Source organism: Castanea sativa, chromosome 6, assembly GCF_040712315.1.
Source record: "Castanea sativa cultivar Marrone di Chiusa Pesio chromosome 6, ASM4071231v1".
Taxonomy (NCBI): Eukaryota; Viridiplantae; Streptophyta; class Magnoliopsida; order Fagales; family Fagaceae; genus Castanea; species Castanea sativa.
Window position 1 is genome coordinate 16,022,854 of NC_134018.1, and position 142,444 is coordinate 16,165,297.

Below are 142,444 nucleotides of genomic sequence, written 5' to 3' on the forward strand. Positions count from 1 at the left end.
TGAATTCATTATTTTTTTTATCGATTTTTTTTTTATTTTTTTTGTAAAAAGTCAGGTAGAAAAATGTATGGAATAAATGGTATTCCTAGAATTTTTGTTTTCCTAGTGTAGTAGTAATCCTAATGTTAAAGAAGAACCCGGTTTTAGGGAAAACAAAAAAATGAACACGGCACTGGAAGCAGAACCTCTTAGTCGGGTTGAATTGATACGCTGATGTACCAGTCAACCTCTAGATTCTAATGGGCTAAAGGCACGTGAGGCCGACACTTATTAGTCCAACATATTTGTTGTTTACGCTTCCAAACTATTTACCGTCTCAAAGCCTTTTTTTATTTTTTAAGAGAGAGATCTCAAGAATTTCTTGTCCGAATTAATAAACTAGTATGCCCTGCCATTTCAAGTTAGCCCATAGTTTTGGCGTGTTGCTACAAAATACAGGGGCCACTTTCCATAAACCACTAATTCAACTGCCTGTGGTTTTCTACTTTATTACTACTTCTACTTCCCCAGTATATAAGAAAGAACACCCTTCTATTCTGCCCCAACAATCAAAATCAAAACCAAAACCTCAATTTCTCATACATATATACGTCTCTTTTCACCACCAAATTCTTAAAGACTCGAAAATCAATATGAATTCAGCTTGCAAAGCTTGGATTGTGGCAACAAGTATAGCTGCCGTGGAGACCCTGAAAGACCAAGGGGTGTGCAGGTGGAATTTTGTTATAAGGTCAATGCAACAACATGCCAAGAACAATATCAGGTCCTATTATCAGGCCAAGAAACTCTCTGCTCAGTCTTCTTCTGCTATTTCTAATACCATAAAACGGTCCAAGGAGGATTCTATAAGAAAAGTCATGGACTTGAGCTGCTGGGGTCCCAATACTATTAGATTTTAGTACGTTAATTCAAGATATGTAATCCCAATTTTCCGTGAGATGTTTCCTACCTTTACTTGCCATTATTGTTTATCTTACTAAAGCAAATTAATGGTCAAATTTGTATTATATGAGCTATTGAGCTTACCTCTCCATCTTCGTTTTATGTAATTTTTACCTATTTTCTCTTATAATATCTTCCTATAAATTCTTTAAACTAATATTATTTTACGAATTTAATTAAGCTTAAACATATCTCGACATGTTTTGCTTTGGTTAATCAGCTGAGACACAATCATATAGGGGATATATTCCATCACTGAACACTGATCGAGGACAAAGACTATAAGAGGGAGTACTAGGAATTCAAGGATCATCCCACACCAAAATGCTATCCCCAATTCCTACCATTCTACTGGCCCCTTTTGCAAGCGATGACTTCACCCCTTCTAAGGCTTTCCAAGCCCATGATGAAGCCTTTACTGGCCTCGAATCTTCACATAGCCCCTTGGTATGTTTAAATTAGGGTGGACATATGGCCACTGATTTGATCAAATTTGCTCGATCTATCGAGGAAAAATTCTAGCATTTGCACTTGTTTTTGCTTCCAACTTCTTTCTAACGAATAATAATAAATAAAATAATCTTTTGATATATTGTTGGACAAAAAAAGAAGAAGAAGGCGTAAATGCATTTTTAGTTTCTATATTTTGACGTTTTTTTATTTTAGTCTTTACATTTTGATTTTATCATTTTTGGTCCCTAATTCAATTAACGTGTTTCATTTTAGTCATTTTCATCAGTTAACCAATGGAAATTGCTGAGGTGGCTGGTGGAAGAATTAAAATATTATAAAAAATGTCACATCACCATATAAATTAAAAAAATTAATTTATTAATTTTAACTAAATAATAAAAATAAAAATATAATTAAAAACTTAAATTCATATGAATTAAGATTGTTCTTCATTTTACAACTTGTTCTTTATATTCTTCCCAAATCAAAACCAGCAACCAAGAACTCAAACCCATCACAAGAATACACACCCAGCAACCCAAGAACTCAAACCCAGATCACTAGGACATAAATAAAAACAAGAAGAAAAAACCCAAATACAACACTTCAGAGATTATCAAACCCAGCACCATCAAATCTACCACAAATCATGATCATCGAATTCTTCATGTTCTTCCCTAAATTCTAACACAATCAACACCGAATTTTCAGCAAATCAAACCCATAAACCCAATTAACAAACCAACCCAAATCAAGAAACCAATCACAACAAATCTAGATCAACACAATCAAACCCAAACCAACATAATCAAACCCAGATCCCACCACCAATGACTAGCACAATCAACCCACCACCACCCCGCCGATCAAAAACATTTCTTCATAACATGAACTTCAGCTCAAAAACCCACAAAAATTCCAAAACTCACCACTGCCACCGAAAAGTCACCAAACCCACCAATCAGTTAAGAAACCCACGCCAGGACAGTGGCCGAGATTGGCGAACTCCATTGTGGCCAAGATAGGGATGAAGAATGAGACTGGCGAGCTCCATTGTGGCCGACACGGTGGCCGAGATGGAGGCCGAGATTGAGTTCCATTCTCTAGATCTGCTCCTACCGCCTGCCCCCTTCCTCTAGATCTGCTCCTACCACCTGCCCCCTTCCTCTAGATCTGCTCCAAACCGATCTACAAGGACCCAACCACGCTCAGCCCACGCACCCACTAGCACCCACCTTCACGGACCCACCACCATCCACCTCCATGGACCACCACAATGTTCAGCCATTGCCGATCTACACATACATGCATGCTTGCTCCCATTTTTGCTCACCTGCTCATTCTCTTCCTCTCTCTCTCTCTCTCTAAACTTTTTTTTTTTTGGTAGAGCTCTCTCTAAAATCAGATCATGATTTTAGAGAGAGCTCAGTTAAAGAAAACTAAATACACTTTTTTTGAAATTTTTTTTTTTTTTGGGTTGGTTGAGATGAGAGAATAGAGTTTGAGTTTGAGATGATTTTTTAAATTCTGTTTTAATTTTGTGAATTTTAGTTTTTAATTATGTTTTTATTTTTATTATTTAGTTAAAATTAATAAATTAATTTTTTAAATTTATATGCTGATGTGTCATGGTGATATGACATTTTTTATAATATTTTAATTCTTCTGGCAGCCACCTCAGCAATTTCCGTCAGTTGACTGACGGAAAGGAATAAAATGGAACGCGTCTAAAAGTGGTAAAATTAAAATGTAGAGACTAAAATGGAAAAACGCCAAAATATAGGGACTAAAAGTGCATTTACACAAAAAAAAAGAGGTACACCCAAATACTTGACAGAGGCAACTTCTTGATCCCCTTCTCATTCCTACATAACAATGTAGAATAGTATGAGAGTATAGTTCTTAGAGCACTCACATCGCTGGAGCTAAATAGCTATTTTAGCTCCACCAAAACACAAAAATTCACACTACAGCAGTGGTGCTAAAGCTAAAATTTTTTTAGCTTCTTGCTACAATAGCTGTGCTAGCTATTTTTTTTATTTTTTATTAAACTTCTTTCTCTGCTCTCATTAAAATAATATTTTCTCTTTTTCTCTCTCTGGCATCCCTCATCTCCTATCTGCTTCGCCAGCCAGCTCGTTGGCGGTGATGCTTATAAAATCCATATAAAACCCACCGAATCAGACACCCAACCACTAGAAAAACATCAGATTTGACCAACAGCAACGCCGATCTATCAAACCCACATCACAAAACACAAAACACAAACCCACAGAGATAGAGTAGAGAGAAAGATCAAAGCAACGTCGGTCCAAATTCCATACAACTACCACAAAACACAAACCCATGGCAGATCGGTTAGAGTAGAGAGAAAGATCACAAACCCGTGGCACAACCCACAAACCCACCTCCCGGTAACCTCCAAATCGTCAATCCCATCGTCTCCTCTGCCTCAACCGCAATCTCAGCCTTGCTCTTGTTTCGGCTTCGTTTTTGCTCGCTTGGTAAATCATGTCGGCAAACTGGGCAAGGCATTTCGCGAGCCTCGGATCCAAGTTGGAATTGTTCCTTGCAGACCGCGTAGTGCAACTCATCCAAGACGTGGGTCTTGATGATTTGGAGGTGGCTATGGCTGGGTTGTGATGTGGGGGTTTAGGTGGTAGTGGGTATGCTGAGTTGAGAAGAAAGAGTGGAAGTTTGATAATTTGTTGGTTCATCTTGGTTAAGAGAAAGAGAAAGTGATAGAGAGGAAGAGATAATGAAAAATAATAAAGAAAAAAAAATAAAGAAGGGATATTTAATTGAAGTGGTAAATTTTCTCAAAAAAAAAAAAAAAATTTTGAAGTGGTAAAAAAATATCATTGCAGTGGTGGGGGCGGTGGCGGTGGAAGAGTTGGTGGTGGCGGCGGAAGAGTTGGTGGTGGCGGCGGTAGCGGTTGCAGTGGTTGTGATTGTTGTTTATTGTAGTGGTTATATTATGTTATTGTAGTGGATATATTATTTTATTGTAGTAGATATATTATTTTATTTTGATATTTATATTATTTTATTGTGTTAAAAACTAAAATAGATTCACTACTGCAGCATGTAAGTAAGTAAAATAGATAAATTACTTTTTATGGTGCCAAATAGCTTAATTTTTAGTTCCACTGCTCTGAATGCTCTTACACTATCCTATCGCATAATAGTGAGTTTTAGTAATAAATTTATGATGTCCTATGCATAATAGTGAGCTTTAATAATAAATTTATTATTATTATGAAAAAGAAAAAAAGGATCTTATGGGACTCCCAACATGTTTGAGTTCTATAAATGTGTGTCTTATATATTGTGAGATAATGATTTCATGAGATACTATTCCGCTTAAATGGGATGAGATGTGACTAAATATTCACACTATAACTTTGTAATTTTTTCTAAGATATTGAGCTAGAAATGTAGAATGTTAGACAGGTTTAAGATTTTTCAAAACTGACCAACTTGGTTTCTCTTCCTCTAACCACTATGACAAAATGATATGACACCATGAGTAAGATGAAAAAAAATGAATCACAAGTTGAGTACTAAGTCGGCTATATAAAGGCCTCTTGCGTGTAAGTTGTATTTCACCCTCATAGTATTAAGGATTACACGGTTTTGAGGAAAACGACAAAAAAAAAGGGCGGAGGCAGCACTTTAGATGTACAGGTCATCTGGGCTTATACGCCCTCTCTTTCAGTGGATCACATATGAGAGAAAGAGAGAGAGGACATATAAAAAGCCTGGCCCATTAGAAAATTTAGCCAACACTGTACACTTACCAATGGCCAAAAAAATCTGTTAACGCGTCCAAGCAGTAACTATTCAGGACTTCGGCGTCCGAACCAATATCTGTGAGTTGCAAGTAAGTTGTAACCTGCCATTTCAAGCATTGCTAGCCCATGGTTTTGGCGTTTTGCTATCAAGAATACCAGGGCCTCTACTGCCAACCGCCTGTGGTTTTCTACTTTCCAGGTTACCCTTCTTAAAATATTGACCTCCCCACCTATATTAAGAAAATACCCCCTTGCTATTCTCCTCAACATCAAAATCAAAACCCTCAATTTCTCTCACACACAACCTTGAGTTGAATTCATTACCGGAAACCCAAATTCAAAAAAAGTTAAAACTTAACAAATATGAATTCAGCTTGCAAAGCTTGGATCGTGGCATCAAGCATAGCTGCAGTGGAGACCCTGAAAGACCAAGGGGTGTGCAGGTGGAATTTTGTTATAAGGTCAATGCATCAACATGCCAAGAACAATATCAGGTCTTATTATCAGGCCAAGAAGCTCTCAACTCAGTCTTCTTCTGCTATTTCTAATACCATTTTGCGGTCCAAGGAAGAGTCTATGAGAAAAGTCCTGGATTTGAGCTGCTGGGGTCCCAATACCATTAGATTTTAGTGTGTTGATTCAAGATATGTAATCCCATTTTTCCGTGAGATGATTCCTAGCTTCATTAGAGATTGTGGAAAATTCTTTACTTGCCATTATTGTTTATCTTATAATAGCAAATTAATGGTCAAATTTCTATTATATGAGCTTAATTACCCCCCCCCCCCCCCCCACATCTTTGTTTCATGTAATTTTTAGTTCTTATTTCTCTGATAAATTCCTCCTATAAATTCTTTATATATATTATTGACAGATTTTTGGCCATGTGATTGTGAATGCCATGATGGAGAAAATGGTTTTGTGTGAAGCACATCACAAGTAGCATTGTTCTTCAACTCTGTTGGATTGATCTAAAGATGTGCGGAAATTATGAATCATGAAACCATTTCCTGATCAATGTAATAAAATTTTCCAGAAAAATCCCTAGTGAGTAATGTCACGAATGGGCTATCAAGTTCAAGACCTGTCTTGTGAAGAGTTATGGAGCGGGTATCCGGTTCCGACTCTAAATTGCTTCAATTACAATGTCATTAAATACGACATCATTCCATTAAAAAATGAAAAAGAAAACGAGATCTTGATTTTCTAATTCATTGGGTAAAAAAGAAGAAGAAGACATTACTGATATTAATTTAAAAGAAAAAAAAAACCCCGAATTTCAAAACTTCGCAAAATTGGTTGGGGGTGGTATGGTATCCACCGAAAAGAGAAAATTGTTTGTGCTGGAGCCGACTAACGCATTGATTCTATGGGCCCAAAAGAAATATCTTTTTGGTTCCAAGTAAATCACCTAATTAAGAGTGTCCACGTGTCGGTTTGAGTTGGGTTTGTGCTTAACTCACAACCGACTCAGGTTGGGTTTGTGTTAACTCGTAACCAACTCGACCAAATCGGGTGAAAATTTTCTAAACTCGCTGCCAACTAGTGAAGTAATCGGTTTGGATTGGTTGGATACGCATCAGGTGAAGGTCGATCTCGGTCGGAGTCAAGGAGAAGGAGATTTGGTTGGTATTCCATCGGAAGTAGTTGAAATCAAGTCATATGTGGTTGAAATCAGGTCATATGTGGCTGAAATCCACTAGATTTGGAGAGATCTCCTTATTATCTAGCTGGATTTGGATAGATCTCGACAAGGTCTCACCGGATCTACACTAGATCTCGACGAATCTTCGCAAGATCTCGTTGGATCTCGACAATATCTTGCTGGATCTGTTGAGATCTAACCGAATATCTCTTCATATGGCGGAGAACTGAGACTATTGGTGGTGGATATCGGTTGGGTTGGTTGGGATTGGATTTTTAGTCCACAACCTGTCAACCAATCTACTGGAATTGGGTTCTGGATGTCAGAAACTATCACCAGTCATCATAACCCTTGGATTGGGAAGTTTCTGGGTTGGTCTAGTCGGCCTGGTTGGGTGGGTTGGTCTGGCGGATGGGTTGGATAGCCCTACACCTAATAAGGGATAAAAACGGATATGTGTTGGATCAGGTTGATATTCTTTTCTTCTTCGTCTAAGTTTGGTTTTTATCTTTTAAAAAGTTTTATACTTTCAAATCTACTTTTTCTATGATTTTTCACTTTCTCAATTTTTTTTCTCTTTACCCTTCTCAATTAATTTTCCCCTTTCAATATATATAAAGTTATAAACATCAAGTTTTCCATTATTGGGGAACCCTGATACAATTTTTATTTATTATTTTTTAAAATTTAAAATCATTTTAATGAATTTTTTTGAAATAATACTTACCGAAATACATGCTTCTTTTATATCTACCAAAAAAAAAAAAAAAACTCTAATTCCTTTCTTCACCATTGTGTGCCACTCTCTAAAATGGAGCTCAAAATCCAAATCAGTAAAAAAAAAAAAAAAAAAAAATCAGTGGTAGTTGAGTGTAATTTTACGGCATCTAACCTTTGTATTTGGTAATGTTGATGCCCATTTTTTGATCCGTACCCAAAAGCCCATATGGAGAAAAGCCCATATGAAGGAAAGCCCAATGAAAAGCAAGACCCACAAAGAAGATCAAAGAGCAAGAGAGGTCGAAAGAAAGAATGTAAGGGAAAACGATTTGCAGTAGGATACAAATCTGCAGTAGAATACAACTTTGCCGTAGAATACAGTTCTCTGGTAGAATGACTTTGACAGATAAAGACAAATTGGGCACAAGACTTTTTTGATCCAGTTAACATTATTTGGCCCACAAAGGCCCAAATCATTTTGTATAAAAAAAAAGGCGTGAAAACTAATATGAAGAAGCACGATGAAAAGAAACAAGGAACAACAAGAAGTGTCAGCATTAGGAATTGCGTGAAGGAAAGAAAAACCAAACCAAAGGAAATGACAAACACAGCAGGAAACACATGAAGGAATAAGACAAAAACACGCAGCAGAACGAAACAAAACTAATATGCTACAGCAGAAACAGCGTGGGAACTAAAGAAGACAAAAACAAAAGATAGCGGAGCAAGCATAGAAGGGCCGGAGTACCACCAACCTATACGCAACTAATACAAGGGAGGTAGGCCCATAATAAAGGGGATTCAGAGGGTGTGGTTTAGTGTTGGGGGGAAAAGGGGTTTATATTTGGTTTCTAGCCGTGACTTCTTTTGGGAATATACCTTATTGGGATGGTATCTTACCCAAAAGAAGTAATAGATGGTTGTGCCCATTTGATGCATGCTATAGAGTTAGGTAATGAGGTAGCCCAATCCTTATCCATTTGAACCTAGAGGTAGAGGTATACAATAAGAACAAACAAAAGTGAATTTTGTCGTGAAATGAGTACTGGTGTAGCAAACATGTACTGAGCAATGACAGTGGTTGGGGCAACCAATGGGTTGGTGGGTAGTCCTAAATGGATGCCCACAACAAACCAAAAACAGTTGGTAAAGCCATAGGGGTAAAAGGGAGAAATTTCGTTGAATTAGCTCACTATAAAAGGAGGAGGTAGCTATGGATGAAAGGGGAGAGACCCAAGGGGGAAGCACCTAAGGGGGAAACCCATGGTAAGAGAGTAGTAAACACCTAAATGAGGCACTTAGAGAGAGAGAGAGAGAGAGAGAGAGAGAGAGAGAGAGAGAGAGAGAGAGAGAGAGAGAGAGAGAGAGAGAGAGAGAGAGAGAGAGAGAGAGAGGCACCTAGAGAGAGGGACCAAAGAAAAGGAAAGACCAAAGGGGGAACAACCTATGACAAGAGAGTAGTAAGAAACTAAAAGTAAAAAGAACAGAGAGAAAGAAAAAAAGTGGTAAAAAGAAGAGAGAAAATACGACAGGAATAGGGGCATGCATCAATAGGCCATATTTTCTCTCCTTCTTAGCAAACCCACTCTTTGAAGTCTCTAAAAGTAATAACCAGTAGCCATTTAGGCCTATTCTCCAAAATGCATAACTTTGATGCCAGAAGCCTATGATAAGGTTTTTCAAGTTGGGGTTTGAGTTCCTTCTTCGTTTACTTATTCTATGGGAAGATTCAATACTTGATTTTGATTGCAAATTATATTTGATTTCACTCATTAGAACTTATATTTGCTGTATTTAGTTATTCTGCTATAGCACGTTTTTATCATAGTTGCTGCATCAGTTGTCCTGCTATGGTATCTTTATTTACTGTACTAGTTATTTTGCTATAGCACATTATTATTATATTTATTGTGTTAGCTATTATACTAACTAAACATTTTTTGCTGAAGCTTTCTTATTTCTTTGTTATTACGTGTTTTACTTTTGACACGAACTAATCATTATACTGCCATAAATATATATACATATACCTTGTATCTCATGTTCTGCAAAATATATTTTATATATATGTATATATGAATACGTATAAGTACATATACGCATATATGTATGTATATATTTGAGAATACACTAACCTATGTAAACTAACATTTGCTTGATTGATATTTTCTTTGGGTTTTAGATTTATTTGTGTGCCGGAAATAGAAAAGTATTTCTGCAATAAAAAATGAAGAGTAGTCATTTACGTTGCAGAAAACTGTAGAAAGCTTTATTGCACAACAGAGCAGAAGGTGTTACTGCACAGTAGAAAGCTTTATTGCGCAGTAGAAAGCTTTAATGCACGGTAGAAGGTTTTGCTGCACAGTAGAAAGTTTTGCTGCACAATAAAAAGTTTTACTGCACAACAGAAGGTTTCACTGCACAATAGAAAGTTTTATTGCACAGCAGAAAAGTCAGACCTATGGCAGAAATTGGAGAAAAGTTCCTTTTGCGGTAGAAACAGGGGATAAGCCTACTTTGTAGCGTCTTTTCTTGGACTTTGGACTCAATGTTTGCGCACAAACTGGTAGCGGCAAAATGGTACTTTGGAGCCTATTTCTCGAAGCGCTAGGCCCAACATCCTTCTTAAAAAATGCCTAAACTAAGTGTTGTCTAATAGCATCAAGACACATGTCTAAGGTACAAGAAACGTAAAAAGAACCATCGACAGTTACATTATACTATTATGAAATCCAACTCTAAATTTATTATTATTATTATTTTTTTTATCATTTTGAGATAGTTCTAGAGATTAGAGGTTATGCATAGTCAAAGGTCTTTCACCAAAAAGACAAGAGTTTTGTGTATTGGGAACAACTTTTCTAAATTTTATAATTTTATACCTAGCTATTCTTTTTTTTTTTTTTTTTATATTTATTTTTCAAAATATTGAACTTTTTTCTTTTTACTTGGGCTCAACAGTTTTCAATTACTCTAATCAAATAAAAATGTTTTTGAAAAGTATGCAGCTATAATTCTAATCCCCCGTACCTCCTTTTATTACTTGACAAAAGCAAAAGGCAAAACAAAGCAAGATGATGAGCCAAAAAAAAAGAAAAAAACTTCAGAATAAAGCAACGGACAACCCCACCAACCTTTTCTTTATTTATACACGTCTCTTTAATTGATTTCTTTATTAGTACTTCTGTCTCTCTCTAGTGTCCAAATTCGAAGGCACAGCCTATGAGCTAAGCAAATGGTTTTGGAGTCCAAATACCAGGGTTTTCTCCCAAACTGCTGGCAAAACTGCCTATAGTTTTGCTCCCAAAATCTTGTCACCTGCCACTATCTTCACACATTATATAAGATCCAGTTCCTTATATTGGGCAGCATCAAAATTCGAAACCAAAAATCTATTTTACATCCTCCAAACTTCCAAATTCCCATTTATTTCAGATCCAATTTAGAGCAAGAAAGCAGTATGAGTGCAACAAGTAAAGCTTCTTGGATGGTGGCAGCAAGTATTGGTGCAGTTGAGGCCTTGAAAGACCAAGGTGTTTGCAGATGGAACTATCCTCTAAGGTCACTTCACCAGCATGCGAAGAACAATATCAGATCATACTATCAAGCCAAGAAACTCTCAGCTCAGTCTTCCTCGGCTATATCTAGTAAAGTGAACAAAGAGAAGCTAAAGCAGAGTGAAGAGTCTCTGCGAAAAGTCATGTATTTGAGTTGTTGGGGTCCTAACTGATCCCCTACACTTCTTGTAAATATAAGGCCAAGTTTTGAATGAATATGAATTGTTTCATCCCAAATTTTTGTCAGTTATCCTTATCCCTACCAATTTCATTTTACTGATGGTCGATTTAGGACAGCAGTCGGAGCTTTTTAGTATTCAACTTTTATAGTTATTTTGGCCAAGAATTGCTAATATTTGTATAATTGTGACATATTCCTCTATGTTTTTTATCTTCGTTTTTTATGGGTATATTTGGGTTATAGAATGAATTGAATTTGGTCGGATTTGAACAGGATAAAGCTGAACTGAGAGAGAATCAAATGATTTTTATTTAGCCATTTTAAAGTATCTGTTTCGAGAAACGTGATTAAAATCTTTCTTTGATTTCTACCGGTGAAAATACATTGCAGTCGAAAAATGTAAAGGGGGGGCTTCTGTAGAGTTTTGGATGAGTTTTACAATAGCAAGAAGCAGATAATTATTTTATGAAAATAGCCACCTTGTCCGTCATCATTAAAGGTCAAGGCCAAGGGTATTGTTTAGCGAAAAAAAAAAGTAAGGTCAAGGGTAATGCATTTGCTTTCTTGAAGGTTAGCACCTATTGAATATTAGTAGACTACAGAAAATTCAACACATTTTCCGTTTTGAAAGAAAGGAGCTTATAAAATTTTGGCGCCAAAGGCGAGAATATAAAATTTTAATTTTAATTTTTATATTACTGAAGGAAAAAAATTACTAAAATTTTTTTTTTTGGAGGGCCATCCTATGGATGGAACCAGAATTGTGCCTTTGAAAAGGTCAAAACAAGAACAACAAATTTTGATAATTCAATTAAGAAATAATTAAGATTCAAAAACAAATTAATCTATGAAATATAAATTTAGTATCTATTTAGTATTCACAAAATAAAAACATGGATAATTGTTTCTTATTACATTTCAACTCAATCATTTCTAAATATAATAAATTGGAATTGTAAGTTCTTTTAAATTCTCAAAATCATATTTGATTAAGTTTGTATTAAAATTTCAACTTCTCTTAATCTCTTTTGATGTACAAAATCAACGAGTCGTTAAAATATTATTGAAAAAGTTAGTTTAAATGATATTTATGAGTGAAAATGTTCGTTCCATATTTGTAATAGAAATTGGAGGGATAAGTACTAATATAACCGCTTTGAAAATATATTAATAATTTATTGATGTTCGATTCCTGAGTAACCATTAGCATGATTTAAAAAGTATCTAACAATTTTTTTTGAAGTGCAAATGTCCAACTACATATGCTTATAATGGTGAAGTTTCATTTTCAACAATAGGTTTTTTTTCTTTCATAATTTGTGAATTCTTGCAAATAAAACTTATTAACCAGTAAATAAACATTATCAATTCTAATAAGATTCATGTACCTCTTGAGAATTCAAAGTTAAGAATAAGTCTATGTTTACTAAACTGAAGATTTAAATCTTGTAATTGAGAATTTAGTGCGGCATAAAAAAATTTAATAAATAATAATACACAATTATAAAGTCATTTTATTCATTGGAGAAAAATAAGTGCGAAACAATCCTTTGGGTGGAGTTAGATAGCGCATCAACACCCATATCTCTGTTAGGATTAGTGCCCTTAAATCCTATTGTATGATACTATGTATGATATTATGTATGACATTATGTATGACTTAATATTGTGATTAATAAAGTTGTTTTATTATTATTATTTAAAATAATGGTAACATGAATATTGAGAAATTATCATATAGTCCATGAGATGCATAGTATATGATTTATGTGATTTAATCACAGAAGATACAAGTCACAAGTTCTTTGTAAACTTAGAATTTATAGTTCGTAGTCGGTGATGAAATTAGGTATTTCATCTGCAAAGACTGTAACGTATCAACTAAGATAATTTGTCTTGATCATGGAAGTGGAGACTTCTAGTTGATATGTTGATATGTTTTAAGAATTAAGACATATTGAACTGGACCATTGTGAGATTTATTACTCTCCTAACGACTGTCAAATGAATAATAAATCTCACGACTTCTATTTGCACAAACTCTTAATCCTTAGAGAATAATGGACCTGATCATGAGGTGTAGGTTGCTTTGATATATTAGGAGTGAAATCTAAAGTAACGGTCAAAACCTCAATATGTTGGGCAGTCACATTTAGTGTTGATGGAACATATATTCTCAAGATGGAATTCATAATATCTTAATAGAGATATAAAATATTTCATTGAGATAAGTTTAATGAGTTTGGTTATTCCGAGTGTTAGACCTAACTACTTTAGTAAAGAGTTATTAAAGTATATATTTATGAAATTGGATTTCATAAATATATGATAAATAACTTAAAGGATTAAACTGGGTACTTAATGATAAGATGCAGTAATTTTCAAAGTGACAGTCTGTATTTATGACTTTGTATTACTACGAATATTTTATGAAGGGGTTGCATGTATAATAAAGTCTTGGGATATAATTTATTAATAAGGCCTAGAGTGCAATTATATTGATATAGTGGTATTAAATATAGTTAATGGTAACTTTAGACTTGTTAAAAGTTGACGGAAAAGCCCAAGGCCCATTGGAGCTAGTGTCTTATTGGTTCCTTTTGGTTCCACTCAAAGCCACACACTAAAACCTAATTGAAAATGCCCAATAAGCCAGCCCAATTAGATAATCAGTTAGATATAAAGGGAGAAACATACAAAATTTTTATCAGTGATATAAGAAATGGTGTGTATGTGAGAGTGAGACACACTTTCATTCTCCATTTGAAAACCGATTGAGAGACCACACATCTTGGATGTAAAGTGGAATTGGAGTGAAGATTAAAAATATTCTCAAGTACTTCAATCTTTGATTTTGAATTTCACCACACCAAGGTATACTATTTTGTTCTTAAATTCTGAAATTTACATAGTGCATGTTATCAATCATGAATGAAATAGATCCTTATTTGTTGCTTCCGCTATGTGTTTTGTATGAGATACAAAATCAGTTTTTTCCTTCAATCTCAAAATTCTTAACTTTTAATTTTTGATCCTAAATTAGTAAATAACCAAATATCATACGAAATCATAGTTTTGATGCATAAGTTATTCATTTTTCAAAGCAAAGTGTATATATATATATAAGCCAAAATGGGCAAATTCCCTTTGTGCGCAAAAAAAAAGCATTATGCCCCATTTCCCAAACTAATTAGGGAAATTCCACTCTTTTGAACTCAATTTTCTCAAAATCGAGTTAAGCCCTATAGCAACGTTTTAAGGAGTCTATAGCGGCGTTTTAGAACTCGAGCTTTATGAAATCGAGTTATAGGCAAAAAAAAGAAGAAAAGAAAACTTGTATGGAACTCAAGTTCATGGAGCTCGAGTTACAAAACACCGTTATAGGTTTTTAAAATGTCACTATAGACTCCTTAAAACGTCGCTATAGGGCTCTAGAAATTTTTTTTAAAACTAGATTTTGAGAAAATCGAGTTTCAAAAGAGGAACATTTTCCTAATTAGTTTTGGAAGGGGGCATTTGCCTTTTTTTTTTGGTGCGAAATGAGCATTTGCCCATTTTCGCCTATATATAAATATATAAACACACACGTACACACATATAGTTCTATTAGTTAAAATATATTTTTTTTCCTTTTTATTTTTTGGAAGAGAGCGATGGATCATATATATGGGTTAAGTGCACACTTCAATTTTTTTGGTTTTTGAGGGACTAATTTCCAATTCGGAGGGGGAAATTATGAATTTTCAACCCAAACTTCTATCACACTACATTGTTGTACCAGTATTGTTATTATACTATTATTAGGTTAACTTTTTTTTTTTGAGGAAAAATTATTGGGTTAGCTAGGTTCTATAAATGAGTCCCCTTTCCACAACATTATTCACTCTTTTAGCATTATATTAGGCCACATATTTTAGCTTCAACATTAAACTTTCATAAGGGCAGAGATAAAAGGATGTTATAAATTTATAATAGCTTAGAGATATAGGATCCGATCCATTTGGCTCTGCGTGATTTTTCAAAAGAAAATGCAGAAAGGCAATTATTTGATTCGCATGTTCTAAACTTTACAATTTCAAATGGCAGTAGCACCAACGGAGCTAAAACAGCAATTTTTTTACACAATTTAGATGTTTCTCATAAAACACTCTCACACACACATTGTTTTACTATTAGGATCCATTTGATTGGAGGGGTAGAAAAGTGGGTGGATAGAAATGGTGGGAGAATGGAAATGTGAGAGGATAGAAAACATTTTAATTTCCTTAATTTTTGTTTAGTTGGGAGTGAAAGGATAGAAAAAATGAGTTTGTAAAAGTTTACTCGTATATCTATGTTATAAAAAGATGGCCAATTAAAACAACAATGTGACAAAAAAGAATCACCAAAATTTTATTAAAAAATAAAAATCATGTCTAGAAAAAAAAAAGAAAGAAAAACAAAAACAAAGCTCTGTCATGCCAATGCCCCAGGAAATCAAAAGAAAAAAGGGGAAAAAAAAAGGAAGAGGCAACTTACTGGCAACGTCTAGGAAAGCAAAAGGAAAAAAAAAAAATGAGCACAAAAAAAAAACAAAACACTTTCTAGTCGGCCAGAGGAGAAAAAATCCAGGCTCCACCATTTCTTTTTCCTATCTCCCTCCTAAACAAACACCCTCCAAAAAGTTTTTCCTTGATGATGCCTAAGAAATCACCAGTAAGCTGCGAGTACTCCACCGATTGAAGCAACACCTGCGAAGAAAAAGTAGGTGATCGACAGAGAGCACCGGTGTGGTGCTGGCCAAAGACCCTCCGACGATCAAGTTAGAATCTTTAAACAACCCTAGAGTGCCAGAGTTGAGGTAATTGTGTGTACCTTTTGTCATGAGGGTTTCTGGGGTTTATATAGTGGAGTAGAGCCGAAATAAACGCCTTGGCGAGGAAGTACTTTCCTTTTAGAAGAGCAATTCACGGATCTTTGCATATCGTATGGAGCTCTTTTCCTTATAGGGATCCTTTTGACTAAGACCAAACGTGTAGCGAAAGAACTTTCCTTATATTCACGTATGCAGAAGTCAAGACAGATTAAGAATGGAGGTTGGATGACTCCTTCAGCCTTTTCCATAGAGGTCGTCAACCAATATGCACTTCATATACTGCCGTCAGCCTAGGTACGTCTCCAAAGATATCGTCAGCTAAGGACCTTCTCACCTTGGCTGTCAGTCTTGACTTCGCTATCTCGATTCCTTTAGCCTAACGTCGTCACGTAAGGGGTGTGGCCTTGAACGCCCAAAGAGGTGTCAATGACAATGGCTGACGGATAGGACATTTCTGTCAGCTTCTTAACGTGCAGTCAGTATGTAATGAGTACATTTCCGTCAGTCTCTTAATGTGCCGTCAGCATGTAATAACGTCACTATCATTCCTCATCATTTTTTTCCCATCCTCCCCAAAATCTACTCTACCAAGTACACCTTTAGTGTTCTTGTTGTACCTTTGCCTCTATTTCACCTCTACTTCTCCTTATGTTTATGTTATGTCATTGTCGTCATGCACTTGTTCTTTGATCTCTCTGTCTTACTCAACCAACAACCTGCTAATGCCTGAATGGGTCAAGCTCAGCTGCTAATTGATGCCTTTAACCACACCTTCTTCTTCTTCTTCATCTTTTATCTTTTCTCCAATCTCCACCATCCAACCAAGTAAAACACCGAATTTTCTTTCTTTTAGGCTGTGTTTGGTTCGAAAGAAAATATTTTTTGACTATAAAATAATTGTCAAATACTTACTTCACGAGGTGTGGTGTCTTCACTCTCCATGTGTAACCTATTCATTTAAAAAAAAAAAAAAAATTAGACACTTAGTCTTTAGATTGGTTATGACCAAATATTGGTGTTGTAGTTTAGTCCTTTTAAGTAATTTGCACCTGAAACAATAGTTTTAGACAAGCATTCTCCAAATACTCATTTGACAAAAATACCACCTTTTTCATGAGTTTGGACAAACACTTATATGTAATTTTAAAAATCACTTTTCCAAAATGCAAAATTTAATGTCGTGTTTTTTAAAAAAATATAAAAAAATGTTCTTCTACAAATAGTTAACACAAATAGACCCAAGGAATAGAGATGATTTGATACAACCTTTTACTATCACAAAATTAAAATTGACTTCTATACTTTATAGTTGATACTGGGTTATTCTTTTCACTCTTTTTTTTCTTAGTAAAAAGTTGAAAATTTATTTTAAGCAAGATCATAGATTTTCAATTATAGTGATGGAATCAATTTGTTTTGTTTTGTTTTGTTTTCTTTACAAGCAATGCATCTATACATTCCAAGACCTCCCTTTATTACTTAAAAAAAAAAAACAAAATATGGCCTTAATCAAAGGGTGGTCTCATAAGATATCCCCCTACATTATGGGTGTGCATTAATCAAACGGGGGATTGGGTTTAAGGTACTTTTCAACCTAATTTGAACTCTTTGAGTTTGTAAATCTCCAACCTTACATAATATGTAGGGGACGTTTGGTTCACCGTATGTTACATTACGCCGTACTATTACATTATTGTAATTTTACATTAATGTAATCTCAATATAAGAATGCATCATTACATTGTTTAAGAAGGTAATGAGATTAAGATGATGTGATATATTTTGTAATTTTAAATTATGATAATGTTAGAAAAAATAAAATAAACAAAAAATTTTTAATGTCATATAATCATAATGTACATCACATTAAAGGCACATCACAACAAATCAAATGCCCTTGTAGTGATTAGGTTAAGTTGCGTCATTTTTAGTTGTAACAATTTTCATATGCCTAGTAAAACAGAAGCGAATAAATTTAATGAACAAATTTAAAAAGCATATAATTTAATATTAATAGAATGGATTGGGTCCATTACTTGGGTTATAAATCTCGCCATCCTAAAATTGAGCTTCAAATGATTTAGGCTATAATGTAAAACTGACTCTCTAAGTTTTACCAAAATTCATTTCAGTCCTTTTACTTTACATTCGGTCAATTCAGTCCTATAAGTTTCAAATATGTTCAATTAAGTCATTTCGTTTGATTTCGTCAATTGCATTGTTAGTTTCATTTTAAAAAAATATGGTTAATTTCTCAATTTAAAAAAATCCATAAAAATTAAATTAGCATAAAAATTATATTTTGAAGAAACAAAAGTTTTAAAAATAGAACCTCAATCTCTCTCTCGGTTCTCTTTCTCCTCTCTCTTCTCTTTCTATAATTTGAATTTTGTGTGGGCCTTTTTTTGCAAATGTCGGGCTGGGCCGCCTGCTGCTACACTAGGCCCAAGGATTTCTAGATCAGGGAGTTGGGACCGATCCAAGAGCAACCCTCCTTGGTCCGGTTTGTGCACAAACAATGCCCCTGTTAATCAAGCTTTGATCACATGCCCATGGTAGGTAGAACTGTTACATTAACTATGACAGACAGATACAATAAAGACAATAATGAAAATTCCTTTACGATTTAGACAAAAGTGAATAATGGGCTTTGATAAGGAATGCCTGTTTTATGAAACAACAACAAAAGAGTAGGTATTGAATGAACAACAATAAGCTTATTAAAAGAAATAAATGTCAGTCTGCCGTATCAAGTTACGTTCCCAAGTCTAAGTCAAGAAGGGGAATCACCTCTTCAATGCGACTAATCTCTCTGAAGGAGAAATTAACTGCTTTGAAGGGGCGGGCCTGAATGACTTGTGTTTAGTGAGGTCTTTCTTTGTTACCAGAGAATATGGGACTGAGAGGGAGAGGGAGATCGACCTATTCGGTGCGTGCCTACCACTTTGTTCTCTTTGTTTTTCTTTTACTCTTCTCTCTATTCCTTAGTTCTTTCCTTTCTTCTCTTCGTTTTTACTCTTCGTTCTATTCTCTCTAATTCTTTCTCTCTTTTCCCTTGGTTTTTACTCTTACTATCTTTTTAATTCTAACGATTATCCTCCCAAAGGTTGCTTCTCCCCCGCCATACACAGCAAAGGCTCCTTATATAGTGCCAGCCGTGGTGGGCTTTTACCATTTTAGTCCTTAACTGTTTTTGTCTAGTGCGGGTGTCCTTGCCGACCATTACTGACTGGCCAGTCACCTAGTCAGCACCACTTATCTGCGCTAGCCGCGCCACTCCACCTCACCAGACAAGAAGACTTTTTTGTTTGTTTGCTTGCTTGCCGTGGCATTCCTACCTGCCACGGTGTAAGTACTCTCCTTCTCTCCCTCCCTTATGGCATGCACCTAGTGGTTCCAACTCAGTTTTGCCTCTTTTGGGTGGTATGTTATCCTAGCAGGACATTGCCTCCAAAAGAGCTTGAGCAGGAAACATAAAAATGAGTTTTTCCCCCTCTCTACCGCCAGACCATGCCCTCTTACCTCTGACCCATGACCCACCACTTCCTGTATTGGCTGGATACAAGCTGGTGGTGTTTGGGCCTTACGCGTGCCTTACTTCCATGCTCGTCCAAATTTTGCCCGCTGCACATGTGTTTGCAGTGGTCTAAAGGTCCCTTTGCCCATTCTGCCATTCGTCTTTGACTTCTTATGGCGTGGGCTGGTTTCCCTAACTTCTCATTTATAACCTACTTCTTTACGAGCTGGGTTTTGCCCGATCGTGGGCTTTTCGTGCTTTATTCTCAGCCTTGTTATTTGCTTCCTGCCATATCATTCTTTTATACCTGCTGTGAAGTTTGCTTGACCTAGGGCTATTGGGCCTCTTCGGCCTTTTTTGTTCATTCCTTCTCTGATGGCCCAATAAACTCATTGGGCCCTTTACTACTTGTGGGCTCCCTCGTCCCGCCTACTTTCCTTTGGGCATCCTTGACCCGTTTACTTTCTTGGAGCATCTTTGGCCCTTTCCAATTCTATGCTTCCCATGGGCTTTTACTAACTCCTTGGGCTTCCTTGACCCAAGTGCTTCATACTTCATCTTTGGGGCTCATGGATTCTCCATTGCCCCTTACTCTCTTTACGTACATTGCTTTGGGCTTGCTGTGACAGCTGTGGCCCATTCTCACTTTTCTACATCCATACTGCCCATGGGTTTGCTATTTCTTTCTTCTGGGCCTTCTTAGGCCCACTTACTTCTTTAGGGTCCATTTGTTTGCTTTATGGATCCATGATTTATTATTCCTGCCACTTGGGCTTAATGGTATTTCCATCCCACTCTCTTCTGCCCATGTCTTTGGGTTTTTCCTCCTGCTGGGTTTCTAAAAAATGAGCATCTACATTTAGCTCCCTGAGCATATGAAATACTCTTGCAGTTCATATGTGAATAAAGACTTTCCTATCCCTTCCGTTTTCTTCTTCTTCTTTTCCTTCGCGGGCTTTTTCAAAAAAAAAGTGAACCCAACTCATACACACTTTTTTTTTCTTTTCCTGCCGTGAACAGTGTTTTCTCTTTGAATTTCCTAGCTTAACTGTTATTTTGAAACACAACCTTCGCTTCATTAACTTCTTCCCTTGTCTACTAATTGACCCATCGCATCCCTTCATACCCTTCCCCATGGCACGGGTATTTAAGACCGAGTCCCTTCAGATTTCGGACACAAGCACCCTTTCTCTCCTCCTTTCTTCTCTGTGTCCTTCTTCCCAATCACCGCAAATCGTCCTCCCCTATCAACCGATACACCATGACACTGACGAAAGGTCAAACCTCTTCCTGCCGTAAGGGAAAGGAGGTTGTTGATGATCCTACTACATATGAGGCAGGTGAAAAGGTCGCCTATTCTGAGTTGGACCATTTCGATGAGGAAGTAGAACGACGCGACCCTAACAATGAGGGTGCCCCCCTCATAAATCCTTGGTATGATGTTCACGACCATTTTCCTAAAGTACTCGGTGATTATGTACCGCCGCCACCGGGCCGTGTATGGCTCGCCCTTTGCCGGCGTAACCCTGATGTTTCTTGGGCTCCATTGGCCTCTTTGATTTCCGATCTCTCTATCTGCCAAGGCATTTCACTCCCTGTACCCATCCATTTTGAATTTGGGTCCGGCGTTGCCTTGGGTTAGAAGGAGTGGGTAGACAGAAAGTTGTCTGATACGAGCTTCATGGGTTACTTCAGCGGGCTGGTGTATTGAAGGCCATCATTTTAGCCCGTTGTTTGGCCAATTTCGGGGACTTATTTAATCTTCACCATTTAGTCCACTGATGGTGCACCACCACCCACACCTTCTTTCTCTCTAGAGGTGAGATCATCGTAACCTTGGGATGTGGCGAATCAGTTGCTTCTGCCCATTCTTGGTGATGTCGATCTTGCCACTCTTGAGCTTACTCCGGAAGAAAAGGCCATAGACGCCGAGTTGAAGAAAAGGATGAGTGGTAACGCCAAGTTTTCGTTTTGGATTGGTTCTCCTTCAAAGCTTTTCGCCACTGCTAGCCGTGCTGCCTTTGTCACATTCTAGTTATGTAAGTTTGTTTTTGGTTCTCACCCCCACTATGCTGTGAAGCATCTGTACTTACGATTGGCCATTAAGATTTCTACTGAGGTGAGTCTGCCACTAGCACCCATGTTCCTGGGATATTTGTATGTCCAATTAGACATCCTGCGGAGCGACGAGAGTCAAGTAGGTTCTTGTCACTTGATCACCATTTCTGTTCACAGTACCATCTTGCAGCACGTGTTGTATGAACGTTGCACCGAGCATCTGACAAAGTGTAGGCCCGTTCGATTTGCCAAAGAGAAGTACAGTTCGTGTCCAAAGGTTATCATGGACTTTTGTGGCAGGTTTGATTCCGATTTTCCTTTGGCTTTTTGTTGGGTTGGTTTAAAATCGATTAAGCATCCTATTGTTGAATTCTTCAATAAAGGAGTTGGGTTTTCTTGGAGCGCGTATAGGAATTTAGGTACATGTTATACGTGTATGGATTCTATTATGGGTACATTTGTTGATGTTGCTGGCACTACCACCCCGCTGACTAGCTTTGAGGAGAGGGGTATAACATATTTGGCGGCCACCAACGTTGGTTGGTTGCCTTATTTGGCTGATGAAGGCGTCAGGTTTGTACATTATCCTGCTAATTGGGTGAAGAGGCAATTTGGACTGGATCAGGACATTCCTGATGACCTCTCTTTTCTTGCGGAGTCTCCCACTTCCATTCGACCTTTCCTGCAACATACTACTTTTGAGTTTTGGAGCCAGCACTTCACCGCAGTTACTATTCCAAGCTCTCAGAGGGAAGACATTTGCATTGCTAATATGCACAGGTACTGGCAGGTAGTGATGACTTCTTTTGAGAAGGAGTTATTAGGTAGTCGTGGATTTTCTCTCATCCCTCCTGATGGGCTTGGTGCGATTGTCTCTGCCAATCCAGGCTTGCTCTTACCTTCTGCATCTGTGCGGGCTTATGCTAGAAAACAAAGCCGTTCTGCCATATTCGAGTGGGTCAAGGAGGAGAAAGGGTGGTACTGGCACGCTGGCGATTACCCTACGGGCTGGGAGAAAAGAGTGAAAGTGACTAATGTCCTTGTGCCAATGAAGAAAAATTCTACCAAGTCCAAGCCTGCAAAGAAGTAGGCAGGTGATGACTCTTCTGAAACTTACTCAGATATAATTCCTTTTGAAAGTGATCTGCCTCTTATGAGCAACATCGTATTAGAGAGCACTACTCCTCTTTTCGTTCACACACGATCCAGTAAGCGTTCCGCAGCAGGCAAGACTAGGCCTAGCATTCCTCGGCCATCTACTGATGCTCCTCCCTCCAGCAGGACACTGGGTAGTAAAAGGAAAATTTCTCCTCCTAAAGCGCCCACCACTACTGAGCGGAGGGTATGTCATCTCTAACTTTCCCTTATTCTTTATCATTCTTGTTTAGGGTTCCTCTTGCGGCTAACCCCGTGCTCCTGCTTGCTTGTCCCCTTTTTCTCATTTTTCTCTTACAGTCGAAGTACAAGGAAGACTCGTCTGCTACCCATCCTATTCCGCTTGATGAGCCTGAGTTTGAAGTATGCCTTCTTCTTCCCTTTTATTTTTTTATTATTTTTAATTATTTTTAATTTTTTATATACTTTTTATATTCATGTTTCTAACCTTCATCTTTTGTTTTCTCAGGCCGATCTGAACCCATCTCTGTGTATCGTCCTACGGCTGAAGAGATTTTTGCCTTTAAGGGTACTCCTATGGAGGGTTTCTTTGATAGGGCAGATGTGGTGTTTCCTGCTGCGACCTCTGCTACTCCTGCTGCTCCACATGGAGGTTCTGTTGAAGGGGTCAGTGAGACCATTCCCATTCCTGCCTCAACACCCACTTCCTAGGAAAGGGCTATTCCTGCTGCTGCTGTTCAGGCGAGGCTGTTTCTCCGGTCGCGCCTCTTATTATCTCCACCAGTGATCCTTTCGCGTCTCTATCCCTGGTTGTGAAGGATGACTCCTCCTTAGTGATCACCCCTTCCTCCATTCCTATTTCTGCCACACACGGTCCTGTCGCAGACTTGTCCTCTGAAGAGTTTGAGGATGTTCTTAAGGACTCCGATGATGAACTTGCCAAGAAAAAGAGGGTTTCTGAATCTGAAGGAGAAGAAGAAAGTTATGGGCACGGAGTTGAATTCATGGGTACGTATCTCTATGTGTTGCCAAATTTCCTTTCCCCCCTCTTTTTTTTCATCTTTCCTTTATATATATATATATATATATATATAGTGACACTCTTCCTGCTGCCGTTTCCCGTTATTTTGCATGTCCATTCTTTCTTATTGCAGAGACCTCTGAAGAGCTAGAAGTTGCAGCAGACAAAGATATGGCTACACTTCCTCAGCTGCACCTGTAGCACTTGTTTCTGCCGTTCCTACAGTCCCCATTCTTGCAGGCCCTAGTGAGTTCCTCTTTTCCTCTTCTCCTCATCCCCTATTCGTTGTGCATTTCAATTTGCTTGCCTCGCGTATTCTTATTCCACTTCTTACACCTTCTGCCAGGTTCGCTTCCCACTGTTTCCTCTCAGTTTAAGGTGGGTAGCAGTTTTGCCGCAATGTCGGATCCAGCGAGTGAGGCTGCAGCCTTCTTCACCCACTTCGACCAACACGAGGTTAACAACCTTGATCCTACAGATTTCTGGGGTTCCGGTCCTCTCTATGTCGACTTCCATGGCATTAGGATACCTGAGGATTACGCTTCCCACCTCGTGGCGATTTATAGTAGCCGTGGTGACTTTATGCGAGAATTCCGGTACGGTCGTTCTACCAGGGAGCATTTTCTAAAGCTGCTAAGGAGTGTAATGAACGACATCGAGCATAACTTTGTTGACACGATTTCAACTGAGAGGATCCTGCAGTGGAGGGCAGAGATTCAGGAGCTTGTCAGTGTGGGGTTTGTTGTAGAGTTCATCTTGTACCATCTCCGTGAGATTGCTCGTGCCTTTTTTATGAGGAATTTTCAGCCTGCCATTGATGCCATTGACACACGCCTTGAGGTCCTGAAGAAGGAGGTGGCAAACTTAGAGGGTCGTCGTGAGCGCCTCGTTTCTAGCATTGGTGGTTCTAGCCGTTTTGGTGACCAGACTTTTATCTTTAGAATTCACTAATGTGATTCCTTTCCTTTTCTATTTCGTACCTCTTATGTTTCCCTTCTCTCTTTTTTTTAGCACTTATTTGGTGAGTTTGCCACAATTTGGGTTTTGTAACTATAAAATGCTACACTTGGTAACTGCTTTCTTTTCTTGCTACTATTATGACATGGGATGTTTTATAATGCTTCATAACTTTTCGTTGCATATTTCATGAAAGCATGTTACCATTCCTTATTTTCGCGACATAGTCACTTGAAAGATAAGAGAAAACAAGAGAAAACAAAAGGGAATCATAAGACTCTTCAAAAGGAAAAAAAAGGGTGATTTCGTGACCTCTCGTTCTTCTTCCTTCTATGCATAATAACATTTTAGCCACTTCCCATTGATTGGGTCCATCAAGTCCTTGCCATCCGTCTGGGTTAAGCAGTAATACCTAGTGGGATGCGCCTCCCTTATCACAAAGGGTCCTTCCCATTTTGGTGCAAACTTAGATGGTCCTGCCATGCCTCTCCCGACATAATCTGTCACCTTTAACACGATTTTCCCTTCTGCGAATACCCTTTCTTTAGTCATCCTGCCATAAGCTTCTATCATCCTTCGCCTATATCTGCGGTTGTGTTCCTGAGCTTCTTCTCTCTTCTCATCAAGCCCTTCTAATTCCTCATACTTTTCTACTACAAAGACCTTCTTCTCCTTTTCTTTTTCCTTCATTTGCATAACCTGTAGGTAAGGGGTCATTATTTCTGCTAGGCTTATCACTTCTGTTCCGTAGACCAAAGAGAAAGGTGAAAATCCTGTGGCTGACTTCGACGAGTTTATATAGGCCCAAAGGGCATCTGGCAGATGCATTGCCCATCCTCCTGTATACTCTTGACTTATTTTACTGATGATTTTTATGAGAATTTTGTTTGTCGCCTCTGCTTACCCATTTCCTTATGAATAGTAGGGTGATGATTGATGATGTTTGACTTGGTAGAATTCCAGCATCCTCCTCACGTCACTGTTGACAAACGGCGTGCCATTGTCGCTAATGATTCTATGGGGCACCCCGAACCTTACAATTATATTTTCCTTAATGAAGTTTGCCATTGCTTCTCCCATGGCTTTGCGAAGTGGTACTGCCTCTGCTTACTTGGTGAAGTATTTTGTAGCCACCAGGATCCATGTGTATCTATGTGATAGTGGGTTAACTGGCCCCACCAGATCAAGCCCCCAAGTATGGAATGGTCATAGGGTAGCCATACTGTGCAATTTCTGCGGGTGGGTGTGAATCAAGTTGGCCTGTACCTGACAACTGTGACATCTTTTTACAAATTCTGCCTTGTCCCTTTTCATGGTAGGCCAGTAGTATCCCATCTGTAGTTGACATCTGTATAACTTCTTCTTTTCTTGGTGCTCTCCACATTCTTCCCCGTGTACCTCCTTTATCATACTTTTTGCTTCCTCGGGGCCCAAACAGCGTAGTGGGTCTCCATCATACCCTTTTTTGAAGAGTACCCCGTTGTGTAGAAAGTAACGTGTTGCTAGCCTTTTAAGCTTGTATCGCTCACTATGTTTTTGTGGCAGAACACCTTCTGCTAAGTACTGGGTGAATGACTTTCTCCAATCTTCGTTGACGAACTCAGCGTAGCTTTCTTCTTTCTCAGCTGCAAGCTAGCAGGTCTCGCATTGGACTTGGACTTGGTCCGCGTCTTTCCCCATACTCGGCCAATAAAAGCCTGCCTTTTAGAGTTTGCGGTAAAGGCTGATCTCTCCATAGGTCTTGTCGTCTACCTCCTTCAACTTTCTTTGGGCCTTTTCTTGCCCCACACATCTAGATAGGACCCCTCCTGGCATCCTGCGGTATAGTTCTCCTCTTACCAGGGCATAATCTTTTAGTACCTTTAACTCCACAGGCTCACCTCCTTTCATCAAGACCTCCCTTATGAGATTTTGCCAATCCTCTTCACATTGTTCCTCCTAGAACTTTCCCTTTAATATTTCGATAATAGATTCTTTCCTCTTACTGACTTCTATCTTGGCGCTATCCCTTTCGAATACTATTTGTGAGCCTAACACGGCCATCGCATCTGCGAACCGTTTTTCGCTTCTCGGTGTGTGCTCTATTTCAAAGGTTGAAAACTTTTCCGCCATCTTCTGGGCGATTGCCCTGTAAGGGGCCAGACTAGGTTCCTTTAAAGAGAAACTTCTTCTGGTCTGGCAGACCACTAGGTTCGAGTCCTTTATCACTCTCAAGTGTTTGACCCCCATTTCAAGGGCCGTGGCTAACCTAGTTAGATAGGCTTCATATTTTGCCGTGTTATTTGGACAGGAGAATTCCAATTTGAATGATAGTGCTATAGCCTTGTTTTCTTCATGATACAGAACTACTCCCATTCCCCCTAATTAGGTAGTAGAAGACCTATCAAATTTTATCACCCACCATTCTCCGACTTCTTTTGCCGCAGCTACTTCTCCTGGGACTTCATCATCAAATGGGAATTCTTCTTCTCCTGGGAACTGTGCCAACAAATCCGCTATAGCCTGGCTTTTTACTACTTTGGGCGTTCCTGCCTTCAAGTCGTACTGTGACATTGTAGTAACCACTAGGATATTCTGCCGGAGAGAATTGGTTGTTGCAATAAGGCTTTGATGGCGTGAGACTTAGTCATCAGCCACACCTCATAGGCTAGGAAATAATGACGTAACCTCTGCGAGGCATACACTATAGCCAAACATGCCCTTTCTGCCCTTGGGTAGCGAGTTTTTGCGTCTTTTAGAGCTCAGCTGATATAATAAATTGGCTATTCCACACCATCTCCATCCTCCTAAGCGATCAGCGCGCCCACGGCGTATTGGTTGGTAGCTAAGTATAACAACAGTGGCTTCTTGTGGACTGGAGCTTGCACGGTAGGGAGATTTATCATAATTTGATGTAGCCTTTTAAAGGCTGCCTGCTGTACCTCTCCCTATTCAAAGTTTTGCCCATTTTTTAGCAATTTCCCAAAAGTAGAGGTGATGGATGCTAGTCCGGGGATGAATCTTCGGATATATAAGACCTTCCCCAAAAAACTTTTCAACTCCTTTATTGTGGCTGGAGGCTTTATAGTGGCTATGGCTATAGCCTTGGCTGGGTCTACGTCTATTCCTCTGCTGTGGACCAGAAAACCCAAGAATTTCCCTGAAGATACTCCGAATGCGCATTTGAGGGGGTTCATTCTAAGCTTGAAAGTTATGCACCTTTCGAATACCCTCCTTAACACTTGAATGTGTTCTTCCCGCTTCTTTGACTTCATCACTATGTCATCCTCATAGTCTTCTAATTCTCGATGCATCATGTCATGAAATATAGCCGTCATTGTCCTCTAATAAGTTGCACCTGCGTTCTTTAACCCAAATGGCATTACTGTATAGTAAAAGTTGCTAATAAGTGTTCTGAAAGCAGTTTTTCTGCATCCTTTGGTGCCATTCTGATATAATTGTATCCACTAAATCCGTCCATGAAGGAAAACATGGCGCTTCCCGCTGCAGAATCTATTAGTAAGTCCATGTTTGGCAGTGGGAATTCGTCTTTCGGGTAGACCCTGTTGAGATTTCTAAAATCTACGTAGCACCTTATCTGCCCGTTCTTCTTCTTCACTGGCACTATGTTGGATAACCAACGTGGATGTTGAATGGGTTTGATGAATCCTGCAACCAACAGCTTCTATACCTCCTTGACTATTTGTTCTTCTATTTTAGTGTGGAAAATTCTTGCAGGCTGGGCAATTAGCTTGGCCTCTGGGTCCACATTCAACGTATGCACTACTAGCCCAGGATCCAATCCTGGCATTGCATTATAATCCCACACAAAGACGTCTTTGTATTCCTTCAACAGTAGTATGAACTCTGATTTTTCCTTTTCTGACAACTTTGAACTGATTGAGATGGGCTTTGGTTCTTGTGATTGAGATGGGCCTTGGTTCCTGTGAGTCGGATCCCAAGTTGACTTCCTCCATCTTTTCCTCTATCATAACCTGTACATCCTTATCTGCCGTAACCTCCTCGTCTCTTTCTCCATGGTCTCCTTCTTCTGAGCCTTCTTGAACTATGCAACACACAAGGCTTTTGTGCTGCCATTCTTGTCTGGGGCCCGCTTGTGTTTCACTCATGGGCCCCATGTACCTTCATAGTTTATACACGATCCTGCCGTCGGGTCCTCGGACCTTGACGCATTGTGGCGTGTCGCCTAGTTCTGTAGCAAGTATTTCTTTTCTCTTCTTCTTCTGAGAGAGTAATTCTCTTAGATCAGGTTCTGGGTCACCTCGAAAGTCCTCCCACCTAAGGACAAAGATGCCCCTTGGTTTTGATACTGAGCTTTCCCCAGATGGTGCCCACTGGTCATAAAACATGGTTTTTACTAAATGAGCCTCTGCCTGCTCAAATGGTGATGGGTTTGCCGCTATGCGTATCATCCTGCCATTTAACCTCCCTTTCATGCACTGGTGGTAAGTAGATGGTACCAACCGGTGCTTGTGTAGCCATGGCCTCCCTAAGAGCACATGGTATGAAACCTCTATCTTTACCACATGGAACCGAGCTAAAGAGGCTATGGGGCTCACCTTTAACCATAGTTGAATGTGGCCGGCGGTACATTTACCGCTTCCTTCGAACCCAGTTACTTTCATTGGACACCCTTGGATTTTTCTTTGTGAGATTCTTGCCGCCTGCAGGGTGCTTAATGGTACGAAGTTTCCCGAGGCACTAGTATCCACCAAGGGTTTTTTGATGGGGATCTGATTTATAAACGCGGCTAACTAAAGGGGCCTCATGTGGTCAGGCTATCCCACTTCCATATCCTCATTACTGAAGGTGATTTTAGTTGATTCCTATAAGAGAGCTCTATCATCTACAACTTTTGCTGACAAGCATTCTACTCCTGCCCCGGAAGCAATGCTTACCAGGGCCTTTATAGCTGTCTTTTGCTCTTTCGCTGTAAGGCCTAGTTGGTCAAACATATTTTTGAACTTAGAGCTACTCTGTAAGGTGGTGATTGCCATGGCAGGCAGGGCTGGATTTTCCTCCTCGTCTTTCCCTAGGTTCCCATAGATTACCACTGCCGCCACACCTTTCCCTTTGTGGTTTGGGAGTGGGTTGCTCTGAACTTTTTGCTGTGACAGCTCCAAGGTCTCTTTTTTGATCCTGCGGTGCATCAGTCTGTGGAGCGCCCAACATTCTGCGGTAGGATGTTGCACATAATTGTGCAAGTGGCAGAAGCGTGGGTCCCTTCGCTCTTTTTCTGTGGGCCCTCTGGCAACTTGATTGGGCTTAAAAACTCCGTCTGCTATCCACCTGTCCAAGAGCACATCCAGCTCCTTTGGGGTGCATGGTATTGGTGGAGGGGTATCTTACTCCCTCCCATCTGTTTTTCTCTTCCTTTCGCTGGTGGATGCTGCCATGGCCTACGGGGTGTTCCTTTTATCAGAACTCGGCCCCACCGATTGAGTGGTCTTTCTGGCTTTCTGTAACAGTTGCGCAAACTGGGAGGTCTCCAAGTTCTCCAGAACAGCTCTATATTCTCTAATAATATTCATCATACACATCTCCACCAATGTCTGTTTTTCGCAATGGTCATAGCAATCAAGCGCTATGTCTCTGAATCTCTTGATATACTCCATTAAATCTTTTCTGTTTCTTTGCTTGGTAGCTTGCAAAGTAGCAAGCGTCACTGTTTCCTCTCCGTGGAAGTACTTAGTGCAAAATACATCCACCATGTCATCCCAGGTTGGGATTGATCCTGGTTTTAGGCCTATGTACCAAGTGTAGGCACGGTCGCATAGTGATTTGGAAAACTCCCGCAGACATAAGTCCTCGTCTGCCACATAAGAGCCAAGAGTATCGATGAATTTGCTCATGTGCTTGACAACACTACCCTTCCTGTCCTCATATTGCGCAAAAGCGCATGGTTCATACCTTTTAGGGTATGGCTTGCTAAGCACTCTTAAGGGATAAGGAGGTCTCCGTGCGTAGAATCTTTCCTTGGGTGCTCTGGCCATCTCCTGCTTTAAGAGAGTGGCCACCTCGGCCATGGTGATGTAGCGTTGTCCTTCATTCTGCGTGCCACCTCCGACTGGCGTCTCCTCTTTGTCAGCCGCATGCTCTGGGATGTGCTGGCTTTCTTTTTCCTTGGTCTGTCTTTAGCTAACGGATTTCCTCCATCATCTGCTGTTGTGAGTGCTATAGTGCTTGTAACACCTCAACAAAAGCATTGATACTGTCAGTGGGATTCCTTGCCTACGGTTGGGGTTCAGCCCCCAATTCGTTGATGTTTTCTGCCTGGTTGGGTTGATGGGGCGTTGTTGGCCTCGACTCAGCCTGCGAGGGGACAACACTCATGTTACACGTTGTCCTAGATTTTGGCGACATTTGTTTGCGAGGATTTCTGTCCCTGTCTGTTTCGCAACAACCCAGTGGAGTCATCAATTTAAATGTGTGGGCCTTTTTTGCAAATGTTGGGCTGGGCCGCCTGTTGCTACACTAGGCCCGAAGATTTCTGGATCAGGGAGTTGGGACCGGTCTAAGAGCAACCCTACTTGGTCCGGCTTGTGTACAAACGATGCCCTTATTAATCAGGCTTTAATCACATGCTCATGGTTGGCAGAACTGTTACATTAACTACAGTAGACAGATACAATAAAGACAATAATGGAAATTCCTTTACGATTTAAACAAAAGTGAATAATGGGCTTTGATAAGGAATGCCCGTTTTATGAAACAACAACAAAAGGGTAGGTATTGAATGAACAACAATAGCTTATTAAAAATAAATGACAGTCTGCCGTATCAAGTTACGTTGCCAAGTCTAAGTCAAAAAGGGGAATCACCTCTTCAATACTACTAATCTCTCTGATGGAGAAATTAACTGCTTTGAAGGGGCGAGCCTAAATGACTTGTGTTTAATGAGGTTCTTCTCCGTTACTAGAGAACATGAGTTGGAGAGGGAGATGGAGATCAACCCATTCAGTGCATGCATACCACTCTGTTCTCTCTGTTTTTCTTTTACTCTTCTTTTTATTCCTTAGTTCTTTACTTTCTTTCTCTTCGTTTTTACTCTTCTTTCTATTCTCTTTAATTCTTTCTCTCTTTTTCCATGGTTTTTACTCTTATTGTCTTTTTAATTCTAGCGATTATCCTCCCAGAGGTTGTTCTTCTCTCGTTGTGCACAACAAAGGCTCCTTATATAGTGCCAGCCGTGGCGGGCTTTTATCATTTTAGCCCTTAACCATTTTTGTCTAGTACGGGTGTCCTTGCCGACCATTACTGACTGACCAGTCACCCAGCTAACGCCACTAACCTGCGCTGGCCGCGCCACTCCACCTCACCAGATAAATAAGGCTCTTTTGTCTATTTGCTTGCTGTGGCATTCTTACTTGCCACGGTGAAGTATGAAGTACTTGGGCCAGGGAAGCCCAAGGAGTTTGTCAAAGCCCATGGGAAGCATAGAATTGGAAAGGGTCGAGGATGCCCCGAGAGAGTAAACGGGCCAAGGATGCCCAAAGGAAAGTAGGCAGGATAAGGGAGCCCGCAAGTAGTAAAGGGCCCAATGGGTTTATTGGGCCTTCAGAGAAGAAATGAATAGAAAAGCCTGAAGAGGCCCAGCAGCCCTGGGTCATGGGTCAAGCAAACTTCACGGTAGGCATAACAGAATGATGTGGCAGGAAGCAAATAACAAGACTGAGAATAAAGCATGAAAAGCCCACGATCGGGCAAGACCTAGCTCGTAAAGAAGCAGGTCATAAATGAGAAGTTAGGGAAAGCAGCCCATGCCATAAGAAGTCAAAGACAAATGGCAGAATTGGCAGAAGGACCATTAGACCGCGGCAAACACATGAGCAGCTAGCAGAATTTGGACGAGCATGGAGGTAAGGCACGTGGAAGGCCCAGACATCACCAGCCTGTACCCAGCCAATACAGGAAATGGTGGGTCATGGGTCAGAGGTAAGAGGGCATGGTCTGGAGGTGGGGAGGGGGAAAAGCCCATTTTCGTGTTTCCTGCTCAAGCTCTTTTGGAGGCAATGTCCTGCTGGGATGACATACCACCCAAAAGAGGCAAAGCTGAGTTGGAACCACTAGGTGCATGCCATGAGGGACAGAGAGATGGAGAATACTTACACCATGGCAGGTAGGAATTCCATGACAAGCAAACAAACAAAAGAGTCTTCTTTGTCTAGTGAGGTGGAATGGCACGGCCAGCGCAGGTAAGTGGCGCTGGCTACTGACTGGCCAGTCAGTAATAGTCGGTAAGGACACCTGCACTAGACAAAAAATGTTAAGGGCTAAAATGGTAAAAGCCCGCCACGGCTGACACTGTATATGGAGCCTTTGTTGTGCACGATAAGGGGGACGGCAACCTCTGGGGAGTATAATCGTTAGAATTAAAGAGGTAGTAAGAGTAAAAACCAAGGGAAAAGAGAGAAAGAATTAGAGAGAGTAGAAAGGAGAGTAAAAACGAAAAGAAAGGAAAGAAAGAACTAAGGAATAGAGAGAAGCATGAAGAAAACAGATAGAAATGAGTGATAGGCATGCACCGAATGGGTTGATCTCCCTTTCCCTCTCTAACCCATGTTCTCTGGTAACGGTGAAGGATCTCACTGAACACAAGTCATTCAGGCCCGCCCCTTCAAAGCAGTTAATTTCTCCTTTAGAAAGGTTAATCGCATTGAAGAGGTGATTCCCCTTCTTGACTTAGACTTGATAACGCAACTTGATGCGGCAGATTGAGATTTATTTCTTTTAATAAGCTTATTGTTGTTTATTCAATACCTACCCTCTTGTTGTTGTTTCATAAAACGGGCACTCCTTATCAAAGCCCATTATTCACTTTTGTTTGAATCGCAAAGGAATTTTCATTATTGTCTTTATTGTATCTGCTTGCCGTAGCTAATGTAACAGTACTGTCTGCCATGGGCATGTGATCAAAGCCTGATTAACAGGGGCATTGTTTGCGCACAAGCCGGACCAAGGAGAGTTGCTCTTGGACCGGTCCCAACTCCCTGATCTAGAAATCTTTGGGCCTAGTGTAGCAGCAGACGGCCCTGCCCAACAGTTGCAAAAAAGGCCCTTACAACTATCAATTCAACTTAACCCTTGAAAAATTAACCGGAGTGTCGGTTGGAATTGATTAGATCGAAATTTATGGAATCGGTGGGATAAAAGTTAAAACTTGAAAGCAGACCCCTTTAAGTCAGATTTGGTACCTCTATATTTCCCTTTGAAATGGAGAGTGTCCATTTCATGGCCAGGATTGATTTGAAATAAATGAAAGACTTGGATGTGCCACATCATTTAAAAAGATATTGACTAATGTTGGCCAAATCGGCCCAATACTATGATTTTTTAAAAAAGTTAGGCAAAAAACACTGTTTCGGAAGTAATTGGGGATATACCACTTTTTGGTGTACTCGAGTTTACCAAACTCGAGTACTGGATTTTACACTTCCACCGTGGCATGCCAGCATGGAATTTCTATTTTAAAAAATTCACCTAGTACTCGAGTATGTTGAACTCGAGTACTGTATGATCTGGTCCCCAAGTCCACTAAACTCGGGTACCAATCTGGATTGTCCGGCAGCTTGTGGTTGGATAATCCAGATTGATACTCGAGTAGATGAAACTCGAGTACCTTGAAAAGTACCCGAGTTCTTGAAACTCGAGTACTAATCTGGATTTGCCCAAATTTGTTGAGTCATGCCGATTAATACTCGAGTTTCACGGAACTGTCACCATCAACTTGATTTTTTACAGTATTCTCAGTAAGCTCCTGCTCCTTTATATTCTCATTATTTGCACCTGACATTTTCTGCTTTTGGCACCGGTGAGGAATGTAACTATGAACAACCGATTTGATATCTATCACAAATGAAAAAACTAGAATTTAAACTTCTCAACAAGTGCAGGCATTTGAATGCCATGTCCAAACAAAGGGGAGAAATTTCACGACAATTACATTACAAAAGGAATGAGCCCATTCAAACAATAACATAATTACACAACACTCAAAATAAGTAACCACTCTTACACAACATTCAAACAATTCTTTAAGATTGTAAGGTCCTGTGACATTGAGAGTTCCACTCCACATTTGCTCTGCGAATTGCTGGTAGGCCTTTTCGGAAATATGACCAGTGTCAAAGAACAAATATTCACTAGCGTTCTTACATAATTCATACTCTTTAACTGATCTCTTCCCTCCACAACTATTTATTCCTTTGTATGGACCAATTCCACAACATGCAATATTCCCTTCCTTGAAACCTTCACAACATGGTTATAATGCTATCAGTTAATGACATAATATAACTAAAACACAAACTTTAACAATATATAATTAAGTATTCTATACAATGAAAATGGTCATGACATACCATATTTCAAAGGGCTATTTATTCTTTCACTAAGAATAGTGTAGGTATCGGTTATTGAATATTTGAATCCATTGAGCTCATTCTCTAGCTTCTGGAGGACTTCAGAGAGTGCTTTATTGTGCAATATTGCTAGGGCTGTAAGTTCCTGCTTGCATGCACCTGTGTTTCCTGGAATTAGTGCTCTTGCTAATGGTAAACAACCCAATGGCGGCAAGTTTGGAAACCCAAATTTCCTTCCTCCTTTCTTATATATTTCCTAGCAAATCAATATGTAGCTATGAGTGTAAACAATCTATAAGGTAAAGGAGCACGATAAGTAAGATGAACTTGCTTCAATTATTAAATAAACTGTTAATTTTTCTTACTTCGATCACAAATGTTAAATTGATGATCACCATGTCTACGTATTCTTCTGGAGTGTAGGATTGAAAAATGCTAGAATTCCTAGTGAAAGGGACTGCATAATCATTACTCCCCATGTTAATGATGTATACAGCTTTGAACAATAATTTTTTTGCTTCTGCATCTCCGAGTTCTTTGCTCAACAGACTCTCCAAGTTCTTGAAATTATTCAGTTGAGATTTTAGATCTATCACCTGTTGATAAACAAAAAGATATCAAATTATTTCCTTCAAGAAAGCTTATGCCATAAAAACATGAGTAAAATTTAAGTACAATCATAAACACTAGGTTCCTTAATTAAATTCAAATACAAGGTTGTATTGACCAAAAAAGCACAAACAGTAATATATTCTCTAAGAAGAATTAAATTATATACAACTATGTGTATTGAATTTAATTGAAAAACTTAATATAATACTACATCTGCCTTTTACCCAAAACATAATACTCAAATTTTTTATTTTTATTTTTTTAGAAACACATAATTCTCTAGTTAAGAGAATATGATGGAACATATTAGGATTTAGGACTCACAATTGCCAATACCAATAGTATTTGGACAAAAAAGGATTTTTGCAACCATTAGTAGGATAGAGAGTAAAATCAAGATGTCAATCCTATTAATGTACTTATTTAAATTAAGACTCCTACTTAAAATTAAAGATCAAATACCATTTCTTGGTGAGTTTCAGCAAGAGCACCAGCTCCTGCAGATGCGAAGTTTGCCCCATCAGTATATCGATGATAACCAGGATGTAGATATGGTGTAATGAACAGCAAATTTGCAAACTCAGCTGAAATAAATCAAAAATTGTTAATATATATAGCAAAAATTCAGATTCTATAGTAAAGAAGACACACACATAGCAGCATTTTTTACCAATAAAATCTGGAATTATACGGCCATCTGAAAATCTCCCAGTAGAGTACTTGAAAAAGTTCTCCCCATATGGCTCATAATTTGCTTGGTAATCAGTAATGGTGTTGATATAATTATTATTTCTAGCATCAAATACTGAATCTCCAAAGATGAATAAGGCAACATGTTCTTCTGGCAGGCAAAGGTGACCAAGGCCGAGGGTTGAGATAAAAAAGGTTGAAAACAAAGCCAAGAAACACAAGTAGAACCTTAAGCCCATAAAAATTGTGATTTATAGTAAAAACAACACAAACCCAGAAAATATTTCGTGGGGAATTTTACATTGAAGAAAAGATGCATGTACACATCGAGTAGTTAAAAAATGTTTGTACTCTGCACGTTCAAGAATTAGAAGTATGCCACAGTTCAAACTTAGCGTACCTAGTCTGCAAGACCACCACTCGCCGAGGCCTTGTTCCGCTTAGGGCATGTTCTTCGGTTATGCCCCTCTTGGTCACACAACCCGCATTGCACCTTCCTCCCCCCCTCCTTCCATGGTGTGGTTCTAGGCCGTTTCCTGCCCTCGTCCATCTCATTCCTGATTCGTGTTGAGACAGGGCGACCTTTCTCTCGAATCAATTGGGGGTTAGGAAGGACCCTTCGAGTTTCTTTAGGATCTGGCCATGATAATCTATCTTTCAACACAGGGAAAACGGGAGCATAGCTCCGAAACAGTGCGTCCATGCTATAGCATTAGTCAATGTACTGCTCTGCATCATGTCGATACCTAATACAAACTGCAATGACATGTGAACATGGTATCTTATACAATTTCCATTTCTGACATGTGCAAGTTCTTTGCAACAAATTAACTCCATGTGTGTGATCCCCATGTCCAGCAATCCCTGGATTATGTGGCGTATCTACTTGATATGATTGTTGTTGCGCACTCAATCTCATCACCCTGTGATGCTCCGCCTGCTCCTTATTTCTCATGAAGCTATCAAAGGCATATTTACACCATTTTTTTCCTGAATTCAACTGCTCTATGCTCTTGTTGCGACGATCATCGAAATAAGCATTCAGTTTGAACCATGTGTATTTCACCATTGCTGTAATGGGCAGGCTACGAGCACCCTTTAGAACACCATTTAAGCACTCGGAGACGTTTGTAGTCATCGCCCCATAATGGTAACCCTCGTCAAAAGTTAGAGCCCATTTCTCTTTGGGCACATCCTTCAGATATTGGTGCGCATCTCGGTTCACATTCTCAATTAAATCGAAGGTGGCATTGAACTTTCGCTCCTGGGTTGCACTTGCTACCCTCCATACTAGATTCTTTAAAATTTCCTTGTTCCATCTAGTGTTGACGTTATTGCATAGATGACGAAGGTAGTAACGATGTTCTGTCATGAGAGGCTGCAAAAAGTCTCAATTAGTGTCTCTGAAGATAGCTTGTATCCCAGGGTGTCTGTCAGATATGACACACAAGTGTCTCCGGTCAGTAACATACCTTCATATACAAGCCAAGAACGAACCCCAAGTCTCTGTGCTCTCACTCTCGACAACGGCGAAAGCTAGTGGATAAATCTTATTATTAGCATCTGTCGCCATTGTAATCATCAATTTCCCTTTATATTTTCCATAGAGATGGGTTGCATCAATGCTAATCACAGGCCTACAGTTCTTGAACCCAATAATACATGGATGAAACGCCCAAAATACGGACTTGAATGTACAGGTTCCCGGTTCATAATTATCGTCCACGTTTAACTTATACTTTGTACCCGGACTTGCATCCTTAAGTCCTACCAAAAAACGCGGCAACTCTGCATAAGACTCCTTAAAATCCCCGTATATAGCTGCAACGGCCTTTTGTTTGGCATCCCAAACCTTGTATTTGAACCATAATGATTATGTTAGAAATGAATACAAGTCAAATAATTATAGTTGAAGAAAACAAATCAAGACTTGTAAGGCTATAAGATGAAGATAATATTTCTTTCTCTTTATTCCTTTTTTGTTTCAATTCAATTTCATTTTTCATAACATCAGGTATTCATGGGTTTTGGGAATTACAATCATGCTTATACTTCCATGTATTGAAAAAAGAATGCAAGTTAAAGAATACCTTGTAGTGAGATACTTCGTGTTTTAAGTCTGCCAAAGCAACGTGACGTAAGTTCTTTATCTTATACGCGGGGTCTTCTCGTATATAGCGCTCAAGTACGTATGCTAGGAACACCGAATCAATCATTCGTCCATCATGAGCATTCTGAATTTTGTCGCACGTGTGGGGGCCCTTGCATTTTGCGATCTTCCAAACATTGTCTCCCTTGCAACAGATCGCACGGACTGACCATGGACAGGAATCATCCTCACAACTCACCATAAGCCTCTCTGAGTCTGAATGCTCAGTTTTAAACCTAAAATTCTCTCGCAGTGCGTACCAAGTCAATGCATGTCGCACCGCGAATTTAGTCGCGAATACCATTCCTTTCATTGGCTGCTCCCCAGGCGTCCAACTTGATACTTCTGCTTGCATAACCGGTGATGGATCAAACATATTATCCCAAGTGTTTTTGGTGAACCATTCCGGCGTAGGATCGGGACCAGGGCATGTGTCTCTATTCTCTTCTACAACCACATCCTCGATATGATCAACATCATCATGTTCACCCATGGTTTCTAGAAGCTCCTCAAACTCATCCCTAGTAACATCAATATGGGTTGCATCGTCACCAAGTCCGTGATCATCTTCGGGTTCAGATGTGCCCCCATGCAACTCATCATGAGATAAATGCTCTTTTGCATGCACTTCCTGGGGCCCTTGCTCCTCCTCAATGTGTGAAGCATGGGGAAATGTTTGCCACGGTTCAGTACCATACTCATCTCTTGTGTTTTCTGCACACCCTTGATAAGATTGTAATGGTACTCGTCAAGCTACCCTTTCTCTGGATCCAAGTTTCCAACATCATTTCCCTGATCATCTTTTAGAACACAAACTACCTAAAACAGCTTAACAATTTATAAACTACACGATTTATTCAATCTAACCAGATTTTGTTGCCTAATGATTCCTCTCACTCTTACAAAGAGAGGTCCAAGGTTCAAATTGTCAAAGGGAAGGGTTTTCCAATGGCGAAAGGAAGCCTACCAGATGTGTTTATTTGGCTATTGTGTACATGTTGGGTGTAGTGTACTTATATATACACCTGGTGCAACTTTTGGTTAATATAACACCCCCAAAATCTTTTAATTGCCTAAATATTTTCTCAAACACAGAGTTGGATTATATGTATCGTACTCATCAAATATTACAATGATTGGAGATTAAAAGCCAACAATATTTCATTTCTTGTTAAACTTTCACAACAATTTTCATTGTTTCCTCTGCATTTTACACAACAATGAACAACATTTTAGATCCAACACAATTATAAAAAATAACACAATTAATAATCAAAATTACCACAATTACTTAAAAACTCATGGAAAGAACAAAAAAAATTACCAAAATTGCTAACCTTTGAGTGCGAAATCGCCGGCGATGGAATGGGTTAGGGGTTTGTACAGCGGCGCCGGCGATGAAACGGGTTTGGGAGTCTGAGGTTGCAGGCGATGAAAGGGGTTTGGGGTTTGTACGGCGGCGCCGGTGATGAAACGGGTTTGGGAGTCCGACTTTGCCGGCGATGAAATGGGTTTGGGGTTTGGAGAGTGAGAGTGTACAAGTGAGTGAGAAATGAGAGATGAGAGATTACCGGTTTTAGTGAGGAATACTCGAGTATCATATACTCGAGTACTTTGAACAATACCCGAGTACAATAAACTCGAGTACTAATCTGGATTCCCATCACGTGTTCCCGGACAATCCAGATTCGTACAAAATTGCAATCCAGATTAGTACTCGCGTTTCACATCCTCGAGTACTTTGAACAAAACCCGAGTTCTTGAAACTCGAGTACTAATCTGGATTCCCATCACGTGTGCCCGGACAATCCAGATTCGTACAAAATTGCAATCCAGATTAATACTCGAGCTTCAACTACTCGGGTATTATTCAAAGTACTCGAGTATATCAAACTTGAGTATTAATCTGGATTCCCATCACATGTTTCCAAACAATCCAGATTGGTACTCGAGTTTCTTGAACTCAAGTATCAATCTGGATTATCCAACCACAAGTTGCCGGACAATCCAGATTGGTACCCGAGTTTAGTGGACTCGGGGACCAGATCATACAGTACTTGAGTTCAACATACTCGAGTACTAGGTGAATTTTTTAAAATAGAAATTCCATGCTGGCATGCCACGGTGGAAGTGTAAAATCCAGTACTCGAATTTGGTAAACTCGAGTACACCAAAAAGTGGTATATCCCCAATTACTTCCGAAACAGTGTTTTTTGCCTAAATTTTTTTAAAAATGATGGTGTTGGGCCGATTTGGCCAACTAATGCTACTATGAAGTTAACAGAGGATTCTTTCTAAACTATGGTTAAGTTTACCAAAGAGTGTGTTAAACTTATCTTTAAAGCTTCGTGAATTGTGGTTTTATCACCAAGACATTTTAGGAAGAACAAATCTAGAAGTAACAAAACGGGAAGAGCAGAGTTTAAAAAAAGAAGACGAAGCAGCACAAGCGTTGACGTCGATGAAGAACAGGAAGAGGAAGACTAAAATACTTTTTTTTCCCCTCAATTTGGTTGTTCTGTTTGTAATGCATTGATTTTTTTAATTGACAATTGAGTCGGGTCATCTTTTCTATTGTCTTTTCTCTTTTTATGTGTTTTGTTCCTTTTTTTTTGTTTGGTTGCTGAAAATGAAGGAAAGTTTGTATCTTTGATCGGTTTGGATGCCACGAAAACTGATGCAAAAAGGGAAAAATGAAGGAGGTACCCAGTACCCACACATGCTGCTCCCTAAATCTTTTTGCAGGCATTCAAAGCAAATCCAGGCTCAGATTTGACTTTCCAACCTTTTACAGACAATCAAACCACAAACCCATACGATTTTGATTAATCCAAATAACTAAAGGCTATAAATTGCAAAGGCAAGCGATACTGATTTTCTCATATTATGTTTAACATTCACAAATTTCCCACAAATTTAAGTTGCATATAAAGGAAACATATCCACAGCTGGAAAATTAAAGACACTTGGTAAATTTATGTTTTCACAAGACACAATTTCCATAATCTTTTACACTTCAAAGCTTGACTTTTTAAATCAAATAGTTGTACCGCAAAAAAACAAAAGCATTCTCCTTCAGAGTTGTATGTATGTATGTATGTTAAAATAATTAGAAAAATAAAAAATTATAAGGAACGAGTAGTAATATTAAAAATTGTGAAGGACATGGATAGTCTTTATCCCCTCCACGGAGAGGAACACCACTGAATGTCTCCGTCGACTGCCCTAGAAGACTGATGAGGCATCCAGATCCTAGATTAAAAGAGACTCCCATTCTCTTTTTTGCTTTTTCCCTTTTTTTTTTTCTCCAACGTTAACGCTTACCTTAGCGAATGTTAAGGTTTGGTTTGTTTAACCAAAGTTAACTTTGCTACTAGAGTTAAGTTATTCATTTTTAATTGACGTGGCACATCTTAACTATTGATTTATTTTCAAAGTAATCTTAGCCACAAAATGGACCCTCTCCATTTCCGGATCCCTTTTAAGTCTGCTTCATAATAAAACGAATAATAGCAACCCACCTATCATTTCTTTATCCATTAGTCATACCCACTAGTGTCCAAATTGGCTCCATTATTATTTTGTCTCTTCTGAGGGACCGTATGAGCTATAAGCAAATGGTTTTGTAGGCCAAATACCAGTGTATTCTCCCAATCTGCTGGCAAAACTGCCTATAGTTTTGCACCCAATATCTTCTCACCTGTCACTATCTTCACACATTATATAAGATCCCTTTCCTTACATTGAGCACCATCAAAATTCAAAACCCAAAATCCATTTTTCATCTTCCGAACTTCCAAATTTCCATTTGTTTCAGTTCCAATTTAGAGCAAGAAAGAAGTATGAGTGCAACAAGTAAAGCTTCTTGGATGGTGGCAGCAAGTATTGGTGCAGTTGAGGCCTTGAAAGACCAAGGTGTTTGCAGATGGAACTATCCTCTAAGGTCACTTCACCAGCATGCGAAGAACAATATCAGATCATACTATCAAGCCAAGAAACTCTCAGCTCAGTCTTCCTCGGCTATATCTAGTAAAGTGAACAACGAGAAGCTAAAGCAGAGTGAAGAGTCTTTGAGAAAAGTCATGTATTTGAGTTGTTGGGGTCCTAACTGATCCCCCCTACACTTCTTGTAAATATGTGGCCAAGTTTTGAACGAATATAAATTGCTTCATCCCAAATTTTTGTCTGTAGTTATCCTTATCCCTACTAATTTCATTTTAGTAATGGTCAATTTTTTACACCAGTCGGAGCTTTTGTAGTATTCAACTTCTATAGTCATTTTTGCCAAGAATTGCTAATATTTGTATATCTGTGACATGTTCCTCTTTGTATTTTATCTTCGCTTTTATAAGTATGTTCGGGTTATAGAATGAATTGAATTTGGTCGAATTTGAACCGGATAATGCAGAACTGAGAAATATTCAAATGATTTTTATTTACCCATTTTATAGTATCTGTTTCAAGAAACGTAATTAAAATCTTTCTTTGAGGTGCAATTTCCCTTTCTACCGGAGAAAATAATTTGCAATTGTGTTTTTTTTTTTGTGTGTGGGGGGGGGGGGGATAGATTTTGGATGAGTTCTACAATGACAAGAAGTGGATAAGCATTTTTAAGAAAATTGCCACCTTGTCCGTCAACAGTAAGGATGGAGCATTTGTTGCTTGGGGAGCCCGGCGGGGAGGGGGGGGGGGGGGGTGGTTGGTTAGATATTAATACAAGGGTATTGCATTTGATTTCATATTAGTAGAATTTAGTAAATTCAACACATTTTCCGTTTTGAAAGAAAGGAGCTCATAAAATTTTGGGGCCAAAAGGCAAGAACATAAAATTTTAAATTTTTTCTACTTGAGGAAAAAAAATCATTTAAACAAAGTGGGGGGCCGTTTTAGGATGGAACCAGATATTTGTCTTTGAGAAAGTCAAAACAAGAACAAATTTTTATTTTGATCATTCAAGTACGAAATATATTAGAATTCAAAACTAAATTATCTATTTAGTATTAACAAAATATAATCAAAATAAAAACATGAAAAATTGTTTCTTAAGACATTTCTTCTTGATCATTTTTGATATATTAAAAGAAATTAATTTGTTTGGCAAAAATTAATTTTGCCAACTTATTTTACTATTCAATTCATTTTTACTATTATTCATGAGTCTCATTGCGTTTTTGGTACTATTAATGAGTCCTGCTGTATTATTTCAGCTAACTTTTATCTTTATCTCCAATATTTTCAGCTGGAAAATTTTCAGTTTCAGCAAAATAAGTGGATCTCAAACAGTCCTTAAATTGGAATTAGAAGTTCTTTTAAATTCCCAATATCATATATGATTAACTTTGTACTAAATTTTACAACAACTTCCCATTTGATGTAAAAATCAACCAGTTCTTGAAAATATCGTCTTCCATTTTATTGAAAAATTTAGTTTTGATAATATTCATTAGCGAAATGTTCGTTCCATATATATATATATATATAAAAGCGGAGATCTCATGTGAGAGTGCATGAGTTCTGTAGAGTCCTAATATTGCATTTAGCCTTTTTAATTTCTTATCATTAAGTTGTTTTTACTGTTACTCAAAAAATCATGTTAACTTCTTTTTACTATTATCTAAAAGATGTGCTGTTGTTGAAAATTAAACCAAACCTTATGTAAAGCCCAAACCCACTTATTTTCTTACATATTATGACGTAAGCATTATCCTTTCCCATGTGTAGATGAAAGCCTAAACCCTAACCCACTTACAAACTCTCTTTCTATTCCCCTATGCGTGGAAGCTCTCTTCCTCCATAAGAGCTTCGCTTCAAACTACGTACACTTTTCAACTTCATTACAAACAACGGTTTGTAGTTCATATCCACTGATCCTATCTAACCAAAACAATGTTCCTACTCATTTTTCAAGTCTTAATTCAGCCATTCTGTGTAAACAAATGGAAATGTATGGTCAGGGAAGATATACAATCACTCTAAAAAATAAAAATAAAAAGAAGTGTACAATCTAACATCAATCGTCCCACCACTCTATTTTCACTTCCTCTCTCTCTCTCTCATTTTGAGTGCTATATTAGGATTCCCCAAATTGAAGATAATATTCAATCTTACCAATGGGCTACACATTAGAAGGATTGACTACTAAGATAATGAGTGCTTCTCTTGCTGTGTTACGGATTTACAAGATTAATTCTTAGGTACTCTTGGAGCACGGTGAATAGTGCTCATTTCTTTTACATTTATGATATGGTCCACTGATTAAATTCATGATGGGGTCCATCATGAATGTGAGAGGAGTGGACACTGTTTTACTGTACTTTGAGAATACCTAAGAATTTTCCACATTAAAGAAAAAGTCAAATGCTCTGTGATATGGGATAGTCACCAATAGTCATATTTCATTCAACTATATTCATATTAAATTTTGAGTTGTCTTTGATTCTATAGTACTATGTATGAAAATCAATTTGTTAACGACTTTTGATAAGCTCCTACAACCGATTAAGAAATTCACAACAAGTTGGATCAAATTGTTTGTGTGCCTTCGAATTGCAGGTTTTTTTTTTCTTACACAAATGCATGAAAGTGGTAGCTCCATCATAAGCATAAAGATGATCATAAGTTCAGATATTGACAAACAATTGAGATACTACGGTAATTGATTTTAATAGCATTTTTCCTTTCTGAAAATCTAAAAAAATTATAGGATTCTAGCCACAAATATTTGGCATAAAATCTAAGACGCAAAAATATTTTTGGTATCCCACAATAGTAACTAGAGAGGACTATAGAAACTTTTAGTTAGATGCACACCAATTTTTTTTAAAGTCTTCCTATAGAATTTATTGTTTCAGTTTGAGACCAATATAATTTGATTATACTTTTTGTGGGGAGTAAAAAGACCTTGATAGGAATATGGGCCGTTGGGTCATGCTAAGGAAGGCCGACCTGCTCTTGGGTTTAGGACTTGTTAGTACTACGGGTCGGCCCATACGCCGAGGGTCCGAGGATCCAGCCGAGGATGATTTTTCTCTTCGGGCTGACACTGAAGAACCTGGAATTTCATGGTAAAAGTTAGGAAAGGACACGGACAGAACCAATGGTTAAAAGGGGTGAACCCTAGAATGCCCCAGAAGCACCGGTGTTGGAGAAATGTCAAAGATAAAGGCTTCTACCTCCACATTAAAGACCCTGCACCTACCACCCTGGCCGCATTAATGGGGAAGTGACACTTGAACAGTGGAAGGGAAACTTCTAGTTACTGTTCAAAGGCACTAAGAAAAGAAATATCTAGGCTAAGGGAGGAGTTGGGGCAACACGTGTACAAAGTATTAAAAAGAGGAGTATTTAAGGAGGAACCTGGAACAGAAACACGAACGGACTTTTTGTAACCTAAAAAGAAAAAAGACAAGGAGAAAGATATAATATAAGAACAGCCCTCGGCTTACATCCGAGGAGGACGATTTACAATATTCCTTGTTGTTTCCATGTACTTGCCATCTTTAGTTTGTCATTTAATCCCCACACACTTCTAACCTGGGTTTCAAGCCCACACTCTACAAATTCATATTGTTTAAGGCTCATTGGGCCTGGGCCCATAACTGTTCTTGGGGCCAGGTGCACTTGTGCACTTACAATTGGCGCCGTCTGTGGGAATTTAGTCTAGAAGAGGTAGGGATATTATGGCAGGCTTAGGCTCTCACCATGCAGAGTCACAAGGATCACAACCGGAAGATCATTTCGAACGTCTTGAACATCGTAGGGATCGTGAGGGAAGCGTCCATACAGAATACCCAGGGGCTAGCCATACTCATGGAGGGGGTAGCACTACCCACGATGAGGGTTCTAAATCCATGCAGAAGGAAATCAATCGTTTGAAGAGGAAGTTACGCCATGCTAAACGTAAGGTTTCCCCATCCTCGTCTAGTTCTTCCTCAGAGAAGGACAGGGGAGTTGGCTACAGTTCAAGGTCATGTTCCCCCACCAGCGCAACATCCTCCGGTGAGGAGGACGACCAGCCAACCCGTAGACGTAAGAAGCTTCGTTCTAGGGGCTTAGGCAACGATACCATGAGTAGGGCGTTGCACCAGCTCTCTAAATCTCCGTTTTCACGGAGGATTGAGAGAGGGAGGCTTCCCAGGAGGTTCACCCAGCCCACCTTTACCATCTATAATGGCCGGACTGATCCGGTGGAGCACGTGAGTCACTTCAACCAAAGGATGGCAGTGCACTCTCACAACGAGACTCTGATGTGTAAAGTCTTCCCCTCCAGCTTGGGACCCGTGGCTATGAGATGGTTTAACGGTCTCAAATCGGGATCTGTAGGCTCATTTGGCGAGCTAACTAGGGCATTTGCTTCGCGGTTCATTACGTGTAGCAGAGTCCCTCGGCCATTGGACTCTTTGCTATCCATGGCCATGAAGGAAGGGGAGACACTGAAAGCATACTCCGACCGATACTGGGAGATGTTTAATGAAATAGACGGCGACTTTGATGAGGTGGCGCTTAATACCTTTAAGGTGGGTCTCCCTACTGATCACGACCTAAGAAAGTCTTTGACGAAAAAGCCCGTACGTAGCGTACGCCGTCTTATGGATCGTATTGATGAATACAAAAGGGTAGAGGAAGACCAGCAGCAGGGGAAAGGGAAGGAGAAGGTTATCCCGCAGGAGAGAAGGGATTTCAGGTCGGACAGATATCACAACAACAAGCCGAGGAGGGATTACTTCGGACAATCCGGCTCGGCAGCACCTCAGGCTGTAAATACTGTGTTCCGAGAACCAGTACATCAGTTATTAGAAAAAGTTCGTAAAGAGCCCTTTTTCAGATGGCCCGGCAAGATGGCAGGGGACCCTGCGAGAAGAAATCAAAACCTTTTCTGTCAGTACCATCAGGATGTGGGCCACACTACCGAGAACTGCCGGACCCTGTGGAACCATCTAGAGCAGCTCGTCGGTGAAGGAAAGTTAAAGCAGCACTTGTGTCAGCCCACTGGGCAGGTCAGTCAAGTTGGTTCAAACAACCAGAGGAACAGTTCATCTCGGCCAGCATTGGGAACAATTAATGTTATCTTCGCTGCACTTGGCAGGACCGGCTCAGGTCCTACTAGGGTGATGGCGGTTTCCCATCCTCAGGCCGAGGATGTGGGTAGCAGGCCGAAGAGATTAAAGGGCACTTTACTCGTCTTGGGTTTCTCCGAGGAGGATAAAATAGGGACTATCCAACCCCATGACGATGCTCTTGTGGTTACCCTCAGGATAGGGAACTATGATGTGAGGAGGGTGATGATAGATCAGGGCAGTGGTGCAGATATCATGTACCCTGATCTATTTAAGGGGTTAAAGTTGGAGTTGGAAGATCTGACTCCTTACGACTCCCCACTTATAAGCTTCGAAGGGAGGGCCGTTGTGCCGAAGGGACAGATCCGTTTACCCGTTCAATCCGGCACAGAAATGGTTGAGGTAGATTTCATTGTGGTTGACGCGTACTCTCCATATACAGCCATCCTCGCCAGGCCATGGCTGCACGCTTTGGGAGCTGTCTCCTCTACCTTACATGTTAAGGTGAAATTTCCCTCGGGGGAGCATGTTGAGGAAATCCTCGGCAGCCAGGTAGTGGCTAGGCAATGCATATCGGCTGCGGTGCTTCGTCAGTCAGAAATTGAGTCATCAACCTTGCCCATCCAGGAGTCATAGCAATTAACAGCTCCGGAGGCACCTGGAGCGATGACAGAAGATGAGGCTATTTGTGAGGAGTTAGAGAAGTTTGTAATAACAGATGATCCAGAGAGGTTCTTCCAAGTTGGCATACGTTTGCCACACCAAGAGAAAATGGAGTTGTTGAAATTTCTGAAGGATAATTTAGATGTCTTTGCGTGGGACCCCTATGAGGCTCCAGGCCTAGATCCGAACTTTATTTGTCATCGTTTAAACGTCAATCCTGCCATTGTTCCGAGGAGGCAGCCACCTCGGCGATCTTCCCAAGAACATTCTGAGGCTGTGAAGGAAGAGGTTCTTAAACTCAAAAGGGCGGGGGCTATCAAAGAAGTTTTCTACCCTGAATGGTTGGCTCATACTGTTGTTGTTAAAAAGAAGAACGGCAAGTGGAGAGTATGTGTGGACTTTACTAATCTGAACAAGGCCTGTCCTAAAGATTCGTTCCCAATGCCACGGATTGATCAACTGGTAGATGCTACTGTCGGACATCCTCGGATGAGTTTCTTAGACGCCTTCTAGGGTTACCACCAAATTCCCTTGGCGTTAGAGGATCAGGAGAAGACTGCTTTCATTACTCCAACCGGGAACTATCATTATAAGGTCATGCCATTTGGGTTAAAAAATGCTGGGGCTACTTACCAAAGAATGATGACCCGAATGTTTGAACGGGAAAACCATAGAAGTATACGTGGATGATATGGTGGTGAAGAGTAAGACAGTACCTTCGCACATGACAGATTTGGCCGACACCTTCCAGATGCTAAGGAAGTATAAGTTGCGCCTTAACGCCTCCAAATGTTCTTTTGGCGTGGGATCTGGCAAGTTCTTGGGATATATGATTACTCATAGGGGCATAGAGGTAAACCCAGTGCAGGTTAAGGCTATTCAGAATTTGCAGCCGCCTAGGAACCCAAAAGAGATTCAAAAATTGACTGGAATGATTGCTGCGTTGAATAGATTTATTTCTCGGTCAGCTGACCGGTGCCGTCCTTTCTTTCAGTTGTTGAACAAGTGGAAAGGGTTTCAATGGACCGAGGACTGCGAGTTAGCTTTCCAACAGCTTAAGCAATATCTTTCTCGGCCACCCATTTTATCTCGCCCTGAGGTGGACGAGGTTTTATTCGCTTATCTGGCCGTGGCTATTCACGCGGTGAGCTTAGTCCTTCTAAGGAATGAAAACGGAGTGCAGAGACCGATCTACTACGTTAGTAAGTCCTTGAATGAGGCCGAGGTGCGCTATCTGCCCTTGGAAAAAGCGCTTCTGGCTGTAGTCCACGCCACGCGCAAACTTCCTCATTATTTCCAATCTCATACTGTGGTTGTTTTGACCTAGTTGCCTCTCAAGGCTGTGTTGCGTAGTGCTGATTATTCTGGCAGGGTGGCACAATGGGGAATCATTTTGGGAGCCTTTGATGTTAAATACAAGCCTCGCACTTTGGTAAAGGGACAGGTCCTCGCTGATTTGGTGGCAGAGTTTACTGAACCATTGTTAGAAGAAACTTCAAAAGAACCACACATGGGTGAAAAATCAGTTGGTGTGATCACAGCCGTATCGCCCTCGACTTGGAGAGTTTATGTGGATGGGGCTGCTAATCAAAAAGGGTCTGGTGTTGGACTTGTTCTAATGTCCCCTGAAGGAATTGTCTTCGAAAAATCTTTGAGATTGGCCTTCTCGGCTACTAACAATGAGGCCGAGTATGAAGCAGTCTTAGTAGGCATGCAGATGGTACATAAGATGGGTGGCAAGGAAATCCATGTGTTCTCAGACTCTCAGTTAGTGGTAGGCCAGGTTATGGGGACCATGGAGGCTAGAGACCCCAGAATGCAGGAGTATTTGGCCCAGGTCAAACGCCAGCAGGCTGAATTCGACTCCTTTGCCCTAGCTCACGTTTCTAGGAGTGGAAATACTCATGCAGATTCCTTGGCTATGTTAGCAACATCCTCGGCTCAAGGTTTACCAAGGGTTATCCTCGTTCAGGATTTGGTAGAACCTTCTCTTGTAACTGCTAACGCGCCTCGCATCCATCTGATAAGGGCTAGTCCTAGTTGGATGGATTCGATCATATCTTTTATTAAAAATGACATCCTTCCCGAAGACAGGGCTGAAGCAGAAAAGGTACGTCGAAAGGCGCCGCGTTTCTGGTTGTCTGAGGACCAAAAGCTATACAAACGATCCTTTTCAGGACCGTATTTGTTGTGTGTGCACCCTGAATCAACAGAAACATTATTGGAGGAACTGCATGAAGGAATTTGTGGGAGCCACACTGGGGGAAGATCCTTAGCTCATAGAGCCCTGACTCAGGGTTACTGGTGGCCTAATATGCAGAAGGAGGCTCAGGATTATGCCAGAAAATGTGATCAATGCCAGAGGTTCGCCCTTAATATCCATCAACCTGGAGGGGTTCTTAACCCTCTCTCCAGCCCTTGGCCTTTCGCACAATGGGGCTTGGACATTGTAGGGCCATTTCTGAGAGCTGCTGGCAACAAAAGATGGCTGCTCGTGGGAACAGACTACTTCACTAAATGGGTTGAAGCTGAGCCCTTAGCCAATATCCGAGATGTTGATTCCAAGAAATTTATATGAAAAAATATTGTTACTAGATTTGGTATACCGCATACACTTATCTCAGACAATGGCGTTCAATTTGACAGCAACGCCTTTAGGCAATATTGTGGTGACATGGGTATCACAAATAGATATTCTACCCCAGCTTATCCTAGAGGAAATGGGCAGGCTGAGGCCGTTAACAAGGTCATAGTCAACGGGCTCAAGAAGAGGTTGGATGATGCGAAAGGCAAATGGGTAGAAGAGCTCCCTCATGTCCTGTGGACGTATCGGACCACTCCGCGCAGGTCCACTGGAGAAACGCCATTCTCTATGACTTATGGAGCCGAGGCGGTGATACCACTCGAATCTGGTTTTCCTACTCTAAAGACAAGTTCTTTTAATCCAGAGAATAACAAGGAACTTCTAGAGAAAGATCTTGATTTACTTGATGAACGGCGTGAGGCAGCTATGGTCCAAATGGCTTATTATCAGCAGAAGCTAAAACGAGGATATGACGCCCACGTGAAGCTGAGGCCACTTGCGCTTGGAGATCTTGTATTAAGGAAAGTTGTAGGCACTTCTAAGAACCCAGCTTGGGGTAAGCTGGGACCTAACTGGGAAGACCCCTATCGCATTGTTTCAATAGCAGGCATATGGTCGTATAGGCTAGCCGACCTAGACGAACGAATTGTACCACGTCCATGGAATGTAAATAATCTTAGAAGGTATTATTATTAATGAAATGAGCTTTTGTTAATTAATATTTCAAAGTTATGGGCAGCTCTGATGCTCGCAGTTACAATTTTTAAGAATCAAACAGAAACTTGGTTAAGTGTCGTCCTCGGATCACAAACCTTGTGGAAATTGATGTCTTGTCATTTGTTAAACAGAACCTTAGTTATGTCGGGTCTTCGGACCTCCTACTTTGGGAAAATTAACATTTGAAGTTACAATTTTGAAGAATCAAACAGAAACTTGGTTAAGTGTCGTCCTCGGATCACAAACCTTGTGGAAATTGATGTCTTGTCACTTGTTAAACAGAACCTTAGTTATGCCGGGTCTTCGGACCTCCTACTTTGGGAAAATTAACATTTGAAGTTACTGTTCTAAAGAATCAAACAGAAACTTGGTTAAGTGCAATCTTCGGACCACAAACCTTGTGGAAATTGATGTCTTGTCATTTGTTAAACAGAACCTTAGTTATGTCGGGTCTTCGGACCTCCTCCTCTGGGAAAATTAACATTTGAAGTTACAATTTTTAAGAATCAAACAGAAACTTGGTTAAGTGTCGTCTTCGGATCACAAACCTTGTGGAAATTGATGTCTTGTCACTTGTTAAACAGAACCTTAGTTATGCCGGGTCTTCAGACCTCCTACTTTGGGAAAATTAACATTTGAAGTTACAATTTTTAAGAATTAAACGAAAGATTGGTTAAGACTTATCTTCGGACTACGACTTTTATTAAAGTTAACTTCTGATTATGCCTGGGTGTTAATGCGTTGCTGTTTATTAACTTCGATCTTAAGTCTTATATCCTTAAATGTCAAGAAAATTTGTGTAAGGAATGTTCCTCGGACCTTACATCCTACTAGAAAGGATGCTGTACATTACAAGGGTTTAATCGTTATACAAGATCTTCTCTCCTTTTTTAATCAAAGGCACTGTTTAAATATCTCAACCATACCACCTGTTGTTAAACCTTTAATAATGTGCATATGATTATGTGGAAGTTATGATTGTGCAATCCTTGGAGTTAGATTTGTTTACTCTGAGAAATTTTTGTTATGTGCTAATGGCAATCTTTATAATAAATACAAAAAAAAGTAAAGTAAAACGGATACAACCCAAGTGAAAAGCAAAATGAAATTGTTCTTCATTAATTAGTCAAATATACATTACATATATATAGTTCAAACATGGAAAAAGAGAAGTCCTAAAGATAGGCCTTAAGCTTTTGTAGGGGGGTCTTGCTGAGAGGTACTAGTGCCCTCGGTCTCCCTCAACTCCAGCTCAAAGGGGGTCAAAACTTGCTTTCCCTTATCTGCTGTCTTTGTTGGAAAGACGTTGGGCTCTACTGTCTGGTTCAGGTCCTTCTCTGCATCCCCTCCTCCTTTCTTCTCTTTGTTGGAACCAGAAGGTTCTGTAGGATCGGGAATTTGCTGTGGGACCACCGGAGGTAGAGCAGGAAGAGTTGTCTCAGGGGTAGGAGTGGCAGCATGAGCCTCTTCAATCTCCTGTATTTCCAGGGGAAGCCAAACGTTCTCGGACTTCCTCAGATCCGAAGATAGAGGAACTCCTTCTACGTTTAAAGTTTCCCCTCATACTTTTTGACAGTATTCGCGGCATAAAGCCGCGAACTCCTCTGTCAGCTGCTCTTCTGTGGTTGCTACCCCTTCTTCGAAACTCGCCTGCTTGGCAGCTTGAAGAGAGAGTTGGAAGGAGCTGGCTTCTTCCTTCATCAACGCCAGTTCCTTCTTCAGATCCGAGCACTCCTTTTGAGCTTGGGAGAGCTCTTCATCTCTTTCGCGAAGGAGCTTGCGCTGTCTTTCTATCTGGGTCTTCATGGTCTTCAAGTTTGACTCGACCCCATTTTTCTCTCTCCTCAGATCAGCCACCTCTGAGGTCAACTTCTCATTCTCAGCAAGGGCTGTGCCCAAGGACTTCTCAGTTTCCAGCCTGATTTCGAGCTCAGTTCTGGCTACCTTCCGAGTGTCTTCTATAAACTTCTCGGCTACAAAGACCTCCTGAATAGCCTGTAACAAAGGATGATGGAGTTAAGAATATTAAAAAACAAACTTACTTATAAGTATTGTTAAAAGTGGAATCGTCCTAAAAAAGGGAAAAATTTACCAGCGCTAAGTCTCTTTTTAGTGAGAGAAATAATTGTGGCTGGCCCATTTTTTCCAAGGTCTTCATGTCCTTGGGCAGCAGGAGAGGGCGTTCCAAAACCTCGGCCAGGTGGTGGGCATGGCCTTGTTGAACCGCCCTTATACTGGACTGGCAGGAGATGGGTGCGCCGTCCAGTCTTAGATCGGGGGACCAGGTGGTCGGTGCTCGGCGCACTTCAGCCTCGTCTCTGAATTCCCCGATTTCAACCAAACGGGCCCTGCCCTTGCCTTTGTCCAGCTTCTGCTGCTGGGCCGGTGGGAGATGTTGTCGTGGTTTCTTGGGGTCCTTATTAATTTTCCCCTCATTATCCCCCTTCCTCTTCTTCTTAGGATCCTCGGCTGAAAGTTTTGGCTCAGCTGGAGGAGGGGGAGGTGGTAAAGATGGGGGAACTTGAGACGTCCCCGTCTTTTTCTCTACAGCCTTAGCAGCCCTATTGGTGAGAAGACCCTGCATTCTTCCCATGTCTTCTTCAGATCCATCCTCGGGTAGGGCAACCACAAACCCTGCAATTCCAGAGGCCTCGGTGGCTTCTTCCTCCTCGTCGGAAAGTATCACAAACTGGTTCCCGCGAGGTCTCTCGGTGTCTTCGAGATGGAATTGATCTATCTCGTCGTCAAGTGTGTGCGAAGAAGACACCTGCTCTTCTGGAACGACAGTTGCTTGTGAGTGCACAGTAAGGGGAATTGCTGCTATAGGCTGGTTGTATAAAACGGTGTTAGGAGCGTCCGGGAGGTCACGGTCGTCCAGAAAGTGGGGCCGAGCTACGTTTATCCTCCTTCGTCTACGGTCACCCGCAATTATGGCGTTTTCTATCTCCTGGAAGTCCGAGGAAAGGGGAGTGTACCCTAGAATGAGATGAGCAGCCCGGAGTTGTAAGTCTTCGCTAACGAACACCTCGGAGCGAAGTACTCGGTTTAGATCTGCGATGTTACAGTGACTCAGACGAGGACGCACGTGTTGCTTATCTGCAAAAAAGACATCAAAACAAACAAACCTGGTCAGATTCACACAGATATTTAACAAGTTTAAGTAATTACGAATACGCATTTCTGTGTGTGTTAGAAGAAGTTGTGTTGTGGGGAGGTTAATCCTACGGCATCGCACCTGGATCCCCCCACTCAACTGGGCAGTGGAGGCCGTCGTGCCAGTTCCCAGACACGATCAAGTAGTCGTCCTTCATGCCTTTGTTGGATTTGGGCAGACAGGAGATTAGCCTAACGGTGCTGGATCGAGACTTAATATAATAACCTACCTTAGAAAGTTTATGGGACTCATATAGGAACACGACATCGTGCCATGTGAGGATTAAACCCATCTGCTCGTTTAGAGCATCCACACTACCCAAAACTCTAAAAACGTTTAGGAGGCATTGATCGGGACACAACCGGTGGTTGCGAAGGTACTCCCTAGTTACAGGTTTCATTGGAAGGGTCATCCCACCCTCTATAAAGTCTATCATAGGGATGATAACCTCTCCCTCTTTCCTAGAACCGGCCACGACTTCTGCCGGGCAATATTTTAACCCTATATCGCTGGGAATATGGTATTTGGCCCTGAAGCCTTCCATCCCAGCGGCGGTATCAACTAGACACTTAAGCCTACCCATTAGAAAAGAACAAAGGGCTAAACTCTAAAAGGGAGAATATTTACAAAGACAGCCGAGGACTGTATCCGAGGATAAAAGGTTAAGAATAGAGAGAGCAAGAACTTACAAAGTTGAAGGTACGGGTTCCCACGGTTTTCTGCTGGTAAAGAATGATTGTTGGTGTTTTGATGGGATTGATCCCTAATGAATTAAATGAAGGCGCAGGTTCCCGAAGCGTCACGACGTGCGAAAAGGCGGCCTCGAAATTATATTTGTCCCGCCTAAAATTTCGTGGGGCAACGAGGATCGTTGGATGCCCATCTCACCGTTGAACATGGGAGACAAAGAGTAACTTACAGTAATAAATGCGCGCGTTTTTGAAAATAAAACCGCCAAGTGGCATCTTCTGGGACGCGAAACGATTTCCCCACGTGCTATCACTTATAAAGTGTGTGGAGTGGATCCTCGTTGGATCAAAACCCTATTTTTCTCCTCGGATGTCGAAAATTAGAGTTTTGAGGGGCTATTGTGGGGAGTAAAAAGACCTTGATAGGAATATGGGCCGTTGGGTCATGCTAAGGAAGGCCGACCTGCTCTTGGGTTTAGGACTTGTTAGTACTACGGGTCGGCCCATACGCCGAGGGTCCGAGGGTCCAGCTGAGGATGATTTTTCTCTTTGGACTGACACCGAAGAACCTGGGATTTCATGGTAAAAGTTAGGAAAGGACACGGACAGAACCAATGGTTAAAAGGGGTGAACCCTAGAATGCCCCAGAAGCACCGGTGTTGGAGAAATGTCAAAGATAAAGGCTGCTACCTCCACATTAAAGACCCTGCACCTACCACCCTGGCCGCATTAATGGAGAAGTGACACTTGAACAGTGGAAGGGAAACTTCTAATTACTGTTCAAAGGCACTAAGAAAAGAAATATCTAGGCTAAGGGAGGAGTTGGGGCAACACGTGTACAAAGTATTAAAAAGAGGAGTATTTAAGGAGGAACCTGGAACAGAAACGGGGACGGACTTTTTGTAACCTAAAAAGAAAAAAGACAAGGAGAAAGATATAATATAAGAACAGCCCTCGGCTTACATCCGAGGAGGACGATTTACAATATTCCTTGTTGTTTCCATGTACTTGCCATCTTTAGTTTGTCATTTAATCCCCACACACTTCTAACCTGGGTTTCAAGCCCACACTCTACAAATTCATATTGTTTAAGGCTCATTGGGCTTGGGCCCATAACTGTTCTTGGGGCCAGGTGCACTTGTGCACTTACACTTTTTATGCAAAGTTTGAGACCAACATACTTTAAGGCAAAATTTTCCTTTATATCGCACGGGTTTCCGACTAGTTTGTAATAAAAATTGGAAGAGTAAGTACTAGCACAACCACTTTGAAAATATATTAATAATTTATTGATTTTCAACTTCATAACAGCCATTGGCAATGGCACGAATAAAAATTACTTAACAAATGTTTTTGAAGTGCAAATGTCCAACTACATGGTGAAGTTTCATTTTCAACACTAGTTTTTTCATAATTTGTGAATCCTTGCATATAAAACCTAGTAACTGGTAAATAAATATCATCAACTCTAATAAGATTCATGTGCCTTTTGAGAATTCAAAGTTGAGTTAAGAATAAGCAATTTCACTGTATGTTTACTAAACCAATGATCTAAATTTTGTGATTGAGAATTTACTATGGCATAAAAAAAATATAATCAATAATAATTCAAAATTATAAAGTCATCTTACACATGCGAGAAAAACAAGTACCAAACAATTCCTTTTTTTTTTTTTTTCTCCTAATTGTGTATTCAAAATTGTCAAATACTTCACAAGGAGGTGTGGTGTCTTCACCCTCCCTGTGTAATCTTTTTAATTTTAATTTTTTAAAATCAACACTTAGGGTCCGTTTGGATAGAACTTATTGCTGAAAACTGAAAACTGAAAACTGAAAACTGAAAACACTGTAGCAAAATAATTTTAAAATGTGTGAATAGTACCGCGGGACCCATTTTTAATGAAAAAGTTGCTGAAAAGTAAAATTTGTGGGTCCGTGAACAGTGCACGAATGCACTGTTCACAGAAAATTGGGTCAACACTTGCGGTTGGAGGAAAAAAAAAAAAAAAAAAAAAACACAAAACGCGGACGCAGAAACGCCTATCCAAACTCCACCTTAGTCTTATAGATTGGTTACGATCAAATGTTGGTCTTATAAGTCATTTTTGGTAATTTTCACCTGAAAGAATAGTTTTAGACAACCATTCTCCAAATACTCATTTGACAAAAATACCACCTTTGCATGAGTTGAAAGTTTAAACAAACAATTATATGTAACTAGTAAGTTGCTCGTGCAATGCATAAATAATTTTGTGATATTTTATGTAAGACAGTTTTGGATAATGTTGTAAATATATTATAAAGAAAAAGTAAACTAAATTAGAGTAAAAAAACATATACATTTTAAGATATTAAAAATTAGTTTAGTAGTTTCACGGCATATTTGTAGCCTTCTCAAGGTAAGATTATTTAAAAAAAAAAAATCATAAAACCAAATATAAATGCAAAAAGTAATGGGACCATGAAAATCAACTAATTTATGCCCAACTCTTTCACCATCTTCTACTCATCGATAGTGCGACATTAAGACATAATGTGGGCAAATATGTATTCATGTATCTTATAGATAATTTAAAATTAAACCATGGTTGAATATGGCTTTACATTGGGCACCAAATATTCTCTCTACTTATATACCCAAAACAAAAACTACCCAACCAAATTATCCAAACTTAAATCATATTTAAGCCCCTAATTTTAAAAGGAAAAAAAAAAAATTACATGTATGGGCTTCGACGTCTTGATGGTGGTGGGAGGCCAGTATAATGGAGGTGGTGACCCCTCAAATTCCTCTTTATCTCTCCTTCAAATGTTTTGTTAGTCTCAGGTATTTTATTTTGGTAATATATAGTGAAAATATGCGTTTTATTTAACAATCCACAATATTTTTGTGTCTCTTTATTTCTCTTTAGGGCTTTATGTGGTTAATTATTACTAGTAGTCCTTAATATATATATATATATATTTTTTTTTTTTTTGCTTTTTCAAAATTACTAAAACGGTGGGCATGCTAAAAGACATGAAGAATAGAGAAATGTGTGGTGTAAGCTTAGACAATTAATAAATATTAATAAGATAACAGTAAGATAAGTTAATGTGAACTTTTGAGTAACAATAAAAAAAAACTTAATGAAAAAAGTAAAAAAAAAAAATGTTAAATGCAAAATTAGAACACCACTTAGCAGGACCTCATGCTTTCCTGTATGAGGTCTCTGCTTATGTGTTTGTGTGTGCGTGTGTGTATGTGTGTATATATATTGATTTTAAAAATCACATTTCTCAAAATGCAAAATTTAAGTCACTTTTTATTGTTATTATTGTTGTTGTTGTTATTATTATTATTATTTATAAATATGAAAGACGTGCTTTTACAAATAGTTAACTCAAATAGACCCAAGGAATTGAGATGATTTGATACAATCTTTTACTATCACAACATTAAAATTGACCTCTAGATTTTATAGTTTATACTAGGTTTCACTAATTTGTATCGTAGCAAAACGTTGAACATTTTTTATAATCAGGATTAAAAATTTTCAATTACAATGATGGAATCAATTTGTGTTTTTTAAAAGCCATGCATCTATATGTTCTAAGACCTCCCTTTATTACTAATAAAAAAGCAAAACATGGCCTCAAACAAAGGTTGGTCTCATAATATATCATCTCCTACATTGTGGGTGTGCATTGATCATATGGGCTTTGGGTTTATGGTACTTTTCATCTAATCCAAACTCTGAGTTTGTAAATCCCGAACCCTTTACAACATGTAGTGATCGCGGTTAGGTTATGTGATTTTTAATTGTGACAATTTTCTTTGGCCTAATAAAATGGAAGGGTGGTTTTCATTCAACTTCTAATTTCAAAATACCAAAGTAAATCAAAACTACAAATTTAAACAACCCTAAAATAAGGTACATCAATTTATAAAGCATATAATTTTAAAATTGAAAGCTAGATAGTAAAACTACTAGAGCGAATTAAGACCCCCAATTTTTAAATTACTGCTTAATTGCTTGTAATCTACTTAACTAGATGCGGAATAAGAGTAATCAATGTGCAATAAATCGAAACTACTACTTAGTGCATGGGCATACATAATTAACAATTAAGTATAAAACACAAAAAGTAAGGGAAGAAATGCAAACACAAGATAACATCGCGATGTGTTCTCAAAGAGGAAAATCAAAGGACTAAGTGTAAAAACCTCTCCGCGACCTTCTAAGCCAAAATAATACATTGGTGAATAAGTTGGTGTACAAGGATAACTAAAAAGACCCTCCAAGCTTAATCTACCCAAAATACTTAAGCCCTCCAAGCTCCAGCTACCAACGGACTTCTCCGAGTCTTGTCTTCACTAACTTCCTAGATCTCGCAATACCGCTCGATTGCATTGCCAAGCTTCACTGTCTTATTTTGGCGAAGACCTAATTCTTCCCAAGTTCCAAAACACCCTCTACACTTTGAATGATTATGTTTAGATAAAATCTCCTCTCAAGGTATGACACTGGGAGAGGGGAAGGAAAAGAGACTACAAAGGAATTCTTACTTAAGGATGAGTAGTTCTTTTTAAAAAGTGGGTGTTGTAGAAACGTCTTTCTAGGATTTTCTATCTGTTTAGCTTTCTTATAATTTTGTGGGTAATAAGGGTATATATAGTGTGAGTGAAAGTAGGCCTGTTTATGGGTCGGTCTGAGTTGAGTTTGTACCAACCCAAAATCGACCCGACAACTTTGGGTGGAAGGCAAGCTAACCCGCCGTCGACTGTTGGAAACCTCATGGTGAGTCAGTCTTGGTTTGAGTCTATGGTGGTTGGTTTTGGGTGAAACCGACGGAGTAGAGCGTTCACAAAGATTTGGCCGGACCTCGACGAATCTCATCGAGATTTGGTTGGATCTTGACAGATCTCGACATTGTCGAGATCGCGTTGGATCTTAATGGATCTTGTTGTGATTTGGCTGGATCTCAATGAATCTTATCTAGATCAGTCCAGATCTTAACAGATTTTGCCGAATCTACGTCTTAGAGAAAGGGGGAGGATTGGAGAGTGGTGAGCTTCAGCGGGGAGGTCAGTTGGAGTATTTCTTCATATGTAGACCTGCCAATTGACTTGCTGGTTTCGGTTTCTAGAAGTAGAGATCTATTGTCGACTATCACCGGCATTAGGTCTGACAGTTTTCGATCTAGGTCAACCGTTTTGGGCTGGTGGGTTGGTTGTCGAATTAGGATAGACAACCCTAGGTGAAAGGTAGGAAAGTCACACTTAAAATTCAGCTGGTCAGTGTATCTAGCGAGTTGGCCAAGTCGCAAAACACATTGACTCTTGAACTTCCTCATGTGTTCCTCACCTGGCCTTTCGCGAGTGTTGCAGTTGCGAGCTAGTCACAAGATTAACTGTTTTTAGCAATCTTCACTAATTTAATACTAAACCCATTACAATTAAATCCTACAAAATACAAAAAAAAAAAAAAATAATAATAATAATAATAATAATAATAATAAATTATAACACTTTTGTCATAGAATACAACCAACATATGTGCTATGTAAAAAGCATAACTTTACATAAATTGTTAATAGTATGGTTTGGGTCCTTTTAGATTATCCGGTTAAAATTTTGCCAATCTAAACTCAAGCTTCAAAAGATTTACTACCAATCCCACTCAACCCATGAAAAATTAACTAGTGTCGGTTGGATTCAATTAGATAGAATTGGTGGGTTAATGGTTAAAACTTGAAAGCAAGCCACTTGTAGTCTCCTTCATAATAAAACAAAGAGTAAAATGCAAAACTGACCCTCTAAGTTTCTTCAGATTTCATTTCAGTCCTCTAACTTTGCGTTTGTTCATTTCAGTCCTCTAGCTTTCAAGTTTATTCAATTAAGGCTTTTTTATCAACTTTTGTTATATGTTGTGGTTAATTTTTCAATTTTATAAATTTTTCTTCAAATTTTTTAAATTAAAAAAATGCAATAAATGATTGAAATATATTTTCCAGATTTATTTTTTCAAAAAGTTTTAATAAAAATTAACGAAAATACCTTAATTGAATAAATTTGAAACTTAGAGAATTAAAATGAATGAACGCAAAATTAAAAAACTGAAATAAAATTTAAAGAAAGTTAAAAAAATTAATTTTACATTTTAGCCTTAAAACAAAATAACATAATAACAACCCCACCTATCATTTCTTTATCTATTAGTCATGCCCACTTGTATTAGTCGGTTCCTTATCTATTATTTTGTCTGTTCTGAGTGACCGTATGAGCTAAGCAAATGGTTTTGGAGTCCCAATACCAGGGTTTTCTCCCAAACTGCTGGCAAAACTACCTATAGTTTTGCACCCAAAATCTTCTCACCTGCCACTATCTTCACACATTATATAAGATCCCTTCCCTTACATTGAGAACCATCAAAATTTAAAATTCAAAATTCAAAATTCAAAACCCAAAATCTATTTTTCATCATCCGACTTCCAAATTTCCATTTTTCTCAGTACCAATTTAGAGCAAGAAAGAAGTATGAGTGCAACAAGTAAAGCTTCTTGGATGGTGGCAGCAAGTATTGGTGCAGTTGAGGCTTTGAAAGACCAAGGTGTTTGCAGATGGAACTATCCTCTAAGGTCACTTCAACAGCTTGCGAAGAACAATATCAGATCATACTATCAAGCCAAGAAACTCTCAGCTCAGTGTTCCTCGGCTATATCTAGTAAAGTGAACAACGAGAAGCTAAAGCAGAGTGAAGAGTCTTTGAGAAAAGTCATGTATTTGAGTTGTTGGGGTCCCAACTGATCCCCTCCTACACTTCTTGTAAATATAAGGCCAAGTTTTGAATGAATATAAATCGCTTCATCTTAAATTTTTGTCTGTTATACTTATCCCTACCAATTTCATTTTACTAATGGTCGATTTAGGACAGCAGTCGGAGCTTTTTAGTATTCAACTTTATAGTCATATATTTTTGCCGAGAATTGCTAATATTTGTATATTTGTGACATGTTCCTCTTTGCTTTCTATCTTCGTTTTTATAGGTAAGTTTGGGTTAATGATTTAAATTTGTTATATTTTGATCAGGATAAAGCTGAACTGAGAGAGATTCATATGATTTTTATTTAGCCATTTTATGGTATCTGTTCTGTTACAAGAAACGTGATTAAAATCTTTCTTCGATTTTTAACGATGAAAATAAATTGCAATCAGAAAATGCAAGGGGGGGGGGGGGGGGGGATGGCGACTGTAAGAATTTTTTTTAGGGTGGTTATTAAGAAATTTAAATTATCACAATGTTTTTATTGATACAATTTTTTAAAGAAAAATGAAGTTAGAAATTATTTTTATTGAATAGGTTGAATGAGCAACAAATTATATATTTTTTGTTTTATAATAGGTTTTTTGTTGAATAATTTTTTCAATTGTTGTTGTTTGATCTTGTTTTTGTTTGATTTATGTTTGTTGTTATTTGAGCTAATATTTATTGTTGTCATTTAAGTTTTAAAAAAAAACAGGATTAAATTAGAATTATGTTTGGAGGCAGAATTAATTTTGGAGTAATGCTCTATTTACAACATTTTTACAATATATCTTATGCAAAAAACTATTATTGGTGGGTAAAAAAATAATATTAGTATTTGGTCCAAATTAGAATCAGTAACAGCTTACTACATTAGATTTATTGTAAAATTATTGTGAGAATGTTGTGAATGTAGTAGCATTACTTTTATTTTTGTTGAACCCAAATTCTTGTAATTCTCAAATCAAGGTGTTCAAAATTTTTATTAGAGTAGTCACAATAGGTTAGTTTAGCATATAATATTTTTTTAGTAAGTGTATATATACATTTTTCTGCAAGTCAGGATGGTCCTATGACCACCCTGGCTTGCATGTAGAGCTGCCCCTGGGGGGATTCTGTAGAGTTTTGGATGAGTTCTAGAATGACAAGAAGTAGATAAGCATTTTATGAAAATTGCCACCCTGTCCGTCACCAGTAAGGACGAAGCCATAATTTGTTGCTCAGGAGGGTTAGGGCGGTTTGGTAATGTTGTTTGTGTTTTTTTGAAAATATGTGTGGGTGAAAAAATGTGTAATGTTGTTTAAAAAATGAAAATATGTTGTAAAACTACTCTACCAAACGAGTCTTTAGATATTAATACAAGGCAGTGGTAGAGCTAGAATTTTAGTTTAGTTTAGGGGGCAAGATCAAAAGACAATAATAATAATAAAAAAACCTAAAATTATTAATTGATGTTAATAATAAAATTATAAACAAAAAATAATTATCGTACAAAGCCTATTAAAATTAAACAATTGTAAAATATTTAATTCATAGTATTGATGATCAATTATCAAAGTAAGTGATTAATCTATATACATAAAGTTTAGAGACCTAATTTGATTTCTCAAAATAAATTGAGAAAATAAATTTCAACTTTTCTCTATTCTTTTAATCATTTAAAATTTTGAATTTATGGTAAAAACTCAAATTTTGAAACTATGAAAATGCAAGAGGTGAAGGAGAAAAATGTAATGGACATTTTAATGCTTTAGTACTGGACAAGACATTATTATTATTATTATTATTATTATTATTATTATTATTATTATTATGTGTAATTAGAGCTCCATGGCAAAACTTCAAACGAGAAAAGAAGGAAATTTAGTTAAGTAAAAAAAGAAAAGAATAAAAAGAGTTAATATTGGTCATAAGTGTAAACAGTTTTAACAAGTTTAGTTTGGTGACATTTATTTTGTGTCAAATTGTTTAAAGTGGGAAGAGTTGTTTTTGTAACACCACAAAATCTCACAATATTTTTACAATAAATTGAGGTGTTAGTACATCCTTGGTCAGAATTAAATAAAATAAATTATTTTGAGATTCATCTCAACTAAAAACAAGAGTATTGTGAAAATATTGTGAGATTTTGTTGTGTTTTAAGACTTTCTCAATTGGAAGATTTGTTATTTTATTATTTATTTCATGTCATGTACAGTTCGTTTAGGAAAATTGTTTCTTTGTTTTTCTATTCTATGCCAGAGCTAACTCAATTTACATAAGCATATATATCTATATATATATATATATATATATATATATATATATATATCTATTTATATATAATAGACTTTTTAGGAGGAGTCAAGGGAAGTAGGTGCCCCCTCCCCTCCCCCCCTTTCTGGCACTGCCCCTAAATTACAAGGTCAAGGGTATTGTGTCTGATTTCTTGAAGCTAGAACCTATTGAATAGTAGTAGAATTTAGAAAATTCAACACATTTTTCGTTTTGAAAGAAAGAAGCTCATGAAATTTTGGGGGCCAAAGGCTAGAATAGAAAATTTTAATTTTAATTCTTTTATTACTTAAGGGAAAAAAAAATATAAAGGGGGGGGGGGGAGATCCTATGGGTGGAACAATAATTTTGTCTTTAAGAGAGTCAAAACAAGAACAAAGTTTTATTTATTTATAATTCAAGTAAAAATTAATTAAGATTCAAAATGAAATTAATAAATGAAATATAAATATAGTATCTGTGGGGAGTGGAGTAGTCTCTACTCGGGCCTTAAGCCCAAGAAGTTACTAGGCCACGGGAAAGTAGTTGGGCCTGACCAGTGTGATGAGGGGAAAGCTCAAAGGGTGATAATCCATAAAAGAGTTGAAAGCTAGATCGTCCTAGATGTTGAGGACAAGGTTGAGTACTACGGTCAGCTTGTTCCTGCGGAAAAGGGAAAGTATTAGCTTATCCGAGGCATGAAGCGCGGATAATCAATGCATGACCTCTGGAAGACATTAATAACTATGGGAAACTCTTGGAAGGCGCAAGAAGAAAGAAGATCTTTACCTCCACATTTATGAGGGGGGTTTTTACCTGACCTTTGCCACATTAATTACGCATAAGATAGTTTGAGCAGTACACGTAGCTCCTGGGTAGTCAAAATTTGAGGATAAGAAGGTGAAGAAATTGATAAAGTAAGGAAGAAATATCCTTGAAACTCTAGATGGGAACATAACAGCTGTAATGATAAGAACAAGGATTGAAGCTATAAAAGGTGGAGAGAGGCAAAAGGCAAGGGATCTAAAAAAGGAAAAGAAAAAGAGAAATCTATGCAAGAAAAATAAGAAAGAGAAAGGGAGAAACACTAAGTGTGACATTGCGGGAATGCACTTGAGAATTTGTAATAGTAACGGTAGCATATTAATGGTGAAAGAAACCCACTGCTTATGTTATCCACTGTAGAGTGTTTATTCCCTGTTATTTACTTGTATTTGGATTGTGTGGATCTTTATAGTGAATCCCGAGGAGTGTACTTCGAGGACTAATTTCAATGTCCTTACAATTCGTGTCGTCTGTGGGAATCACTCTACCATGTAGAAGACTCAAGAGTTGGGTTGTCTGAAACCATGGCTAACTGATCACGAAGCGGTCCCGCACACTTGGAGCGACCTAGTATTTCAGATGAATTTTTCACATGGATCGATGTGAGACGTCCGAAGTTCATAAGGAGACTCAACGACAACTTAGTCCACCTTTGCAACGTGAGGGGTTGGCTACCAATGTGGAGGGCCCATCCTATGCGAATAGGGACGTGGAGGTGGAGAGGTTGAAAGAGCAAGTGGCTTTGTTGCAAAGAAATGTTGAGAAGGATAAAGATTTGCTACACCGTAAAGACAAGGAGTTGCGTCACCAGAGAAAACCAAGTCTGGCACCTAGTCACTCTCGAGGGGATGAGCGCTGAAGGGATGATCAGAATAGAAAGAGGGATAGGAGATCACCCTATTCTCATAAGGAGCGAGAAAAAACTCTCCTCAGGGAGAAAACAGTTTCTCCACCTCTTTACAAGAGTAGAAGGGAAGAGCTAGGGGGAAAGAGGTTGAAAGGACTAGTTCCTCATTCTCAAGTCTTTGCAACTCTGAATGTTTCTAGTGAGGATGCCATAAGCATGGCTTTGCATCAAATATCTCAGTCTTCGTTCTAGGAAGAAATAGAGAAAACCGACTTATCGAAGAGATTTACTAGGCTGACTTTCACAATTTATAATGGCAAGATGAATCCCATGGAGAATGTCAGTCATTATAATCAAAGCATGGCCATATACTCTAAGAATTAGGCCTTGATGTGTAAAATTTTTCCTTCTAGCCTGGGTCCAATAGCTATGAGATGGTTTGACGAACTAGAAAAATGGGCTATCCGGGGTTATGAAGAGCTTATCAAAGCATTTGGGGCCAGGTTTGTGACATGTAATAGGACCTTGAAACCATTTTCCTCACTCCCCACGTTAGTAATGAAGGAGGGAGAGACCCTAGCTTATTCGAATCGTTATTGAGAGTTGTATAATGAGATCAGGGGAGATAACGGGGGAACTGCTGCAAGTACCTTAGGGTGGGCCTTCCCATTGATTCTGACTTGAGGGCCTTAAAGTTAGTTACAGATATGAACAAACTGATGGAGTGGGTAGAGTTATATAAGAGACTAGAGGATGATCAGTTACAAGATAAACCTAAAGCAAAGGTACCTATATGAGAGAAGAAAGAGATTAAGGTGGAGCAAGCTCCTCAACCTTGAAGGGATTTCTTTTCCCAGGCTTAGAAACCAAGGTTTGAATTGGTTAACTCACTGTATAAAGAGCATGTATATCGAATTGTGGAAAAAATAAAGAATCAGCCATACTTTCGTTGGCTGGACAAGATAAGTGGGGACATAACCAGACGAAATTAGAGTCTTTATTGCTCATATCATAGGGATTGTGGGCATATGACTGACAATTACTGAACCTTAAAGGAACACTTGCGCTAGCTTGAGAAGGCAGGATACTTGGGAGAATTCTTATTACGGGATGTCTCACGCCTACAAGACCAAAAAGGTGGCTTCACCTCATGAACATTGACACCAGCTTGGGGACTTATAGGGGTAATACATGCAGATAGGAAGCAGGTGGAGACTGTTAAGGCACCACCTAGGGTGTTAACTGTGAACACAACCTCTGACTCAGAATTAGAGGGACCTGTGCCTAAGAGGAGATGCTGGGAGGCTGAAAGCATTGACTTTACGAGAAAAAATTTGCAGGGTATTGTTCAACCCCATGAGGACGCCTTAATAGTGACATTGCAGATTGGGGGTTTTGATGTTAAAAGAGTCATGATAGATGAGGGGAGCGGGCATAAATTATGTACCATGATCTGTATGAAGGTTAGGACTTACTCCCGAGCATTTGACGAAGTATGATAGTCCCCTGGTGGCCTTTGACAGAAGCATTGTTGTGCCAACTAGGTAGGTGACCCTACCCGTGGAAGTGGAAGGAAGAAAAGAAATGGTCCACTTTATAGTAGTACACTCATACTCTCCCTACATGGCAATCCTTGGACGCCCTTGGATCCATTCTATTGGTGGGTACCTTCTTCCTTACACCAGAAGGTGAAATTTCCAACTGAGCATGACATTGTAGAAATACACAGAGATCAATCTATGGCTTGGAAGTGCCAGATAGTTGCTGTAGGGCATAAGTAGGAGGCCGAGTCTGGGTCAGCAAATCCCTTGTAGCAGTTACAGTCCCTGCCTGAGGATACTTGTGAGTAGCTTGAGATGATACATATTGACTTTGGGGACAAGTATTTCCAGGTAGGAGCTAAACTCCCAATGTCGGAAAAAGTAGAGTTAGTCTTGTTTGAAATAAAAAATTTAGATGTGTTTGCATGGAGCCCATATGAAGTGCCCGGGGTGGATCCAGATTTTATCTGGTCATCGACTTAACGTTGATCCTCGTTGTATACCAAAGAAGCAAAGGCCTCGTAGATCCTCAGATATACATGTTAAGACAGTGAGGGAAGAAGTGGACAAACTTAAAGAAGTTAGGGCAATCAAAGAGGTTTACTATCCCGAATGGTTAGCTAATACGGTGGTAGTGAAGAAAAAGAATAGGAAGTAGAGAGTATGAGTCGACTTCAAGGACCTAAATAAGGCATGTCCTAAAGATCTTTTTCTAGTGCCAAAGATAGACCAGCTTGTTGATGCAACTTTTAGGCAGCCCAGGATGAATTTTCTTGATACTTTCCAGGGATACCACTAGATAGCACTGGCCCCCGAGGACCAGGGAAGACTTCTTTTGTTACCTCCACCGATAATTTTCATTATGAGGTCATGCCATTTGCGTTGAGGAATACAGGATCTACCTATCAAAGAATGGTAATTAAGATGTTCAAAGAGCAATTGGGAAGAAATATGGAAGCATACATCGATGATATGGTAGTAAAGAGTAAGGTTACTGAGGATCATCTCACGGATCTCGCAGATTCGTTTGAGACACTATGGAAGCATCATTTGAAGTTAAATGCCTCAAAATGTGCCTTTGGGGTTAGCTCGGGAAAGTTTCTGGGCTACTTGGTGACGCATCGGGGTATAGAAGTTAATCCGGACCAAATTGTAGCTCTGCAAAATTTAAAATCACCTTGGAGTCCCAAGGAGGTCCAGCGACTTACAGGGATGACCGCGGCTTTTAATCGGTTCATTTCCAAGTCTACGGATAGATGTCAACCCTTTTTCTAGTTGTTGAAGAAATGGAAAGGCTTTCAGTGGACGGATGAATGCCAGCAAGCTTTCGAGGAGTTGAAACTGTACCTGTCTCGGGCTCCCATTCTATCAGATCAGTTCCTGAAGAAATGCTGTATATGGATTTAACTGTAATTGATTGTGCGGTGAGTGATGTTCTGTTAAGGTTGGATCAAGGAATTCAAAACCCAATCTTTTATATCAATAAGACTCTTGTGGAAGCAGAGACACGGTATCTACCTTTGTAAAAATCTGCGCTAGCAATAATTCATGTTGTGCGGAGGTTGTCCCACTATTTTCAAGCCCACACTGTAATTGTGCTAATTGAGCACCCCTTCCAATCATTGCTTAATAGGTCAGACTTTACGGGGAGGATAGCTAAGTGGGGGGCTTCTTTGGGAGCCTTTGATTTACAATGTAAGCCCCGAACCTCTATCAAAGGGCAAGTCTTGGCAGACTTCATTGCAGAATTCACACCCAAGCAGTCTGAAATTTTAAGGATAGACGAGGGCAAGACAATGGAACCTCGGGAAAGCGTATGTTAGGTGTACATAGATAGGGCGTCGAATTGCCAAGGAGCAGGGGTTGGGATTATACTTATTTCTCCGGAAGGAATTAGAGTTGTGAAGTCATTTAGACTGGGTTTCCCTGCGTCCAACAATAAGGCCGAATATGAAGCACTCCTTGCGGGGCTCAGAATGTCGAAACAAATTGGGGCAGATAGTGTATAGTTGTATTGTGATTCGTAGTTGGTTGTTAATGAAGTCACGGGAGAATTCGAAGCCAAAGACTAGAGAATGATAAGCTACTTAAAGGAGGTCGGAATAATGAAGTGTCAGTTCAAGAAATTAGAGATATCACATATCTCTAGGGGTGGCAATAGTCATGCTGATTCTCTAGCCACTCTAACTTGTACAGTGGTTGATCCACTTCCAAGGATTGTGTCTGTTGAACTTTTACCTTTTTCTAGTTTAACTCCCTCCAACAATGTCGTAGTCCTAACCATACATCTGTCCGTTAGTTGGATGGATCCTGTAGTTTCCTATCTTTGGAATGGAAGTTTGCTCGAGGATAAGAAAGAGTTCGACCAAATTAAGTGTAGGTCTCTGCGGTACTAGGTCTCTGAAGATGGGAAGTTATATAAGAGGTCATATTCAGGACTCTATTTGCTGTGTATACACCCCGAGACAGTTGAAGTACTTCTGAAAGAGTTACATGAAGGAATATGTGGAAGTCACAAAGAAGGCCGGTCGTTAGCACACCGAGCTCTTACTTAGGGATATTAGTGGCCGAACATGCACAAGCAAGCGCTGGAATTTTCTAAAAAGTGTGATTAGTGCCAGAGGTTTACTCCTAGCATTCATCAACTCGGGGGACCTCTTAACCCTATATCCAGCCCGTGGCCTTTTGTCCAGTGGGGGTTGGGCATAGTATGGCCCTTTCCAAGGGTCATGGGTAATGGGTGGTGGCTGGTAACAGGAACAGACTATTTTACTAAGTGGGTAGAAACTGAGCCATTCGCAAACATTCGAGATACGGATGTTAAAAGATTTGTATGGAAGAACATTGTGACGCAGTTCAGTGTGTTGAAAGTTCTCATATCAGATAGTGGTTTGCAACTCGATAGCAAGGCGTTTCAGAGAAACTGCTTAAAGTTAGGGATTACTAATAGGTATTTGAGTCCACCTTATCCCCAAGGCAATGGTCAAGTTGAAGCGACCAACAAGTCTATTGTGAATGGCTTGAAAAGGAGACTTGACGATTCGAAGGGACGATGGACAGAAAAGCTTCCGAGCATGTTATGGGTATATTGAACTACTCCATGATGCTCTACTGTAGAAACACCTTTCTCAATGACATATGGTCCGAAAGCTGTGATACTTGTGGAGACAGGGCTGCCAACCTCTTGGATTGAGGAGTTTCAAGTAAAAAAGAACGACCAGCTGCTCTGTAAGCATTTGGACTTGATAGAAGAAAACTGTGACAACACTTCGGTAAGGTTGGCAAACTATTAGCAGAAGAATAGTTGAGGATATAATAAAGGTGTCAAAAGTAGAGAGTTTATTTTGAGAGATTTGGTATTGGGGAAGGTTGTGGGGAATACCCAAGATCTTGCTATGGGAATGTTAGGGTCAGTGCCCTTAAATCCTATTGTATGATGTTATGTATGATATTAAGTATGACATTATGTATGACTTAATATTGTAATTGATAAATTTGTTTTATTATTATCTAAAATAATGGTAACATGAATATTCAGACATTATCATATAGTCCATAAGATGCATAGTATGTGATTTATGTGAACAGTCACAGAAAATATAAATCACAAGTTCTTTGTAAACTCGGAATTTTAGTTCGTAGTCGGTGATGAAATTGGGCATTTCATCTGCAAAGACTATAACATTTCAACTAAGATGATTTGTCTTGATCATGGAAGTGGAAACTTCTAGTTGGTATGTTGTTATGTTTTAAGAGTTAAGAAATATTTAACTGGACAGCTGTGAGATTTTTTATTCTCCTAACGACTTTCAAATGAATAATAAATCTCACGACTTTTATTTACATGAACTCTTAATCCTGAGAGAATAATGGACCTGATTATGAAGTGTAGGTTGCTTTGATATATTAAGAGTTAGATCTAAAGTAACGGTCAAAACTTCAATATGTTAGGTAGCTACATTTAGTGTTGATGAAACATATATTCTCAATATGGAATTCATAGTCTCTAAACGGAAATACAAAATATTTCCTTGAGATAAGTTTAAAGTGTTTGTTATTCAGAATGTTAGGCCTAACTACTTTAGTAAATAGTTACTAAAGTATATATTTATGAAATTTGATTTCATAAATATATGATGAATAACATAAAAGATTAAACCAGGTACTTAAGGATTAAGATGTAGTAATTTACAAAGTGGCAGTCTATATTAATGACTTCGTATTACTACGAATATTTTATGAAGGGTTTGCATGTACAATAAAGTCTTGGGATATAATTTATTAATAAGGCCTAGAGTGCAATTATATTTATATAGTGGTATTAAATATAATGGTAACTTTGGACTTGTCAAAAGTTGACAGAAAAGACCAAGGCCTATTGGAGCTAGTGTCTTATTTGTTCCGTTTTGGTCTCACTCCAAGTCACATACTAAAGCCCGATTGGAAAGACCCAATTGGAAAGGCCCAAAAGATTAGCCCAATTAGATAATAAGTTATTAGGAGAGAAACATATAGAATTTTTGAACAAGGACATCAAATGGTATGTATGTGAGCATCGGACACTCTTTCATTCTCTCTTGAACATACATATATAATTGTTCGAGAGACCACACTTCTTGGGCGTTAGTGTAATTAGACTAAAGATTGAAAGTGTTCCCGAGTACTTCTGATCTCAGAATTTTTGAAATTCACCACACCAAGGTACACTTTCTTGTTCTTATATTCTGAAACTTACATAGTACATGTTATCAATTGCGAATGAAGTAGATTCGTTAATTTTCCGCTGCGTACATGCATATTTCCATCAAGAAAAACTTGGTCCAACCTGGGAAGGGCTTACAAGGTAACATCTATTGCTGGAATCAATGCTTATCGGTTGGAGGATCTGGATGAAAAGCCTGTGGCAAGGCCATGGAATGTATTTAATTTAAAGAAGTATTACTTTTGATTATTATTTAAGAGATATGTATTGTTTGGTCTTCAGTTGTGTTTTAGTTTTGGAAACAGTAGAAAGCCCTATGAAGGCTTAGATGGGAATGCCAAAACGACAAAGGAAAATAAACCCCGAGGTACTAGACTATGACTTTGCTTTGGGTAAGTATTAAACTGAGTTTCTTTTCTTAGTCTGACTCTAGGGTCACTATTAGGAAACAAAATTAAAACTTCGCAAAGATAACATCCATTGTATTAGACCCTATTTTTACTTCGGCAAAAACTGAGCTTCCTACTTTAGTCTTATTTCGGGACTTCTCGGCAGAGAACAAGATTAAAATTTCAAAGGAGCTCTATTGAAAAGTAAAGCTATAGTATGAGGAAATATGGAAGATAAATTCTGTAATGAAAGACCTACACCAACACCTCGGTAAGAAACGAATTGAATTTTTACTTATCTTTAATGGTTTAAAGATATAATGGTTTAATTCTTAAATTAAATCCCGAAAAACAAACGGTGCAACTTCTACGGGATAAGTTATGTAAGAAAAATTGTTAAACATCTAAAGTAGTTAAGAAAGCATGAATAGGAGGCATAAGTAAATGAAAAAACTTGGAAACATATTTTGTAAATAAAAGTCTAGGGTACTTGACAAAAACAGATACAAAGTTATGTCCCCCAGAAATCGGGCAAACTAGGAAAGTGTTCAAAAAATGAAAACCACCTAAAAGAAAAAGATAATGAAGATAACAGTAAAAAAAAAAAAAGGGCTTAAATGCGGGGCGGTTCCTCAGTGGTAGACATGGCTGCCGAGTTGGTCACCTCTCCTTCTGACCCCACGACAGGATCAGCTCCCTCAACTTCACGGACAGTAGATTCGTCGTTGATGATTGCTTGAATCTCGGTCTTAGGAATGATGACAAGCTCTTAGGGAATTGGGTTGCTACTTTCTTGCTGCAGAGAAGAGGAGGATGCATCTTGCATCTTATCAAGAGCTGCAAACCATCCCTTGGAGAAGTAAACCTGCAGGTTTTGTTGTACTTCAAGCTTCACGGAGGTATGCAATCGTATTGGCTTTGGTTGTAATACTCTTGAATTTTGAAATCATCAACTGCTACATAGCCTTTTAACTCAGTATCTTTCTCTGCGAAAGCTTTCTTCACTTCTTGTAGCTTCTTCTCCAAAGCTTCCTTCCTCTCGGTAATGGCCTAGGTATTCTCCTTGGCCTCAGCTCTAAGCTTTTCAGATTCAGAGACTTTATTCATTACATCTGAGATCTTCTTCAGAAGATCTTCATTGTTGGTGTTCAGCTCTTTAATCTTGGCCTTGGCTTACCATGAAACATTGTTATCCCTACCAAGAGTTATGCAAAACTAAGATTATACTAAAAAAGAGAGAGAGAAGAAAATGAGATAAGGATTGCTTGTTACCATGATAGCTTCCCTCTTCATATTGAGCAGCAAGGATTCAACATCCCACTTTGTCTAATGTTTCATATCCTCAGGAAGAAGGAGAGCTTTCCCCATGCATTCCATCACTTTTCCAACACAGCCATCACTTTAGGGCCTTACTCTGTCCATGGCAGGAAGAACTTCCTAGTCCACCATAAACGCCTTTGTGTAGGTTGGGGTGCCCGTGGTGTCAACGTGGGAGTCACCTAGGTCCGGAGGGGAATTTTTGGAATCAGGGATGGTTAAGGGTTGCTCGGAGCTCAAACCCCTTAAACATTTACACCCAGCCCTAGTTTCACAAGCTGGGGCAGTAGTTACTGCAACAACTGGAGGAGTTGGAGGAGGTGTTGAAGTAATTGTAGCCCGATGAGGTGTTTGACCTTGGGACCTAGCGGGCGTACCCAAAATTTAGGTAAGGGTAATCTTACCTTTTTGAAGTGGCATCTTAGTAGGGGAATCTTCTAAAGGTATGGTTGTTGGAATGTTTGGCACTTCTCGGGGTGGAGAAGGGCTGTGGGTATCAGTGTTACCCGTTTTCTTCTTTCTTCTACACTGGGGACGATTAGTCAGGGTGGGAATAGCAACAGTGACTCCTAAATCCTCGGGAGTGAAAGAAGGAGGAGAATTACTTCTGTATCGCCATTCTTCTTGGTGCGCACGTTTGGAAGGAGAAAGGATGTACTCCTTGCAGCGAACGTCTATGTAAAGGAGTAAAGGGTACCTTATAGTGATAGCCTTTCCCGTCACTTGAAAGCTTGGGTATACGAGGGAATATCCATGAATCAAGTAAGTTGCATGAAGCTGATCATCAGTGTGATGGTAGATTAGAGATCTTAGCAATCTATTCAAATCCGTGGAGTTGATCAGCTGCCTCTTCTTCTTGAATGCGTGATCCTTTGAGAAAAATTAGGAAAATGTTAGTCACATAGAATGTTAAAAATATCATGGAAATATAACAAATTAGAGATAATAAGTTAATAGAAAAATGAAATCCTACAGAGTCTACCCACTTGCTTTACCTGGGCTCGTGAGGCAATGGATCCCGTTGGGGCCTAGCGGGCGTACCCAAAATTTGGGTAAGGGTAATCTTACCTCTTTGAAGTGACATCTTAGTAGGGGAATCTTCTAAAGGTATGGTTGGTGGAATGTTTGGCACTTCTCGGGGTGGAGAAGGGCTGTGGGTATCAGTGTTACCCGTTTTCTTCTTTCTTCTACACTGGGGACGATTATCTGGGGTGGGAATAGCAACAGTGACTCCTAAATCCTCGGGAGTGAAAGGAGGAGGAGAATTACTTCTGTATCGCCATTATTTTTGGTGCGCACATTTGGAAGGAGAAAGGATGTGCTCCTTGTAACGAACGTCTATGTAAAGGAGTAAAGGGTACCTTATAGTGATAGCCTTTCCTGTCGCTTGAAAGCTTAGGTATACAAGGGAATATCCATGAATCAAGTAAGTTGAACGAAGCTGATCATCAGTGTGATGGTAGATTAGAGATCTTAGCAATCTATTCAAATCCGTGGAGTTGATCAGCTGCCTCTTCTTCTTGAATGCGTGATCCTTTGAGAAAAATTAGGAAAATGTTAGTCACATAGAATGTTAAAAATATCATGGAAATATAACAAATTAGAGATAATAAGTTAATAGAAAAATGAAATCCTGCAGAGTCTACCCACTTGCTTTACCTGCGCTCATAGGGCAATGGAACCTGCAAGGGTACCAATTCCCCGAGACGATTAAGTAGTCTCCTTCTGTTTCCTTGTCGGAATCCGAAAGACCAAAAATGAGTCTCACTTCCCCGTGACAGATTTTAAAGTAAAACCCAGAGGTTTTATTGTCTTGAAAACTATAAATGTAGTTGATTTCGTGCTTGGTAAGTTTTAACCTAAGCTTCTTGTTAAAAGTGTCTACACTGCTAACTATCCTAAAAACATTGGGAGTACGTTGATCGGGACAGACCTTAAAATGACGTAAAAAATTGGTGAAAAGGTCACTTATAGGAATCCTAACTCCCCCCTTTACCACGGCAACAAGTGGGATCACCACTCTGCCTTCACCTTTAGAGAGTATTGTCTCGGATTTCGGGAAATAGCTCACCTCTACATCCTCAGGGAAGTTATACTTCCTCCTAAACTCAACTAGTCTTTCAAGAGTATCTGCCATAGGTTTAAACTTCCCCATAACAGGCAAAGCAAGAATTAAGAGGAAGGGAATGACAGAAACTAAATCTAAAGAGTGAAGGGAAGGACGAACTTACGATATGGAGGAAAGTCAGAAAAAGAGAAGGTCGTTGGTGGTTGCCTGAAGGTCGTCTAAAAAAGAAGTACAGAGAAAATCTTTGGAGTTTTGAAGAGAAAATAAAAGAAGAACCAAAAAAAGGGGCTAAGGTCTCCTTTATATAGGAAAAATGGGGGAGAGGAAGGAACAAAAGAGACCCATCCTTTCCCACCCTTTTTTCCATTTTTCAAAAGGCCCATCTAACTATTCATTAAAGACACGCGCTAAAGATCGTGGGGCGGGAAGCTCGGGCGTGTCCGTGGCATTTATTGCTTGACACTGCCATTGTTCATAAATGCCAGTTAATGATTGCCACGATTTTATTGAACCACGATCCTAACATCATTAATGATGACCAGGAGATCGTGGGGGGCTATTGTGGGGAGTGGAATAGTCTTTATTCAGGCCTTAAGCCCAAGAAGTTACTGGGCCACAGGAAAGTAGTTGGGCTTGACTAGTGTGATGAGGGGAAAGCTCAAAGGGTGATATTCCGTAAGAGAGTTGAAAGTTGGATCGTCCTAGATGTTGAGGACGAGGTTGAGTACCATGGTCAGCCTGTTCTCGCAGAAAAGGGAAAGTATTAGCTTATCTGAGGCATGAAACGCGGATAATCAATGCGTGACCTGTGGAAGACATTAATAACCATTAGAAACTCCTGGAAGGTGCAAGAAGAAAGAAGATCTTTACCTCCGCATATATGAGGGGAGTTTTTACCTGGCCTCTGCAGCATTAATTGCACATAAGACAGCTTGAACAGTACACGTAACCCCTGGGCAGTTATAATTCCAGGATAAGAAGGTGAAGAAATCGATAAAGTAATTAAGGAAGAAATATCCTTGAAACTCTAGATGAGAATAGAACAGCTGTAATGATAAGAACAATGATTGAAGCTATAAAAGGTGGAGAGAGGCAAAAGGCAAGGGATCCAAAAAAGAAAAAGAAAAAGAGAAATCTGTGCAAGAAAAACAAGAAAGAGAAAGAGAGAAACACTAAGTATGACACCATGAGAATGCACTTGAGAATTTGTAATAGTAAACGTAGCATGTTAATGGTGAAAGAGACCTACTACTTGTTTTTCCCACTGTAGAGTGTTTATTCCCTGTTATTTACTTGTATTTAAATTGTGTGGATCTTTATAGTAAATCCCGATAAGTGTACTTCGGGGAATAATTTCAATGTCCCTACAGTATCTATTTAGTATTAATAAAATATAAATCAAATAAAAACATGAATAGTTGTTTCTTAATACTTTGCAACTTTTCTTTTGATGTACAAAATCAACAAGTTTGTTAAAATATTGTTTTCGATTTTATTGAAAAAGTTATTTTTGATAATATTTATGAGTGACATTCCATATTTGTAATAGAATTTGGAAGAATAAGTGCTAGTGCAACCACTTTGAAAATATATTAATAGTTTGTTGATTTTTGATTCCCGAGTAGCCATTGGCATGATTTAAAAAGCATTTAACAATTATTTTTTGAAGTGCAGATGTCCAACTACATATGATCATAATGGTGAAGTTTCATTTTCAAATTTTCAATACTAGCTTTTTTTTTTCTTCATAATTTTTTAATTTTTTCATGTATAAATTTCAACAAGCAAACAAATATTATCAATTCTAATAGAAATCATGTGACTCTCGAGAATACAAAGTTAAGAATATGCAGTTCCTTCTCAAAGTTAAGAATAAGCAATTTCATTATATGTTTATTAAACTGATGATTTAAATCTCGTAATTAAAAATTTACTATAGTATATAAAAATCTAATAAATAATAATACACAATTATAAAGTCATCTTACTCATGGGAGAAAAACAAGTACCAAACAATCCTTTGGGTGGAGCTAATTAACACGTCATCACCCCTATCTCAAAATTCTAAAGTTTTAATTTTTGGCCCTAAATAAGCAAACAGCCAAATGTCATACAAAATCATAGTTTTAATGCAAAATTTATTCATTTTTTTAGCAAAGTTTACACACACACACACACAGTTCTATTAGGAAAAATAGCTTTTTTTCCCTTGTGGGAGAGAACGATAGATCACAAATATGGATTAGGTGGACACTTTGAATTTTCCAGCTTTGAGGGATTAATTTCCAATTAGACGGGGGAGTATGAATTTTTAATCCAGATTTCTTCATCACACTATATTGTTATATTATTATTATTATTAGTCACAAACACATGCGATGCATAAGAATGTATGATTATTTTGTATCACACTATTCATAATTTATTTTCTAAAATTCATTGAAGATAATATGTTCACCTCAAAAATTGAACTATTCCTAAAAGTATTTTCTAACTCTCTATTTTTACAAATATATCATTTTATAATTTTGAGTTTTATTTTTTGGAAAGCCAAACTATTGTCTGGAGCAACCTGAACGACCCGACTTATTCTTAATCCATTTTAAATGACCCACTTTTAGACTCGAACCCAATTGGCCCGACCGACCTGGCCTGCCTATTTTGCCATGTCTACCTAGACCTCCTTTTATTACTTGATGACAAAGACAAAAGGAAAAACAGGGCTAGATGAAGCAGCTCATATACGGATTGAGATCAGGTGCAATACCTAGGGTATTGTACATGATGCAATTCTTATGAATGGTTGAGATTGAAAGTTGCAAAAAGTAACTTTCAATCTCAGCCATTGATTAAAAAATTTAAAGAAAAAAATTAAGAAAAGTAAAAAGTAAAATTTAAAAATGTGAAAAGTGTAAAAAATTTGTAAAGGATTTGGGTGAAGATATTACCGGATCCTAATCCATCGATTCATCCATAACTTCAGAATAAAACAAAGGACTAGCAACCCCACCAACCTTTTCTTTATCCATTAGTCAGAATAAAACAAAGGACTAGCAACCCCACCAACCTTTTCTTCATCCATTAGTCATACCCTCATGTCTCTTTAATTGATTTCTTTATCAGTGCTTCTGTCTCTTTCTAGTGTCCAAAACCCCAAATTCAAAGGCACGGCCTATGAGCAAAGCAAATGGTTTTGGATTCCAAATACCAGGGTTTTCTCCCAAACTGCTGGCAAAACTACCTATAGTTTTGCACCCAAAATCTTCTCACCTGCCACTAGCTTCACCCATTATATAAGATCCCTTTCCTTACATTGAGCACCATCAAAATTCAAAATATAAAACCCAAAATCTATTTTTCATCATCCGAACTTCCAAATTTCCATTTGTTTCAGTTCCAATTTAGAGCAATAAAGAAGTATGAGTGCAACAAGTAAAGCTTCTTGGATGGTGGCAGCAAGTATTGGTGCAGTTGAGGCTTTGAAAGACCAAGGTGTTTGCAGATGGAACTATCCTCTAAGGTCACTTCACCAGCATGCGAAGAACAATATCAGATCATACTATCTAGCCAAGAAACTCTCAGCTCAGTCTTCCTCGGCTATATCTAGTAAAGTGAACAACGAGAAGCTAAAGCAGAGTGAAGAGTCTTTGAGAAAAGTCATGTATTTGAGTTGTTGGGGTCCAAACTGATCCCCCCTACACTTCTTGTAAATATGTGGCCAAGTTTTGAATGAATATAAATTGCTTCATCCCAAATTTTTGTCTGTTATCCTCATCCCTACCCATTTCATTTTACTAATGGTCGATTTAAGACAGCAGTCGGAGCTTTTCAGTATTCAACTTTTATAGTCATTTTTAGCTATAATTGCTAATATTTTTTTATTCGTGACATGTTCCTCTTTGTTTTTTATCTTCGTTTTTATAGGCATGTTTGGGTTTTAGAATGAATTGAATTTGATCGATTTTTTTATTTTTTATTTATTTATTTTTTTGATGATGTTATATTTGGTCGAATTTGAACAGGATAAAGCAGAACTGAGAAATATTCAAATGATTTTCATTTACCCATTTTATAGTATCTGTTTCAAGAAACGTGATTAAAATCTTTCTTTGAAGTGCAATTTCCCTTTCTACCGAAGAAAATAAATTGCAGTCAGAAAATGTAAGGGGGTTTCAGTTAGACAAGGCAAATGGGTGGGTCGGGTTGGGTTGTGGATAAACGGGTTGCATGTAAGGATCATTAATGGGTCGGGTTGGGCCAGCTCGACCCATTTTTACTTGGCCCATGGGCACAATGGGCTGAACATAATGGACTATTAACTAGGTAACAGGCTGGGTTGGGTTGGACTGAAAAAAAAAAAAACCCAGCTCATGACGTTGTCTATGGGCAATGCCCATTATGTCTTTAGCGGGCTGGGCTATTGGGTTGAGCATAATAGGCTACCTGTGGGCTTGTGTTAGCATATTATTTTATTATTATTGTAAAGAAAGAATTAATTTTTTATAAGAGTATAATCAATCTATTTTTTTAAAGTAAATAATTAAAATATTAATACTTAATTACAATTTTTTTAACCGTCAAATTTATTTAGTTTTTTGTTTTGTTGATGGAAACCTATTTCATTTTTTTTTATTAAGGCTTTAAATAGGTTTTTTATTTTTATTTTTGTATTAATAAAAAAAAAGTCAAATGGTTAATTTAAATTTGCTTAACTACTAGAAAAATATATATTTAGTAAACTAAGTTTAGCACAATTACTTTAAGTATCTTAGTAGTCGGGAGAGTTCTCTCAAGAAATTCCTCTATAATATTTTAAGATCAATCCTTCATACACCTCCTATATATTTTTGTTATGAATTTTGAGTTATTGGACTAGACAACGGGTTGGGCTACTAGGCTAGCCCACCGGGTGCCCATGAGCATAAAAACTAGCTCATTGCCTGATCCACTGGGATAGTGGGCTACCCATGGGCCTTAATAATAACTAGTTGGACTATCCATTAGCTTGGTGGGCCGTCGAGTTTCTGGGTTTGGCCGTGGGCCATTGGCTATTTGATGACCCTTAGTTGCAGGTCAAAATGGGTCATTTTAAGCGGGTTAGAAAATGGGTTAGGTCAATTGGGTTGACCCGTATTTTTCACATGAATTTTTTTTTAAAGAAAACAATATGTATCTGCTGTTTGGAAAGTCATGTAGCAAATTACTTGATGTAAAAATGCATTACTTTGAATTTCTCACTCATATCAAGAGTAAGCTCAACTAAACAAATTAATATTTGTTCAATAATTTTAAAATTATATCAATTTCAACATTACTAACCAAAATAAAATAGCATAAAGGATAAGTAAAACAAATACACAAATTTCATGTCTGCACAATATCAACATTCCAAAACATAAAACAAAAATTACAAATGCCTTGTTGGATAACTAATTTGACAAAGAATAAAAATACATATGAAATTTATAATCTTGAAATCTAATTTTATAATTTATTATCAATTGTGCTTAGCACTCTCTTTCAATTTGAGAATATACATTAATGTTTGTTTACTTATTCATACATGTTCTCTTTTATGAATACCATATCATTATTAAGCAATACATACTCTTGGAAATATCATAATTGTTTTGGACCTGAATTGTTAAAAAAATAGGCCTAAGCATTCATAATTTATGCTAATTTTATTGATAATTTGGCTTCACTCTTTTTATACTTATGAATGTTTCTCATATATGTCTATAATTTTAAATATATGTTTTTAACTCTACTGTAACGAGATTATATTGGCATGTACTTTATTATTTAATATCTAAAAATCTTTACTCATTATTGAATGTCTCAACCATTCATCCTTCAATTCATTTGTATGCATATATAAAAGTCTCAATTGTTTCCTTAAAACTCACAATTAAACCAATATTGTCTTAATTTTATTATTATTTTTCAATCTTTTTTAAAAAAATGATTCAGGTCACGGGTCGGGTCAAGAAATTCTAACCTATTTTACCATGTCTAGTTTCGGTAGAGTTTTGGATGAGTACTACAATGACAAGAAGCGGATAAGCATTTTATGAAAATTGCTACCTTGTCCGTCAACCATAAGGATGGGGCCATAATTTGTTGCTTGGGACGGCTAGATATTAATACAAGGGTCTTGCATTTGCTTTCTTGAGGGTTAGAACCTATTGAATATTAGTATAATTTAGAAAATTCAATCACATTTTCCTTTTTGAAATAAAGGAGCTCATAAAATTTTGGGGGCCAAAGGCCAGAATATAAAATTTTTAATTTTTTCTAATTAAGGAAAAAAATCGTTTAAAAAAAGTTGGGGGGGGGGGGGGCTTTTAGGATGGAACTAGAAATTTGTCTTTGAGAATGTCAAAACAAGTACAATTTTTTTTTTGATTAGTAAGAAATATATTAAAATTCAAAACTAAATTATCTATTAAGTATTAATGAAATATAAAAAAAATAAAAACATAAATAATTTTTTCTTAAGACATTTCTTATTGATCATTATTTCTGATATGTTAAATTGGAATTGGAATTGGAAAGTTTTTTAAATTTTCAAAATCATATATGATTAACTTTGTACTAAATTTTGCAACAGCTTCTTATTTGATGTACAAAATCAATCAGTTCTTGAAAATATCATCTTCCATTTTATTGAAAAATTTAGTTTTAATAATATTTATTAGTGAAATGTTTGTTCCATATTTGTAATAGAAATTGGAAGAGTAAGAACTAGTACAACCACTTTGAAAATATATTAATAATTATTGATTTTTGATTTCATAACAGCCATTGGCAATGGCATGAATAAAAAGCATTTGACAAATTTTTTTGAAGTGAAAATGTCCAATTACATGGTGAAGTTTCATTTTCAACACTAGTTTTGTTCATAATTTGTGAATTCTTGCTAATAAAAGTTGTTAACTGGTAAATAAATATTATCAACTTTAATAAGATTCATGTGCCTTAAGAGAATTCAAAGTTGAGTTAAGATTAAGCAATTTCACTAATATGTTTACAAAATAGATGATCTAAATTTTGTAATTGAGAATTTACTAAGGCATAAAAAAATATAATCAATAATAATACAAAATTATAAAATCATCTTACTCATGGGAGAAAAACAAGTACCAAACAATTTTTTTTTTCCCTCTTAATTGTGTAGTCAACATTTTCAAATACTTCACAAGGAGGTGTGGTGTCTTCACCCTCCCTGTATAACCTTTTTTATTTTAATTATTTAAAATCAATACTTAGTCTTTTTTTGAGACAAATGATAGAAAATCAATCCTTAGTCCTAGATTGGTTAGGACCAAATATTGGTGTTGTAAGTCCTTTTTGGTAATTTGCACTTGAAAGGATGGTTTTAGACAAGCATTCTCCAAATACTCATTTGACAAAAATACCACATTTTCATGAGTTTAAAGTTTAAACAAACAATTATATGTAATATTAAAAATCTCATATCCAAAAATGCAAAATGTAACATTGCTTTATCGTCGTCATCGTCGTCGTTGTCGTCATCATCATTATTATTATTATAAAAGATGTGCTTTTACAAATAGTTAACTCAAATAGACCCAAGGAATAGAGATATTAGACACAACCTTTTACTATCACAACATTAAAATTGACCTCTAGATTTTATAGTTTATACTAGGTTTCACTAATTTGTTTCCTAGCAAAATGTTGAACATTTTTTATAAAAATTTTCAATTACAATGGCCTTAATCAAAGGGTGGTCTCATAATATATCCTTTCCTGCATTATGGTGTGCATTGATCATATGAGCATTGGATTTATGGTACTTTTCAACCTAATACAAACTCTTTGAGTTTGTAAATCCCCAACCCTACACAACATGTAGTGATCGGGTTAGGTTGTGTGATTTTTAATTGTGACAATTTTCTTTGGCCTAATAAAACAGAAGGGTGGTTTTCATTCAGCTACTAATTTCAAAATACCAAAGTAAATCAAAACTGCCATTTTACTACCAATTTAACTCAACCCATGAAAAATTAACCCGAGTGTAGGTTGGACTCGATTAGATCGAATTGGTGGGTTAAAGGTTAAAAGTAAAACTTGAAAGCAAGCCCCTTGAAGTCTGCTTCATAATAAAACAGATAATAGCAACCCCACCTATCATTTCTTTATCCATTAGTCATGCCCACTTGTCTTAGTTGGTTCCTTCTCTATTATTTTGTCTGTTCTGAGTGACCGTATGAGCTAAGCAAATGGTTTTGGAGTCCAAATACCAGGGTTTTCTCCCAAACTGCTTGCAAAACTGCCTATAGTTTTGCTCCCAAAATCTTTTCACCTGCCACTATCTTCACACATTATATAAGATCCAGTTCCTTACATTGGGCAGCATCAAAATTCGAAATCCAAAATCTATTTTAAAGCCTCCAAACTTCCAAATTCCCATTTATTTCAGATCCAATTTAGAGCAAGAAAGCAGTATGAGTGCAACAAGTAAAGCTTCTTGGATGGTGGCAGCAAGTATTGGTGCAGTTGAGGCCTTGAAAGACCAAGGTGTTTGCAGATGGAACTATCCTCTAAGGTCACTTCACCAGCATGCGAAGAACAATATCAGATCATACTATCAAGCCAAGAAACTCTCAGCTCAGTCTTCGTCGGCTATATCTAGTAAAGTGAACAACGAGAAGCTAAAGCAGAGTGAGGAGTCTCTGCGAAAAGTCATGTATTTGAGTTGTTGGGGTCCTAACTGATCCCCTACACACTTCTTGTAAATATAAGGCCAAGTTTTGAATGAATATAAATTGTTTCATCCCAAATTTTTGTCAGTTATCCTTATCCCTACCAATTTCATTTTACTGATGGTCGATTTAGGACAGCAGTCGGAGCTTTTTAGTATTCAACTTTTATAGTTATTTTGGCCAAGAATTGCTAATATTTGTATATTTGTGACATGTTCCTCTTTGTTTTTTATCTTCTTTTTTTATGGGTATATTTGGGTTATTGAATGAATTGAATTTGGTCGGATTTGAACTGGATAAAGCTGAGCTGAGAGAGAATCAAATGATTTTTATTTTGCCATTTTAAAGTATGTGTTTCAAGAAACGTGATTAGAATCTTTCTTTGATTTCTGCCGGTGAAAATACATTGCAGTCAAAAAATGTAAAGGAGGGGGAGGGTGTTTCTGTAGAGTTTTGGATGAGTTTTACAATGGCAAGAGCAGATAATTATTTTATGAAAATAGCCACCTTGTCCGTCATCAGTAAAGGTCAAGGCCTGGGTATTGTTTAGCAAAAAAAAAAAAGTAAGGTCAAGGGAAATGCATTTGCTTTCTTGAAGGTTAGCACCTATTGAATATTAGTAGACTTCAGAAAATTCAACACATTTTCCGTTTTGAAAGAAAGGAGCTCATAAAATTTTGGGGCAAAGGCGTGAATATAAAATTTTAATTTTTGTATTACTTAAGGAAAAAAATTACTAAATTTTTTTTTTTGGTGGGCCATCCTATGGATGGAAGCAGAATTGTGCCTTTGAAAAGGTCAAAACAAGAACAACAAATTTTGATAATTCAATTAAGAAATAATTAAGATTCAAAAACAAAAATTAATCTATGAAATATAAATTTAGTATCTATTTAGTATTCACAAAATAAAAACATGAATAATTGTTTCTTATTACATTTCAACTCAATCATTTATATAATAAATTGGAATTGGAAGTTCTTTTAAATTCTCAAAATCATATTTGATTAACTTTGTATTAAAATTTCAACTTCTCTTAATCTCTTTTGATGTACAAAATCAACGAGTCGTTAAAATATTATTGAAAAAGTTAGTTTAAATGATATTTATGAGTGAAAATGTTCGTTCCATATTTGTAATAGATATTGGAGGGATAAGTACTAATATAACCGCTTTGAAAATATATTAATAATTTATTGATGTTCGATTCCCGAGTAGCGATTAGCATGATATAAAAAGTATTTAACAAATTTTTTTGAAGTGCAAATGTCCAACTACATATGCTTATAATGGTGAAGTTTCATTTTCAACAATAGTTTTTTTTTTCCTTCTCAAAAAAAAAAACAATAGTTTTTTTTTCTTTCATAATTTGTGAATTCTTGCAAATAAAACTTATTAACCGGTAAATAAACATTATCAATTCTAATAAGATTCATGTACCTCTTGAGAATTCAAAGTTAAGAATAAGTCTATGTTTACTAAACTGAAGATTTAAATATTGTAATTGAGAATTTAGTGCAGCATAAAAAAATTTAATAAATAATAATACACAATTATAAAGTCATTTTACTCATTGGAGAAAAATAAGTGTGAAACAATCCTTTGGGTGGAGTTAGATAGCGCATCAACACCCATATCTCAAAATTCTTAACTTTTAATTTTTGATCCTAAATAAGTAAATAACCAAATATCATACGAAATCATAGTTTTGATGCATAAGTTATTCATTTTTCAAAGCAAAGTTTATATATATAGACACACACGTACACACATATAGTTCTATTAGTTAAAGTATATATTTTTTCCTTTTTTTTTTGGAAGAGAGCGATGGATCTTATTTATGGGTTAGGTGCACACTTCAATTTTTTTGGTTTTTGAGGGACTAATTTCCAATTCGGAGGGGGAAATTATGAATTTTCAATCCAAATTTCTATCACACTACATTGTTGTACCAGTATTGTTATTATACTATTATTAGGTAAACTTTTTTTTTTTTGGAGGAAAAATTATTAGGTTAGCTAGGTTCTATAAATGAGTCCCCTTTCCACAATATTATTCACTCTTTTAGCATTATATTAGGCCACATATTTTAGCTTCAACATTAAACTTTCATAAGAGTTTAGAGATAAAAGGATGTTATAAATTTATAATAGCTTAGAGATATAGGATCCGATCCATTTGGCTCTGCGTGATTTTTCAAAAGAAAATGCAGAAAGGCAATTATTTGATTCGCATGTTCTGAACTTTACAATTTCAAATGGCAGTAGCACCAACGGAGCTAAAACCGCAATTATTTTTCACAATTTAGATGTTTCTCATAAAACACTCTCACACACACATTGTTTTACTATTAGGGTCTGTTTGATTGGAGGGGTAGAAAAGTAGGTGGATAGAAAATGGCGGGAGGATGGAAACGTGAGAGGATAGAAAATTTTTTTAATTTCCTTTCTTTTTGTTTCGTTGGGAGTGAAAAAGTGAAGTGATAGAAAAATTGAGTTTGTATAAATTTACTGTATATCTATGTTAAAAAAAGATGGCCAATTAAAACAAAAAAAGTGACAAAAAAGAATCATCAAAATTTATTAAAAAATAAAAATGATGTCTAGAAAAAAAAAGTTAAAAAAAAAACAAAAAACAAAAACAAAAACAAAGCTCTATCATGCCAATGCCCCAGGAAATCAAAAGAAAAAAGGGAAAAGAAAGAAGAAGGAAGAGGCAACTTACAGGCGATGTCTAGGAAAGCAAAAGGAAAAAAAGAAAAAAAGAAGAATGAGCACAAAAAAAAAAAAAAAACACTTTCTGGTCGGCCCGGAGAGAAAAAATCCAGGTTCCACCATTTCTTTTTCCTCTCTCCTTCCTAACCAAACACCCTTCAGAAAGTTTTTCCTCCTTATCATTTTTTTTCCGATCCTCCCTAAAATCTACTCTACCAAACACACCTTTAGCGTTCTTGTTGTACCTTTCCCTCTATTTCACCTCTACTTCTCCTTATGTTTATGTTACGTCATTGTCGTCATGCACTTGTGCTAATTGACACCTTTAACCACACCTTTAACCACACCTTTATTTTTTCTCCAATCTCCACCATCCAACCAAGTAAAACACCGAATTTTCTTTCTCTTAGGCCGTGTTTGGTTCAAAAGAAAATATGTTTTGACAATAAAATAATTGTCAAATACTTACTTCACGAGGTGTGGTGTCTTCACTCTCCATGTGTAACCTTTTCAATTTTAATTTTAATTTTTTTAAAAATTAGACACTTAGTCTTAGGTCATGACCAAATATTGGTGTTGTAGTTTAGTCCTTTTAAGTAATTTGCACCAGAAACAATAGTTTTAGACAAGCATTCTCCAAATACTCATTTGACAAAAATACCACCTTTTTCATGAGTTTGGACAAACACTTATATGTAATTTTAAAAATCACTTTTCCAAAATGCAAAATTTAATGTCGTGTATTTTAAAAAAATATAAAAAAAATGTTCCTCTACAAATAGTTAACACAAATGGACCCAAGGAATAGAGATGATTTGATACAACCTTTTACTATCACAAAATTAAAATTTACTTCTATATTTTATAGTTTATACTCGGTTATTACGGTTATTCTTTTCACTCATTTTTTTTTAGTGAAAAGTTGAAAATTATTTTAATCAGGATAGATTTTCAATTACAGTGATCGAATCAAATTTTTTTTATTTTTTTACAAGCAATGCATCTATACATTCCAAGACCTCCCTTTATTACTTCAAAAAAAATAAAAATGGCCTTAATCAAAGGGTGGTCTCATAAGATATCCCCCCCTACATTATGGGTGTGCATTAATCATATGGGGGATTGGGTTTAAGGTACTTTTCAACCTAATCTGAACTCTTTGAGTTTGTAAATCGCCAACCTTACATAATATGTAGGGGGCGTTTGGTTCACCGTATATTACATTATGCCGTAATATTACGTTATTGTAATTTTACATTAATGTAATCTCAATATAAGAATGCAATATTACATTGTTTAGGAATGTGATAAGATTAAAATGGTGTGATATATTTTGTAATTTTAAATTATGGTAATGTTAGAAAAAATAAAATAAACAAAATTTTTTAATGTCATATTATCATAATGTACGTCACATTAAAGGCACATTACAACAAATCAAATGCCCTCGTAGTGATTGTGTTAAGTTGTGTCATTTTTAGTTGTGACAATTTTCATATGCATAATAAAATAGAAGCGAATAAATTTAATGAACATGTTTAAAAAGCATATAATTTTTAAAATATTAATAGAATGGATTGGGTCCATTACTTGTGTTATAAATCTCGCCAACCTAAACTTGAGCTTTAAATGATTTAGGCTAAAATGTAAATCCGACCCTCTAAATTTTACCAAAATTCATTTAATTCCTTTAATTTTACATTCGGTCAATTCAGTCCTATAAGTTTCAAATATGTTCAATTAAGTCATTCTGTTTGATTTCGTCAACTGCATTGTTAGTTTCATTAAAAAAAAAATGGTTAATTTCTCAATTTAAAAAATCCATAAAAATTATATTTTGAAGAAACAAAAGTTTTAAAAATAGAACTTCAATCTCTCTCTCTCTCTCTCTCGGTTTTCTTTCTCCTCTCTCTTCTCTTTCTATAATTTGAATCTCTCACACTCTCTCTCTAGGCTGGACCCAAGGAGCTCATTTCCAAGCTTTGTTCATGACTGACCACCAAGCTCAGTCGCTTGCCGCTTCTCACCGGTCACTGTTTGACAATCATTGCTTGGTGGTAGTCATCTTTCTTTTAGCTCAGTTCGGCTAGGCCAATCTCCTTCTTTCCTTGTTTTCTCATCAAATCCTCATCGGAGTTTCAACCCACCGCTGGGCTATTGTGTTTGGTTGGTTTTAGAGTCTTTTGGATTTGGTGATCAACTCGGTGAGCTCTCTCTTTGATCTGATCTAGGTCTCTAGATTTTTTCTCTCCAATCTAATCTGGGTCTCCTTGGATTCTCTCTCTCTGATTTGATTTGAGTTTCCAAGTCCAGTTTTTAGTGAAATCTGTTTTTATTTTTTATTTTGTTTGTAAAAACCATATGAACTCGGAAATTGAAAAACCCAGAAAAATTGATTCTTTGAATAAATAGCGAATTTGTAAATTGTATGTGATATTGATAATTGACGTTGGATCCTTTTGTTCGAGTTTGTTGTGCTTTGTTCTGAATTTGTGTATTGAAATTTTGTATTTTGATGCCATTTTTGGTTGTAAACAATGTAAAGAATTTTTTTGTTATTCGTGTGCTGGATTTGTTGTGTTTCTAGGATTTCTTTATTTTGTTTTATAATTAAATTAGTTTTTTGCTTTTTTTTAATAATTAAAAAATTAAAAGAAAAAATGCACTTAACGGTAGGGCATTAACGGAAGTTAGTGAAAAACTTAAATTCACAAATGATAAAATTAAAAGACTAAAATGAATTTTGATAAAACTTAGAAAGTCAATTTTACATTTTAACCAAACATTTACTAACAATTCAACTCGACCCTTGAAAAAATAACCCGAGCCTCGGTTGGATTTGATTAGATCGAACTTCATGGAATCGGTGGGTTAAAAGTTAAAACTTGAAAGCAGGCCCCTTTAAGTCTGATTCAGATCCTCTAGAGTTCCTAGGGTACTCTACCAAATAGAGTTCATTAAATCCTAACCACTCTTTAATGATTTAATGGTCTAGATTTTGCCATGTCAGCATTTCATTAACAATCATCTTAATTGTTTTGTTTACAACATTATTTTATTATTTCAAGAATATTATTAATGAAATACTGACATGGCAGAATCTAGACCATTAAATCATTAAAGAGTGGTTAGGATTTAATGAACTCTACTGGTAGAGAACCCTAAGAACTCTAGAGGATCTGAATCCAAGCCTTTAAGTCTGCTTCATAATAATACGAATAATAGCAACCCCACCTGTCATTTCTTTATCCATTAGTCATACCCACTAGTGTCCGAATTGGCTCCATTATTATTTTGTCTCTTCTGAGGGACCGTATGAGCTATAAGCAAATGGTTTTGTAGGCCAAATACCAGTGTATTCTCCCAATCTGCTGGCAAAACTGCCTATAGTTTTGCATCCAATATCTTCTCACCTGCCACTATCTTCACACGTTATATAAGATCCCTTTCCTTACATTGAGCACCATCAAAATTCAAAACCCAAAATCCATTTTTCATCTTCCGAACTTCCAAATTTCCATTTGTTTCAGTTCCAATTTAGAGCAAGAAAAAAGTATGGGTGCAACAAGTAAAGCTTCTTGGATGGTGGCAGCAAGTATTGGTGCAGTTGAGGCCTTGAAAGACCAAGGTGTTTGCAGATGGAACTATCCTCTAAGGTCACTTCACCAGCATGCGAAGAACAATATCAGATCATACTATCAAGCCAAGAAACTCTCAGCTCAGTCTTCCTCGGCTATATCTAGTAAAGTGAACAACGAGAAGCTAAAGCAGAGTGAGGAGTCTTTGAGAAAAGTCATGTATTTGAGTTGTTGGGGTCCTAACTGATCCCCCTACACTTCTTGTAAATATATGGCCAAGTTTTGAATGAATATAAATTGCTTCATCCCAAATTTTTGTCTGTTATCCTTATCCCTACTAATTTCATTTTACTAATGGTCAATTTTGTACACCAGTCGGAGCTTTTGTAGTATTCAGCTTTTATAGTCATTTTTGCCGAGAATTGCTAATATTTGTATATTTTTGACATGTTCCTCCTTGTATTTTATCTTCGTTTTTATAGGTATGTTCGGGTTATAGAATGAATTGAATTTGGTCGAATTTGAACAGGATAAAGCAGAACTGAGATATATTCAAATGATTTTTATTTACCCATTTTATAGTATCTGTAACGTGATTAAAATCTTTCTTTGAGGTGCAATTTCCCTTTCTACCGGAGAAAATAATTTGCAATCAGAAAATGTAAAGGTTTTTTTTTTTGGATAGATTTTGGATAATTGGATGAGTTCTACAATGACAAGAAGTGGATAAGCATTTTTAAGAAAATTGCCACCTTGTCCTTCAACAGTAAGGTTGGAGCATTTGTTTTGTTGCTTGGGAGGGTTAGATATAAATACAAGGGCATTGCATTTGCTTTCTTCAGGGTTACAACCTATTGAATATTAGTAGAATTTAGTATATTCAACACATTTTCCGTATTGAAAGAAAGGAGCTCATAAAATTTTGGGGCCGAAAGGCAAGAACATAAAATTTTTAATTTTTTCTACTTGAGGAAAAAAAATCATTTAAACAAAGTGGGGGGGCCATTTTAGGATGGAACCAGAGATTTGTCTTTGAGAATGTCAAAACAAGAACAAATTTTTATTTTGATCATTCAAGTAAGAAATATATTGGAATTCAAAACTAAATTATCTATTTACTATTAACAAAATATAAACATGAAAAATTGTTTCTTAAGACATTTCTTCTTGATCATTTATGATATATTAAAAGAAATTAATTTGTTTGGCAAAAATTAATTTTGCCAATTTATTTTACTATTCAGTTTATTTTTACTACTATTCATGGGTCTCACTGTGTTTTTGGTACTATTAATGGGTCCCATTGTACTATTTCAGCTAACTTTTACCTTTATCTCTAGTATTTTTAGTAAAAAATTTTCAGTTTCAGCAAAATAAGTGGATTTCAAACAGACCCTATGATTAACTTTGTACTAAATTTTACAACAGCTTCCCATTTGATGTAAAAATCAACCAATTCTGGAAAATATCGTCTTCCATTTTAATGAAAAATTTAGTTTTGATAATATTCATTAGTGAAATGTTCGTTCCATATATATAAAAGCGGAGATCTCATGTGAGAGTGCATGAGTTCTGTAGAGTCCTAATATTGCATTTAGCTTTTTTAACCTTTTCTCATTAAGTTGTTTTTACTATTACTCAAAAAATCACGTTAATTTCTTTTTACTATTATCTAAAAGATGAGCTGTTGTTGAAAATTAAACCAAACCTTATGTAAAGCCCAAACCCACTTATTCTTTTACATATTATGACCTAAGCATGATCATTTCCCATGTGTAGATGAAAGCCTAAACCCTAACCCACTTACAAACTCTCTTTCTCCTCCCCCATGCGTAGAAGCTCTCTTCCTTCGTAAGAGCTTCCCTTCAAACTACATACATTTTTCAACTTCTTTACAAACAACGGTTTGTAGTTCATATCCACTGATCCTATCTAACCAAAACAGTGTTCCTACTCATTTTTCAAGTCTTAATTTAGCCATTCTATGTAAACAAATGGAGATGAATGGCCAGGGAAGATATACAATCACTCTAAAAAATAAAAATAAAAAGAAGTGTACAATCTAACATCAATAGTCCCACCACTCTATTTTCACTTCCTCTTCCAAAACCTCTCTCTCTCTCCCTCTCTCATTTTGAGTGCTAAATTAGGATTCCCCAAAATGAAGATAATATTCAATCTTACCAATGGGCTACACATTAGAAGGATTGTCTACTAAGATAATGAGTGCTTCTCTTGCTGTGTTACAGACTTACAAGATTAATTCTTAGGTACTCCCGGAGCACGGTGAATAGTGCTCATTTCTCTAACATTTATGATATGGTCCACTGATTAAATTCATGATGGGGTCCATCATGAAAGTGAGAGGAGTGAACACCATTTTACTGTACTTTGAGAATACCTAAGAATTTTTCATATTAAAAAAAAAGTCAAATGCTATGTGATATGGCACAGGCACCAATAGTCATATTTCATTCAACTATATTCATATTAAATTTTGAGTTGTCATTGATTCTATAGTACTATGTATAAAAATCAATTTGTTAACGACTTTTGATAAGCTCCTACAACTGATTAAGAAATTCACAAAAAGTTGGATCAAATTGTTTGTGTGCCTTCGAATTGCAGGTTTTTTTTTTTTTTTTTCCTTACACAAATGCATGAAAGTGGTAGCTCCATCATAAGCATAAAGATGATCATAAGTTCAGATATTGACACACAATTGAGATACTATGGTAATTGATTTTAATAGCATTTGTCCTTTTGGAAAATCTAAAAAATTTATAGGATTCTAGCCACAAATATTTGGCATAAAATCTAAGACGCAAAAATATTTTTGGTACCCCACAATAGTAACTAAAGAGGACTATAGAAACTTTTAGTTAGATGCACACCAATTTTTTTTTTAAAGTCTTCCTATAGAATTTATTGTTTTAGTTTGAGACCAATATAATTTAATTATACTTTTTATGCAAAGTTTGAGACCAACATACTTTTAGGCAAAGTTTTCCTTTAAATCGCACGGGTTTCCGACTAGTTTGTAATAAAAATTGGAAGAGTAAGTACTAGTACAACCACTTTGAAAATATATTAATAATTTATTGATTTTCAACTTCATAACAGCCATTGGCAATGGCATGAATAAAAGTACTTAACAAATGTTTTTGAAGTGCAATTGTCCAACTGCATGGTGAAGTTTCATTTTCAACACTAGTTTTTTCATAATTTGTGAATCCTTGCATGTAAAACCTAGTAACTGGTGAATAAATATTATCAACTCTAATAAGATTCATGTCCCTTTTGAGAATTCAGAGTTGAGTTAAGAATAAGCAATTTCACTATATGTTTACTAAACCAATGATCTAAATCTTGTTATTGAGAATTTACTATGGCATAAAAAAATATAATCAATAATAATACAAAATTATAAAGTCATCTTACTCATGCGAGAAAAACAAGTACCAAACAAAATTTTTTTTTCTTCTCCTATGTGTATTCAAAATTGTCAAATACTTCACGAGGAGGTGTGGTGTCTTCACCCTCCCTGTGTAATCTTTTTAATTTTAATTTTTTAAAAATCAATCTTAGTCTTAGATTGGTTATGATCAAATATTGGTCTTATAACTCATTTTTGTTAATTTTCACCCGAAAGAATAGTTTTAGACAAGCATTCTCCAAATACTCATTTGACAAAAATACCACCTTTGCAAGAGTTGAAAATTTAAACAAACAATTATATGTAACTAGTAAGTTGCTTGTGCGATGCACAGATAATTTTGTGATATTTTATGTAAGACGGTTTTGGATAATGTTATACATATAGTATAAAGAAAAAGTAAACTAAATTAGAGTAAAGAAACATATACATTTTAAGATATTAAAAATTAGTTTAGTAGTTTCACTGCATATTTGTAGCCTTCTCAAGATAAGATTATTTATTTATTTTTTTAAAAATCATGAAACTAAAGATAAATGCAAAAAGTAACAAGACCATGAAAATCAACTAATTTATGCCCAACTCTTTCGCTATCTTCTACTCATCGATAGTGCGACATCAAGGCTCTGCTTGGGAGTTCATAAGGGAAGGGAATGGAATGGAATGAAATATATTTAAGTAAGGGAAATGAATGAAAAAGAATGGAATAGAATGAAATTAAGTAACCTTGATTGGATATTTTAAAATAAAGGAATGGAAAGGAATGAAAGTGAATAAAATGTAAGTAATCTTGTTTGGGAGTAACATGAAGGGAATGGAATGAAATCATTTTATGATACTATTATTATTAGACTCCTAGTTTAAAATAAATGATTGAATATATAGGGGTATTTTGGGAGTTTTAGTAAAAAATTCATTAAATCTAATTCTATTCCCTCCCATTCCTCCCAATTTCAGAGGGAATGAAAATTTGATGTTTTAGGGGAATAGAGAGGAATGAGTGTTCCCTCCTATCCATTCCATTCCCTCTCACTTAGGCCTCGTTTGGGAGGAGGGAATGAAATGGAATGGAAAGGAATGAAATGGAATGGAAAGGAATGAAAAAAAATAATTTTAGAATATTCTTTCATTCTCTTGTTTGGGAGTTTTGAATGAGGGAATGGAAAGTCCATTCCCTTGTTTGGGAGTTTAAGTGGGAGGGAATGGAATAGGTAGTAGAGAACACTCATTCCTCTCTATTCCCTTAAAACCTCAAATTTTCATTCCCCTCGAAATTGGGAGGAATGGGAGGGAATGTAATTAAATTTAATGAATTTTTTACTAAAATCCCAAAATACCCCTATATATTCATCCATTTATTTTAAAATAGGGGTTTAATAGTAATATTGTCAGAAAATGATTCCATTCCATTCCATACCCTCCATGTTACTCTCAAACAAGATTACTTACATTCCATTCATTTTCATTCCTTTATTTTAAAACATCCAATTAAGGTTACTTAATTCCATTCCATTCCATTCTTTTCCATTCCTTTCCCTTACTTAAATATATTCCATTCCATTCATTTCATTCCCTTATGATCATTCAATTCCATTCCATTCCCTTCCCTTATGATCATTCCATTTCATAACAATCCACAACATTTTTGTGTCTCTCTATCTCTCTTTCGGGTCTTATGTGGTTAGTTATTACTAGTAGTCCTATTTTTTTTTTTTTGCTATAATTTTCAAAATTACTAAAATGGTGGGCATGCTAAAAGACATGAAGAATAGAGAAATGTGTGGTGTGAGCTTAGGCAATTAATAAATATTAATAAGATAATAGTAAGATAAGTTAATGTGAACTTTTGGGTAACAGTAAAAAAAACTTAATGAAAGATGTAAAAAAGAAAAAAAAATGTTAAATGCAAAAGAGCACCATTTAGCAGGACCTCATTCTTTCCTGTATAAGGTCTCTGCTTATTTGTTTGTGTGTGTGTATACATATATGGATTTTAAAAATCACATTTCTCAAAATGCAAAATTTAAGTCACTTTTTATTGTTGTTGTTGTTGTTGTTATTATTATTATTATTTTTACTTATAAATATGAAGATGTGCTTTTACAAATAGTTAACTCAAATAGACCCAAGGAATTGAGATGATTTGATACAACCTCTTACTATCACAACATTTAAATTGACCTCTAGATTTTATAGTTTATACTAGGTTTCACTAATTTGTTTCCTAGCAAAACGTTGAACATTTTTTATAATCAGGATTAAAAATTTTCAATTACAATGATGGAATCAATTTGTGTTTTTTAAAAGCCATGCATCTATATGTTCCAAGACCTCCCTTCATTACTAACAAAAAAGCAAAACATGGCCTCAAACAAAGGGTGGTCTCATAATATATAATCTCCTACATTGTGGGTGTGCATTGATCATATGGGCTTTGGGTTTATGGTACTTTTCACCTAATCCATACGCCGAGTTTTTAAATCCCGAACCCTATACAACATGTAGTGATCGGGTTAGGTTGTGTGATTTTTAATTGTGACAATTTTCTTAGGCCTAATAAAATGGAAGGGTGGTTTTCATTCAACTACTAATTTAAGAATACCAAAGTAAATCAAAACTACAAATTCAAACAACCCTAAAATAAGGTACAATAATTTATAAAGCATATAATTTTAAAATTGAAAGCTAGATAGTAAAACTACTAGAGCTAATTACGACCCCCAATTTTTAAATTACTGCTTAATTGCTTGTAATCTACTTAACTAGATGCGGAATAAGAGTAATCAATGCGCAATAAATCGGAACTACTACTTAGTGCATGGACATACATAATTAACAATTAAGTATAAAACACAAAGAGTAAGGAAAGAGAGATGCAAACACGAGATAACATCGCGATGTGTTATCAAAGAGGAAAATCAAAGGACTTGGCATAAAAACCTCTCCGCGACCTTCTAAGCCAAAATAATCCATTGGTGAATAAGTTGGTGTACAAGGATAACCAAAAAGACCCTCCAAGCCTAATCTACCCAAAATACTTGAGCCCTCCAAGCTCCAGTTACCAACGGACTTCTCTGAGTCTTGTCTTCACTAGCTTCTTGGATCTTGCAATAGCGCTCGATTGCACTGTCAAGCTTCACTGGCTTATTTTGGCGAAGACCTGATTCTTCCCAAGTTCCAAAACACTCTCTACACTCTGAATGATTATGTTTGGATAAAATCTCCTCCCAAGGTATGACAATAGGAGAGCGGAAGGAGAAGAGACTACAAAGGAATTCTCACTTAAGGATGAGTAGCTCTCTCTAAAAAGTGGGTGTTGTAGAAACGTCTCTTTAGGGTTTTCTATCTGATTAGCTTTCTTATAATTTTGTGGGTAATAAGGGTATATATAGTGTGAGTGAAAGTAGGCCTGTCTATGGGTCAGTCTAGGTCGAGTTTATACCCAACCTGGAATCGACCTGACAACTTTGGGTGGAAGGCAAGCTGACCCGCCGTTGACTATAGGAAACCTTGTGGCGAGTTAGTCTCGGTTCGGGTCTATGGTGGTCAGTTTTGGGTGAAACCGACAGAGTAGAGTGTTCATAAAGATTTGGCCAAATCTCGATGAATCTCATCGAGATTTGGTTGGATCTTGACAGATCTCGACGTTGTCAAGATCGAGTTGGATCTCAATGGATCTCATTGTGATTTGACTGGATCTCGTTGTGATTTGACTGGATCTCGATGAATCTTATCTAGATCGGTCCAGATCTTAACAGATTTTGCCGGATCTATGTCTTAGAGAGAGGGGGAGGGTTGGAGAATGGCGAGCTTCAATAGGGAGATCGGTTGGAGTCGTTTTTCATATGAAGACTCGCCAATCGACTTGCCGGTTTCGGTTTCTAGAAGTAGAAATCTACTGTCGATTGTCACTGGCATTAGGTTTGATAGTTTTTGGTCCGGGTCGGCCGTTTTGGGCGGGTGGGTCGGTTGTCAGATTAGGATTGACAACCCTAGGTGAAAGGTAGGAAAGTCACACTTAAAATTCAGCTGGTCAATGTATCTAGCGAGTTGGCCAAGTCGCAAATGAGTCGCAAAACACATTGACTCTTGAACTTCCTCATGTGTTCCTCACATGACCTTTTGCGAGTGTTGCCGTTGCAAGCTAGTTGCAAGATTAACTGTTTTTTTTTTTACAATCTTCACTAATTTAATACTAAACGCATTACAATTAAATCCCACAAAATTAAAAAAAAAAAATTAGAAACTTTTGTCATAGAATATAGCCAACATAGATTCTATGTAAAAAGCATAACTTTACATAAATTGTTAATAGTATGGTTTGGGTCCCTTTAGATAATCCGGTTAAATTTTTGCCAATCTAAGCTCAAGCTTCAAAAGATTTACTACCAATCCCACCCAACCCATGAAAAATCAACTAGTGGTAGTTGGATTCGATTAGATAGAATTGGTGGGTTAATGGTTAAAACTTGATAGCAAGCCACCTATAGTTTGCTTCATAATAAAACAAAGAGTAAAATGCAAAACCAACTCTCTAAATTTCTTTAGATTTCATTTCATTCCTCTAACTTTGCGTTTGTTCATTTCAGTCTTCTAATTTTTAAGTTTATTCAATTAAGGCTTTTTCATTAACTTTTGTTATATGTTGTGGTTAATTTTTCAATTTTATAAATTTTTCTTCAAATTTTTTAAATTAAAAAAATGCAATAAATGATTGAAAAATATTTTCCAGATTTTTTTCAATAAATTTTTAATAAAAGTTAATGAAAATGCCTTAATTGAATAAATCTGAAACTTAAAAGACTGAAATGAACGAACGCAAAATTAGAGAACTGAAATGAAATTTAAAGAAAGTTAGAGATCAGTTTTGCAGTTTAGCTTAAAACAAATAATAACATAATAACAACCCCACCAATTATTTCTTTATCTATTAGTCATGCCCACTTGTATTAGTTGGTTCCTTATCTATTATCTTGTCTGTTCTGAGTGACCGTATGAGCTAAGCAAATGGTTTTGGAGTCCAAATACCAGGGTTTTCTCCCAAACTGCTGGCAAAACTACCTATAGTTTTGCACCCAAAATCTTCTCACCTGCCACTATCTTCACACATTATATAAGACCCCTCCCCTTACATTGTGAACCATCAAAATTCAGAACCCAAAATCTATAATTCATCATCCGAACTTCCAAATTTCCATTTTTCTCAGTTCCAATTTAGAGCAAGAAAGAAGTATGAGTGCAACAAGTAAAGCTTCTTGGATGGTGGCAGCAAGTATTGGTGCAGTTGAGGCTTTGAAAGACCAAGGTGTTTGCAGATGGAACTATCCTCTAAGGTCACTTCAACAGCTTGCGAAGAACAATATCAGATCATACTATCAAGCCAAGAAACTCTCAGCTCAGTCTTCCTCGGCTACATCTAGTAAAGTAAACAACGAGAAGCTAAAGCAGAGTGAAGAGTCTTTGAGAAAAGTCATGTATTTGAGTTGTTGGGGTCCTAACTGATCCCCTACACTTCTTGTAAATATAAGGCCAAGTTTTGAATGAATATAAATCGCTTCATCCCAAATTTTTGTCTGTTATACTTATCCCTGCCAATTTCATTTTACTAATGGTCGATTTAGGACAGCAGTCGGAGCTTTTTAGTATTCAACTTTTATAGTCATTTTTGCCGATATTTGTATATTTGTGACATGTTCCTCTTTGATTTCTATCTGCGTTTTTATAGGTAAGTTTGGGTTAGAGAATGATTTGAATTTGTTATATTTTGATTTTTGAACAGGATAAAGCTGAACTGAGAGAGATTCAAATTATTTTTATTTAGCCATTTTATGGTATCTGTTCTGTTACAAGAAACGTGATTAAAATCTTTCTTTGATTTTTACCGATGAAAATAAATTGCAATCAGAAAATGCAAAGGGGGGGAGTTTTGGATGAGTTCTACAATGATAAGCAGATAAGCATTTTATGAAAATTGCCACCCTGTCCGTCACCAGTAAGGACGAAGCCAGAATTTGTTGCTTAGGAGGGTTAGAGGCCGTTGGTAAGAAAGTTTGTATTTTTTGGAAATACGTAGGTAAAAAAACGTTTAAAAATATGTATAATGTTATTTAAAAACTGAAATATGTTATTAAACTACCCTAACAAACATGTCTTTAGATATAAATACAAGGCAGCGGTAGAGCTAGAATTTTAGTTTAGTTTAGAGGGCAAGATCAAAAGACAATAATTAAAAAATAACCTAAAATTATTGATGGCTATTAATAATAAAATTATAAACAAAAAATAATTGTCATACAAAGCCTATTAAAATTAAACAATTGTAAAGTATTTAATTCGTAGTATTGATGATCAATCATCAAAGTAAGTGATTAATCTATATACATAAAGTTTAGAGACCTAATTTGATTTCTCAAAATAAATTGAGAAAATAAATTTCAACTTTTCTCTATTCTTTTAATCATTTAAAATTTTGAATTTATGGTAAAAACTCAAATTTTGAAACCATGAAAATGCAAGAGATCAAGGAGAAAAATGTAATGGACATTTTAATGCTTTAGTACTGTGCAAGACATTATTATTATTATTATTATTATTATTATTATTATTGTTATTATGTGTAATTAGAGCTCCACGGGCAGAACTTCAAACGAGAAAAGAAGGAAATTTAGTTAAGTAGAAAAAAGAAAAAAGATAAAAAGAGTTTTTTTTTTTTGATACAAAGATAAAAAGAGTTAATATTGGTCAAAAGTGTAAACAGTTTTAACAAGTTTAGTTTGGTGACATTTATAATTTATTTCATATCATGTACAGTTTGTTTAAGAAAACTGTTTCCTTGTTTTTCTATTCTATGCCAGGGCTAACTCATTTTACATAAGCATATACATATATTAGGGGTGTCCACGGATCGGCCTGGGTCGGGTTTGTGCCCAACTCGGACTCGACCCGACAAACTTAGGTGGGAGAAATCAGAACCCAAAGCTGACCTGTATGGAGCTTTGGATCGGGTATTGTCGGTTTCGGGTGCATATCGAGCGGTTTCGGGTTCATTACCAGGGATCAAAATCTGGCCAAATTTTGGCTGAAATCTTGCCAGATATCGACAGATCTATCGAGATCTAGCCAACATTCCTCCATATCCTTCGAGATTTGGCCGAGATCTCGCTATATTTGTCAAGATTTAGCAGAGTTTTGAGTTTAGACTTACCGGTTTTTCACCTAAACACAAGACTTGATCAAGATCTCATTATATTTCTCAATGAATGTTCACATCGGCGTCAAGATCTCATTATATTTGTCGATGAATGTTCACATTGGCGCCGAGATCTCATTATATTTGCCGATGAATGTTCACAACGAGCGGGTCAGCTTCTTCGGTTTCTTAGGTAGTCAAACTGAGACTCGAACCAATCGTGTCAGGTCTTCACGCCGGTGACCCGCAGCTGACTGAACCACCACTCAAATCGAGCAGTTATCGGGTCGGAGATCGTCGGGCCGATCGGATTCTTTGGGCCGGGCGGGTGCTGGATAGCCCTAATATATATATATATATATATATATATATGTGTGTGTGTGTGTGTGTGTGTGTGTGTGTGTGTGTGTAATAGAGTTTTTAGGAGGAGTCAAGGGAAGTAGCTGCCCCCCTTTGGCTTTGCCCCTGAATTACAAGGTCAAGGGTATTTAATTTGATTTCTTGAAGCTAGAACCTATTGAATATTAGTAGAATTTAGAAAATTCAACACATTTTCCGTTTTGAAAGAAAGAAGCTCATAAAATTTTGGGGGCCAAAGGCTAGAATAAAAAATTTTAATTTTAATTCTTTTATTACTTAAGGAAAAAAAAGGGGGGGGGGGCGGGGGAGATCCTATGGGTGGAACCATAATTTTGTCTTTAAGAGAGTCAAAACAAGAACAACTTTTTTATTTTTATTTTTTATAATTCAAGTAAGAAATAATTAAGATTCAAAGCGAAATTAATAAATGAAATATAAATATAGTATCTGTGGGGAGTGGAGCAGTCTCTACTCGAGCCTTAAGCCCAAAAAGTTACTGGGCCATGGGAAAGTAGTTGGGCCTGATCAGTGTGATGATGCGAAAACTCAATGGATGATAATCCATAAGAGAGTTGAAAGCTAGATCGTCCTAGATGTTGAGGACAAGGTTAAGTACCATGGTCAGCTTGTTCCCATGGAATGGGAAAGTATTAGCTTATCCGAGGCATGAAGCACGGATAATCAATGCGTGACCTCTGGAAGACATTAATAACCACGGGAAACTCTTGGAAGGCGCAAGAAGAAAAAAGATCTTTACCTCCACATTTATGAGGGGGGTTTTTACTTGACATCTACCACATTAATTGCGCATAAGACAGCCTGAACAGTGCACGTAACTCCTGGGCAGTTAGAATTCCAGGATAAGAAGGTGAAGATATCGATAAAGTAAGGAAGAAATATCCCTGAAACTCTAGATGGGAACAGAACAGCTGTAATGATAAGAACAATGATTGAAGCTATAAAAGGTGGAGAGAGGCCAAAAGGCAAAAAAAATAAAAGAAAAAGAGAAATCTATGCAAGAAAAACAAGAAAGAGAAAGAGAGAAACAGTAGGTGTGACACCGCGGGAATGCACTTGAGAATTTGTAATAGTAACATTAGCATATTAATGGTGATAGAAACCCACTGCTTGTGTTTCCCACTGTAGAGTGTTTATTCCATGTTATTTACTTGTATTTGGATTGTGTGGATCTTTATAGTGAATCCCGAGGAGTGTACTTCGAGGACTAATTTCAATGTCCTTACAATTGGTGCCGTTTATGGGAATCACTCTACCAACCAGAAGACTCAAGAGTTGGGTTGTCTGAAACCATGGCTAAATCAAGAGTCTGTTCACGTGGATCGAAGTATGAAGTTGGAACTTCATAAGGAGACTCAACGACAACCTAGTCCACCTCTACAAAGTGAGGGGTTGGCTACCAATGTGGAGGGCCCGTCCTATGCGAATAGGGAAGTGGAGGTGGAGAGGTTGAAAGAGCAAGTGGCTTTGTAGCAAAGAAATGTTGAGAAGGATAAAGATTTGCTACACCGTAAAGACAAGGATCTGGGTCACCAGAGAAAACCAAGTTTGGCACCTAGTCACTCCTAAGGGGATAAGCGTTGAAGGGATGATGGGAACAGAAAGAGGGATAGGAGATCACCTTATTCTCATGAGGAGCAAGAGAAAACTCCCCTCAGGGAGAAAACAGTTTCTCCACCTCCTTACAAGAGTAGAAGAGAGGAGCAAGGGGGAAAGAGGTTGAAAGGCCCAGTTCCTCATTCTTAAGTCTTTGCGACTCCGAATGTTTCTAGTGAGGATGCCATGAGCAAGGCTTTGCATCAAATATCTCAGTCTTCATTCTTGGAAGAAATAGAGAAAACCGACTTACCAAAGAGATTTACTAGGCCGACTTTCACAATTTATGATGGCAAGGCGGATCCCGTGGAGCATGCCAGTCATTACAATCAAAGCATAACCATATACTCTAAGAATTAGGCCCTGATTTGTAAAATATTTCCTTCTAGCCTAGGTCCGATAGCTATGAAATGGTTTGACGAACTAGAAAAATAGGCTATCTGGGGTTATGAAGAGCTTATCAAAACATTTGGGGCCAGGTTTGTGACGTGTAATAGGACCCTAAAACCATTCGCCTCAGTCCTCACGTTAGTAATGAAGGAGAGAAAGACCCTTAGAGCTTATTGGAATCGTTACTGGGAGTTGTATAATGAGATTGGGGGAGATAACGGGGGAATTCCGCAAGTACCTTTAGGGTGGGCCTTTCCATTGATTCTGACTTGAGGGCCTTAAAGTCAATTACAGATATGAACAAACTGATGGAGCGGCAAGAGGAATATAAGAGACAAGAGGATGATCAGTTGCAAGACAAAGTTAAAGCAAAGGTACTTGTAGGAGAGAAGAAAGAGATTAAGGTGGAGTAAGCTCCTTAACCTTGGAGGGATTTCTTTTGACAGGCTTAGAAACCAAGGTTTGAATTGGTTAGCTCATTGTATAAAGATCATGTATATCGAATTGTGGAAAAAATTAAGAATCAGCCATACTTTTGTTGGCCAAACAAGATGAGTGGGGACATAACCAGACGGAATGAGAGCCTTTATTGCTCATATCATAGGGACCGTGGGCATATGACGGAGGATTGCCGAACCTTAAAGGAACACTTGCACTAGCTTGAGAAGGCAGGATACTTGGGAGAATTCTTATTATGGGATGACTCATGCCCATAAGACCTAAAAGGTGGCTCCACCACAAGAACATCAATACCAGCTCGGGGACTTATAGGGGTAATACATGCAAATAGGAAGTAGGTGGAGACTTTTTAAGGCACCACCTAGGGTGTTGACTGTGAGCACAGCCTCTGACTTAGAATTAAAGGGACCTGTGCCTAAGAGGAGACGCTGGGAGGCTAAGAGCATTGACTTTACGGGAAAAGACCTGCAGGGTATTGCTCAGCCCCATGAGGATGCCTTAGTAGTGATATTGCGGATTGGGGGTTTTGATGTTAAAAGAGTCATGATAGATTAGGGGAGCAGGGCATAAATTATGTACCTTGATCTGTATAAAGGTTAGGACTTACTTTTGAGGATTTGACGAAGTTAGATAGTCCCCTGGTGGCCTTTGATGGAAGCATTGTTGTGCCAGTTGGGCAGGTGACGCTACCTGTGGAAGTGGAAGGAAGAAAAGAAATGGTCCACTTTATAGTAGTACACTCATACTCTCCCTACATGGAAATCCTTGGATTCCCCTAGTAGGAATGACAACAGGTTGGGTTCGGGCCGGGTTTTTGCATACCCGAACATGACCTGCAGGTCTGGACTGATGACCTGAACCCGGCCCGATTATTTAACGAATTTTTTTTATAGGGCCCCAATCCGCCCTGCCAGGTCCCGTGGGCCCCGTTTTTTGAAATAAGCCCCAAACTCAACATCAAACCCACGGCCAAACAACTAATCCCAAAAATCCTTTCTTTTCAAATCTCCACAGCCACACCCAAATAAATAAATAAAAAAAATCCCATTTTTCAATCCTCAAACCCAGAAATAACAAAACCAACGAAGGAGATTTCAGATCAAACAAAAAATAAATATAAAGAAGAAGATAATAATAGAAATGGAGAGAGAAGAGACTCTTGGCCCTGAGTTGGAGATCAAAGAGAGAGAGCTTGTGATCTTCGGCCTTGGGTTTTAGATCTAGAGATAGAGGGAAGAGTGCTTAGGTTCAGCCATAGAGGCTCAACTTGGGACTGGCTATTGAGCAAGAGAAAGAGACGGAGCTACCTTAGATGGTGGCTCACGGAGGCGACTTGTGGTGGCATCAAGTGGGGATGGGATAATAGAGAATAGACCGGCGGTAACAACTAGGGATGGGACCGGCGGTGCAGAGAACTTGGACGGCGCCGCGGCAGTGCTTGAGAGTGAGTGTGTGAGTTGTGAGATTGAAAGTGAGTGACAGGGTGCTCGTATGTGAGGCCGTGTGCTGTGTGAGGTGTGAGGCAGTGTGAGGTGTGTGCTTTTGTGAGGCAGCGAGGGTGAGGAGGGAGGCCTGAAAAAATGAGGGAGTTAGGGTTAGTAAAGCTATATATATAGGGGGGTTTTAGTAATTGCATAACTAACGAACTGAATTTTTTATAAAACCCGGACCCGACCCGGACTCGCTTCGCGTTTTTTTCTTAAAACCCATACCCAACCCTATTCCTTATCGAACCGGGTAAAACCCAGCCCATTAGGGCCGGGCCGGGCCGAGTACCTGCGGGTCGGGCATAAATTGCCATCCCTAGCCCCTAGATCCATTCTATGGGTGTGGTACTCTCTTCCCTGCACCAGAAGGTGAAATTTCCAACTAAGTATGACTTTGTAGAAATACGCAAAGATCAATCTATGGCTTGGAAGTTCCAGATAGTTGCTGTGGGGCATAAGTAGGAGGCTGAGTCTGGGTCATCAAATCCCTTGTAACAGTTACAGTCCCTACCCGAGGATACTTGTGAGCAGCTGGAGATGATACATATTGACCTTTGGGACAAGTATTTCCAGGAAGGAGCTAAACTCCTTATGTCGAAAAAAGTAGAGTTAGTCTTGTTTTTAATAAAAAAATTTAGATGTGTTTGCATGGAGCCCATATGAAGCGCCTGGGGTGGATCCAGATTTTATCTGGTCATCGACTTAATGTTGATCCTCATGATATACCAAAGAAGCAAAGGCCTCGTAGATCCTCAGATATGCATGTTAAGGTAGTGAGGCAAGAAGTGGACAAACTTAAAGAAGCTGGGGCAATCAAAGAGGTTTACTATCCCGAATGGTTAGCTAATACGGTGGTAGTAAAGAAAAAGAATAGGAAGTGGAGAGTATGTGTCAACTTCACGGACTTAAATAAGGCATGTCCTAAAGATCCTTTTCTAGTGCCAAAGATAGATCAGCTTGTTGATGCAACTTTTGGGTATCCCAGGATGAGTTTTCTTGATGCTTTCCAAGGATACCACCAGATAGCGCTGGCCCCTGAGGACCAAGAGAAGACTTCTTTTGTTACCCCCACTGGTAATTTTCATTATAAGGTCATGCCATTCGGGTTATAGAATGCGGGCTCTACCTATCAAAGAATGGTAACCAAGATGTTCAAAGAGCAATTAGGAAGAAATATGGAAGCATACATCGATGACATGGTAGTAAAGAGGAAGGCCACTAAGGATCATCTCACGGATCTCGAAGAAACGTTTGAGACACTACGGAAGCATCATTTGAAGTTGAATGCCTCAAAATGTGCCTTTGAGGTTAGCTTGGGAAAGTTTCTGGGCTACCTGGTGACGCATCAGGGTATAGAAGTTAATTCGGACCAAATTGTAGCTCTGCAAAATTTAAAATCATCTCGGAGTCCTAAGGAGGTCCAGCGACTTACAGGGATGACCGCGACTCTCAATTGTTTCATTTCCAGGTCTACGGATAGATGTTGAACCTTTTTCCAGTTGTTGAAGAAGTGGAAAGGCTTTCAGTGGACGGATGAATGCTAGCAAGCTTTCGAAGAGTTGAAACTATACCTGTCTCGGGCTCCCATTTTGTCAAGGCCAGTTCCCGAAGAAATGCTGTATATAGATTTAGATGTAACTGATCATGCGGTGAGTACTGTTCTGCTAAGGTTGGATCAAGGAATTCAAAAACCAATCTTTTATATCAATTTAACTCTTGTGGAATCAGAGACGCAGTATCTCCCTTTGTAAATAGCCATGCTAGTAGTAATTCATGTTGTGCGGAGGTTGCCCCACTAATTTCAAGCCCACACTATAATTGTGCTAATTGAGCACCCCTTGCAATCATTGATCAATAAATAAGACTTTATGGGGAGGATAGCCAAGTGGGGGGATTCTTTGGGAGCCTTTGATATACAATATAAGCCCCGAACCTCTATCAAAGGGCAAGTCTCAGCAGAATTCATTGCAGAATTCACACCCAAGCAGTTTGAAATTTACGGATAGATGAGGGCAAGACAATGGAACCTCGGGAAAACGTATGGCAGGTGTACGTAGATGGGGCGTTGAATTACCAAGGAGCAGGGGTTGGGATTATACTTATTTCTCTGAAAGGAATTAGAGTTGAGAGTCATTCAGACTGGGTTTCCCCGCATCCAACAATGAGGCCAAATATGAAGCACTCCTTGCGGGGCTCCAAATGTCGAAACAGATTGGGGCAAATAAGGTACATTTGTATTGTGATCCGTGGTTGGTTGTTAGTCAAGTCACGGGAGAATTCGAAGCTAAAGACCAGAGAAAGATAAGTTAGTTGAAGGAGGTCGGAATAATGAAGTGTCAATTCAAGAAATTAGAGATATCACATATCTCTAGGGGTGGCAATAGTCATGCTGATTCTCTAGCCACTCTAACTTCTACAATGGCTGATCCACTTCCAAGGATTGTGTTTGTTGAACTTTTACCTTTTTCTATTTTAACTCCCTCCAACAATGTCGTAGTCCTAAGCATACATCCGTCCGTCAACTGGATGGATCCCATAATGGCTTATCTCCGGAATGGAAGTTTGCTTGAGGATAAGAAAGAGGCCGACCAAATCAAGTGCAGGTCTCCGTGGTGCTGGGTCTTCGAAGATGGGAAGTTATATAAGAGGTCATATTTAGGACCCCATCTGTTGTGTGTACACCCCAAGACAGTTGAAGTACTTCTGAAAGAGTTACATGAAGGAATATGTGAAAGTCACACGAGAGGCTGGTCGTTAGCACACTGAGCTCTTACTTAAGGATATTGGTGGCCGAGCATGCACAAGCAAGCACTGGAATTTTCTAAAAAGTGTGATTAGTGCTAGAGGTTTACTCCTAGCATTCATCAACCCGGGGGACCTCTCAACCCTATATCTAGCCCGTGGACATTTGCCCAGTAGGGGCTGGACATAGTAGGGCCTTTTCCAAGGGTCACGGGTTATAAGAGGTGGCTCCTAATAGGAACAGACTATCTTACTAAGTGGGTCCTCGCAAACATTCGAGATACGGATGTTAAAAGATTTGTATGGAAGAACATTGTACGCGGTTCGGTGTGTCGAATGTTCTCATATCAGAAAATGGTCTACAACTCAATAGCAAGGCGTTTTAGAGGTACTGCTTGGAGTTAGGGATTACTAATAGGTATTTGACTCCATCTTATCCCCAAGGCAATGGTCAAGCTGAAGTGACCAACAAGTCTATTGTGAATGGCTTGAATAGAAGACTTGACGATTTGAAGGGACGGTGGACGGAAGAGCTTCTGAGTGTGTTATGGGCATACTGAACTACTCCACGATGCTCTACTAAAGAAACACCTTTCTCAATGACATATGGTGCGGAAGCCATGATTCCTGTGGAGATAGGGCTGCCGACCTCTCAGACCGAGGAGTTTCAAGTCGAAAAGAACGACTAGCTACTTTGTAAGCATTTGGACTTGATAGAAGAAAACCGTGACAACACTTCGGTAAGGTTGGCAAACTATCGGTAGAAAATTAGTCGAGGATATAATAAGGGTGTCAAAAGTAGAGAGTTTATTCTGAGAGATTTGGTACTGGGGAAGGTTGTGGGGAATACTCGAGATCTTGCTATGGGAAAACTTGGTCCAACCTAGGAAGGGCTTATAGGGTAACATCTATTGCTGGAAAGCTTATGGCAAGGCCATGGAATGTATTTAATTTAAAGAAGTATTACTTTTGATTATTATATAAGAGATGTGTACTATTTGATCTTCAGTTGTGTTTTAGTTTTGTAAACAATAGAAAGTCCCATGAAGGCTTAGATGGGAATGCCAAACAACAAAGGAAAATAAACCCTGAAATACTAGACTATGACTTTGCTTTGGGTAAGTATTAAACTGAGTTTCTTTTCTTAGTCTGACTCTAGGGTCACTATTAGGAAACAAAATTAAAACTTCGCAAAAATAAAACTTGAGGTACTAGACCCTGTCTTCGCTTTGGGTAAGTTTTAAACTGAGTTTATTGTCTTAGTTTGACTCTAGGGTCACTATTAGTAAACAAAATTAAAACTTCGCAGAAATAAAATCTGAGGTACTAGACACTGTCTTTGCTTCGGGTAAGTTTTAAACTGAGTTTCTTATCTTTGTCTGAATCTAGGGTCACTATTGGGAAACAAAATTAAAACTTCGCAAAGATAACATCTGTGGTATTAGACCCTATTTTTACTTCGGGAAAAACTGAGCTTCTTAACTCAATCTTATTTCGGGGCTGCTCGGCAGAGAATAATATTAAAATTTCAAAGGAGTTCTATTGAAAAGCAAAGCTATAGTTTGAGGAAATATGGAAGATAAATTCCGTAATGAAAGACCTACACCAACACCTCGGTAAGAAATGAATTGAACTTTTACTTATCTTTAATATTTCTAAGATATAATGGTTTAATTCTTAATAGAAATCCCGAAGAACAAATGGTGCAACTTCTACAGTATAAGTTATGTAAGAAAAATTGTTAAACATCTAAAGTAGTTAAGAAAGCATGAATAGGAGGCATAAGTAAATGAAAAAACTTGGAAACATATTTTGTACATAAAAGTCTAAGGTACTTGACAAAAACAAATACAAAGTTATGGCCCCCAGAAATCGGGCAAACTAGGAAAGTGTTCAAAAAACAAAAACCATCTAAAAGAAAAAGATAATGAAGATAACAGTAAAAAAAAGGGCTTAAACGCGAGGCGGTTCCTCAGTGGTAGGCACGGCTACCGAGCAGGTCACCTCTCCTCTTGACCCTACGATAGGACCACAACTTTACGGACGGTAGATTTATCGTTGATGATTGCTTGAATCTCGGGGTTAGGAATGATAAAAAGCTTCTGAAGGATTGGGATGCTACTTTCCTGCCTTAGAGAAGAGGAGGATGCATCTTGCATCTTGTCAAGAGCTACAAACCATCCCTCAGAGAAGTAAACCTGCAGGTTTTGTTGTACTTCAAGCTTCACAGAGGCATTTCAATCGTATTGGCTTTGGTTGTAAGACTCTTGAATTTGGGAATCATCAACTGCCACATATCCTTTTAACTTAGCATCTTTCTCTGCAAAAGCTTTCTTCACTTCCTAAAGCTCCTTCTCCAAAGCTTCCTTCCTCTCGGTAATGGCCTTGGTGTTCTCCTTGGCCTCAGCTCTAAGCTTCTTGGATTCAGAGACTTTATTCATTACATTCGAGATCTTCTTCAGAAGATCTTCATTGTTGGTGTTCAACTCTTCAATCTTGGCCTTGGCTGCCAAGTTTCCTTCCTTCATTACCATAGAACATTGTTATCCCTGCCAAGAGTTATGCAAAACTAAGATTCGACTAAAAAAAGAAGACGAAGAAGAAAATGAGATAAGGATTGCTTGTTACCATGATAGCTTTCTCTTCATATTGAGCAGCAAGGATTCAACATCCCACTTTGTCCAATGTTTCATATCCTCAGGAAGAAGGAGAGCTTTCCCCATGCATTCCACCACTTTTCCTCCACAGCCGTCACTCTAGGGCCTTACTCTGTCTGTGGCAGCAAGAACTTCCCCATCCACCATAAATGCCTTTATGTAGGCTGGGGCGCCCGTGGCGTCAATGTGGGAGTCATGTAGGTCCGAAGGAGAATTCTTAGAATCAAAGATGGTTAAGGGTTGCTCGAAGCTCAAACCCCTTGGACGTTTACACCTAGCCCTAATTTCACGGGCTAGGGCAATAGTTGCCACGACAACTGGAGGAGGTGTTGAAGTAGTTACAGCCCGATGAGGTGTTTGACCTTGGGGCCCAGTGGGCGTACCCAAAATTTGGGGCAAGGGTAATCTTACCTTTTTGAAGTGGCATCTCAGTAGGGGAATCTTCTAAAGGGATGGTTGTTGGAATGTTTGTCACTTCTCGGGGTGGAGAAGGGCTGTGGGTATCAGTGTTACCCATTTTCTTCTTTCTTCTACACCGAGGACGATTAGCCGAGGTGGGAACAACAACAGTGACTCCTAAGTCCTCGGGAGTGAAAGGGGGAGTATAATTAATTCTGTATTGCCTTTCTTATCGGCGCACACGTTCGGAAGGAGAAAGGATGTACTCCTTGCGACGAATGTCTATGTAAGAGAGTAAAGGGTACCTTATAGTGATAACCTTTCGCGCAGCTTGAAAGCTTGGGTTTATGAGGGAATATCCGTGAATCAAGTAAGCTACATGGAGTTGACCGTCGGTATGAGGGTAGATTGGGGATCTTAGCAATCTATTCAAATCCGTGGAGTTGATCAGCTGCCTCTTCTTCTTGAATGCATGATCCTTTGAGAAAAAAGTAGGCAAATGTTAGTCACATAGAATGTTAAAAATATCATGAAAATATAACAATTAGAGATAATAAGTTAATAGAAAATTGAAATCCTATAGAGTCTACCCACCTGCTTTACCCGCGCGTGGGGCAATGGATCCCGCTGGGGTACCGATTCCTCGAGATGATCAAGTAGTCTCCTTCTGTTTCCTTGTCGGAATCCGGAAGACCAAAAATGAGCCTCACTTCCCCGTGACGGATTTTAAAGTAAAACCTAGAGGTTTTACTATCTTGAAAACTATAAATGTAGTTGATGTCGTGTTCGGTAAGTTTTAACCCGAGCTTCTTGTTAAAAGTGTCTATTTTGCTAACTATCCTAAAAACATTGGGAGTACATTGATTGGGACAGACCTTAAAATGACGTAAAAAATTGGTGAAAAGGTCACTTATAGGAAATTTAACTCCCTCTTCTACCACAGCAACGAGTGGGATCACCACTCTACCTTCCCCTTTAGAGAGTATTACCTCAGATTCCGAGAAATAGCTCACCTCTATATCCTCAGGGAAGTTTTACTTCCTCCTAAACTCAACTAGTCTCTCAGGAGTATCTACTATAGGTTTAAACTTCCCCATAATAGGCAAAGCAAGAATTAAGAGGAAGGGAGTGACAGAAACTAAATCTAAAGAGTGAAGGGAAAGACGGACTTACAATATGGAGGAAAGGCAGAAAAAGGGAAGGTCGTTGGTGGTCGCCTGAAGGTCGTCAGAAAAGGAAGTAGAGAGAAAATCTTTGGAGTTTTGAAGAGAAAATGAAAGAAGAACAAAAAAAAAAGGGGGCTAAGGCCTCCTTTATATAGGAAAAATGGGGGAGAGGAAGGACAGAAGAGACCCTTCCTTTCTCTCCCTTTTTTCCGTTTTGAAAAAGGCCTACCTAACCGTTCATTAAAGACACACGCTAAAGATCGTGGGGCTGGAAGCTCAGGCGTGTCCGTGGCATTTATTGCCTGACGCTACCATTGTTCATAAATGCCAGTTAATGATTGCCACGATTTTATTGAACCACGATCCCAACGTCATTAATGATGACCTGTAGATCGTGGGGGGCTATTGCGGGGAGTGGAGTAGTCTCTACTCGGGCCTTAAGCCCAAGAAGTTACTGGGCCACGGGAAAGTAGTTGGGCTTGACTAGCGTGTTGAGGGGAAAGCTCAAAAGGTGATAATCCATAAGAGAGTTGAAAACTGGATCGTCCTAGATGTTGAGGACAAGGTTGAGTACCACGGTCAGCCTGTTCTCGCGAAAAAGGGAAAGTATTAGCTTATTTGAGGCATGAAGCGCGGATAATCAATGCGTGACCTGTGGAAGACATTAATAACCACGGGAAAATCCTAGAAGGTGCAAGAAGAAAGATCTTTACCTCCGCATATATGAGGGGGTTTTTACTTGACTTCTGCTGCATTAATTGCGCATAAGACAGCTTGAATAGTACATGTAACCCCTGGGTAGTTAGAATTCCAAGATAAGAATGTGAAGATATCGATAAAGAATTCTAGGATAAGAAGGTGAAGATATCGATAAAGTAAGGAAGAAATATCCCTGAAACTCTAGATGGGAACATAACAGTTGTAATGATAAGAACAATGATTGAAGCTATAAAAGGTGGAGAGAGGCAAAAGGCAAGGGATCCAAAAAAGAAGAAAAAGAAAAGGAGAAATATGTGCAAGAAAAACAAGAAAGAGAAAGAGAGAAACACTAAGTGTGACACCACGAGAATGCACTTGAGAATTTGTAATAGTAACGGTAGCATATTAATGGTGAAAGAGACCTACTACTTGTTTTTCCCACTGTAGAGTGTTTATTTCCTGTTATTTACTTGTATTTGAATTGTGGATCTTTATAGTAAATCCCGAGGAGTGTACTTCGGGGAATAATTTCAGTGTCCCTACAGTATCTATTTAGTTTTAATAAAATATAAACTAAATAAAAACACAAATAATTGTTCCTTAATACTTTGCAACTTTTCTTTTGATGTGCAAAATCAACAAGTTTGTTAAAATATTGTTTTCCATTTTATTGAAAAAGTTAGTTTTGATAATATTTATGAGTGAAAATGTTCATTCCATATTTGTGATAGAAATTGGAAGAATAAGTACTAGTGCAACCACTTTGAAAACATATTAATAGTTTATTGATTTTTGATTCCCGAGTAGCCATTAGCATGATTTAAAAACATTTAACAATTATTTTTTGAAGTGCAGATGTCCATCTACATATGCTCATAATGGTGAAGTTTCATTTTCAATACTAGTTTTTTTTTTCTTCATAATTGTTGAATTTTTTCATATATAAATTTCAACTAGCAAACAAATATTATCAATTCTAGTAGAATACACGTGACTCTCAAGAATTCAAAGTTAAGAATATGCAGTTCTCTCTCAAAGTTAAGAATAAGCAATTTCATTATATGTTTATTAAACTGATGATTTAAATCTTGTAATTAAAAATTTACTATAGTAGTTTCTCAAAAAAAAAAAAAAATTTACTATAGTATATAAAAATCTAATAAATAATAATACACAATTATAAAGTCATCTTACTCATGGGAAAAAAACAAGTACCATACAATCCTTTGGGTGGAGCTAAATAACACATCAGCACCCGTATCTCAAAATTCTAAACTTTTAATTTTTGGTCCTAAATAAGCAAACAGCCAAATGTCATACAAAATCATATTTTTAATGCAAAATTTATTAGCAAAGTTTACACACACATAGTTCTATTAGTAAAAATAGGTTTTTTTTTTCCCCTTGTGGTAGAGAGCGATAGATCACACATATGGATTAGGTGGACATTTTGATTTTTGCAGCTTTGAGGGATTAATTACCAATTTAGACGGGGGAGTATGAATTTTTAATCCAAATGTCTTTATCACACTATATTGTTGTATAAGTATTATTATTATTATTATTATTATTATTATTAGTCACAAACACATGCGATGCGTAAGAATATATGATTATTTTGTAATATACTATTCATAATTTATTTTGTAAAATTCATTGAAGATAATATGTTCACCTCAAAAATTGAACTATTCCTTAAAGTATTTTCTAACTCTCTATTTTTACAAATTTATCATTTTATTTTTTGGAAAGCCAAACTATTGTCTGGAGCAACCTGAACGACCTGATTTATTCTTAACCCATTTTAAATGACCCACTTTTAGACCCGAACCCAATTGGCCCGACCGACCTGGCCTGCCTATTTTGCCACGTCTTCCCAGACCTCCTTTTATTACTTGATGACAAAGACAAAAGGAAAAATAGGGCTAGATGAAGCAGCTCATATACGGATTAAGATCAGGTGCAATATCTAGGGTATTGCACTTGATGCAATTCCTATGAATGGTTGAGATTGAAAGTTACAAAAAAGTAACTTTCAATCTCAACCATTGATTCAAAAATTAAGAAAAAAAAATTTAAGAGAAGTAAAAAATAAAAGTTAAAAAGGTGAAAAGTGTAAAAAATTTGTAAAGGATTTGAGTAAACTGCACCGTGCATTACCCTAGTTATTGCATTGGATCCTAATCCCCCTATGCATCCATAACTTCAGAATAAAGCAAAGGATTAGCAACCCCACCAACATTTTCTTTATCCATTAGTCATACCCTCATGTCTCTTTAATTGATTTCTTTATCAGTGCTTCTGTCTCTTTCTAGTGTCCAAAACCCCAAATTCAAAGGCACGGCCTATGAGCAAAGCAAATGGTTTTGGAGTCCAAATACCAGGGTTTTCTCCCAAACTGCTGGCAAAACTACCTATAGTTTTGCACCCAAAATCTTCTCACCTGCCACTATCTTCACACATTATATAAGATCCCTTTCCTTACATTGAGCACCATCAAAATTCAAAATAAAAAACCCAAAATCTATTTTCCATCATCCGAACTTCCAAATTTCCATTTGTTTCAGTTCCAAGTTAGAGCAATAAAGAAGTATGAGTGCAACAAGTAAAGCTTCTTGGATGGTGGCAGCGAGTATTGGTGCAGTTGAGGCTTTGAAAGACCAAGGTGTTTGCAGATGGAACTATCCTCTAAGGTCACTTCACCAGCTTGCGAAGAACAATATCAGATCATACTATCAAGCCAAGAAACTCTCAGCTCAGTCTTCCTCGGCTATATCTAGTAAAGTGAACAACGAGAAGCTAAAGCAGAGTGAAGAATCTTTGAGAAAAGTCATGTATTTGAGTTGTTGGGGTCCTAACTGAACCCCCTACACTTCTTGTAAATATGTGGCCAAGTTTTGAATGAATATAAATTGCTTCATCCCAAATTTTTTCTGTTATCCTTATCCCTACCAATTTCATTTTACTAATGGTCGATTTAAGACAGCAGTCGGAGTTTTTCAGTATTCAACTTTTATAGTCATTTTTGGCTATAATTGCTAATATTCGTTTATTCGTGACATGTTCCTCTTTATTTTTTTATCTTCGTTTTTATAGGCATGTTTGGGTTTTAGAATGAATTGAATTTGGTCGATTTTTTTTATTTTTATTGATGTTATATTTGGTCGAATTTGAACAGGATAAAGCAGAACTGAGAAATATTCAAATTATTTTCATTTACCCATTTTATAGCATCTGTTTCAAGAAACGTGATTAAAATCTTTCTTTGAAGTGCAATTTCCCTTTCTACCGGAAAAAATAAATTGCAATCAGAAAATGTAAAGGGGGTTTCAGTTAGATGAGGCAAATGGGCAGGTCGGGTTGGGTTGTGGATAAATAGGTTGCGTGTAAGGATCATTAATGGGTTGAGTTGGGCCAGCTCGACCTATTTTTACTTGGCCTATGGGCTTGGCATAATAGACTATTAACTAGGTAACACGTTGGGTTGGGTTGGATTGAAAAAGAAAACCTTAGCTCATGATGTTGTCTATGGGCAATGCCCATTATGTCTTTAGCGGGCTAGGCTATCGCATTGAGCATAATGGGTTACTTATGGGATTGTGTTAGCATATTATTTTATTATTTTTGTAAGGAAAGAATTAAGTTTTTATAAGGGTATAATCAATCTATTTTTTTAAAGGATATAATCAAAAAATTTAATACTTACAATTTTTTTAACCATCAAATCTATTTACTTTTTGTTTTGTTGATGGAAACCTATTTCATTTTTTTTATTAAGGCTTTAAAAAGTTTTTTATTTTTGTATTAATAAAAAAAATGTCAAATGGTTAATTTAAATTTACTTAACTACTAGAAAAATATATATTTAGTAAACTAGATTTAACACAATTACTTTAAGTATCTTAGTGGTCGGGAGAGTTTTCTTAAGAAATTCCTCTATAATATTGTAAAATCAATCCTTCATACACCTCCTATATATTTTTGTTATGAATTTTGAGTTATTGGACTGGGCAGCGGGTTGGGCCAATGAGTTGGGCTACTAGGCTAGCCCACCGGGTGCCCACGAGCATAAAAACTTGCCCATAGCCTCACCCACTGGGTCATCCATGGGTCTTAATAATAACTAGTTGGGCTGTCCATTAGCCCAGTGAGCCGCCGAGTTTCTGGGTCCAGTTGTGGGCCATAGGCTATTTGATGACCCTTAATTGCAGGTCAAAATGGGTCATTTTAAGCGGGTTAGAAATTGGGTTGGGTCAATTGGGTTGACCCGTATTTTTTACATGATTTTTTTTTTTAAAGAAAACAATATGTATCTGTCATTTGGATTGTCATGTAGTAAATTACTTGATGTAAAAATGAATTACTTTGAATTTCTCACTCATATCAAGAGTGAGCTTAACTAAACAAATTATTACTTGTTCAATAATTTTAAAATTATATCAATTTCAACATTACTAACAAAAATAAAATAGCACAAAGGTTAAGTAAAACAAATACAAAAATTTCATTTCTACAAAGTATCAACATTCCAAAACATAAAACAAAAATTACAAATGCCTTAGTGGATAACTAATTTGACAAAGAATAAAAATATATATGAAATTTATAATCTTGAAAACTAATTTTATAATCTATTATCAATTGTGGTTCGTACTCTCTTTCAATTTGAGAATATACATTAAAGTTTGTTTACTTATTTATACATGTTCTCTTTTATGAATTTCATGTCATTATTAAGCAACATACACTCTTGGAAATATCATAATTTATTTTGGACCTGAATTGTTAAAAAAATAAGCCTAAGCATTCATAATCTATGCTAATTTCATTGATAATTTGGCTTCACTCTTTTTATACTTATGAATATTTCTCATACATGTCTATAATTTTAAATATATGTTTTTAACTCTACTGTAACGAGATTATATTAGTATGTACTTTGTTATTTGATATCTAAAAATATTTACTCATTATTGAATGTCTCAACCATTCATCTTTCAATTCATTTGTATACAGTTATATAAAGGTCTTAATTGTTTCCTTAAAACTCATAATTAAACCAATATTGTCTTAATTTTATTATTTTTTTCAATTTTTTTTAAAAAAAATTATTCAAGTCATGGGTCGGGTCGGGTCGGGTCAAGAAATTCTAACCGGTTTTACCATACCTAGTTTTAGTAGAGTTTTGGATGAGTACTACAATGACAAGAAGCGGATAAGCATTTTATGAAAATTGCTGCCTTGTCCGTCAACCATAAGGATGGAGCCATAATTTGTTGCTTGGGACGGCTAGATATTAATACAAGGGTATTGCTTTTGCTTTCTTGAGGGTTAGAACCTATTGAATATTAGTATTTTTTTTTTTTTTTTTGTTGAGAAACTTGAATATTAGTATAATTTAGAAAATTCATCACATTTTCCTTTTTGAAATAAAGGAGCTCATAAAATTTTGGGGGCCAAAGGCCAGAATATAAAATATTTAATTTTTTCTAATTAAGGAAAAAAATCGTTAAAAAAAAGTGGGGGGGGGGGGGGCATTTTAGCATGGAACTAGAAATTTGTCTTTGAGAATGTCAAAACAAGTACAATTTTTTTTTGATTAGTAAGAAATATATTAAAATTCAAAACTAAATTATCTATTTAGTATTAATGAAATATAAAAAAAAACATAAATAACTGTTTCTTAAGACATTTCTTATTGATCATTATTTCTGATATGTTAAATTGGAATTGGAAAGTTTTTTCAATTTTCAAAATCATATGTGATTAACTTTGTACTAAATTCTGCGACAGCTTCTTATTTGATGTACAAAATCAATCAGTTCTTGAAAATATCATCTTCCATTTTATTAAAAAATTTAGTTTTAATAATATTTATTAGTGAAATGTTTGTTCCATATTTGTAATAGAAATTGGAAGAGTAAGAACTAGTACAACCACTTTGAAAATATATTAATAATTTATTGATTTTTGATTTCATAACAGCCATTGGCAATGGCATGAATAAAAAGTATTTAACAAATATTTTTGAAGTGCAAATGTCCAATTACATGGTGAAGTTTCATTTTCAACACTAGTTTTGTTCATAATTTGTAAATTCTTGCTAATAAAAGTTGTTAACTGGTAAATAAATATTATCAACTCTAATAAGATACATGTGCCTTTTGAGAATTCAAACTTGAGTTAAGATTAAACAATTTCACTAATATGTTTACAAAACAGATGATCTAAATCTTGTAATTGAGAAGTTACTAAGGCATAAAAAAATATAATCAATAATAATACAAAATTATAAAATCATCTTACTCATGGAAGAAAAACAAGTACCAAACAATTCTTTTTTTTTTTTCCTCTTAGTTGTGTAGTCAAAATTTTCAAATACTTCACAAGGAGGTGTGGTGTCTTTTTTTGAGACAAACGATAGAAAATCAATCCTTAGTCCTAGATTGGTTAGGACCAAATATTGGTGTTTTAAGGCCTTTTTGGTAATTTGCACCTGAAAGAATGGTTTTAGATTTAGACAAGCATTCTCCAAATACTCATTTGACTAAAGTACCACATTTTCATGAGTTTAAAGTTTAAACAAACAATTATATGTAATATTAAAAATCGCATGTCCAAAAACGCAAAATGTAACATTGCTTTTTCATCATCATCATCATCATCATTATTATTGTAAGGACACAATTTGCACCTAAGCCCAAAAACAGGAAAGGAATAGACCCAAAAATCCTAATACAATGAATTTGTAAAGAGTGGGTTAGAAATCTAGATTTTAGTGAGTTCTGATAACAAAGACATTGGGCTAGATCTCAATATGACACAGATGAGTTAGTTTGTGTAACGGAAATTATCCTCGGATTCAAGTCGAGGAGATTGAATCTTATATTTCTCTTTCTTAAAGACAGATTATAGATATTGTTCTTATTTCTACAGTGTTTTCTTTCTTGCTTTCTCGATCCCTTTATCTTGGGGCTTTCCCCTTCCTTTTATACTTCCCTTTCTTCTCTTATCCACGTATGGATCAGATTGCCGATCAGGATACTTGTCCCATTAGCACATTCCCGTAGCCTTGGAAGATAGCTATAAGGCTGAATACTGCTACTCATGCATCACTTCCTCATTAATGCGGCCAGAGAGTTAGCTGCAGAGCATTCAATGTGGTGGCAGCAACTTTTTCCTTAGATATTTCATGGTTTTCCTTTGTTCTATACCCTTGTATTGCATATCCTTATCAACAGAGTCTCATGGGACATTGCCTCTGGATGGCAAATAACTCATTCTGACCTCTACCTAGCTGATCCGAGGAGACATTCCTCTTCGGACCAACTTCTCGGATGATCATGATCAAACCTTGCTTCTTTATGAATTAATATAGACCCTTAGTAAGATGTTTACTCATCCTCGAACTGCTTAATGTTCTCGGGTTGGGCCTCCGGCCCATTATGTATATAAATATACATTCCTAGGCCCATCTCCCCCACAATTATTATTATTATTATTATAAATGATGTGCTTTTACAAATAGTTAACTCAAATAGACCCAAGGAATAGAGATATTAGACACAACCTTTTACTATCACAACATTAAAATTCACCTCTAGATTTTATAGTTTATACATCACTAATTTTTTTCCTAGTAAAATGTTGAACATTTTTTTATAACCAAGATTAAAAATTTTCAATTACAATGGCCTTAATCAAAGGGTGGTCTCATAATATATCCTTTCCTACATTATGGTGTGCATTGATCATATGGGCATTGGATTTATGGTACTTTTCAACCTAATCCAACCTCTTCGAGTTTGTAAATCCCCAACCCAACACAACATGTAGTGATCGGGTTAGGTTGTCTGATTTTTAATCGTGACAATTTTCTTTGGCCTAATAAAACAGAAGGGTGGTTTTCATTCAACTACTAATTTCAAAATACTGAAGTAAATCAAAACTACAAATTAAACAACCCTAATGTAAAGTACAATAAATTTAGGGTAAAATAATATTTTAATCTTTAAACTTTATCAAAGGTTTGTTTTTCATTCTTAAACTTTGAAAAGTTCTCTTGTCATCCTTAAACTTTGTAAACAATTTTTTTCAATCGTTTAGAGACAAAAGTAGGGATGAAAAAAAAAAGTTTTTTTCAATAGTTTAGTAATGAAAATAAAACTTTTTTTAATAAAAGTTTAAGGACGAAAGTAAAATATTTTCAATAGTTTATAAATGAAAAACAAACTTTTCTATTGTTAAGAAAAAAAAATTTGTTAAAATTTAAGGATGACAAATGAACTTTTAGTAAAATTAATGAACCAAAATAGTATTTTACCCATAAATTTAAAAAGTATATAATATTTATTAAATTATTAATAGTATGGTTTGAGTCCCTTTAGATTACTTCGGCTAAAATTCTGCCAACCTAAACTCAAGCTTCAAAAGATTTACTGCCAATTTAACTTAACCCATGAAAAATTAACCTGAGTGTAAGTTGGATTCGATTAGATCGAATTGGTGGGTTAAAGGTTATGTTAGGAGTGGAATGAATGGATTTGGTCTCTCTAGCTGGATTTGAGGTCAGCTGGTCCTCCAATGGAAAAGAGAAAAAATAACAGAGAAAGGAACAGAGAGAAAGAGAAAGAAAAATTGGGAACATTCATCTTATTCATATATCTGTACAGCCCTTCCATTTATACCCTTGACTAATGCCTTGCCTTCTAACCCGTGTCTGATACTACTCCAATTAACCTTTACTCCAACTAAACCCAATTCCCTAACTAACTTCTAACTAACTGACATACCACCCTATCACTGCCTTGCATATTACAACACCAGCAATTACAACCCACACTATACAACACTACACTACTAATACACGTGCACAATTACTTACAGTCATACCACAAAATATCCCACAAATATCCCATTCAATCATACCACAAAATATCCCTAACAAGTACCCTCCCCTTAAAACACCTTGCCCACAAGGTGAGGATACTGTTGTTGAAGCAGGTACAGGTCTTTCCAGGTGGCATCATCCACACTTTCCCCTTGCCATTGCACCAGTACTTGAGTAATGGTTTTGCTTCTCAAATTATGAGTTCTAGTCTTCAAGACAGCCACTGGTTCAGGACTCAAACTGCCAGCTGCATCCACAGAAGGTAATGAAGGAACCACAACCACATGCTTGCCCAACTTCTCTTTAAGACAGGAAACGTGGAATGTAGGGTGGATTCTAGAATCTGGTGGTAGATCTAACCTGTAGGATACCTTGCCCACCCTATGCAAAACTTGAAAAGGTCCATAATATCTTGGTGACAACTTGCCCAAATGCTTCTGGTTCATTGATTTCTACTTGTAAGGCAGCAACTTGAGGTATACCCAATCACCCCCAGCAAATTCCCTTTTAGTCCTGTGCTTATTAGCATTCACCTTCATCATTTCCTGAGCTACTACCAAATTCTGCTTCAACAAGGCTAGAAGCTGCTGTCTAGTCCTTAATTGCACATCAACACTATCAACTATAGTGGTACTTGGAATATAATCCAATAGCTTGGGAGGAGGACAGCCAAATAAAGCCTCAAAATGGGTTAACTTGGTAGAGGTATGAAATTAGTATTGAACCAAAATTCAGCCAATGGTAGCCATTCCACCCAAGTCTGAGGTCTATCAGCTGCAAATAATGAGAGGTGATAAGCTAAGGACATAACCAGCTGCACCCCTTGCAATATCATCAACTCTTGCCAAAAATGAAAGGTGAAAACAAAATCTCTATCACTTACAATTGTAGTTGGCATACCATGCAATTTTAACACGTGTTGTCGGTAGAGATTAGCCACCTTGGCAACTGTATAAGGGTGAGACAAGGGAATAAAATGGAAAAACTTGGTAAGCCTATCCACTACCACTATAACCACATCTTTGAATTGAGACTTAGGAAGGCCTTCAACAAAATCCATGCTTACATCAAGCCAAGGTTTGTCAGGTATATGTAGGGGTTGTAACAGTCTAGCCACATGACAGGTTTCATACTTAAGTCTTTGGCATACATCACATTCCCTAACATGCTTCTTTACATCATATCTCAAACCAGGCCAATAAAAGTCTCTTTGCACCCTATGTAAGGTCTTGAGAAACCCTAAATGCCCTCCTAGAGGACTGTCATGGACTTGCTGCTGTACAGCAGCCTTCAAAGCATCACAGGATCCAAGAAAAATCTTACCTTTGTACAACAACAACCCATTTTGCACAGCATACCCTTTTGGAACCCCCTTTCCCAACTGAAAATGTTGGAGAATATCTTGTACCTGCTGGTCAGAAGCATAACTGGCCTTAAGATCAGTCAACCAAGCTAGAGAGGGAAATGAAACCATGCACAAGACCCCCTTATGAGCTTTTGAAACTTCCAAAGAAGTATAATCATCAAAATCAGCCTTTCTAGATAATGCATCAGCCACTAAATTGTCTTTTCCCTTCTTGTACTCAACAACAAAGACATAGCCCAGCAATTTAGCAAACCATTTCTGCTGGGCTGGTGTGCCAATTTTCTGCTCCAACAAGTACTTTAGATTCTGTTGGTCAGTTTTAACAGTAAAAGGCTTGCCCACCAGATAAGCTCTCCACTTCTTGACAGCAACCACTAAGGCTAGAAACTCTTTCTCATATGTTGACAAAACCAAGTTTTTACCTTTAAGAGCCTGACTGTGGTAAGCTATTGGCCTGCCATGTTGCATTAGCACTGCACCAATCCCTCTTCCAGAAGCATCACACTCCACCACAAATGGATGATCAAATTTTGGCAAGGCAAACACTAGAGGCTAACTCAGCCTCATTAGACCAACAAAAGGAATCTTTTTTTAATAGGGCTATCAAGGGGGCTGCAATTTGGCCATACTCCTTGACAAACTTCCTATAATACCCAGTGAGCCCCAAAAAACCCCCCAAGGACTTAATATCCTTCGGAATAGGCCATTGCTGCATTGCAGCAACTTTCCTAGGATCAGTATGAACCCCCTTAGCAGTAATAACATGCCCCAAATACTCTACTTCCTTACAAGCAAACATTCACTTTGACTTTTTAGCATACAACTTGTTAGTAGCTAGAATCTCTAAAACCTTTCTTAGATGGATAACATGCTCAGCCAAGGACTTGCTATAGACTAATATGTCATCAAAGAACACTAATACAAACTGTCTAAGGAAGGGTTTAAATACCTGGTTCATCAATGATTGGAAGGTTGAGGGAGCATTGGTTAGACCAAATGGCATTACCAAAAACTCATAGTGGCCTTCATGTATTCTAAAAGCTGTTTTGGGTATGTCCTCTTCCCTCATTCTGATTTGATGATATCCAGACCTTAAGTCCAACTTGGAGAAAATGACAGCTCCATTCAATTCATCCAACAGCTCATCAATAACTGGAATTGGGAATTTATCCCTGACAGTTATATTGTTAAGTGCTCTATAATTAATGCACATCCTCCATGATCTATCAGCTTTCCTTACTAACAAAACAGGAGAGGCAAAGGGGCTGCTGCTATTCCTAATTGACCCTGCAGACAACAATTCTTTCACAATCTTCTCAATCTCATTTTTTTGGTAGAATGGATACCTATAGGGTCTTTGGCACACGGGTTGAGCTCCTTCTTTATGAACAATAGAATGCTCATGACCCTTAAGAGGAGGTAACCCTGTAGGAGTCTCAAAAACATGCTCAAACTCTTGTAACAATAAGTCCACTTCAGCAGGTAGCTTAACCTCTGATACAATAGCTTCCACACTAGCAATCTGTAACAACAATCCCTTCTTCATAGATGCCTTGAAAAACTGCTTACAATCCTCAATGGAAGATCCCAAGGATGGAGTTAACCCTTGAAGCAGTACTTGATAATCCTTATAGCAAAAACCCATGGCTAAGAGTTTAAAATTCCATTGAATCTCACCTAAGGTGCTTAACCATTAGGTGCCCAATACTGCATCACAACCCCTTAATGCTAAAACATGGAATTGAATGCAAAACTTCACTCCTTGAATGCACACTGGCACATTACTACAAAACCCTAAGTTTTAACCACAGTACCATTGGCTACCTTAACCTCCAAAATCTTAGAAACATCTATCCTTAACTGTAACCCAGAAACCAAAGAAGCACCTACAAATTTTGTGGGTATTGCCAGTATCTATTAGGATTACCAACCCATTACCATTAACCTTACCCCTCACCCTCATAGTACCAAGTGTAGGAATTCCTATGAGGGCATATAGGGTAATCTCTACCTCTTCTTTCTGACTAACATCCTTAGTAGCAACCTCACTTCCTAATTCTTCCTCTAATTCAGTGATCTGTACCCCAGACTGTACCCCACCAACTAATTCAATTCCCTCTAACAAAAACAGTTTAGCATTCTTACATTTGTGCCCAACCCCCCACTTCTCATCACAATTATAGCAAAGCCCCCTCTTTCTTCTTTCATCCATTTGAGCAGGGGTTTATCTCTTAATTGGTATCTTAGATTAGCTTCTAGTACTACATTATTCTTTGGTAAGGCCAAGATAGAACCCTTACCTGTTTCTTGTTGAAATCTGGAACTCTTCTTGCAACTAAACACATATTCCTCCTGAATCTTGGCCAATCCAAATGCTTCATTCAAGGTGCTTGGATTCAGCATCCTTACTAGAAGCCAAATTTCATCCTTCAAGCCACTTAGGAAGCAGCTAAGCTTGTGTAAAGGAGACAGACCCTTAATCCTATTAGACACAGCTTCAAACTCTACCTTGTACAATGCCACTATGGAAGACTATCTCAACCTTGTTAACACTTCCATAGGATCATCATAAGCACTTGACCCAAACCTCACGTGTAGAGCCTGCACCAATGAATCCCAATCCGTGAACACACCTGCCTCCTCAACTTCTTGGAACCAAATCAAAGCCTCCAATTCTAGTGAAACGAAGCAATTAGAAATTTCTCTGTAATTGGGGTTTGATAATAGCCAAAATACTGATTGGCCTTAGAAACCCAACTGGCAAGATCATCTCATGAGAAGCGTGGGAAGTCCAATTTCACAGATCTTGCAAATGACAAGGTTGAAGAGCTCGAATTCATTGGACCCGTTCTTTGTGGTGAGTGTGAGTTGCTATCTTGAGAACTCAACTTCTGTAGAATGGCATTTAGGTTTTGATTCATTTCATTCAAGGTCTTGGTATGGATTCCTTGAATCTTTTGGATTTCTTGGATTTCTCTATTGTGATGGTCCGAAGTGGTACATAGAGAAGCAATAGCTTCATTCACCATGTTCATGGCAGGCACAAGTTTCAGTCATGGTGATGCAGGAACAGGGCTCTGATACCAAATTTTAGGAGTGGAATGAATGGATTTGGTCTCTCTAGCTAGATTCGAGGTCAGCTGGTCCTCCAATGGAAAAGAGAAAAAATAACAGAGAAAGGAACACAATGAAAGAGAAAGCAAAATTGGGAACATTCATCTTATTCATATTTTTGTACAACCCTTCCATTTATACCCTTGACTAATGCCTTGCCTTCTAACTCGTGTCTGACACTACTCCAACTAACCCTTACTCCAACTAAACCCAATTACCCAATTCCCTAACTAACTTCTAACTAACTGACATGCCACCCTGTCACTGCCTTGCATATTACAACACCAGCAATTACAACCCACACTATACAACACTACACTACTAATACACGTGCACAATTACTTGCAGTCATACCAAAAAATATCCCACAAATATCCCATTCAATCATACCACAAAATATCGGTAACAGGTTAAAAGTAAAACTTGAAAGCAAGCCCCTTGAAGTCTGCTTCATAATAAAACAAATAATAGCAACCCCACCTATCATTTCTTTATCCATTAGTCATGCCCACTTGTCTTGGTTGGTTCCTTCTCTATTGTTTTGTCTGTTCTGAGTGATCGTATGAGCTAAGCAAATGGTTTTGGAGTCCAAATACCAGGGTTTTCTCCCAAACTGCTGGCAAAGCTGCCTATTGTTTTGCTCCCAAAATCTTCTTACCTGCTACTATCTTCACACATTATATAAGATCCATTTCCTTGCATTGGGCAGCATCAAAATTCGAAACCCAAAATCTATTTTACATCTTCCGAACTTCCAAATTCCCATTTAGTTCAGATCCAATTTAGAGCAAGAAAGCAGTATGAGTGCAACAAGTAAAGCTTCTTGGATGGTGGCAGCTAGTATTGGTGCAGTTGAGGCCTTGAAAGACCAAGGTGTTTGCAGATGGAACTATCCTCTAAGGTCACTTCACCAGCATGCGAAGAACAATATCAGATCATACTATCAAGCCAAGAAACTCTCAGCTCAGTCTTCCTCGGTTATATCTAGTAAAGTGAACAACGAGAAGCTAAAGCAGAGTGAAGAGTCTTTGAGAAAAGTCATGTATTTGAGTTGTTGGGGTCCTAACTGATCCCCTCCTACACTTCTTGTAAATATATGGCCAAGTTTTGAATCAATATAAATTGCTTCATCCCAAATTTTTGTCTGTTATCCTTATCCCTACCAATTTCATTTTACTAATGGTCAATTTTGTACACCAGTTGGAACTTTTGTAGTATTCAACTTTTATAGTCATTTTTGCCAAGAATTGCTATAATTTTTGTGTTTGTGACATGTTCCTCTTTGTGTTTTTATAGGTAAGTTTGGGTTATAGAATGAATTGAATTTGGTCGAATTTGAACAGGATAAAGCTGAAATTTCAAATCAGGACGGACTGCCCGGGCCCAAAAAAAAATTATAGGTAAAATTTTCCCAAAAAATAAAAAAAGATTTGGGCCCCCTTATTTTGGAGCTCAGGCCCCTCCAAAAATTATGAAGATTTTTGGAACCATCCTATCCCAGCCGGCTACCTCAAGCAAGAGCCCATGTAAATCTTAAAAAAAAAAAAAGAAAAAAAAAATCATCGGTTTAACGAAGACACAATGGAGTTACTTAGACTTAACTCAGATTTAGAACCTAAATTATCGGTTTAACGAAGATGCAATGGAGTTACTTAGGCTTAACTCAACTTTAGAACCTCGAAAAACATTAAAATCTTTTAGAAGTAGTGATCTTTGTTTGTTGGTAAAGAATATTTATCCACAAGATTTCACAGATTATGACAAACAAGTGTTGGAGAAGAAGCTTTATCATTTTGAGCATAATGTAATCCAGATTCAAAGTTCAAAAAATTGAATAGTTTATTTGAGTTGTGTCAATGGTTAGTGAGAATTAGAAACTCAGAACACTACAAACTTGTTTATAGAAAGGTGAGACTTGTGCTTACTTTTCTAGTTTTTACTGTTATTATTTTCAGGTATGAAAGTTGTCAAAACTGCCATTTGAAATAAAATGGAAAATGATTTTTTGACGTACGCTTTGATGTTATACATTGAAAATAATATAGCTTCAACATTTAGTTTGGATTCAATCATAAATGATTTTGAAGATTTGAAAGAGCGTCGAGTTCTCTTTTATAGATGATTGTATTAAGAAATAATAGTGTTTCGTGTTTTTTGTTTTTGTTAATAGATAATTGTATTTTAATGTATTAAGAAATAATAATTTTTGAATATTTGTTTTGGTTGATAGTTTATTAATATTATATGAATGTGTATTTGAAATTTTTTTGTTTGCTTATCTCCGGCCCCATCCTGGGTCCATCCCTGATTCAAATGATTTTTATTTAGCCATTCTAAAATATCTGTTTCAAGAAACGCGATTAAAATGTTTCTTTGATTTCTACCGGTGAAAATAATTGCAATCAGAAAATGTAAAGAGAGGTTTCTGTAGAGTTTTGGATGAGTTCTACAATGACAGAAACAGACAAGCATTAACTTTATGAAAATTGCCACCTTGTGCGTCATCAGTAAGGAGCCAGAATTTGTTGCTTGGATTGGTTTAGATATTAGTACAAGGTATTTTGTATTTGCTTTCTTCAAGATTAGAACCTATTGAATATCCTTTCAAAAAAAAAGAAAAAAAGAACCTATTGAATATTAAAAGAATTTAGAAAATTCAACAGATTTTCAGTTTTGAAAGAAAGGTGGTCATAAAATTTTGGGGCCAAAGGCACGAGTATAAAATTAATTAATTTTTTTTTACTTGAGTAAAGAATCATTTAAAAAAAAAATTGGGGGGCTATCATGGAACTAGAAAATTTTCTTTTAAGTGGGTCAAAACAAGAACAAAAAAATTTGATACTTCAAGTAAGAAATATATTAAGATTCAAAACTAAATTAATACATAAAAAATAAAGATAGTATCATATATCTATTTAGTATTAATAAAATATAAACAAAATAAAAATGTGAATAATTGTTTGTTAATACATTTCAAATTTGAATTATTTCTGATATATTAAATTGGAATTGGAAGACCTTTCAAATTCTCAAAATCATATTTGATTAACTTTGTACTAAATTTTGCAATTTCTCCTTTGATGTACAAAATCAATGACTTTTTTAAAATATTGTCTTTCATTTTATTGAAAAAGTTGGTTTTGATAATATTTATTGTTGGGTTAAAAAAGATTGACCACAATTAATTAATTTAATTACTTAAGTTGATTAATTAGGTCAAATTACGTGCAAATAGTGGAGGCATCAACAAATCACCAAATAACTAATATGCAGGTGAAAATAAATAACTTAGTGATTTGTTGACGAATGGGGAAAACCTCTCGAAAAGCAAAAACCCTGGTCTATCCCACTTTCAAGAATCCACTAATCAATATTTAAGCGGTTACAAGTATGAGGAATCTTATTACTACCCTACCCTATCCCAAAATACCAACCTACAGTTGAACTTTTGCTTTAATACCCAATTGAATTTGATTTTGTAGTAGACTTCTTTGCTTTGCACAAATCTCCAATCTGTGGCTAATTCATTTATACGGATCCTAGTATGTGACTGACTACAACAACTTGATTGATTGTTGTTGGCTGCAAAGATCTTCACTTTATAAATTATGAAGATCAAGAAGTACTTGGTTAAAAAACCCTAATGCGTACAAATGCTGTAGCTTCACACAAAATATATGAGTCCTAGGTCACTATTGATGTACTTGATGACCTTTAAAATAAGCCTTATATATGACTAGAATTGTAGAGAGAGAAACCTTAATCATTCAAGTTATTATGGGCCAAATTTCAGATCTGAGAATTCTGAAATCATAATTCTTGATAGATCGAGCTTGTGTCAAGCTTCTATATTAATCTTTGACAGCGGTTAGTAGTGTCGAGTTTTAATGAAACAACATTTCTTCACTTGTTTCTTGGATCAAACTTCATGTCTTTAATGATACCACTTGATATGTTTGGACAACATATTTCTTGAAACATTAAATCCAACTCAAATCTACCAAATTACAAATAATGTGTGTTTTGTCAAAGGATTAACCAATTACATAGAAAATATGACCCTAATATTCATGAGTGAAAATGTTCTTTCCATACTTGCAATAGAAATTAGGAGAGTAGGTACTAATACAACCACTTTGCAAATATATTAATAATTTATTGATTTTTGATTCCCTAGTAGTTGTTGGCATGATTTAAAAAGTACTAAATTTTTTTTTTTGATGTGTAGATGTCAAACTACATTATGCTCATAATGGTGAAGTTTTATTTTCAATACTAGTTTTTTTTTTTTTTTTTAATTTGTGAATTCTTGCAAATAAAATTTTTAACTGACAAAAAAAAATATTGATCAATTCTTATAAGATTCATGTGCCTCTCTAGAATTCAAAGTTAAGAATAAGCAATTCTACCATATGTTTACTAAACCATTGATTTAAATCTTTTAATTGAAAATTTATTACAACATAAAAAATGTAATAAATAATAATACACAATTATAAAGTCATGTTACTCATATAGGAGAAAATCAAGTAATAAACAATCCTTTGGATGGAGCTAGGTAGCATATCAACACTTGTGGGGGGATTTGAGAATAGCACCTCTACTGGGTTGCGTCTAAGGAGCATATGAGCCCAACAGACTAGCCTTAGGATGGGAGACTTAATATAACTTGAAAGAGGGGCTTGGACAAGGGCTCATAGCAACCTGTGGAAGCGCCTCAAATGTGGACCTCCCAAGGTGAACAAGAGGATATTGCCCCTGGCTGGTAGCATGAGCCAGGGAAGCAACAATAGCCAGTATTGTTGGAGAGAGGGTGGGAAACTTCCTAAGGAAGTACCCATCACCTCTGCATTTCAGAATGCCCTGCGCCCACTATGTCAGCTGCATTAATGGTTGAATGACACCTAAACAGTGTCAAGATAGCCCATAGTTCACTCAGCACTTCCTCCAATGGTGGGATGAGACAAGTATCTAAAGAAGATCAACCACCCTTAATGTGGAGGGTCAAGATGAAAAGGAAACCATTATAAAAGGAGGGGGGATCCCAGTGAACAGGAATCAGAACTTGGAGATTAGAGAAAGAAAAACTCAAACTTGTAAACGTCAAAGTGTAACCAGCTTTCTAAGCTGACTTAGGAAAGAATCAATATATTCTTTTACACATTTTGTCAATCTAATTTTACTTCTTTCTATCTAGACCATTTTTAAACTTCACCCCATTGGGTAGAAAGTCCAAGTATTGGTCTGCTATTCTCATTTCTACAAAATTAATTGTAGTAGGCTGACATACAAAGCCCATTTATCCTTCTTGGGCCCTTGTGGTTGTTTTTTGCCCCACACATATCTCAAAATTTTGAACTTTTAATTTTTGGTCCTAAATAAGCTAACAACCAAATGTCATATGAAAACAATAGTTTTGAGGAGAAAACACCGTTTTGGTCCCTATATTTTGGGGTCATAATCAATTTGGATCCTATATTTTAGTAGTAGTCAATTTTGTCCCTGTTATTTTTAAGTTGCAGTCAATTTGGTCCCTACCGTTAACTCACTAACAAAAAATGTCTACATGGCAAGCGGTTTGCATTGTTGGCGTGCACGTGGTTAACATAATAATATAATATTAAATAATTAAATTTTAAAAAGCCATCTAAGCATTTTAATTTAAGACAAAATCTGTATTAGACATAAAAAAATGAAAATATTAATTGAAAGAACAAAAATAAAGAAAATGATTTTTTAAAATAAATCTTGAATTTCTTTTATTTTCTTCTCCATCCTTGCACACCACAATCTAAAACCAAACAATATAAACTTCTCCACCTCTCGATCTCATTCACTCTCACACACACACATAAATCCAATCTATTTTCAATAATATAAGCTTCCTTGCCCCTCTCTCTCTCTCTCTCTCTCTCACACACTCTCTCTCTCTCTCTCTCTCTCTCTCGCACACACATGCGGAAATCCAAATATTTATTTCCAATAACCATGGCTGAGTAAGGTGGAGCAAGAAGGGACATCAATAACTTTGTACGAGACTTTGGCAGCAGATGCCCAAGGGGAACAGCAGATGTAGAGGACATCGTCATGGGCAATGCAAGGAGGAGAAGTGGGTCTCGTCCGTTCTATATCGGCCATAGGGATACAGTTCTAGGCCCTGCTGTTTTGAATGTTTTGTTCGATTAGAAATGGAAAAACTGATTTTCGATGGTTGAGGATTTTGGTCTTGGGTGGTTCAACCTTCAATGGTTTGGATGTTGATGGTGGCTGTAAATGGTCGAATTTGACTATGGTGGTTTTTGATGGTTGTGTGAAGTTGCTAGGAACATAGATAAAAATAAATAACGATAAAAGAAAATTGAGTTTAAATAACTGTGTGATTATTGTTTAGTTTTAGATTGTTGTGTTGCTAGGAATTATGGTCAGTAGCTAAAAAATGTTTTAAGAATACAAAAGAAAAAATAAAAGAAATTGAGGTTTTTTCTAAAAAAATAATAATTTTTTTCTTTCAATTAATATTTTCAGTTTTATAGGGGTTTTGTTTTAAATTAAAATGCTTTAGTGGCTTTTTAAATTTTAGACACTCGATTTTGCACCTATAATTTAATCAAGGAAAATTATTGGAATGACCATCCATGTGCCCCAAAAACATGATTGCATTACATGCATTAATTTGTTCATTACATATCATAAAAAGGATCTTGAGGTTCTAACGGTCGTGACAGTATGTCCGGTTTTCAAATCGGACCGTCGGATCGAAAGATATCACATGATCAAGTTTGTACGGTTAGCATGCATTGTGTCTAGGTAGAGTCAACCACTCATGATTAGTTTAAATTAATTCTGATTGAATAAACAATTAAAATTAATTAAATAATTTTGTGATTGGTTGATAATTAGTGTTTAAAATAGGATTGCTTGCATAGGATTAAATGGGATAATTGGATAACAATAAAATTGTGGATAATCTAAACTTTATCAAGATTTATTTTAGAGTATTTATCTTCAAGATAATTGTTGCTGAAAAGACTTGAATTGTACATAAAAAAGTTCAAAAATTAGAATACGGATTAAAAATGTGTCTAAGTGCATGTCTCGACGCAGGAAAACCCTCAAAAAGGAGTCCAAAAGGCACCCGAACACGAAAGTGTGATTGGCATCCAAGAGTGCCACTAGGCACTTTTGGAGTGCCGAACGGCACTTTCAAAGTGCCAAAGTGCACTCTTTTGGGTTGTGGCCCAACTTTCTTCTAGTGACGATCAAACACATCCTTTTCGACTTTTTTGCAGAAGAACGCATCTGGATTTTCATTCTAATCACTGTGGCTTATTTTTTAAGCATTCCAGTCTCTATAAATAAGGTCTGGATGTCAAAATTCAACACACTTTTTGACACATTTTTTCTGGGGGAGAGATAGACATTTTTACAGTCTCAAATTACTCATATTTCTGACTCCCCTTTCTGATATTCCCTCTCTTAAAGCTAGGGTTTTTAGGTTTCAAAGTTAATTGCATAAGTTTCTTTGAACCCTAAAATATCCACTCAAGAAGAAGAGTGCTCCATGCAAGAGCTTGTTTCTGATTACCCTTTTCTTTTCTTATGTTTCTTTTGTTGTGATGATGCATGTTTGAATATTTCTTTCAATTGAATTGATTCAAATATCCATAACATGAATTGTCAATTCATATTGTTAAAGCATGTTCTTGTTTTTTATTATTATTATTATTATTGTTGTTGTTGTTGTTGTTGTTGTTGTTGTTGTTGTTGTTGTTGTGATCTATTTCTTAGTTTCAAAAATTTGCCTGATATGAATTCTTTTCTCTAATAAAAACGGATCTACATCTTCATTAGCTGTAGATCTGAATTTTCTCAAAACAAAAACGGATCTGAATCTTCATTAGATACAAATCTGATGTTTTTTAACATAGCAGATTTTGGAAGTAAAAAAGGATCATGAATGGTTATGTCTATTGTGTTTGTTTTATTTAATACATGAAGCATGAATTTATTTCATGAATGAAATTCTCTTCTTAAGAAATCTTTTTCATATTTTTTTAACATATAAATACAGATTTGATTTTTTTTTTCTAAACATACAAATCCGATTTCTTTTTATTTTTACAAAACAAATCTGGATTTTTACAAATAAAAAACCCTTTTTTAAGTTCTCAAAAAATAGATCTGATTTTTTCTAAACTCAATTCAATTTTTTTAATCATAAAAACAGATCTGAATTTTTTACAAAGAAGAGGATGCATTCATAAATAAATTTGTGTGATTTATTTTACTTCACATGTGTGCAACATATCATTCATGTCATGCATAAAAATGGTACATTGGTCATAAGAGTTTAGAAGACCAGACTCTGTCTGGACGGAATGGGTGCCTAACACCTTCCCATTCCATAACCTAGTCTACAAATTTAGTGTCTTTGGATAGGTAGACCTAAGCTATATCTTTGTTTTTATTTTGGATAGATTGTAATTAGGACAAAAAACCATGTAATTATTTGGTAGTTTGTAACTAGAACCCAAAGCCATGTAATTTTCAATTTATCAAACATGTATATCTTTTTTTTTAATCAATGAGAACGGAACAATTCAGTCATGTAAAGTTGTATTTAATTTTTCTTTTTTTGTATAAAAAATAAGTAGCGACTCCACACCACTTACCCAAAAAGAGAGGTGCCCTTAAAAGCACTCCAAAAATCTCTTTTTTGAGAGGCACTTTGGCGGTCTCTCACATAAATATTTAATAATTTAATATTATATTATTATGTTAGCCATGTGTGCACCAATAGTGTAAACCGTTTGCCACGTAGATATTTTCCGTTAGTGTGTTAATGGTAGAGACCAAATTGATTGCTACTAAAATATAGGGCCTAAATTGACTGTGACCCCAAAATGTAGGAACCAAAATGGTGTTTTCGCCTAGTTTTAATGAGTATGTTATTCATTATTTTTATAGCAAAGTTGCGTGTTTATACTTTATATATATATATAATGGAAGAGAGCTACAGATCACATATATGGGTGGACACTTTGATTTTTCGGTTTTTGATGGACTAATTTCCAATTTGGAGGGAAGCAAGTATGAATTTTAAGTCCAAATCTCTCTATCACACTACATCGTTGTACCGGTATTATTATTTTACCATTATTAGGTTAACTAGGCTCTATAATGAGCCCCCTTTCCACAATATTATTCACTCTCTTAGCAATATATTAGGTCATATGTTTTAGTTTAGCTTCAACATTTAACTTTTATGAGAGTTTAGGGAAAAGGATACCTTCGCCTTTGTTTTACCTCGACTTCACCTTGTGTTTATGTTGGGTTGTTGTCCTCTCTCTCTCTCTCTCTCTCTCTCTCTCTCTGTGTACCTTAACCGACAACTTGCTCATGCTACAACCTGTGCATGCCTCAATGGCTGAACCGCTCAAGCTAAGCTGCTATTTGACGCCTTGAACCACAATTTATTCTTCTTCTTCTTCTTCTTCTTCTTCTTCTCTAATCTTCAACATCGAACCAAGTAAAGTACTGACTCTTTCTTTCTTTTAGGTTGTGTTTGGTTTGATGGAAAATATTTTTCGATTGTAAAATCATTTTAGGCCAAAATATTGTTCTAAACAGAAAATATTTTCAAGCTTTTGTTTTTGTTTTTCCTAATTGCGTAGTCAAAATTGTCAAATACTTACTTTACGAGGTGTGGTGTCTTCACCCTCCATATGTGTTATTCTTTTTTTTTTTGAGGAACCTTCACCCTCCATGTGTAACCTTTTTAATTTTAATTTTTTAAAATTAGACACCTAGTCTTAAATATTGGTGTTGTAGTTGAGTCAATTTTAGTAATTTGCACCTGAAACAAATAGTTTTAGTCTTATAGACAAGCATTCTCCAAATACTCATTTGACAAAAACACCACATTTTTGATGAGTTTAAACAAGCACTATGTGATTTTAAAAATCATTCTTCCAAAATATGCAAACTTTAACATCATTTTTAAAATATAAAAATGTGCCTTTACAAATAGTTAACTCAAATAAACCCATGGAATAGAGATGATTTGATGCAACCTTTTACTATCACAAAATTAAAGTTGACCTCTAGACTTTATATTTTATACTGGGTTATTCTTTTCACTAATTTTATTTCCCAGTGAAGGTTGAACATTATTTTAATTAGGATTAAAAATTTTCAATTATACCGATGGAATCAATTTGCTTTTTAAGCGATGCATCTATATATACGTCCAAGACCTCCCTTGATTACTTTAAAAAAAAAAAAAAGCAAAATAAGCCTTAATCAAAGGGTGGCCTCATAAGATATCCCCTCCTACATTATGGGTGTGCATTGATCATAAGGGGATTGGGTTTATGGCACTTTTCAACCGAATCTAAACTTTTTGATTTTGTGAATCCTCAAACCTACACAACATGTAATGATTGGGTTAGGTTTGTTTCATTTTTAGCTGTAACAATTTTCTTAGAACTAATAAAAAAGAAGAGGGGGTTTTCATTCGACTACTAATTTCAAAATACCAAAGTAAATCAAAACTACAAATTTAAACAATCCTAAAATAATTAAAGTAAACAAACATATTTAATAAGTGTATAACTTTTAAATTATTAATAGTATGGGTTGGGTCAATTACTTAGGTTATAAATCTTGCCAACCTAAACTCGAGCTTCTAAAGATTTAATCCCAATTCAACTCTACCAAGCCTTGCCAAGCACAATGATTGCCCTAAACTGGAACTGTTGTTGGCTTGGGAAGCTTCGTGCAGACACTATCCTCTCTCACTTGGTGAGGGAAAAAGCTCTTGATGTTTTGTTTCTCACGGAGACGAAACAAATTGTGGAAGAGATGAGGAATATACAAGCAGAGCTACACTATGACTCCATGCTAGCAGTTCTGTGTGTTTGCAAAGCAGGTGACCAGGCATTGTTATGGAAAGCACATGTCGACCTACATATCCAAACCTGTTCTCTAAACCACATTGATGCCCGGATAATGACTGATACCGCTTCACCTCAGAGATTAATCAGTTTTTATTGGGACCAGAGGAGCATCGCAAATATGAGTCTTGGAAATATTTAAGGCATCTCCATTCTAGAGACACTCTGCCTTGGCTGTGTATAGGAGATTACAATGAAATATTATCATCAAATGAGAAACAAGGCAGACACCCACGACTACTACGTCGCATGGAGGACTTTTGAAGTGCACTATTACATTGCGGGTTAATCGATCTCGAATTCACTGGAAATATTTTCACTTGGTGGAATGGCAAACCTGGGAATGAGTTCGTTCAAGAAAGGTTGGATCGGGCTTGTGCAACTATCGAATGGCGTGACATGTTTCCTCACAGCAAGGTACACCATCTTCAAGCTGCATACTCTGATCATGATCCAATCCTACTTACCACTTAGGCAGATGCATAGGTTGGTAGACATAAAAGGAAGCCAAAGTGATTTGAGGAAAAACGAGCATCACATCCAGCATGTGAAAATGTCATACGTGAGGCATGGAATGATGTGCCTCCCACAAGTACCCTTATGTACTAGCTATTTGAGAAAATAAAGAGGTGCCATGTAGTCTTCGTGGGGTGGTGCAAAACTTTGGGCAACTCAAAGATGAAAATTGAAGAAAGTATCAAGCATTGGAAGCTCTGACTTCAATGAATAGGGCCGAAAATTTGGAGATACAAAAGGTGAAGGATGAAATGAATTCATTATTATTCTAGGATGAATTCTTTTGGAGACAAAGGTCCAGGTCTATTTGGCTCCCTACAGGGGATAAATACACTAAATATTTTCAGCAAAGAGCAAGCCAATGGCGATGAAAGAATCATGTCAATGGTTTCTTGGAGGAGAATGGGAGGTGGTGTATATTTGAATTTGACATTGCTAGGGTGGCTGAATCATACTTCCAGAATTTGTTCACCGCGTCACATCCAACAAATATGGAATTAGTGCTGGAATTGGTGGACAAGGTGGTAACCATAGCTATGAACCACACACTTCTCCAACCATACACCCCAGAGGAAGTTAAAAGGGCATTGTTTAGTATACTCCCTTTCAAATCTCCTGGACCTGATGGTATTTCAAATTTCTTTTTCCAAAAATACTAGCATACAGTAGGAAGTGATGTTACTAGTGCAGTTTTATCCGTGTTGCATTCTAGTCATCTCTTGCATAAGATGAACTATACTCACATTGTCAAAGATAAATGAACCTAAATCTATCTTTGACTATCGACCCATTAGTCTAGGGAATGTTGTATCCAAAATTGTGTCTAAAGTTTTAGCCAATCGGTTGAAATTCATCCTACCATATGTAATATCGGATTCACAAAGTGCTTTTGTTCCTAGTCATTTGATTACTGACACTACCATAGTAGCTTTTAAGGTGTTGCATAGGATGTAGAGTCAAAGAACAGTAAAGAAAAGGCAGATGACAATTAAATTAGACATCAGTAAGGCATACAACCGGGTGGAGTGGGATTTTCTTTGGAAAATCATGCTTAAGTTGGGGTTTGATGGTAGATGAGTTCACTTAGCCATGGAAACTATTCATATTGCAACATACTCAATGCTCATAAATGGGGAACCACAAGGTTACATCTCTCATTCCTGTGGGATAAAACAAGATCCCCTTTCCCCATATCTCTTCTTGTTGTGTGCGGAATGCCTCTCTTCTCTTATCAAAAAGGCAGTGGAGAGACAGAATTTGCACGGCATCCTATTATGTACAAATGGAGTTTGTATCTCTCATCTATTATTTGCAGATGACAGTTTTATCTTTTGCCAAGCCATTGTGAATGAAGGGCAGCAACTTTTAGAAATCCTTGGAAGATATGAAGTAGCTTCTAGGTAAGCAATTAATAGACAAAAAACATCCATCTTTTTTAGCTAGAACATAAGGCAATTGGTTAAAGAGGACATATAGGCACTATTTGGGGCTAGAGTTATGGAGGACTGTGAAACTTATCTTGCTTAAGTTGGGGTTTGATGGCAGATGAGTTCACTTAGCCATGAAAACTATTCATACTACAACATACTCAGTACTCATAAATGGGGAACCGTAAGGTTACATCTCTCCTTCCCGTGGGATAAAACAAGATGATCCCTTCTCCCTATATCTCCTCCTGTTGTGTGCGGAAGGCCTCTCTTCTCTTATCAAAAAGGCAGTGGAGAGATAGAATTCGCATGTCATCCTATCATGTACAAATGGAGTTTGTATCTCTTATCTATTATTTGCAGATGACAGTTTTATCTTTTGTGAAGCCATGGTGAACGAAGGGCAACAACTTTTAGAAATCCTTGGAAGATATGAGGTAGCTTCTGGGTAAGCAATTAATAGACAAAAAACATCCATCTTTTTTAGCCAGAATACATGGAAATCGGTTAAAGAGGACATACATGCACTATTTGGGGCTAGAGTTATGGAGGATTGTGAAACTTATCTCACCCTGGCTATGGTTGGGGGAAAATCAAAGGTTAATACATTTAAAGGCCTATAAGAAAGGATAACAAAGAGAGTGATAGGCTGGAAAGAAAAACTTATCTCTAAAGCAGGAAGGGAGATACTTATTAAAATGGTTGCCCAAACAATACCTACCTACACCATGGCAATTTTTAAAATCCCAAAAGCCTTATGTGACACGATAAACTCCATACTGGCTAAATATTGGTGGGGCTAGACAAAGGACGAGAAGAAAATACATTAAATCAATTGGAAGAAATTGTGCAACCCGAAAGGAAAAGGTGGGATGGGTTTCAGGGATGTTCAAGCCTTTAACCTAGCATTGTTGGCTAAGCAAGCTTGGAGTCTTATTCACAACACCCATTCACTGTTCTTTAGGGTGTATAAATCAAGGTATTTTCCTAACTGCTCTTTTATGGATGCTGAATTTTGGTAGCAACCCTTCTTATGTTTGGATGAGCTTATTGGTAGCTAGGGATATTATTATTGAAGGATCCCAGAGAAAGTAGGTGATGGCCGATCTATTGGTGTAATCACACATAAATGGCTCTCCCACAAACCGATTTTCTTGGGGGAACAACAACCTGGGTTAGTGGTGAAGGACTTAATGGATAGCAACACGATGCAGTGGGATAGGGAGAAGATATTTGATCTCTTTGCACATAGGACATGCATAGAAATTATGTCCATTCCATTGCAACAAAATACAACAACTCGGGATGTGTTAATCTGGAAGGAGAATAAGTCCCAATCTTTCTCAATGAAATCTACCTATTAGGTAGTGATGAGGATGAAGGAGATGACACTGATCGAACATTCCACAGCAATCACTAAGAAGCCACTATGGAGGAAGCTCTGGAACATAAACGTGCCTCCAAAAGTTAGAATGTTCCTTTGGCGAGCTTGCTCCAACATTCTGCCAACCAAGGAAAACTTCAGAGCCGGCCCAAGGCCTAGGCCTAAGGCCCCCAACAAAATAAAAAATTTCTGTTAAAAAAAGGCCCCATTTCCCTTCATAAATGACCCAAAATTTTATAAAAATATAACATTTTGAAATAATTTATACTTTTTTTAAAGAGTGATGTTAAAGATATCACAAAATTTATTATAGGTTTAATTGACATATCACCAATTACATAAAAAAGTAATTCAAATACAACTAAATTAAGTTGTTAAAATTTATCAATTATAGTAATTGTTATTTTATATTGTGAACATTTTGTAATATCTATAATATTTTTTTTTCATTTATAACAAGGCTTCCAAAATAGGAGACCAATAGAAATTTAAACCAATTAAAACCCTAAAATGTTTCAAAAAAGATGCTCCAAATGTGATAGATCATTAATGATGACTAATCTCCTCTAATAGATTGAGACCTTAATTTTTATAAACTAATCTCCTACAAAACCACACATCAAATAATATCTATCTCTTTCTCTTAGAAAGAATATATAAAATTAAAATTTAGATTACAATTGTACTTATCTATGCATAATCATATATCTTAAAATAATAATATTTATGATTCAACTATGATATTCTTTTAAAAAATAATATTTATGGTTCAACAGTACTTTTTAAAAATAATATTGTTTTTAGTTTTTTTTTTTTTAATTTATGGCTCAACTATAATATTCAGTCCTTTATATGAAATTAACCTTAGTTTATTAGTATTATTCATCAATTTCTGTATTTACATGAAATTAGTCTTAGTTTAATTAGTATTATATAATTTTAATTAATT

At 37.2% G+C, this 142,444-nt stretch overlaps 17 protein-coding genes across 17 annotated transcripts; 13 read left to right on the plus strand and 4 right to left on the minus strand.

Annotated features, from left to right (window-relative positions):
• Window positions 1–536: 536 nt before the first annotated feature.
• Window positions 537–1,095, plus strand: LOC142640467 (uncharacterized). Its single transcript, XM_075814582.1, has one exon. The coding sequence runs from the start codon at window positions 633–635 to the stop codon at window positions 897–899; it is 267 nt and encodes an 88-aa protein (XP_075670697.1). The 5' UTR covers window positions 537–632; the 3' UTR covers window positions 900–1,095.
• Window positions 1,096–5,322: 4,227 nt separating this feature from the next.
• LOC142640715 (uncharacterized) lies at window positions 5,323–5,951 on the plus strand. Its single transcript, XM_075814935.1, has one exon. It carries the CDS (start codon window positions 5,553–5,555, stop codon window positions 5,817–5,819), a length of 267 nt encoding a protein of 88 aa, XP_075671050.1. The 5' UTR covers window positions 5,323–5,552; the 3' UTR covers window positions 5,820–5,951.
• Window positions 5,952–10,756: 4,805 nt separating this feature from the next.
• On the plus strand, window positions 10,757–11,348 carry LOC142638208 (uncharacterized). Its single transcript, XM_075812226.1, has one exon. The coding sequence runs from the start codon at window positions 11,015–11,017 to the stop codon at window positions 11,282–11,284; it is 270 nt and encodes an 89-aa protein (XP_075668341.1). The 5' UTR covers window positions 10,757–11,014; the 3' UTR covers window positions 11,285–11,348.
• A 12,910-nt stretch (window positions 11,349–24,258) lies between these two features.
• On the plus strand, window positions 24,259–24,810 carry LOC142639530 (uncharacterized). The gene has a single exon (XM_075813692.1). It carries the CDS (start codon window positions 24,259–24,261, stop codon window positions 24,808–24,810), a length of 552 nt encoding a protein of 183 aa, XP_075669807.1.
• Window positions 24,811–25,146: 336 nt separating this feature from the next.
• On the minus strand, window positions 25,147–25,644 carry LOC142639531 (uncharacterized). Its single transcript, XM_075813693.1, has one exon. The coding sequence runs from the start codon at window positions 25,642–25,644 to the stop codon at window positions 25,147–25,149; it is 498 nt and encodes a 165-aa protein (XP_075669808.1).
• Window positions 25,645–34,507: 8,863 nt separating this feature from the next.
• On the minus strand, window positions 34,508–36,718 carry LOC142639532 (GDSL esterase/lipase 1-like). Its single transcript, XM_075813694.1, has 6 exons — window positions 36,460–36,718; window positions 36,252–36,373; window positions 35,543–35,773; window positions 35,178–35,433; window positions 34,837–35,067; window positions 34,508–34,662 (listed from the first exon to the last, which is right to left on the minus strand). Exons 1-6 carry the CDS (start codon window positions 36,716–36,718, stop codon window positions 34,508–34,510), a joined length of 1,254 nt encoding a protein of 417 aa, XP_075669809.1.
• A 473-nt stretch (window positions 36,719–37,191) lies between these two features.
• Window positions 37,192–39,428, minus strand: LOC142639533 (uncharacterized). The gene is made up of 4 exons (XM_075813695.1): window positions 39,386–39,428; window positions 38,570–39,342; window positions 37,977–38,331; window positions 37,192–37,844 (listed from the first exon to the last, which is right to left on the minus strand). The coding sequence occupies exons 1-4, from the start codon at window positions 39,426–39,428 to the stop codon at window positions 37,192–37,194; spliced, it is 1,824 nt and encodes a 607-aa protein (XP_075669810.1).
• A 2,906-nt stretch (window positions 39,429–42,334) lies between these two features.
• On the plus strand, window positions 42,335–42,806 carry LOC142638209 (uncharacterized). Its single transcript, XM_075812227.1, has one exon. The coding sequence runs from the start codon at window positions 42,471–42,473 to the stop codon at window positions 42,738–42,740; it is 270 nt and encodes an 89-aa protein (XP_075668342.1). The 5' UTR covers window positions 42,335–42,470; the 3' UTR covers window positions 42,741–42,806.
• Window positions 42,807–61,768: 18,962 nt separating this feature from the next.
• On the plus strand, window positions 61,769–62,348 carry LOC142638210 (uncharacterized). The gene has a single exon (XM_075812228.1). It carries the CDS (start codon window positions 62,012–62,014, stop codon window positions 62,279–62,281), a length of 270 nt encoding a protein of 89 aa, XP_075668343.1. The 5' UTR covers window positions 61,769–62,011; the 3' UTR covers window positions 62,282–62,348.
• Window positions 62,349–68,615: 6,267 nt separating this feature from the next.
• On the plus strand, window positions 68,616–70,837 carry LOC142639535 (uncharacterized). Its single transcript, XM_075813696.1, has 4 exons — window positions 68,616–68,977; window positions 69,118–69,255; window positions 69,379–69,559; window positions 70,439–70,837. The coding sequence occupies exons 1-4, from the start codon at window positions 68,616–68,618 to the stop codon at window positions 70,835–70,837; spliced, it is 1,080 nt and encodes a 359-aa protein (XP_075669811.1).
• An 8,534-nt stretch (window positions 70,838–79,371) lies between these two features.
• On the plus strand, window positions 79,372–79,976 carry LOC142638212 (uncharacterized). The gene has a single exon (XM_075812229.1). It carries the CDS (start codon window positions 79,641–79,643, stop codon window positions 79,908–79,910), a length of 270 nt encoding a protein of 89 aa, XP_075668344.1. The 5' UTR covers window positions 79,372–79,640; the 3' UTR covers window positions 79,911–79,976.
• A 4,429-nt stretch (window positions 79,977–84,405) lies between these two features.
• On the plus strand, window positions 84,406–85,031 carry LOC142638213 (uncharacterized). The gene has a single exon (XM_075812230.1). The coding sequence runs from the start codon at window positions 84,696–84,698 to the stop codon at window positions 84,963–84,965; it is 270 nt and encodes an 89-aa protein (XP_075668345.1). The 5' UTR covers window positions 84,406–84,695; the 3' UTR covers window positions 84,966–85,031.
• Window positions 85,032–91,027: 5,996 nt separating this feature from the next.
• Window positions 91,028–91,557, plus strand: LOC142638214 (uncharacterized). The gene has a single exon (XM_075812231.1). The coding sequence runs from the start codon at window positions 91,223–91,225 to the stop codon at window positions 91,490–91,492; it is 270 nt and encodes an 89-aa protein (XP_075668346.1). The 5' UTR covers window positions 91,028–91,222; the 3' UTR covers window positions 91,493–91,557.
• Window positions 91,558–99,692: 8,135 nt separating this feature from the next.
• On the plus strand, window positions 99,693–100,247 carry LOC142638215 (uncharacterized). The gene has a single exon (XM_075812233.1). The coding sequence runs from the start codon at window positions 99,914–99,916 to the stop codon at window positions 100,181–100,183; it is 270 nt and encodes an 89-aa protein (XP_075668348.1). The 5' UTR covers window positions 99,693–99,913; the 3' UTR covers window positions 100,184–100,247.
• Window positions 100,248–116,174: 15,927 nt separating this feature from the next.
• Window positions 116,175–116,770, plus strand: LOC142638216 (uncharacterized). Its single transcript, XM_075812234.1, has one exon. The coding sequence runs from the start codon at window positions 116,436–116,438 to the stop codon at window positions 116,703–116,705; it is 270 nt and encodes an 89-aa protein (XP_075668349.1). The 5' UTR covers window positions 116,175–116,435; the 3' UTR covers window positions 116,706–116,770.
• Window positions 116,771–122,801: 6,031 nt separating this feature from the next.
• LOC142639536 (uncharacterized) lies at window positions 122,802–123,179 on the minus strand. Its single transcript, XM_075813697.1, has one exon. The coding sequence runs from the start codon at window positions 123,177–123,179 to the stop codon at window positions 122,802–122,804; it is 378 nt and encodes a 125-aa protein (XP_075669812.1).
• A 4,540-nt stretch (window positions 123,180–127,719) lies between these two features.
• On the plus strand, window positions 127,720–128,350 carry LOC142638217 (uncharacterized). Its single transcript, XM_075812235.1, has one exon. The coding sequence runs from the start codon at window positions 128,014–128,016 to the stop codon at window positions 128,281–128,283; it is 270 nt and encodes an 89-aa protein (XP_075668350.1). The 5' UTR covers window positions 127,720–128,013; the 3' UTR covers window positions 128,284–128,350.
• The last annotated feature ends 14,094 nt before the right edge of the window (window positions 128,351–142,444 follow it).

What these genes read in the sequence shown, in the direction of transcription:
- LOC142638212 (XM_075812229.1), top strand. Translation starts at nt 79,641, where the DNA reads ATGAGTGCAACAAGTAAAGCTTCTTGGATGGTGGCAGCAAGTATTGGT.
- LOC142638213 (XM_075812230.1), top strand. Translation starts at nt 84,696, where the DNA reads ATGAGTGCAACAAGTAAAGCTTCTTGGATGGTGGCAGCAAGTATTGGT.
- LOC142638210 (XM_075812228.1), top strand. Translation starts at nt 62,012, where the DNA reads ATGAGTGCAACAAGTAAAGCTTCTTGGATGGTGGCAGCAAGTATTGGT.
- LOC142639531 (XM_075813693.1), bottom strand. Translation starts at nt 25,644, where the DNA reads ATGCATCTGCCAGATGCCCTTTGGGCCTATATAAACTCGTCGAAGTCA.
- LOC142640467 (XM_075814582.1), top strand. Translation starts at nt 633, where the DNA reads ATGAATTCAGCTTGCAAAGCTTGGATTGTGGCAACAAGTATAGCTGCC.
- LOC142638216 (XM_075812234.1), top strand. Translation starts at nt 116,436, where the DNA reads ATGAGTGCAACAAGTAAAGCTTCTTGGATGGTGGCAGCGAGTATTGGT.
- LOC142639533 (XM_075813695.1), bottom strand. Translation starts at nt 39,428, where the DNA reads ATGATCAGGGAAATGATGTTGGAAACTTGGATCCAGAGAAAGG. An exon ending in AACTTGGATCCAGAGAAAGG is followed by an intron (nt 39,343 to 39,385) that starts GTAGCTTGACGA and finishes AAGGGTGTGCAG; the next exon opens with AAAACACAAGAGATGAGTAT. An exon ending in ACGAAGTATCTCACTACAAG is followed by an intron (nt 38,332 to 38,569) that starts GTATTCTTTAAC and finishes TTCAAATACAAG; the next exon opens with GTTTGGGATGCCAAACAAAA.
- LOC142638209 (XM_075812227.1), top strand. Translation starts at nt 42,471, where the DNA reads ATGAGTGCAACAAGTAAAGCTTCTTGGATGGTGGCAGCAAGTATTGGT.
- LOC142639536 (XM_075813697.1), bottom strand. Translation starts at nt 123,179, where the DNA reads ATGAACCAGAAGCATTTGGGCAAGTTGTCACCAAGATATTATGGACCT.
- LOC142638208 (XM_075812226.1), top strand. Translation starts at nt 11,015, where the DNA reads ATGAGTGCAACAAGTAAAGCTTCTTGGATGGTGGCAGCAAGTATTGGT.
- LOC142639535 (XM_075813696.1), top strand. Translation starts at nt 68,616, where the DNA reads ATGCCATTTGCGTTGAGGAATACAGGATCTACCTATCAAAGAATGGTA. An exon ending in ATGACCGCGGCTTTTAATCG is followed by an intron (nt 68,978 to 69,117) that starts GTTCATTTCCAA and finishes CCATTCTATCAG; the next exon opens with ATCAGTTCCTGAAGAAATGC. An exon ending in CAATGGAACCTCGGGAAAGC is followed by an intron (nt 69,560 to 70,438) that starts GTATGTTAGGTG and finishes CCTTTTGTCCAG; the next exon opens with TGGGGGTTGGGCATAGTATG.
- LOC142639530 (XM_075813692.1), top strand. Translation starts at nt 24,259, where the DNA reads ATGTCGGATCCAGCGAGTGAGGCTGCAGCCTTCTTCACCCACTTCGAC.
- LOC142638217 (XM_075812235.1), top strand. Translation starts at nt 128,014, where the DNA reads ATGAGTGCAACAAGTAAAGCTTCTTGGATGGTGGCAGCTAGTATTGGT.
- LOC142639532 (XM_075813694.1), bottom strand. Translation starts at nt 36,718, where the DNA reads ATGGGCTTAAGGTTCTACTTGTGTTTCTTGGCTTTGTTTTCAACCTTT. An exon ending in TATAATTCCAGATTTTATTG is followed by an intron (nt 36,374 to 36,459) that starts GTAAAAAATGCT and finishes GATTTATTTCAG; the next exon opens with CTGAGTTTGCAAATTTGCTG. An exon ending in AAATAGCCCTTTGAAATATG is followed by an intron (nt 35,068 to 35,177) that starts GTATGTCATGAC and finishes CATGTTGTGAAG; the next exon opens with GTTTCAAGGAAGGGAATATT.
- LOC142640715 (XM_075814935.1), top strand. Translation starts at nt 5,553, where the DNA reads ATGAATTCAGCTTGCAAAGCTTGGATCGTGGCATCAAGCATAGCTGCA.
- LOC142638214 (XM_075812231.1), top strand. Translation starts at nt 91,223, where the DNA reads ATGGGTGCAACAAGTAAAGCTTCTTGGATGGTGGCAGCAAGTATTGGT.
- LOC142638215 (XM_075812233.1), top strand. Translation starts at nt 99,914, where the DNA reads ATGAGTGCAACAAGTAAAGCTTCTTGGATGGTGGCAGCAAGTATTGGT.